General features: G+C 38.2%; 4 protein-coding genes across 4 annotated transcripts; 2 read left to right on the top strand and 2 right to left on the bottom strand.

Moving 5' to 3' along the window:
* Positions 1-48,274: 48,274 nt before the first annotated feature.
* Positions 48,275-78,166, bottom strand: cd109 (CD109 molecule). The gene is made up of 33 exons (XM_052098533.1): positions 78,156-78,166; positions 77,873-78,039; positions 77,464-77,492; positions 77,093-77,329; positions 76,657-76,782; positions 74,608-74,647; positions 74,172-74,253; positions 73,433-73,526; positions 72,873-73,008; positions 72,599-72,708; positions 71,882-72,160; positions 69,553-69,651; positions 69,407-69,469; positions 67,986-68,162; positions 66,983-67,135; positions 66,385-66,474; positions 66,181-66,250; positions 63,850-63,955; positions 63,418-63,532; positions 63,200-63,313; positions 62,391-62,609; positions 60,738-60,879; positions 60,455-60,631; positions 60,294-60,375; positions 59,919-60,147; positions 58,695-58,866; positions 57,957-58,138; positions 54,258-54,416; positions 52,040-52,105; positions 49,408-49,544; positions 49,118-49,274; positions 48,863-48,965; positions 48,275-48,465 (listed from the first exon to the last, which is right to left on the bottom strand). The coding sequence occupies exons 1-33, from the start codon at positions 78,164-78,166 to the stop codon at positions 48,275-48,277; spliced, it is 4,314 nt and encodes a 1,437-aa protein (XP_051954493.1).
* A 3,125-nt stretch (positions 78,167-81,291) lies between these two features.
* On the bottom strand, positions 81,292-92,111 carry crnkl1 (crooked neck pre-mRNA splicing factor 1). The gene is made up of 14 exons (XM_052098722.1): positions 91,943-92,111; positions 91,640-91,792; positions 88,951-89,042; positions 88,701-88,859; positions 88,420-88,586; positions 86,300-86,478; positions 86,036-86,206; positions 85,740-85,931; positions 85,581-85,640; positions 84,152-84,232; positions 83,823-84,062; positions 83,619-83,720; positions 83,284-83,532; positions 81,292-81,788 (listed from the first exon to the last, which is right to left on the bottom strand). The coding sequence occupies exons 1-14, from the start codon at positions 91,988-91,990 to the stop codon at positions 81,411-81,413; spliced, it is 2,271 nt and encodes a 756-aa protein (XP_051954682.1). The 5' UTR covers positions 91,991-92,111; the 3' UTR covers positions 81,292-81,410.
* A 60-nt stretch (positions 92,112-92,171) lies between these two features.
* cfap61 (cilia and flagella associated protein 61) lies at positions 92,172-137,466 on the top strand. The gene is made up of 25 exons (XM_052099120.1): positions 92,172-92,255; positions 93,538-93,687; positions 93,948-94,083; positions 94,180-94,256; positions 94,498-94,565; positions 94,663-94,780; positions 95,343-95,475; positions 98,555-98,773; positions 99,091-99,197; positions 102,184-102,223; positions 102,989-103,128; positions 103,490-103,616; positions 103,708-103,785; positions 105,360-105,566; positions 105,646-105,774; positions 111,519-111,646; positions 118,421-118,513; positions 119,145-119,313; positions 124,033-124,207; positions 128,204-128,496; positions 128,782-129,109; positions 132,459-132,541; positions 133,770-133,975; positions 136,587-136,683; positions 136,852-137,466. The coding sequence occupies exons 2-25, from the start codon at positions 93,545-93,547 to the stop codon at positions 137,047-137,049; spliced, it is 3,492 nt and encodes a 1,163-aa protein (XP_051955080.1). The 5' UTR covers positions 92,172-92,255; positions 93,538-93,544; the 3' UTR covers positions 137,050-137,466.
* A 2,151-nt stretch (positions 137,467-139,617) lies between these two features.
* insm1a (insulinoma-associated 1a) lies at positions 139,618-141,935 on the top strand. Its single transcript, XM_052099131.1, has one exon. It carries the CDS (start codon positions 139,682-139,684, stop codon positions 140,942-140,944), a length of 1,263 nt encoding a protein of 420 aa, XP_051955091.1. The 5' UTR covers positions 139,618-139,681; the 3' UTR covers positions 140,945-141,935.
* Positions 141,936-144,179: the final 2,244 nt, after the last annotated feature.

Here is a 144,179-nt window from a genome sequence, read left to right as displayed (position 1 = left end):
GATTTGGGTCATAACTGTATTTCAACAAACGTGTAAATATTGTGTTTTGTCTTTGCAGGGCAGAAAAGGACAGTAAAATATTCAGATAATTAAAATGCATTACATTCTTGTAGCAAAAGATCTTGCAAAAAGTGGCTTTAGAATACAATGTATTGTTTACTACCATATTATTGATCATAAGTCAATCATTGGCACACAGTTCACAGCAATCCATTACACAAGTGAATTTGTCAATCTGTTGGAGATTTATTATGAGGGCTTGTTTAAGGACCATTCAATGTACACCTGTGTCAGACGTGCTTGTGTAGCGTCTCGGGTGCGTTGTGTCATAAACATAAAATGTTTAGTTCCCTGTTTCAAGTTAAATATAGTTTAATACTCAATCTTTAAACACATCTTGAGATCCCTTAGTTCGAATTTGCGGTCCTTCAAGTGTTTTGAACGCAAGAACGTAATGCATGCCTGTGTTGTGGGTTGTTTTCTTCACTGTATAAACGGCGCGTTGCTCATACAGCTGAAATTTCACTTACTGCCCTCTGGAGTAAACAGGTGGTACTACAAGCTTGCATTTCTCAGGAATCTTCCTTAATATGGTGCGATAAATTGTGTAACATTTTTCTAAAGCGTTATTTTTTATCAAATGAATTGCACTGAATTAACACGTTAAATCTACAGCCCTAATTTCAATTAATATAATGTACATTAAATCCCATATTTTTTATGTAAGCTACACCTCCAAAAACAAGCTTAGAACTTTGTGATTTAATTGTCGCTGTTAAATCGTTATAGTTCGATAGGCTTATGCACTCACTGAACATGTCTGCGATAGGTTTACAATGCTCAACCACTGGGATTTTTTTTTAAATACAATATTAATTCCATGGGAGTAGATCTATTTGTAATGCTGTTATTGACACTTTTCATGATTAGTTAATTGCAGCAGCCATAATTGTACGTGAGAGACAAACCAGCAGATTGTGGTCAAGCTGCACCCTTAAAAATAATGACATGAATGCAACTGTGTATCAAGAAATATGATAAACATTTAAAAAAGACACAGAGAGTGTGTTACATGCTTAACATTCTTTTGTTTGTTACCAAGTTTGAGTCTTATAAACAAACATATACATTTTAATGGTTCCTAGACTAACATTGTTAGCGTGACTAGTGTGAGAGTTCACATCCCTGCTGTAAGCCGTGTTTTCATGACCCGTCATGCTCACCAGCACACATTGCCATTGCCATCAACGACCTGACCAGATGGCAGTTACACAGTTCCAGCAGGCATAAGACCAAGATTGTGTCATATGAAGTCTCTAATATGTTTCAATGACAATCCATAAACAAGCTATAAATCAGTATTGAATTTGTGTGTCAGATGCAAACCAGATTCACAAACAAAAATTAATGACAAACATGTTAAGTGGTATTTGCTAGCATTTGCTTTGGGATTAGATCAAACCCCAAATACTAAGTATTAGGGCTGTAACATTCTCAAAACATGAATGCAAATGCGTCAAACTATGCAAACATGCACACGTGCGACATTACATTCAGAAATGTGACTACTTATGTAAAAAAAAGCAGGAAGTTCAGAAGTTGTTGCACAAAGCACATCCTACTCCAATAAAAAAAGCTTTGAACTGCCATACACTAAATGGACCCACTTTATATTAGGCGTCTTTAAGACCGATGTATTAAAGCATTTTCTACAATGCACTTATTATGTACATACGTGTTGTTGCATTGTACTTGCATTTATAGTACCTACATTCAATTACATCTGTAGTTACACTGTTAACCTTACCATAACGCTACCCTACCCCTACCTTTTCTCCTAAACCTAAACCTACACATACCTCAACCTTAGTAGCAGCGAATGTGAATCTTGTGAGAATTTTGCAGAACAACATGTAGTTCCACCATTAATCTATTGAATATTACCCATTGAGTTTCATGTGTTTGCAATGGAATAGATTGTTATTAATTCTGTTCTTATTTGGGATGCCATGTTTGCTGACGGTCACACATGTTCTACAGACCCATCGTGTTTCACCCTGCCTGGTTGTTCTGAGAGGAAACATCTGTTGAGATTAAAGGCAAAGGAGAGAAGTGCTTACACATGCACTTCATTGCACTCTGTGCAAAAAACAACAAGACTATGTATATGTGCCCACTCTACATGCCATAATCTGCACCACCCAAATAAAGAGAGAGAGAGAGAGAGAGAGATGCAAGAAGGACCAGGTTACATCACCTTCCATGTGTCCAATCTACATCATATGACTTTTAAAGCATGGTGTTCATTGCAATTGAATAAATCACATTGCACTAAATAATAAATTCCTCTTAACTTCCACTTTATTGCTCATGGGTTGCTCTCTCATAACTCAGGAGTTCCCAGATAAGATTCATTTAAATATCAACTTTTTGACGCCACTCGCCAGTGCCCAGAAGGATGCAACACCCAAACTGTCTGCCTGCTCATTCTCCTGAGATTCATTTGGAGAAACAAGCTGATACATTCTTCAATAAGTCAGCAGCTAATGCAATGTGCACAGTATTTCTAAGTATACAAAAGATCACGTGGACAATCCTCTCCTACAGTCTGTAGATCAAACGTGACGCAACTTCTGCTTTAAAAAGGTAGCACATGTAAAAACAAGTAGCAAAGGTGGAGTATATTGTGTCAAACACAGTAATATTAACATTTATTCATTTGGCAGATGCTTTTATCCAATGCAACTTACAGTACAGTGTATTCAAGTAATACCTTTAACAGAGTGACTATTTGCACCCCGGTGTAAATAGCATCTGCCACACAGTGCAGTTATTTGCACCCCAATAGTCTGGTGGGTCCACAGAAATATACGACAAACTAGACAATAGGTGTTGCTGCAGTGGCATGGGGTGTAAAGATGGTGTGAATGTGTGCTTTTGTGCTAGTGAACCCAGTTCTATTCCACCTTTTGTCCCATATTTTTTTCACCACCTGATTTCCTGTTTCCACTCTTAATATTTCCTTTAATACTACTTAGAATAATAAATACAAATGTATATAAAAGTAGATTTTATTGCAGAGTAGGGTGCAGATTGTAGAGAAGGGTTTGATATGGAGGCAGGGTCTGTTGATCGCTCTATAGTAAATGGTCTGCACTTATATAGCGCTTTTTTTAACCTTAGAGGTTACCAAAGTGCTTTACACTGTGTCCCAATCACCCATTCTCACACACACACACACACACACACACACACACACACACACACACACACACACTCATACACCAATGGTGGCAGGGCTGCCATGCAAGGCGCTAGCCTGCCATTGGGAGCAACTTGGGGTTCAGTGTCTTGCCCAAGGACACTTCGGCATGTGGAGTCATGTGGGCCGGGAATCGAACCACTAACCCTGCGATTAGCGGCCGACTCAGCACCAGATCAACAAGGCACAAGAACAGCTTTTACCCTCAGGCCATTTACTACATGAACAATTCAACTGCCTTCAGGATTCCCCATAGTGCAATAATGTAAATAAATATCTCATATGTATATGTAAATTCACTCATATTTAATTCAATTACAGTACATACCCCTACCTTGCACATATATTACCACTTGCACATGTACAAATGCCATTCTATGTTATGTGTCCTATTTTTATTTAGTTATTTTTTGAATGAGTATATGGCTTAAAATACAGTCATTATCATATTTTATTTTCTGGCTAAGTGGAGAATGCAAGGTTTTGCCAAGGTTAAGCTATTGGTGCACCTTTCCGCAATAGGAAAACGAGAAGAGTGCAATACTCGAGGATATGGGCATTTTTCCAGGATTTAACTCATTTTTAGAGTAGAACAGTTATGATACGTGTTATACACATTCTATACATTTCTGTGAAGCAGAGACTGGCCATAGGGAGAACCAGAACTTTTCCAGGTGGACCGGCCGCGAAACGAGGCCGAACGGTGCCGAATGGGTGTTGAGTTCTTCTGTGATGTGGACACTGAGGAACTTGAAGCTGCTGACTCTCTCCACCCAAGTACTCTCTCCATTGATGGTGATGGGGCTGTGAAGTCCACCACAAGCTCCTTGGTCTTACTGACGTTGAGGGAGAGGTTGTGTTTCTGACACCAGCGTGTCAGAGTGTGCACCTCCTCTCTGTAGGCCGTTTCACCATTGCCAGTGATCGGACCTACCACTGTCGTATCATCAGCAAACTTAATGATGGCATTGGAGCTATGTGGTGCCACACAGTCATGTGTGTATAGTGAATACAGGAGTGGGCTGAGAAAACAGCCCTGCAGGGCTCCAGTGTTGAGGGTCATTGATGAGATGTTGCTGCCCATTCTAACCAACTGAAGTCAGCTTGACAGGAAGTCCAGGATCCAGCTACTCGGCGAGCCGTTTAAGCCCAGAGTCAAGCTTGGAGGGCACTATGGTGTTGAATGCGGAGCTGTAGTCTACAAACAGCATTCTCACATATGTGTTCCTTTTTTCCTGGTGGGAGAGAGCATTACAGGGAGAGAGCTCCCTATTTAGTGAATGACTTAACCTCCAGTGTGTTGTCTGTCTACACTGGTCTCAGAACAGTTCCTTATTTTCATCCTAACTCCATATAAAGCCTCTGAAAGCAAAGTTTTTCCAGCTTTTGGATGAACACATTTATTCTCAATGTGTAAATGCACAGTAAATATATAGGAATGCATAATTAATAGAACAGTTTTGTACAGTTATAATAAAATAATATATAATTAAGTAAAAAAATCGATTTTTTAAAGTGCCATATCAAGCGAAATTAGAGACGATACTCTCTACAACCAAACAGGTTTTTTTAAAAAAAACTTTTTTTTAAAGAGATTTCTTACCAGAGGCAATTTTGTTGGTGCTGCGCTTGTAGGATCGCTTCATGGAAATTGAGGTCATGCTGTCATGTCACGTGAAGAGACAAAGAAAAGATTACAAAGAAAAATACATGTTTTTCTTTATAATAACATGCCCCAATGAATCATTCACAATAAGATCAGGAATGCTCATTAAGAAAGTAAATGGGGTCCATTTTGATGTCATGACCTAATCGCTCTCAGTGTGAACATCCTTCTCAAAAGAGCAAGAAAAATGGCCGCTTTAAGGGAAGCAGGAGGTTCAGTAGACAGTCAGAGGGGATTTGTGATCTTGACTGATTAAAGCACTCAGATAATCCATCCTTGAGCATGTAAAAGTGTTCAGTTTCATAGGCACAGTATGAGAAGAGCAGTTCTGAGAACAGCCAGATGTGAGGCTTCATTTGATGAATTAAAGGGAGTTTAAGCTCTCTTAAGGAAACAGTAAATCTTTTTACCCTCCCTCTTAATCTCTTAAGAGATTTTACATTATAAAGAAGAAGAGTTTTATATTATCATATATGTGATTGAATTTGCATCTGGTGTAAAGAAAATTCTGATTTATGGACCAGTTTCTCCATCGTCAACTTGATTTCGATCTGAAAGAGACACACTCCAGGAGTAGCCTCTGATAGATTGAATTGAGGGTATAATTCACTCTATTCACGGCATACCAAAACTGAATAAAACTGGCAGGACTGTAAACAAAATGACAAACATCCAAAGATACAAGTGCAGGAAAAAATATAGTTCATAGGCAGTGTATTTCCACCATTGTGTTGTTCTTAACAGTTCTTAAAGGGGCCATACCATGAGAAATCACATCTTTAATCTATTGAAATACATTTTATGTTTTATGAAAAACATACCGTAACTTTCAGTGCTCAAAACCTCCTCCCCAGTTCAAAAATACAATATGATTGAAATCAAGCTGCATAACCGACTTGTTTTGGCATGCTTGGATTTTTGACATAGTTAATTTTAACACATTACTGCCACATCTTCACATCTCAATAAACTCCAATTCTGTATACTGAAAATCTCATGCAATAGGAGTGGACGAAATATCGCTCAAGGTCTAATCATAAAAGTCCAATGATGTTTAGATCAACCTCTTTACTAAATGAACATCATGAGGGAATTGAGATTGTAATGTAGGATGCAGCTGGTCTTATAAAATGATCTCATATTCATTTGAGGCCATTACATAAGCATTCAGAGCAATCATCTGACATAAGAGAGCTATAAGGGTTCTACCCATGACCTTACTGACCCCTTACTGCATTTAGCAGTTGGCAACACACATTATGGACTGAAGGCATCCTTTATGCTTACTGCAAGCATGAACCCGGCCAGATCTTAGGAAACCTTAGAATTCATTTATTACTTCATGTTACATTTTTCTATAACTAGGAGTCTTGGTTTAGTGAAATGTATCACAACTTTGTCTAACCAAAGGCCTGACACTTCAGAACGCAACGTCATGTTACGAAATGTTAGCGATGACATACTTGTTCAGGCATAATCCAAAGTACCTTTATGGCAAGTCAGGTCACTTGCCGGCCATTTTCGTAACACAACAGGACAGATATTTTCAATCATCAAAGTACAGCTCTTTTAACTTAAATATGGAAAGGCCAATAGTGATGTTTGAATGAATCGGTCTTTTCGAACTAATCTTTTCACCTCTATACTGTGACAGGGTGGAGTGCGGGGCTGTGATTATACACACCCGGTCCCTTATCAGGCTTATTAAGCCTCCGAGAGGGATAAACTATTATTTATATTGTCAAGCTAGTTCTCACCGCCTCCTTTTCCATCTAAATCCCTTTACACTGGTGCCAAAACCTGGGAAGGACGAGGGATACCTGTCGCAGAGTCCTCAATCCCTCCCCCAGTCTCTCAGGCAGATGGAAGCCGCTCCTCCCCGGACCTACAACCCCCGGTGGACAGAATGCCCCTCCACCTTCCCGGCGACTCGTGGGGACACTCCTCCGCCCCTGGCAGCGGCCCTACCGCTCCAGGCGGTCGCGGAGTCGCTTCCCTCCTTCCCTCCATGTTTCTGGGGGGCAGCAGGGCACTCCTCCTCCCCTGGCAGCAGCTGCATCGCTCCAAGCGGTCGGGGAGTCCAGTCCCCACTCGCCTCGCAGACGGCGACCATTCCCCACGTTCAGGTGGTCGGGCTACTCCAGTGTCGAGGACTCTGCGATGGGCATCCCTCCTCCTTCCCGGGTTTCGGCACCAATGTAAAGGGATTTAGACGGACAAGGAGGAGGCGAGAACCGGCTTTTAAAAAGTCGTTTAATAAAGAACTAAATCAAAAAGACACAAACACACATGACGGGTCAGCTGACCATAAACGATCTCACTCTCATCGCACCATCATCCGCAGTCAGCCTTTATCCCTCTTGGAGGCTTAATTAGCCCTCTTGGAGGCTTAATTAGCCTGATAAGGGACCAGGTGTGTACAATCACGACCCGGCCCCGCCCTCCGCCCTGTCACACATACATTGATTCATATTTCTTGTTCCCTGACGTCTCTCCATTTCAAAGCCAATGAACTCTAGTTTTAAGTACGAGACTGTTTTGGTTACTTTTTATGCATGTAAAGACTGATTATAGCATGAGCCAGTAGCATTAGTGTGTGGGTTTTGAAGGACCGACACGCTGAATGAATGCTCCCCTTCACTGAACTAGTACTAGTTGGTAATTTGAGTCTGAACAAGATGAGTGGTGTCGATCATGAATTAACTGAATGTACTGGTGAACTCGTTCGCAGACAAAATGAATGAATCACCCAGTCATCTCGTTCATAAATGAGGATCTGCTGAACGACTGAACGAGGAGGCAAGTTGTTCCTTCAGTTCAGCAAGTCAGTTGCATTCAATGATGAGAGAAAGGGGTGAAATGCACTTAAGACATATTTATTGGTATGCACAAAACATAACCCCCAATTTATGAATGTTTAAAAATGACTGAAGATGTACAGTTAAAGAACGTGAATTATGGATGGAAATGTTGTGGTTTGATGCACAGTGGAAGACATTTAGGCTTTTCTTGAACTTTTTCTCTGTCTCAGTAAAAATGAAGCCCAGCATTTGACAAAATATAGGGAAATTAAGACCTGCCTTTTGGTTATGGTGTTTAAACTCTATTTTAAAAGTGTCTGTTATTTATATTACAATTACAATTTATATTGTCAAGCCAGTTCTCACCGCCTCCTGTTCCGTCTAAATCCCTTTACACTGGTGCCAAAACCTGGGAAGGACGAGGGATACCCGTCGCGGAGTCCTCAATCACTCCCCCACCCACTCAAGCGGACGGCAGCCGCTCCTCCCCGGGCGGACCGGAGTCAGACCTACAACCACTGGTGGACAGAACGCCCCTCCACATTCCCGGCGACTCGTGGGGACACTCCTCCACCCCTGGTAGAGGCCCTACCGTTCCAGGCGGTCGGGGAGTCACTTCCATCGCGGACGGCGGTCCTCTCGACCTCTCCATGTTTCTGGGGGGCAGCAGGGAACTCCTCCGCCCCTGGCAGCGGCTCCATCGCTGCACATTTTGGAGACACGCACATTTTAATAAAGGATAATTAGACTTGATTGAGAATGACTGAATTTGGTTCAATGCAACTACTGAAAGATGGCCATCTACTGGCTCAGAGGTGTAACTTGTAGAAATGGTTAATGAACGAATCAATGAATGAATCTGTACAAATCATTTTGTCGAATGGAATCAAATTAATCGAGTCGCTGAAATTAATAAAAATCTTCACCATTAAAGACCAACATTATGAATGTTGGCAACATTAAGGAAGTCGGCATGCTGTTTCCGAAAGTTCCGGAACCCTAGGATCGTTAAACATTTACATTTACATTTATGCATTTGGCAGACGCTTTTATCCAAAGTGACTTACAGTGCACTTATTACAGGGACAATCCCCCCGGAGCAACCTGGAGTTAAGTGCCTTGCTCAAGGACACAATGGTGGCTGTGGGGATCGAAACCAGCGACCTTCTGATTAACGGTTATGTGCTTTAGCCCACTACACCACCACACTTCCAGTATGCCGACTCACTGACATGCGGCATTTCCCATCAGATATTTTTGAGCATTGCTTCAGCAGCGTAAGAGACCTGGGTTCGTATCCACGTTGAAACCAGGAAGTAATCGTGTTCACTTAACTAGTGGTGAATGTGAATCGGAGGTTGAACTTTTCCCCCTAACATTTTATTTTTGTTCCACTACTGTTTAGGTATAGGTTTGGGATTTCGGTTGGGGGAAGAGTCCATAAAATATACATTCTTCATCAGCGTATTACATCCTGTACAGCTGAAAGGCACTCACTTCACAACTAGCTTTTGGCGACCTCTCCTGGACATAAATTGAGCTCACATGTTCCTATACGCCCTACAACACTTACCGCTTTAGCCACTGGGGGCAGTTTTTTAAATTTCGCTTAGTATATACCGATTTTTGCTAAAGAAATTCAACCTACTCTTTCCGATTTCACTGTGAGATCAGGCTGGAAAAGACAGACATCTTCAAAACTATTTCTCACCATTGCATTCAAATGATCTGAGCATATGGGGTGCAATTTCTTTTTCCTTTTTTAGCTTAAATTAAAAAATAATAATCAGGGGGCCTAATAATCAAGTATCGCTTTGCAGGTGCAGTTGTTTCATGTTTGGCAATTGATTTTCAGGGCTGCATTTGCCACATGTTGCTCACATATCCCATTTCTGATGGCCAGGCCTCAAGTAAACACACACAGCGATTTGCAAAACGTTGGCGTTGCACTTGTAAATTTATTTTAGTTTGTGCAGTTTTTTGTCATTTTTACAATCCACATTGTCCTATCTCAATGGAACTAGCTGTTTTGTAATGCCAAGTTTGAAAATGTGATTACAACGGCTGCAGTAATAAAAGCGGAGGATGAACCTGAATCGTAAAGCTACTCATACCGTTTCGGCCATCGAATTTAGCCACGCTATCATGATTTGATTATCTTTAATCAAAAACGTATGTTGCAGAATCCATACAGGCCTGTGTAATTGAAGTTTGCTACACATTTTTAGTTGTCTTGTTTGCAGTTCAACCACAATGAAAAATAATAGTTTTGGGAAATCAGAAAACCTTATGAGGCAATTGTGTTTCACCATAAAGGTTTTGGGCATAAACATTTATTACTCTACATTACGTACATTAACGGCTGGAGAAAGTTTGTGCAGAACACCACAGATTACATAAATAATTCTCTAAAATGACGATTATACTCAAATAAACAGAGACAGTGACGTTTTTAAAGATCAGTATACCCTCCTCACTATTGTCTCTGCGGCATAATAAATTTACACCAGTGTATTTTGTGTTAGCTATAAAAGATAATTACATCATATCGGGTTCACATTCATTCAGAGTTGACACTGACACAATTGTTTTAGATTTGTGACTCTTTAAACGTCTGGTTATTATGTCATTGTTTAAGTAGCCAATTTAATTAACTGCGAATTTCATAAAATCTTAAATGCACATCAAAGAAACAATACCACAGTGAAACTGCAAAAGTGCTCTGTATATGTGTGAAGTCCAGCATTATACCGCAGAAATTCTCTACATTCATGTGAATTGCTATTTTATGGTTATTCCATGATTCCAGCATTGTTTTAATCTGTGATGTAAGGCTGCTAGGAAAATAAAATTTTACTGCCTCAAAGTGATATTTACCACCTTCCTATTAGATATTCATTAACAGCTGCACAGTGTGGAAAAAGAGGGGGTGGTTCAGGCTTTTTATTATTATTATTTGATTTAGGGCTCAATGTTCCACTTTGTAGCTCTGGGATACATTGTGTTTATACTTGATGGCCAGTCATCAGTTTAAATGAGTGCAGAAGCATCATAAATGTGATGTGTGTTTTTTTTTCCAATGTTAAATTATTTTATCATTTCCAGCTTAAATGGGAAAGACAATTATAAGCTCAACCGATGGTTTGTGTTTGGGGCTACCTATTAGATGTAATTTTTTTGATGTTACAAACACTTTTTTCTTTCCTAGCTTACCTCATATAGACAACTACAACCCAAATAGCACACGTACATCTCCGTACATTGCAACTGCATACATTGCTACTGTTCATGGTGGTTGCAAGGGAGTCGGGGTGGTTGCTAGGGCATTGCTAGATGGTTGCTAAGTGCAGTGTTTCTAAATAATTATGCTTTTGCATTGGGGGGAGTGTATGTGTGTTTTTAATTATATTCTATATTATATTTAGGGCTGTCGATTTAACATGTTAATTTAGTGTGTTTAATTTTATAAAAAAATAACACGTTAAAAAAATTTACGGAATTAATCGCAATGCCCCGGACCATAATAAGGAAGATTCCTGAGAAATGCAAGCTTGTAGTACCACCTGTTTACTCCAGAGGGCAGTAAGTGAAACTTCAGCTGTGTGGCAACGCGCAGTTTATACAGTGAAGAAAACAACACTTCAGCAGAACAACACAAACATTCGTTACGTTCTTGCGTTCAAAACACTTGGAGCCCTCAAGATGTTTTCAAAGTATTAAACTATATTTAACTTGACACAGTGACCTAAACATTATGTTGGTTAAATTTCAATTGTTTAATGTTAATTTTTTTATTATATCATTTATGATGTTACACATGTGCATCATTAAATTCTCGTTGTCATGCGAACCATTGTAATGACTGATTCAAGTTTCAAAAACCTATAAATACACCAAACAATTTTTGCTTCATTTAGAGTCTGACATGACTGAAAGTAATGCTGCCTTCACTTGCTATCGGAATTATCATAAATACGAGTTTCCCACTCGGAAGTTGCACATGAATCAAGTCATGACCTCATGTCATAATTACGACTGGGAAACTCAGAGATAATTTTGATATGGATTGTCCGAGATAGGAGGAGTCCTAAACTTTCAACACTGCAGAGGAGAATACAGTTTCTGCAGTGAATGACAGATTTTCATTTTTTTTAATTATTAGCGCTTGCCATTTTGGTCATATTCATTTATGTTTATCAGCAACCATTCTATGCATGTTGTAAATTTTTACACTGTGAAAATAGTTACATTTGACCAAAATTACATTAGCAACCTAATTGAGTGATATGTATAATGGTGTCAAAATTAAAGTTCCTCGAGAACTATGCATGAATGAACCTGGCATCGTCCATGTTTCCTGTTTTTTTCAACAACAAAGCACGTAAACACAACATACTCATAATTATTGCATAAGGTTCAGAAAGTGATTCAATAACCACTCGGCTGGATTCAGTGAGTGGAGTTCATTCAGTGAAGGATTTGTCAGACTGATTCAAACTGATAAACTGCAAGTTTGTGAGTCATTTGGAACGTTTAAGGCAAAAACATACTCAACACAAGTATGTGAACACAGATGCAAGCACATTTACATTTATGCATTTGGCAGATGCTTTTATCCAAAGTGACTTTCAGTGCCCTTATTACAGGGACAATCCCCCCGGAGCAACCTGGACACAATGGTGGTGGCTGTAGGGATCGAACCAGCGACCTTCTGATTACCAGTTCTGTGCTTTAGCCCACTACGCCACCACCACTCCAAGCACTTGTTCACCGCTTTGCCAACGCTTGGTATGGTTGAACATGTTTAACTTCCGTTCTTGTGTTACCAGGGTGGTAACAAACCTCAGTATTTAAGGGGGCGATAGAGTTACCTTTGCAATAACTACAGCGGCATCTCCCTGCTGAGCATCATGGGGAAAACCTTTGCCCATGTGGCCCTCACCGGATTACAGTCACTAGCAGAGAGGACGTATCCTGAGGCTCAGTGTGGCTTTAGAGCAGGAAGGTCCACAACTGACATGCTTTTCTCCTTGCGTCAGCTACAGGAGAAATTTCGAGAACAGAGAATGCCCCTGTACTTGGCATTCGTTGATCTTACGAAGGCCTTTGACCTCATCAGTAGTGGAGGCCTTTTTAAACTGCTCAAATTGATCAGCTGCCCACTGAAGCTGCTGGCAGACATCTCCTCTTTCCATTACAACACAAAAGGAACAATACAGTACAGTGGCACCACCTCAGAGGCATTTCCTATACTCAGTGGTGTAAAGCAGGGGTGCGTGCTTGCCCCAACACTGTTTGGCATTTTATTCTCACTTGTGCTCACACATGCCTTTGGGACAGCAGAAGAGGGAGTTTCCATACAAGATCTGATGGCAAACTGTTCAATCTTGGCCGTCTCAGATCCAAAACCAAAGTCTGCAAAGTCCTCATCAGAGAACTTCTATTCGCTGATGACGTCGTGCTGACAGCTCACACAGAACATGGCCTGCAAACACTCATCAACCACTTTGCCAATGCCTGCAACAATTTCGGCCTGAAAATCAATCTGAAAAAAAAATTATGTCATGGGCCAGGATGTCAGAGACTCCCCTTCCATAAACATTGGCAGCTACACCCTGGAAGCCATTCAGGACTTCACCTACTTCGGTTCCACCATCACCTGCAATTTGTCCCTTGTCACAGAGATTGACAAGCGCATTGGGAAGGCATCTACAGCTATGTTCAGGCTGACCAAAAGAGTATGGGAGAACAAATCCCTAACGCTCAACACAAAAGTTCAGGTGTACCATGCCTGTGTCCTTAGCACCCTCCTCAATGGGTCTGAGTCTTGGGCAACATACGCCCATCAAGAACACCGTCTAAAAACATTACACCTCCGCTGTCTCAGGCACATCCTCGGTATCAGATGGCAAGATCGCATTCCCATCACCTCAGTCCTCAACACGGCCAACATTCCTAGCATGTACTCTCTACTCAGTCAAAGGCGCCTGAGATGGCTTGGACACGTGCATTGCATGCAGGATGGCAGAATACCCAAGGATGTCTTGTACGACGAGCCACTGGTTGCCCAGTCCTGCCCTTCAAAGATGTCTGTAAATGGGACATGAAGAGCTGTGATATCAACCCGGGTGACTGGGAGCAAACTGCCGCGACAGACTCAGCTGGCAGTAGGCTGTGAAAATAGGTCTCAGGAGAGGTGAGGAGAAAAGACACTCCGTCTGGCAGACCAAGAGGGAGTGACGCAAAGAAAAAGCAGTGAATACCTCTGGAGCTGTAATCGCATTCACATGCAATTACTGTTGCAAGGATTGTCACTCAAGGTTTGGCTTACTAAGTCATTCTAGGCACTGCAAAACCTACATCTGACCTCGTAAAGTGCAATAAAATTGTCTTTCGAGACATACAGGCCTATATATAGAGTTACCTTAAAATGTCTGTGCCATTAATCTGGGTGTGCTATTATTCAGATGAGTTACTATATATATTTGTGTGTGTGTTTGTGTGTGTGTGTGTGTGTGTGTGTGTGTTGTGTGTGTGTGTGTGTGTGTGTGTCTTGTTACTTAGGGTCAGTGGGTTTGTTCAAATGCTTACATTTAAGAATGAGCAATAGTAAGTTATGCTTGACTGAGCAAACAAAGCTAATTATGCCAAATCCTTCATCCACAAAGATATCATAAAACTCCAAATTCTCTTTCACAAATCCAGAAAGAAAAAGTAGGAAAGGAAATTGCTTACATATGAGAGAAAGATCAGGAAGGTCTGTCCACACACCACGGAACAATGCATATTAGCCAGAACCGCTCTACATTAGAAACAGACTGAGGAATAGCCACTGGGTACAGTTTTCTAATGATTGTTTATAAATGGGTGAGGGGGATGTGGTATGTTGGGAGAGAGAGAGAACTTCTACAAAGCACTAGGACTTTCTTTCTTTTGTGAAACTCAAAAGGAGATGTTAAACCGATCACATTGTGAATTCACAACAGTAGGTTGAAAGTTATACTGCTGAAATGTGAATCGCTACTCCTCCAGTGCCAAAGCTGGAAGTGTGGTTGAACATATGGACATGTGTAAGCTCCAGTTTCCAGACACTATGTCCACAGAATGGCACCGAAAGCACATTTTATTTTTAGTTGTAAATTACATAAATCAGTCAACATGAATGCATATTTTATTACCTCTACCCCAAACCCCAACCCTTAGCCTTAACCATCAGTGGAGTCAACTTTAGAAAATGCAACCTCAGAGTCGCGGTGACCATTTTTATGTGATTACTTCCTGGTGTACTTTCATGTGCAATGCCGCTGTTCACATGCTGCCCATGTTTTTCTAGACACATGGGCAGTACACGTCTTTGTGCATCGGCACCACAAGCGCCCTGAGTTTACTGAGCAATCACTAAGCAGTCATGGTGCACATGTATGCAGTCAAAAGAATATACTTTGAAAGGCTGAGTGTTCGGCCATGCGCAAGACATGACGGCTCACGGCAAAACTAAGTATACCTTATCCTTAAATCGCTTTGCATAAAAGCATCTACCAAACCTAATATGTGATGTACGTGTAAGTCGCTTCAATGTTGTTAGCTGCATTTTGTTAGTAGCTTGTAATGTAACTAGCTACTTTTTCAAATGAGAAGCTTGACTGTAGTTTTACCTCTTAAAATGATGAGTAGCTTGTTTCTTGGCTTGTACAGCTTCAAAGCAGCTTCCCCAACACTGTGAATGGTTTCAGATTTTCAAGGTCTGCCAATCAGACAGATCTGAGTCAGTGTATGTTATGTCTAGAAGATGACAGCTGACCCACAAATATTCCCCTACTGTCAGGGAACTGCTCATCAAATTACCTGCCAGCATTACGACAGAAAATATCACTCAATACTGAAAAGAGTACATTGAGTAAATAGATATCCATGAGAGTATACAAGCACATCACATTGAATATGTTCTGAATTTAAAACCTTCTGACAGGTAAACTATAATGAGTGTATAAACCAGAACACTAAACCTCAAATCAAATCTTGACTGATTACACTTTGGGAGATCATACATCACCAGGGAATATAAAATTTATATTTTTCAGTTGGATAATTTCAGAGCAGAAAAGGCATTTTTTTCATTCCGTTTCCAGAGTCTCCTTTCCAACTGGTAACCGGTTAATGAATGCTCTCTCTTTAATCTCTCTCTCTCTCTCTCTCTCTCAAAAAAAGGGACCTGGTCTGGAAAAACAGGCTCTTAAAATCAACTAAATTAAGCAATTCAGTGTTTTTCCCATGTGGAGGAATTATCAGCATAGAGCTCATATCAATCACAGCATATAGTAGCCTATATAAAATCAAGTTTTTACAATAAATGTATTCTATTCACTGTATTCAATAAATATATATCTCCAAAAGTATGATAAATATTTCTAAAATACTTCTGGCCATCTAAAATCATTTAATAGCCTAAAACTCTCTCCTGCATGCATGCACAAACTACTTAGGCATGTATGGACTAAACATCATCTTGTGCAACTAATGATTTTATTTTAATTTTTTGTTTTAAGTTCAGCTCTGCTTCTCGGGCAGAACCCAGCTGTCACACTCTCCCCAGTCTCTCACCGAACTACATTACCCAGAAGCACCTCCTGGACTTCTTTTGTTTTCTTTCTCCCTTTTTCTCTCCAATTTGGATGGCCCCATTCCCAATGCGCTCTAAGTCCTCGTGGTGGCGTAGTGACTCACCTCAATTCGGGTGGCGAAGGACGAATCTCAGTTGCCTCCGCGCATCTTATCACGTGGCATGTTGAGCGCGTTACCGCGGAGACCTAGCACGTGTGGAAGCCCAAGCTATTCTCAGCGGCATCCACACACAACTCACCACATGTCCCACCGAGAGCGAGAACCACATTATTAGCGACCACGAGGAGGTTACCCCAACGTGACTCTACCCACCCTAGCAACCGGGCCGATTGGTTGCTTAGAAAGCCTGACTGGACTCACTTAACGAGCCCTTGAATCCAACTTGCGACTCCAGGTGTGGTAGTCAGTACTTGCTGAGCTACCCAGCCCCCCCAGTATAATAATGTAAAGTGTAACACTGACATGCTCATATTTTCCACAGGGTGACCTATTTAGCACAATGAGTTATTATTGTCATGTCAGGGAAACTCACCACTGTACACTGCATGATCATGCCCAAACCTGCAGCTCAACAGAAAGGAAGAACTCACACAAATACACAGCAGTCAAGTCTAAGCATCCTGTCCCTGTGAGCACATGTACATCACCCAGATGTCTATTTGATGTACTGTATGTGTTTACATCTGTAAGACGTCTCGAATGTCAATAAGCCATACAGCAGATGTCTTTGAGACATTTATGTTTTAGAATAATTGTAAATTTGTTTTTTTATCAGATGTTTAGAAGATGTTAATTAGATTGCTATGTATTCCAGATGAAAAAATCTAAAAGAGACTCAGAATGGAATATTATTAGTAGTATTTTTGCATTAAAACTACTGTGCACTGTGTGCAAATGTCTGTATGCATTGAATACCCTACAGGCCCTGTTGATCACACATTACTGTATGCAATGCGCTCAACTTGACCTTCTATTTCCAGTTTGACAAATAAACTGGAAGTAATATGAACTGTGATTTTTAACAATGATCAATTTATCAGAAATTAAGACATCTTCAAATTTGGATTAAAAATGGCATAATAACAGTATATTCAGGGGTGATATCTGGAGGCCACTTGGTGAATAGGGTTTTGATGATTTTGAAAAAAAAAAAAAAATAATTTATGTTTATAAAAATGTTTTTATTTTTTTAATATATGTTTATCGTTGCTTTTATATTTAGTTAACATGTCCTACTGTACCTTGTCTGCACACTACATTGCAATGGTCCAATTCACTTCCATTGTAAGTGCATTTTAGAAACAATGTTTTTTTGAAAGAGCAGGAAGGACAAGCCGAAATACATTTTTGTGGTAATCAAATTTATGCCACAAATGCTGTCATTTACAAACAAATGCACATGATTCGAAGACGTAGTAAGAAAGTATAGGAATCATGTCCACTTTAAACTAACCTAAACTAATAAACCTAACCTACATTTGTAACACTACCGTGTAATAACTTTTTAGAGCATCAAACATTAAAAAACAAAGAATTCCCTTTTCTTCCAATTACGGGAATACACAACACACGTTGATGAACCGGCACACATCCATCCAAAATACTTTTTCCATGTGCCACATGATGTTTCATGTGAGCCGGGATGTAATTCCTCTAAGCTCTCCACTGTCTGTTAGTTTTTCCGATAACTCCCTTTTCCATAAGAAATCATGGGGAGCTACCCAGAGGACCTACAAATTACAACAGCCCTGGGTTATACTTAAACTATTAAATGTGTAAAACAGACTAATTTGTTCTCTTGTTTTGTATGGTTTGATAAATGAAGTCATGTGGAATGGAAACAAGTCAGTGTAATCTTAAAGGGCTCCACAGTTTAATCAAAGATCCTATGTGGATTATTATTATTATTATTATTATTATTATTATTCGGATCAGGTATGACAGCTACATTTAATTATCTGCAGCTGTGTGTCTGTGTTTAATCACATCTCTGCTGAAATGTACATTTGAGTGAATGCAACCTCGTGACAAGTCGTAATAATAGAGCAAAGTTGGCAAAATTGTAGAAATCATACAACTTTCACTCCCAAAGACATGAACAACATGTAACATTCCGAATGGGATGGGGTTGGTTTAGCAGCTGCCGATTCAGAAGCTGACCACAGGATTCAAACTGGCTAGCGCGTCTCTTAAAGGGATAGTTCACACAAAATTTAAATTCTCCTGGGATCCCAGATGTGTATGACTTTCATTGTTCTGCAGAACACAAATAATGGTTTTTAGAAGAATATCTCAGCTCTGAAGGTCCATACAATGGAAGTGAATGGGTGCCAAAATTTTTAAGCGTCAAAATCCCCTTAAAGGGAGCCTAAAAGTAATCCAGTAGCCTCCAGTTGTGAAATCTATGTGTTCAGAAGGGATATGATAGCTGTGGGTGAGAAAACGTTAAATATTTATGTCATTGTTTTTACCATAAATTCTTCTCCCTGTCCAGTAGGGGGCGATATGAACAAATAATGTGAATCACCAAAAACAGAAGAAGGTGAACGTGAAGGAAAAAGGACTTAAATATTGATCTGTTTCTCACCCAGAACTAACATTTAGCTTCAGAAGACATGGATTTAACCACCCGAGTCGTCTGGAGCACTTTTATGTTGCCCTTATGTGGATTCTGGAGCTTCAAAATTTTGGCACCCATTCACTTGCATTGTATGGACCTACAGAGCTGAAATATTTTTCTAATGGCATGAGGGTGAGTAAATAATGAGAGAATTTTCATTTTTGGGTGAACTAACCTTTTAAGGCCAGGAGAGAGAGGTTTACACACTGCACAGCTATCATGTACCAGCTGGCTACCGTTTCATGTGCTTAAAAAGAAAACAAAACAACAACACACTTTTTTATTAAATTATATTATTAGTTAAAGTTAATTTCACTCATTTAATTGTAAATTAAATTAATCGTTTCACTTTATTTAATCAAAATGTGGTCATGCAGTTTGCCTAAATATTTTTTAATAATTTACAAATAAAATAATATATATATATATATATATATATATATATATATATATATATATATATATATATATATATATATATATATATTATGTTCAATACATCTTACATTTTGAATTCCTGAAAAAAAAAAAAAAATGAATTTACGTCAGAATGGCTTTATGAATGATTTACACAAAACATTTTTCTAGGGTGCATTTCCCACACAACGACGTAACTCATTGCTCTACGACCATAGCACGATGTATCATTGGAAAAATGTGCTAGTCGTGACTGTTTCCCAAAACCGTAGTAACTATGTCTGCGGAAATTGAATGGATGTCAAATTATAGCACGTTTACATGAACACCAGAAAGCTGATTATTGCGAGAAAGCTGCTTAAGATACGGAAGTGGAACCCATGTTTGTATGCCCTATGTAATCGTTTCTCTTGACCCCCATATACATTCGGCTCTATAACATTCTCTGGGTTCCCCTGGTGCATTTGAGCACATACGAACATACGCACTCTTCAAACGCCTTTAAGAGTGCCGCTAATGTTTTACATGGCCACATAAGCAGCGTTCACCAACAGAGTATGTTAAATTGCGTTCTCTTAAAGGGATGTGCTTGCATGACGTTTCAGAATGACGCTTTCCGAGCAGTTTTCTCAAGTGCTTGTAAATGGGGTTTTAAGACTTGACAGAATGGAAGATATATGTATACAGTTTATATGAAATGAAGATATAGAAGCCTCAGCAAAGTCAAATGACGGTGACACCATAAACAAAAAGGAAATTCGCAAAGTTTGCGAATGTTCATTGGAACTATGGTTTTGAGAAATACCAAATCGTTGACTGTTCGCAATGATGGAACTAGCGACTACCGTTGGCTAACAATGCTTTGGGAAATGCAACAGTGGTCATGTATAATGGATGAGTGACATTGAAAAAAAGCCTCCTATGCCAAATGCATACATGTCAATGTATAATGGGGGAGTACATTTGTGTAATTGTCATGAAAATAATGTAAAAATGCTAAAAATCTTAAATTCAGTCATGACAGAACTCCCTTTATTGGGCCTAAAATAGGTATCCTTTTTCATTATGCTAAATATACAGTCATTTCTTCTTTCTTTCTTTTGATTTTTATGTTAAATATGTCATGTTCTTGAACAGGGGTTTTCGAATTGGGTTAAAGTGAGCCTCCCCCTAGAGATCTTGAAGACAGCCATTTTTTCCATGACTTTTCCAGGTCTGGAAAACACCATTTCTAAATTCCATGCCATTTCCAGGATTTTCATGACCGTACAAACCCACGCTGCGCCTCCCCTGGGGCTTTCTGCCGCCAATTGAAAACCTCTGTACTTGAACATAGAAGCTCCAGTTTTTGGTGAAATGTCCTTAAAAGGGCACCAAATGTGACATTTTTAAGTTGTAAATTATGTAAATGATGCAATTATTAACCATGCACCCTAACCCAAACCTAACCATCAGTGGAGTAAAATTGTAATCCTAAAGTGAAAATTCAACCTCCGAATCGTGCTCATCATTGATTATTATGTGAGCGCAATTACTTCCTGGTTTCAATGTGAGACCACCACAAGCTATCAGCCAGGAAAGTATAAACCCATTTGAATTTAAAGGTTTCATGAGATTCAAACTGTTATGCATGCACACACTCAGCTCTAACGTTAAATGTAATAATGACTGTAAAATAGGGCTGTTTATAGTTGAATCGGTGGCTGCAGCACGGCACGTTTCTCATTCTCTGACTCACAACCTCTTCCTGAGAGTGATTGAGTTTCCAGACGCAGTTGATCTGGGGTGAAATGTGGTAGTGGAAACATATCCCCCCTTTCCTGACGAGTCTGTTAGAATGTTCTAGTCAGAGAAAGAGAGACAGACCAAAAGAAAAGACAGAAATTATATTATGATATGTGGGAAATCATTATGTAGCCCTGATCTGTCTCACCTTTCGAGGTTTGCTTTGCACAACCAGTCTGACATCTAGTGGTGACAGACCTTAGTGTCTTATTTACATACATTCTGGATCAGTATGTACAACTGGTTTGTCGCTATGAAGCTCTTTTCCTTCAAAGATGAATTATGAACTCATATGCAAAGGTAACACTACACTTGAAGGAAAAGTGTTGCATGACAAGGTATTAAATACAGTCCACCCAATGTTTTTGTGGGATGTATAGAAGCAGTAGAATTACAACACAAGGATATGAAACAACTTTCCACCCAACACCCAACGTAATGGTCTGAGGAACATCTGGAGATACTCAAAGCAAACATCCATGATGAATTGACTCCGATCAGCTCATCTCCAATCATGTTATTTCAGATGGTCAGCAGGTCTCTCCATGCTCAATGACGTTCCGGTTCTTCTCCTCTTTATTGTTCGTCTGAGGGGGGAGTTATAGGCTGTTAGCAGACTTTGAAAGTGAGGGCTAGCATCAACCTTATTATGCAACATGGAAGTAAACAGCAGCTGCATTTCCGGCGAATGCGCAAAAGTTCCGCCGTTATTAACCGCAGTGTAAACAAATAGAAGGATAATAATACCAGAATTTAGTGATATAGGTTTATAAACTCACACCACCATAGGATGTACAGCAGAATGATGGCCACATGTCGGATCATTTACTAACTTCAGCATTTATAGTAAAAGTTTGTTGCTGTGTGTTGTATTGAAGAGATGGTAATAAAATCTGCTTCTTACTTTACCGAGATGGTGACGATGCAGTGTTTATTGTCTCCGTGTAAACCTCCATTTATAATCTCCAATGATGCCTTTATTTGTTTATTTCCAAAGGCGATGTTTCATAAGCCATGCTGAATGACTGATCTGCGTGTCTGTTTACTATACACTGCTGAGAAAGAGAAAATGCTCTCAGAGAAGAACGGAGGGTCAAATGCATTTATTTATTTGCCAAGATGAAACAAGATGCAGTTTTGGTGCACAGAAAGTTAAAGTTTTCCCAGAGGCCTTCTGCTCACTGCTGGCTGTGTAAAGTTTGTGGAGGTGGTCAGTCGGCGCGATCTCTTATTCATTCTGCCTGTGCAACAGTGTGATAAAACGATGGCAAAATGTGGCATAAGGTAAAACTATATGCATTCAAGTCCAATGAGTTTATGAAAATCATAATTAATGATAATAATATGATGACATATATTGCCAGCCTGTAATATAAAGCAGCATAATGTAATATTTCTGTATCGCTAAAATAGCTGGAAGTGGCTGATACATATACAAGGTTGATAATGGCGGTGCCCTAGTTTCACTGAAAATGAAGGTGGATATGATTGGCTAAGAAGCGAAATGGGTAATGGCGTGACGATGTACCACTCACTATGAATCCTCCCGCTAGAACTACGATTACATTTGCATAATATTGATCACCACAAAAAATTTATTTATTTCCTTCTTTTCTTTAAAAAAGCAGAAATCGATGTCACAATGAGGCACTTACAATGGAAGAGAATGGGGCCAAATATTTTGGAGGGTTGTGCGACCTTCGGGACATTTTTGTCTTTTTAATTGTATTTATTATTTTATTTTATATATTTATTGTTGAGCCTAATGGCTTAAATTTGACCAAAAGGTGTGTATTTTTGGGGGGAATTTTGATATTTCAACTTCAGTTCATATAATACATCTATAATACACGGTGTACACAAAATAGTTACACTCAGGACCTTCAGGACAAAAATGTGTCCCCATTGAAACCCATTAAATCTGCAATATTTTATCCCAGTGCCATTAAAGCATAAAATCATACATTTTATGATATTATGCTATTATTCTGGAGTCGTGGCTTCAAAATTAAAAAAATTATATATTTTTTCCACCAGATGGTGCTATTTTCTCACTTTAGCCTATGGAGCAAATAAATGCTTTTTTCTTATTTTCTGTTTGTAGTATTTTAGAACACTGCAGGCCAATTTAATACATTTTGCAGATACAATTGTGAGGGTGTGTTGGAATGGATTTCAGGGTGTGTTTTGTGTGTGCGTGAGTGTGAGTGTGTGTGTGTGTGTGTGTGTGTGTGTGTGTGTGTGTGTGTGTGTGTGTGTGTGTGTGTGAGCGTGTATTTATCACTTTGTGGGTACGAAATGTCCCCATAAGGATAGTAAAACCAGATATTTTTGACCTTGTGGGGACATTTTGTTGGTCCCCATGAGGAAAACAGATTATAAATCATACTAAATTATGTTTTTTGAAAATGTAAAAATGCAGAATGTTTTCTGTGAGGGTTAGGTTTAGGGGTAGGGTTAGGTTTAGGGGATAGAATATAAAGTTTGTACAGTATAAAAACCATTATGTCTATGGAAAGTTCTCATATATTTCCCAACATGGAAACACAATGTGTGTGTGTTTGTGTGTGTGTGTGTGTGTGTGTGTGTGCGTGCGTGCGTGTGTGCGTGTGTGTGTGTGTGTGTGTAAAAAACAACAACAGTGGCATTATGTAAACAAACTGGCATTTAAAGGGTTACAATCCTGAAAATTAATGATTTTTTAAATCTGACACTGTACCAAAAATAATAATGGATCAAAATCAATGTCGTTGCTAATCATTGACATATCCCAGAATGTGAAAATCCCCTCAAATATTTAAGAAATAATAATAATATAATAAATAATAAATAAGAAATAAACCCTTAGCATGGAAAATAATATTTTTCATAAAAAACAACAGTGGCACTATGTAAACAAACTGCCATTTAAAGGGTTAAAATCCTGAAAATGAATGAACATTTGGTAGTTATAATCATAATTGATGTAGGTTAAAATAAACTCACTGAAAGTGGAAAACAATATTATTATGGCAGTATTTTGACGCAGACATTTTTGTCCTCTAAGGCTCTCTGAGTAACTTTTTTAAATTGATGCACAAGGGTTAATAAAAGGATTTGAGGATTTTATAAAAGCAGTTACATGAATTCCTCTGTTAAAAGTTGTGTATTATTTGAGATGTAAAGTTGTTTAAATCATAGTTTATACAGTTGTTTAGGGTTTAAAGCATTACATCGTCATGGCAACAAAGGATATGGATATATAACTAAACACAGAAAAGGTTAGTAAGTGATTTTATCACATTAAACTCATGTTAACATGCATATTGCTGTTAAATTTGGCTTAAATTACATTAAAAGTTTACCTAAAAAGGCCCCTAATGGACCGTGTTTGCCGTTGTTGATAACAAGATGCAATTGGATCTTGCACGTGTCATAAGCAAAACATGACATCCTAATTCAATTATACAGGATAAAGCAAAAGAAAAGAAACATGGCACTTGGTTTTGGAACAACATTAGTAAAGTAAATGACGTGAACTATTCCTCTTTTAATTACGTTTCATTTTATATTTGCTTCACATCTGCTCTGGTTACCCCTAGTTGGCTTTTACACTTTTCAAGAAACTCTTCTATCATTCTTTCCATTACAGAAAATCTAAACAAGTGTAATTAAAGACCAAAACATTTTTTCAACATGAGGCAAATGAAGTTCTCAGCAATATTGTTTTAATTGTCGTGGTTATGTCTGCATTTATTTTTGGTTGGGTGTACCTCCCCTCGCTCTTAAATACCAGAATATTTATTCCCAAAGATTCCAGGATTCCAGTCGTGGAAACCCAGTTCAAACAAACACTGACTGTGCGTCATCGGGTAACGGGTGAATCACAGAAGTTATGCAAAGATTTCTGGGGGAACAAATCTTATTCCCATCTGTACTATCAGTAGTCTGGAACTGCTGGGACGTCCCCATCACACCCAACAATATGTCGCTTCAGAAATTCCTCTACCTTTTTACAGATGAGACACAATTAAAGGATTTCTTTGGTTCGTTTAATTCTCATTCCAATACAAAACTATACAATCAGTGCGCACTATTTCATTAACATGAAGATTACAGTTATCTGTGAGAAGATGATATTTATTAATAAGGAAGTTGTCCTGAAAATGACTTCCCCACAGCATTACTTGAACATGCACAAAACAGGCCCGGTTAACCTGTTGCTTTGAACATGTCAGGCTGAAGGCAATGTGCCTTGCATGATTATAGGCCCTCCAGACGTGAGCAGCGCTGAGAAGACACTGGATTTATGACGAGTGAGCTCATTACAGAGTGGAAAACAGAACCATGGGACATGTTCACATATGTGATTCGGAAAATATTCCAGAGTCGTTCCAGCGCATTCAACAAGCAATAAAGTTGGTATGAATAAGGGTTTTTGTTTTTTAAATAACATGCTATGGTATGTTCATAAAACATGTGCATATAAAAAAAATACCAAAGTTTACAATTTATTTATTTTTTTTGTGCTTTGACACAGAAAAGTAACTTCACAGTAACAAAAATACCATGGTACTAGGCACATGTCTATAAAGGCATGGTAATGTCCAAAAGCCATGGGACTACCATAGTAAAATGTCCAAAACAACATGGTATTACTATGGTAATATGATGCATGATCCTATGGTACTGAATGACAACCACATTCATATTCAGTGGTATTCAAATGGTACTTCATAAAAATACAAGTAAAAAAAAAAAAGCATGGTATTACCACAGTACTACATCAAACAAAAAAGCCCACCTAGGTACTACCATGGTGTGTGTGTATATATATATATATATATACAGTGAGGAAAATAAGTATTTGAACACCCTGCTATTTTGCAAGTTTTCCCAGTTGGAAATCATGGAGGGGTCTGAAATTGTCATCGTAGGTGCATGTCCACTGTGAGAGACATAATCTAAAAAAAAAAATTCAGAAATCACAATATATGATTTTTTAACTATTTATTTGTATGATACAGCTGCAAATAAGTATTTGAACACCTGTCTATCAGCTAGAATTCTGACCCTCAAAGACCTGTTAGTCTGCCTTTAAAATGTCCACCTCCACTCCATTTATTATCCTAAATTAGATGCACCTGTTTGAGGTCGTTAGCTGCATAAAGACACCTGTCCACCCCATACAATCAGTAAGAATCCAACTACTAACATGGCCAAGACCAAAGAGCTGTCCAAAGACACTAGAGACAAAATTGCACACCTCCACAAGGCTGGAAAGGGCTACGGGGAAATTGCCAAGCAGCTTGGTGAAAAAAGGTCCACTGTTGGAGCAATCATTAGAAAATGGAAGAAGCTAAACATGACTGTCAATCTCCCTCGGACTGGGGCTCCATGCAAGATCTCACCTCGTGGGGTCTCAATGATCCTAAGAAAGGTGAGAAATCAGCCCAGAACTACACGGGAGGAGCTGGTCAATGACCTGAAAAGAGCTGGGACCACCGTTTCCAAGGTTACTGTTGGTAATACACGAAGACGTCATGGTTTGAAATCATGCATGGCACGGAAGGTTCCCCTGCTTAAACCAGCACATGTCAAGGCCCGTCTTAAGTTTGCCAATGACCATTTGGATGATCCAGAGGAGTCATGGGAGAAAGTCATGTGGTCAGATGAGACCAAAATAGAACTTTTGGTCATAATTCCACTAACCGTGTTTGGAGGAAGAAGAATGATGAGTACCATCCCAAGAACACCATCCCTACTGTGAAGCATGGGGGTGGTAGCATCATGCTTTGGGGGTGTTTTTCTGCACATGGGACAGGGTGACTGCACTGTATTAAGGAGAGGATGACCGGGGCCATGTATTGCGAGATTTTGGGGAACAACCTCCTTCCCTCAGTTAGAGCATTGAAGATGGGTCAAGGCTGGGTCTTCCAACATGACAATGACCCGAAGCACACAGCCAGGATAACCAAGGAGTGGCTCTGTAAGAAGCATATCAAGGTTCTGGCGTGGCCTAGCCAGTCTCCAGACCTAAACCCAATAGAGAATCTTTGGAAGGAGCTCAAACTCCGTGTTTCTCAGCGACAGCCCAGAAACCTGACTGATCTAGAGAAGATCTGTGTGGAGGAGTGGGCCAAAATCCCTCCTGCAGTGTGTGCAAACCTGGTGAAAAACTACAGGAAACGTTTGACCTCTGTAATTGCAAACAAAGGCTACTGTACCAAATATTAACATTGATTTTCTCAGGTGTTCAAATACTTATTTGCAGCTGTATCATACAAATAAATAGTTAAAAAATCATACATTGTGATTTCTGGATTTTTTTTTTAGATTATGTCTCTCACAGTGGACATGCACCTACGATGACAATTTCAGACCCCTCCGTGATTTCTAAGTGGGAGAACTTGCAAAATAGCAGGGTGTTCAAATACTTATTTTCCTCACTGTATATACGTATATATATGTGTGTGTGTGTGAGACTGGTTTTTAAGGTGAAGAATACAATGGTATTCTCATGAGTACCTTGGTGTACCATGTAAATACCACAATGACTCCGTAACATGATACATACAATTTTTTGGATATTTCCATGTTACCAAAAATATGGCAATATCATTGTACTGTGATACATGGTACTGTGTGAATTATGGTATATACATGGTATTCCAATATACAAAAAAAATACCATGGTATGGTACATGTTATATCATGTATGGCGAATCCGAATACTATGCTACAATGATACATACTGTACCATGGTACTGCATAACTACCATATTCATGTAACATGGTACTCCGAAGTACTTCAAAAAACACCTTGGTATGGTACATGTATATTAGCCATGGCATTACCATGGTACCATATCCTTAAAACATGGTAATACCATTGTAGTGTGTTACATACAATAGTACTGAATGACTACCATTATCATGTACTATTGTATTCCCATGGAACTCTACAGTGCTTCAAAAAATACCACGGTATTGTACATGTCCAAAAAACATGGTATTACCTTGGTAAAATATCAACAAGAAAAAACAAATAGTAATATCTTGGCACTAAATGGTTACATGTACAAAAAATGTTACTGTGATATCCCTAAATTTGAACATTTTGAGTTGCATTTTAGAGATATCTGACAGCTTTCAAAGGCACCTCTCCAAACTGACTGGACAGATGCCCTTGTATAATGAATGAGGTAATACTGATAAATCAATGAAAACAGTCAGGGGCGTAGTTTCCAGGGGGGGGGGGTAATCAAAACAATCAAGTACAACCCCCCCCCAAAACCTGCATTGAGAAAGGAGAGGTGCTCCACAGCAACCGTTAGTAAACAAACTAGCTGCTAGCATGCTACTCAGAGGATTGCTAGAATTTTACAACTCCTTTAACAGCAAAGTAACCAAAGAGAATCACCCGTTTCACGTGTGTGTGTGTGTGTGTCTTCATCTGGAGACAATATCTGCGATTTCGTCACATCTGTACTGTGTGATAACACAGAAAATAAACGATTTCTGGATTACTACATTGACTTTTTTCCTGGGATGACAGATATAAATAATCAGATGTTGGGTAATTTAACTTTATTACACACTAAACCATCATTAAATCAAGTTTACATGAGGGACATATTGTGTCCCTGTTACTGCCTGGAACTTGCATCAAGACGTCTTTAAGTCAATGAGTGAGTGTTTCAGTACAGAAATTTATGCTAGGTCATAAAAGACTTTATTGTAAAAGATTGTGTTGATAAATTGGTTTATAAAGCATTTTCAACATGTTGTCCACTGTGTTCAGCATGTGCTCCATTGTTAAAGAAAGCCTCCGCCACCTTGTCTCTCCTCTCATCAATAGTTCTCATCTATAAAGTTACTGAGGGAAAAGTACCAGTGCTGTAGGCGGGAAAGGGCCTTTTGGCACTTGCAAAGTCAAGAGTTTGGTTCCTAAGGCATGCACAAATCATCTTAGCTCACCTGCATTATCTAAACTGTACAGACATTCTCTCAATGCAGGGTTGGAAACAATAAAGACAACTAAAGCTGCATATACTTTATCCCATGGTGATGAATGATTACCATATTAAATTATTTACTTCATAGAACTTCAAATAGTATAAGAAATGTTAAAAAACATGGTTATACCAAAGTGCTTTGATGTGAACCATCAAGACACTGAATTTTTGCCTTATGTACCATGGTACAAGGTACTTGGTACCATGACCACGACTAGGTACCATGGTATGGTGCAGTATATGCCCATAAAATATTACCATGGCAGGATAAAGAATGATCGTTAAGTTTAGTTATGGTATTTTCATGTTACTCTCAAGGTATTTCAAAGCTGTTGGTATATGGTCATTTACACAAGGTAGGTATTGACTAGTGGTCGACCGATATACCACCGAGGCTGATAAATCGGCCAATGCCGATAATTAAAAAAGTCAGAATATCTGCCAATGTATTGGCCTTGGCGATATATCGGTTGACCCAGTTGATAAATTTTCCCGTTTGGCACACTTATTTCTTGAGGGCGGCGAGAATCGCCTGCTTGCATGTGAAGTGATTGAGACATGTTAAAGACCATACGTAGGGGCGGCTGTGGCTCGGGTGGAGAGCGGTCGGCCACTAATCGCAGGGTTGGTGGTTCGATTCCTGGCCCACATGACTCCACATGCCGAAGTGTCCTTGAGCACAAGACACTGAACCCCAAGTTGCTCCCAATGGCAGGCTAGCGCCTTGCATGGCAGCTCTGCCGTCATTGGTGTATGAATGTGTGTGAATGGGTGAATGAGTCACAGTGTAAAGCGCTTTGAATACTGTTATGGTTAAAAAGGCACTATATATGTGCAGACCATTTATGTGCCATCGTGTTACTACAATAATTGACCGGTGTGCAACACAGTCTCATTTAAACGGTCCGCATATCAGAGTTGTGGCAGACGCATTTGAGCTCATAATGTTTAAGTGTAAAAGGATTTTCATTCTCCCCCCTCTCCTCAACAGTTCCCTGTAACTTTTAACTGTCTTGTCTAATAATAAAAAGGCAGAAATCAATAAAAACGAATATCGTATATGTCTGCAAAAATGGGCATTTCTTGTTTAAACTGATGTAATAAACAAACCTCACAAAACTTGAGCAAATACAGCATCATATGGAGCACTCATTTATTTACTCTCAGGGTGAGAGCAGTCAATAGGATTTATTTACGACAAAAAGTTCCTTTTCAAACAAAGCGAGCCCAGGCAATGATCTCCCCCAACACACGGGCAGAGACAGAGGAATCCTCTGGGAACTGGGCAACAATACAGGTGAAGGCGGCAGTAAACAGAAAGTTAACTACACCTCTAGAGACAGGCAACCAACAGACACACAAGCAATCTCCAACTAAACAAGAGAGCACAGTTAACACTTGACTGCAAGCATTCAACAGAACATTGGTCACCGTGAGCAACACAATAACAACAAGACAATGATCCAACATCGGACATGACACACAAGGGGGTTTAAATAAATGGGGAACCGCTCAAAGCTGAATGTTGTGATGATCAGTGTTCCCATGGAAACACTGATTCAGCATGCCAACGGCACCTGAAACACATAAGGGCAAAAAACGTAAACACGTTTTAACAAAAACAGAGAGGGAACGATGATGCCATGGCCCTCGTCAGAAAAAAACCCAACCTGACAGGTTGACAGGACCGTGACATCAACGAAGACTGCACGGCGGCAACTCGTGCACTGCAGTAACCCACCACCAGACCTGTGTGCTCACACAAATGGGGTTCGAAAACAAAAGTTCCTCTGATTCACAAATCACAACAGTCACTCCATGACAATCCAAGCAGGCGATCCAGGCCGTTTAAACTGTCAGGAGATTGCAGCTCGAACTGGATCCGCAGGAGTGCATGAGTGCAACATCAAAGTAAAAGCGCTTCATGTGTCTTATAAGTAAATGTCTTATTAACTTGCACTTTATGTACAATTGGTTTGATTTGGTATTTTTGGAGAAAATGCAATTGGTAACATGGACATGCCATTTATGGCTGCTGGACTACTTGTAACAAGGCAGGCAAAGAATGAGGATCCAAGTGCAGCTTTAATGAAACAAACGATGACAAGGTAACTCAGAATTTAAAAACACAGGAAATCAGGCACAGAACATGACAACACATGTGAGAACTGACAAAATAATGGAGGAAACAAGGGCTTAAATATACAAGGGAACAAACAAGGGAACGAGGAATACCTGTGGAAACAATCAGGGGAAACCAATCATAAAATGAAACTACAAAGGACTACAAAAACTAACAGGAAACAGGAATTAAACAAGAATTTCAACATAAAAGCACAAAAACAAAAGACAACAGGGAATATGTGACACTACTGTGACACTATTGTGTTTGCTGTTATTTCTTTCTTCCTAATATAATACAAATTTCTTCATGTGCAAATAAATTACTAAAATTTGATGATTAAACCGCTATTTACCATTAAAAATATATTTAAAACAATATTAATTATTTTTAAAAAAAGTTAAAATTTTGTGTGTAATTTGGTAAATATAGTGCTAAATAAGTGTTTTAGCAAATCTATGTTTATATTATTTACTATATTCAATTGTGTGATACAGTATATCGATATTGTATCGGCTTATCGGCCACCCTGCTCTCTGGATATCGGCATCTGCCATTAAAAAAACAGTATCGGTTGACCACTAGTATTAATCCACAGACTAGTCAACTACTTGTCTAGATGACTAGTGAAAATAAGTAGTCATGCAAACCTTACTGTGCATTGACCCTGTTACTCTGTGGCCACTAAATGTATTCTAAACTTACAGGAGGCAGAATGTTTCTAAAAATCTCAGATTTTCTCTGTCAGCCCTGTTAGGTCAGCTATCACTCATCCAAACCTGCTGTCTTAAGAATGGCTCTGGATGTCATAGCCTTAACCAGCCTTGTCAAAACTCAGACCAGGCTCTTCAGAAGCTGCTGTCCTCTTCGGGATATGTTCCAGCTGTGCCTCTCTCGAGTCCTGCTCTGCATTTGCTGCTATCCTTCCTGGCTCGCCACTTTTCATATGCACCAATAGATGCAATTAAAGGAATAGTTGACCCAAAATTGAAAATTTGCTGATAATTTACTCACCCTCAGGCCATCCAAGATGTTTCTGAGATTCTTTCTTCATCAAAACACAGATACCTCTTGGATGGCCTGAGGGTGAGTACATTTTCAGCAAATTTTCATTTTTGGGCGAACCATTCCTTTAAAGCCTTACACGCGATGCCGCTTCAGACAGCTGATATGAAAAACGGCTGACAGGTTCTCCTGGACACTCAAATTAAATCCACACACGACCTCTGATTTTCATTCCTTGGATGCTGTATTTATTTGAGGCAAGTATGTGTCTTGTTTCGTTTCTTGCTTCTCAACACAGCCTTCATTGATTTACAGTTGTGTTTTGCTAGCTGACATTGCTAGCTCTACTGAAAGTCCCGAGCAGCAGGTCAGAGTCAGCAAGTTTACACAAGATCACAGAACCAGCAAGCAGTGTGTCTTAAGTACAGAGGATACGCCATTCATCATCAACAAACCACATAAGAACATCCAGTAACAACACACTGATAGGGATGAAGGACCTCAGGGTCAAAATGAGGGTCTAGATTCAGGTCCCTGCTGAAATAAAAATACAGCAAAAACCAGCATACGGTGATTTGCTGTTCTTATCTGGCCTAGTCTAGTTAAATGGTTTTGGGGTGTTTTTCATGCTGGGAGACCAGCAGGCTGACCAACAAAATATCTGCTTGGCCACACTGGGAGCCAGGCTAGGACACAAGCTAAACCATAAGCTGTTATTTTTCAGCAGGGAAATACTGCAAGGTTAGCAAGAACTTGAGTTTGGTGTGCAGTCCCACATTAGCAATACTTGTAGAAGTAATACGGGACTGTTTGAAGATTTACCCATTTGACGGATTTAAACATTCTAGACAGTCATTTTGTGATCTCATTTGTAATCACGTACCACTAGTGTAGACAGATATACACTCACCTAAAGAATTATTAGGAACACCATACTAATACTGTGTTTGACCCCCTTTCGTCTTCAGAACTGCCTTAATTCCACGTGGCATTGATTCAACAAGGTGCTGAAAGCATTCTTTAGAAATGTTGGCCCATATTGATAGGATAGCATCTTGCAGTTGATGGAGATTTGTGGGATGCACATCCAGGGCACGAAGCTCCCGTTCCACCACATCCCAAAGATGCTCTATTGGGTTGAGATCTGGTGACTGTGGGGGCCATTTTAGTACAGTGAACTCATTGTCATGTTCAAGAAACCAATTTGAAATGATTCGAGCTTTGTGACATGGTGCATTATCCTGCTGGAAGTAGCCATCAGAGGATGGGTACATGGTGGCCATAAAGGGATGGACATGGTCAGAAACAATGCTCAGGTAGGCCGTGGCATTTAAACGATGCCCAATTGGCACTAAGGGGCCTAAAGTGTGCCAAGAAAACATCCCCCACACCATTACACCACCACCACCAGCCTGCACAGTGGTAACAAGGCATGATGGATCCATGTTCTCATTCTGTTTACACCAAATTCTGACTCTACCATCTGAATGTCTCAACAGAAATCAAGACACATCAGACCAGGCAACATTTTTCCAGTCTTCAACTGTCCAATTTTGGTGAGCTCTTGCAAATTGTAGCCTCTTTTTCCTATTTGTAGTGGAGATGAGTGGTACCCGGTGGGGTCTTCTGCTGTTGTAGCCCATCTGCCTCAAGGTTGTGCATGTTGTGGCTTCACAAATGCTTTGCTGCATACCTCGGTTGTAACGAGTGGTTATTTCAGGCAAAGTTGCTCTTCTATCAGCTTGAATCAGTCGGCCCATTCTCCTCTGACCTCTAGCATCAACAAGGCATTTTCGCCCACAGGACTGCCGCATACTGGATGTTGCATGTCTGGCACCGTCTGGCACCAACAACCATGCCACGCTCAAAATTGCTTAAATCACCTTTCTTCCCCATTCTGACATTCAGTTTGGAGTTCAGGAGATTGTCTTGACCAGGACCACACCCCTAAATGCATTGAAGCAACTGCCATGTGATTGGTTGATTAGATAATTGCATTAATAAGAAATTGAACAGGTGTTCCTAATAATCCTTTAGGTGAGTGTAAATGTTGTGATATAAATAAATTTAGCCTTTTATGGAATATTGACATAAACTGAAGGAGCTGGTTCAGCCGTTGCATATTGGTTTGGTTGAAACTATAAGCCATTAGACTAATCACTTTCTGAAAAATGCCATTAGCCTTCCACATTACCGCAGCTCCCTATACGCATATTACGCTGTCTGCGTAGGGCACCAACTCTCTGGAGGACATGTGAGGCGTCTATTTCTCAAACTAGAGACTCTGATGTACTTCTCTTGTTTAGTTGAGGAGTGGTGGTGGCGTAGTGGCTAAAGCACAGGGTTGTTAATCAGAAGGTCGTTGGTTTGAACCCCACGGCCACCACCATTGTGTCCTTGAGCAAGGCACTTAACTCCAGGTTGCTCTGGGGGGATTGTCCCTGTAATAATTGCACTTTAAGTCGCTTTGGATAAAAGCGTCTGCCAAATGCATAAATGTAAATGTAGTTGTACATCTGGTCTTCCACATGTCTTTCTGTCCTTGTTAGAGACAGTTGTTCTTTGACTTTGAAGACTGCAGTGTACACCTTTGTATGAAATCTTAAATCTTTTTGCAATTTCAAGCATTTTATAGCCTTCATTCCTAAAAATGTTCCTTTTTTGCCAGTTTTGATCTAATATTGACCTTAAGACATGCCAGTAAATTGCATACTGTGGCAACTCAACAAACACAAAGACAATGTTAAGCTCCATTTAATAAACCAAATAGCTTTCAACTGTGTTTGATATAATGGCAAGTGATTTTCTAGAACCAAATGATTAATTTAGCATGATTACTGAAGGATAAGTTGTTGGAGTGATGCTGCTGTCTAGATTTGATTATAAATGACTTCTTTCAGATAGTGATGGTGCTGTTTTTTACATCAGTAATGTCCTGATTATACTATGTGATCAGTTGAATGCCACTTTAGTGAATTAAAGTACCAATTTCCTTCCAAAACAGCAAAATCTGTACATTATTCCAAACATTTGGCAGCCAGTTTATATGTTTCTTGAAACTTTTGCTTGCTCACTGGGGATTGTATGGGCATATTCTCAGTAAAGCTGTGTGCATATTTCTGAAAGGGGGTCCCTCGCAATGATTTCACCATATTTAGGTCCATGGCATCGAAAAGTTTGAAAACCCCAGCACAAAGGTACTTCCAGGACTATAATGTCCAAAAAAAACTATGGTACTACCATAGTTAGAGTGTACTTTTTTGTAAGGGATCACTGTACCATAGTATCACAACAGAACTTTTTGTAGAGGTATCACATGTCCAAAAAACAGATGGAAGTACTGTGATCCATTTTTGTAAGTGAATGCTCAATGGTGACAGCAACCCTCCTGTTCATCAGTCAAACACCATCTGGGTTTTGAACCTTAGACCTTTGGGGTTCTAGCCCTGATCTTTAACCACTGAGCTACCACCACCCACAGGTTTCTTGATGATCTTAGCTTTCATCATATTGGGTTACTTCTTGTTTAAATAAGCAAGAGGTCAGAGCCTTTAAGCATCAAGCAGATCAATCACTAAAGGCATTCAACATTTGGGGCTGAAACGCTTTAATTTGAACCATCAGGATGTATCAAGTCAAAGGGCCATTCTCTGGAGTAAATTTCTTTTAGTGCTCTCAGAATGTTCCTTAATTCAAATATATGTAGAATATTTAACACAATGGCTCGAGGGGTGTAATATTATTTGCATTGTAGGCATGCCCGCCGATACACCGATATTCTCACTTTGCCCCAGGGACAGATAAACCACTTTTGTTGTTATTGTTGAATTCCCTTACAATAATAGCAGAGTTTTTTTAGTTCTGTAAAACCTGGATTCAATTCCAAATTCATTCCTTGCCAAAACATTCACTCTTCAGAGACAAGATACCAAAGCAGCTCTTAAGAATGAGAGATGATCACAAACAAATGCTCTGATATTTTCCAGAATATTTCCAAAATATTCTTACATTTCTCTTGGGACTGTTCAATGGGAAATCAAAGTTCAGAGATAGTCCAGTGGAAGGACAGGTTGCTGTTTTTTGCTGTTTCATGGCTTATAGACCTAATGGATTCTTCATTTATGTTTCATTTTAACATCAATCATGCTAAATTGAATATTAATGTTGTTATACAATGAATGTGGATAGTATATAGGTCTTTTTTTGCTCAGGAGAACGTCTGATCTCGTGAACAAGAACACCATAGCACCTAGATGGAGCAAATATTCAAGAACATTTGAAAGAACGGCTCTGTGAGCTCTTTTTATAAGTTGGGAATTTTGTCTTGTATACAAGTATATCTGGTGGAAAAATTGTTACGGCAGGGTTTTTTTCATCTGTAATTTCTGCGCCACCGAATGGAATTTCAAAATGGTCTACACTTCTATAGCATCTTTTTAAGTCTTAGCGGTATTCAGAGCGCTTTAAACTGCATCTTATTCACCCATTCACAGTCATACAACAATGGCAGCAGAGCTACCATGCAAGGTGCTAGCCTTCCATTGGGAGCAACTTGGGGTTCAGTGTCTTGCCCAAGGACACTACGGCACATGGAGTCATGTGGGCCAGGAATCGATCCACCAACCCTGCGATTAGTGGACAACTACCACCTGAGCCACAGCCGCACCAGGAAAATTATTATTCACTTTGAACAAAACTAATTGTCTGTTTTCAAACAGATTTCTGAATATACGCCGTCTTCTGTTGAGTGAACAAAAAGAGTGGGCGAGTGAACGCCCCCAACTCATGCCATTGGTTGAGTCAATGTTTTTGTATCTGGCTGGATGGGTCACTCAAAACAAACAAATGATTTTTTTTTATAGTGCTTTAGAGACAGTGTTTACAACTTTTGAGAAAATTAATCTTTGAATGGCTTGCTTACAGTCATCTCTGCATATTAGGCAGGGAAAAGAGAAAGTAACTCAGAAAATGTTTCACTTCAGCTTTTTCGGTTTCAGCTTTAAATAACCAAATCTGCATGTTTTACCATATCTTCATAGCTCAAGTCATCTGTGAGAATTAATAGACTCTAAGCATCAAAATACTTGTGGAAATGGTTAATCAAAAATGTCTTCTGTATGAAGAACTGGAAAAAGAACTAAATTAAGCATATTATGAAGCTTACAAGCAGGGCCGTAACCACCATAGACATTTAAGGGACACTCCGCCACCACCCCAATTGTCACAGTAGTGGCCGGTATGATTTTTAGTTTTTTTACAATGACTTAACTTGCTTAAAATGTTTTTAAAATGGCCTCATCTGTCAAAGCTTTTTAAGTGTGTGTTGTTATTTTCAATTGTCTCTAGCTGACAGTTCAGGAGAGCACTGTGGCCTGTTTTTGATTATATCCGTGTTGTTTGTGGTACAGCAGCTGTATAAAGCTGCGGTTAAGTGCTCCTACTAGTTAGGGTTCAACTGAATTCTACATGGGCCAGTGAAGAACCATTAGTTCTGTTACTTGGCTCATTTTACATCAAAATAAAGCAGGCAGCATCTCTAAAGTCAAGACGGAACATGACACAGTCAATGGAGTTTGAATGAAATACAGCCTCTACAATACACGGCAAAAACATGCCTAAAGGGAAATATTCATTTAAACTTGTATTTATTTGACATCTATTTAAAGGGTCATCAATATCAGTTGGTAAATGTCATCGGCCACAAATGTTAATATAGAAAACATACTAAAAGTGAAAGTAACAATCTGTCTTGCGTTGAAATGTGGAATAGAAAGAATAGTTCACCTAAAAAGGAGAAAAGACAGGAGATATTTTGAAGAATCTTTTCCACTGCTTGATTAAAACGGTCAAGTTCCCAAAAAAGGCAGAAAAACAGGAACTGAGGAACAGACCAAAATGTACAAAGTTATTAATGGGATATCTACCCTCTCGCCAAAGTTCCCAAATTGAAAAATGATGCCTTGATGTCTCATGCAAGGTTCGACATACCTGAGTGTGTTTACATGCACACCAATACACTGATAACTACCAAAAAGCAGCTTATTCAATAAACCAGACAATGCAACAACAATGCATTTATATAAGACTTGAAATCATCAGGTTATTCTATGATTTTGACGTCAAAACGTAAACACGACGCTTGCGCACATTGAATAAGCCAGTGAGAACATCGGTAAAGGTGTTTACATCTACAGTATGTGTGCCAAACTGTTTTAGCTTAAACCATTATGATAAATGAACAATGTTTAAGACATTTAAACGACCACAACTGTTGTCGGCATATTTAGCACAATCAGTGTAAGAACATGCATGTAACATGCTTATGCAGGTCAGAGAATTATATTGAAGAGCTGCTCTGGAAGATTGTCTGTTTTACTCAAAGATATCATATAGCTTCCGAAGATGTGGACTATATCACATAAGTGATATGGGCTACTTTTATGGTGTTTTTGGTCATTTTGGAGCAATTTGTAGCACTATAAACTGTAAAAATTCTACTATTGTGTTTCACATATGGGGTCAGAATGGCATGAAAATTTGTGAATAATGCAGAATTTAAATTATTGGGTGAATTATGCCTTTAACTTTTAAAGTATCACTCACTTGTCCCGTCTAAAACTAGCCAAATTCAAACCTCATCCAGAAGGCTTACGTAATGTAGCAACTTTCTCAAATGGGTTAGACACTGAACCGGCCAAGAGAAGATCACAGTGCGAACTACAATGATGAATGTTAATTTATCACGTGTTTTTTCATTCCCAAGAGCTGGACCGGTCAAGTATGACTCAGCATATTTCCAGACAAGAAAAGACCACGGGAAATCCACAGAGAGTGAGAGAGAGAGACTGTCTCATAAAGCACCCATGTTTAACATGTTAAGGATCAGTTATTTGCTCACCATTGCTACCTAAAGCATGCACTCTTTAGCAGCAGGAAACAGACCCCTGAGGGTACTGACCTTTCTTGACCTCTCCAAGGAGAGCAGCATTTTCTTTCCAGCAAGGCAAGTCTGAGATCTGTTAAATGTGATCTTTTTTTCTCTTAACATAAATCAGGCCTTGTTTTTATGTTTCTATCATTTTATCTAAATAATAGTCATAGGTGACCCTTGACTATGGGTCCTCTTGAATGTACTATGCCCATAGAGACACTGTCTGAGAAATGTATAAAATTCAGTTTAAATAAAAGTGCCGAACAATATTTTTTAAAAGTTTTGCCATTTGAGAGTGTCCGGCCCATGCAAACTCGCCTGAACGATGCTTACCCTTTGAGAAAATTGAGAGTTCAATGCAAATTCACCACAGATCATTTTCACATGCGGCAAATTTGCGTCAAATTGTCCATTGTTGCCAAAGGTTTGCCAGAGGTTCACCACTACCGGCGAAGAGCTGCAAACATCTGAGCTGCAAAAATCTAATTTGCATGTGAAAATAACAAGCTTTTGTAAGGGAATGTGTTGTGGATGTTTGATATGTGGTTGCTAGGGTGTTTACGATGGTTACTAGGGCACTTCTAGGTGGTTACTAGGGTGTTATGGGTTGTTTCAATGTGGTTGTTTATAGAGCGCAACAGTGCCTAAGCATTTTGTTAGCCATCTTGGCTCTAGAAGAATTTTTCCCATTAATTATTCTATTGGGATTTCATAAAAGTACTTAGCCTAATAAAAGAGTTGTAAGCCATGAACCAAACCAACCAGCTCAGAGGGGAATCTCAACATTACAATCTTTGATTTAAAGCAACAAAGTATTTGAAAATCGGACAAAAAGACAAAGGTTCAAGACTTAACATCTTTCATGAGGGAATGAACTACAATCCCATGAAGCATTGCGAATGATGTAATTGAATTAAAAATGATACTATTGATTTAAAGTTATTGATTTGGAAATTATTCAGATATATACAAATATATATGTACTTTGAGAGTGTAAGGAGAGCGGCTCGACTACATTATTCACAGTGTTAATGGAAGTGGGCAATCAATGCAGAGCTCTTTTGGTGTGCTTTGTTTGCCTTGATTTGATGGATGTTCCCCCTCGGGATCAAGGACAGTGTATTTGTTGAGAAAGATGATCTATATAAAGTTAACCTGACTCATAAAAAAACAGTAAGCAAAAATTAAAAAGACAAAAATCAGATAACAATAGGTGATTGTCAATGTTTGTCAATGTTTGAAAATTTCCTTTCCTGGGCATGACAACTAACTCATCTTATTACACGGCTCTCTGGAATACTTGATTCTGATTGGTCAATGGCGCCATCCAGTGGTCAGATATTGTAGGGGTAGGGGTTCGCTGTCCTTTTCTGCATATCGTATGTCCTTTTATGCATAGCTCGGTTCTCCCGATGGCCAGTTCGCCCATGATTGGCCCCAAAGTGCATCGGCCCCCCGGGAAATTGCCCAGTATGCCAGATTACCAGTCCAGCCCTGCCCATTAGAATTGGATTGAAATCATCCCAAATCATAGCAAGCCATCTTGGAATAACACTTAGTAAATATCTTCCCCTTGTATGCTATAAAACTATTTAAAAAATGTAAGTTGAAGCAACATTTACATTGAGCAGACGCTTTTATCCAAAGCAACTTTCAGTGCACTTATTACAGGGACAATCCCCCCGGAGCAACCTGGAGTTAAGTGCCTTGCTCAAGGACACAATGGTGGTGGCTGTGGGGATCGAACCAGCAACCTTCAGATTAACAGCCCTGTGCTTTAGCCACTATGCCACCACATGGACTGATGGCTTCAATAGAAGCATATACCATTGACTCACTTATCAGTGCTCTCTATAGGCCTGGCTGATAGATATGGCTTCAATCCATACTTCTGTGGAAGACTGGGATTTCTTACGTTTTTTAAATAATTTTATTATTCACTCGGCGAAACTACTTGAACTTCAACTATACAAGTAATATCCTCTTCTTAACAAATCACACAATTTGAAGCATCATTAAAGAGTGGTGGTGGCGTAGTGGGCTAAAGCACATAACTGTTAATCAGAAGGTTGCTGGTTCAATCCCCACAGCCACCACCATTGTGTCCTTGAGCAAGGCACTTAACTCCAGGTTGCTCCGGGGGGATTGTCCCTGTAATAAGTGCACTGTAAGTCACTTTGGATAAAAGTGTCTGCCAAATGCATAAATGTAAAAGTAAATCATCGATGTCCACAGCATGAATGGTGTGGGAAGACTTACACACCAAAGTTGAAAACGTAAGAGTTTGGGGCTCATTCACATCCCTAACTCTAAGAGTTTAGGGGTGACGTGCATACTGCAGGTATTTTGTCATCATCAGTTTGGACCCACAATTAGACATTTGCTCATCATATTAAAATTAGCATTATCACAGCAGCTGCTTTACGCCAGAAAATGACGTGTTGCAAGCCTTTGTTCACAGTTTCCAGTGAGACAGCATCTGTATAAGAGAGTTTATGATAATCATTTGTGATATTCTCAGTTGTCAGACCACTGGAGATGTGCAGGCGTTCTTGTTTAAATAAAACCTGTGGGCAGAATGACAATAGCAGATGGTTTTTCCATGAGCTGTCCATGCCAGAACACATCATATCTGCGGGCCAGTGCTAGGTAATGTTTGCTTGTTTATATAAAACGAATGAGAGCTTTCCTACTGGCTACTCGGATGTATGACATCATGTTTGCGCTGCCACCAAATCTCCTAATCATCCAGTCTTGATGGCTAATCTAATCTGTACATGTTAACTAATATAGACTGAAAACTTTTATACGAGAGGTCTCGTGTCTGTGTCTCTTACTTGTTAATATTTGTCAGAAATATAATACAGAACCAACCTTTTTTAGGTTTCCAGAGCGAGTCAAGTTGGATTTATGCACTAAAATATAATACAAATCCAATGAATCGAATGGGAAACCCATCACGTATTAAAGCAGTTAATAATTCTCATCAATAATGACAAAAATTCCTTAGGAGAAAAAAATGACTCAAATGAGACAATTGTTGTCATACAGTTAGACTATAGAGCTGTGAACTTAATGTGAAAATAATGGCTCAGATATTTTGGTGTATTATAATTTGATGAGAAATGTTTGAGTTGGACACCCCCGCTGGACATTTCACTGGGAAACTGCAGCCAAACGTGCAATAAGGCTCGTCATTTTTATTTATTTTTTAGCAAAAGTGTTACCCAGTCACATAATGTTCAATAATAACTTTTTTCAAACATTTTTCCCAAAGCACTTCCTTCACCTGCCACTGGACAACAAACAGTCCTGCCCCAAACTCGTAGCATCGGTTGAGCCAATGTTAATTTGTCGGACTGGTCAGGATGCTCAAACGTACAGAGCAATGTTATGAAATACTTTTCAGGGGAATCGACCGACAAATAACTTACTTAAGAAAAAGTATTTTAAAGGAATATTCCGGATTCAGTAAGAAGTGAAAGGGGCCAATCCGTAACGTTAAAATACTTGCTGTTTCAAAAGTATAGCAGCAAGACATATACAAATAATCGTTTAACATTAACATAATTTTAGTGTGATAAAATCGCTTATTAGCTTTTTCTGTGTTAAGTTATATACAATTTTAAAACAGAGTTCCCCTCTGGCTGAATAGCACGAATATAATGCCAAAATTAGTTTTTTGTGTGAATTGCAAGTCATGGTTTAAAATTTGTAAACTAAGTAAGTGTAAAGGTGTGTACACACTGCCAGCCACTTTGTCGCTGCAGGTCGCCAGTGGCTGGCGGTGAAGTCGCTAGTGGGTGTTCCCACTACTGGTTGCCTAGTAACGTTTATAAATGACATTCACGGATGTCATTCCATTGCCGTTGACAGCAAATCTCTTTTCTTGCCACTAAAAACAAACATTTTGGAGGGAAAAGACTAAATATAAATGGAATCAGTACATAAAATGCTTTATATCAAAGATGAATGAGAAACAAGGCGTGCTGTTTGCCATAGCGGCTGTTTATCTGCGGCGAAAATGCAAATGCCGGTCTGGGTCCATAAAATCCCCGCGATCTCAGATACACCTTTCCACGCAGTATTTTTCTTAAAAATGTCCTTGTACGTGGGAAGAGACATATCATAGAGCACTGGAAAATTTCTAACAGCAAGAATTAGCCTTTCATCCATCTTTCCGTTACTGCAGGAGCTGAGAGAGAGAGAAGGATCACGTGAGCTCTCCCGTCTTCTCTCCTATTGGCTGTCGCTTCCGTTAGTCGCTCCAAAGTTGAACTTTTGTCAACTTTGTTGCGTCGCTGGACACGCCCACATCTAGCGCCACCCGTCGCGACAGATCGTGTTGCCGGAAGTCGCTGTGCTCGCATTGAAAATGAATGGTATTGAGTCGCTGTCGCACGCGATGTCGCTGGCAGTGTGTACGCACCTTTAAGGGTCAATGTTGAAACAACTACATTTTGTATGAACTGTAAGATTAATTACATTTAGAAATGTAATAAGGAGCTCATTTTGTTAGTAATAAAGAATGGAAAACATTTTCTTCCTCTTTGAACTTGTATGTTAAAAGGTTCATCCTACTCAAATGCATGTGACAAAGTAATAAAGTAATGTAAAGTAATCCAAAAGTAATCGGATTAGATTGCCCCTAAAATGTAATCTATGAGATTACGTTACTGACTGCATTTTTGTAATGTAATTTCTAATCAGTACCATATTACAATTGACAAGTAATCCGCCCAGCACTGTCCACCGATACTGAGTCCGATACCTGTTTTTTAATTAATGTATTCATTTAATTTAATTTAATTAAAATATAACAATTCATTTTCAAAATTTCAACATTTGTTCAATGAAGTGCTTATATACAGAACCTCACAGACCAGTCCAAAATACAACATTGTAGTTATATTTTGTCCAAAAGAAAAGTGCTGCATAACAGAGCATCACAGAAGTTAGATAGAGCTGAGTACCAGTACGTGAGTGCCAAAACCAGTATTGGTAGTGGGACCTCCCCATTTTTTACTATCAATCTCCACTTTCACATTCTTCTTTTGTTTTTGGCAATTCTCATTCTTTGTGCATATCGCCACTTACTGGGTGGGTATAGGAAAAAATGGTAAATGGTTTAAACCAAAGCGATTTACATAAGCTTTATTGGTACCTTGGGAGTGGTTATATTTCAGTTTCTGCCCTGAGGACAGTCTAAACATGGAAACCGTTCACTCCCTTATCAGCACAAGCTTCAGGAGGCTTCTCCTCTGTCCTGGCCAACCAATGTAATGATGCTGAGCATTTATTAGCTTTGCCTGACATCTAGTGGTAGCAAACTAATTCACTTTGAATGCTAGTTGTGTTGTTAACATCCATCCATAATATCTGAATTAATGTGGGTACAATAATCGTTGAGTCACAGAAGGAAGACGATGGCCCAGACCAGCAATCATTGATCCTGGGCGAATACCAATTGAAAGTGAACATCCATATGCCTTACTCTCTTCAAAGGACAGATCACTTGATTTGGGCACTCTAAAGGGAGCATGAATGTACTGTATGAATGTACCCTTCACTAATAGTCTTGTAAAAGGGCTCTTTGTCAAGTGGTGTCCCCTTCCCACAGTGCCCTTCAAGGGCTCAAAACTGTTGTTTGGAAAACACCACCTGCTTCAGAGATATATTTCCTTCCAAATGGAGTTAAATGTGTTGAGGTGGTCATATCAATTTGTTTATTTATTTATTTATTTTTATGTTAAGGCCTAAAAAGTGGTGAGGACTCATCTCACCCGTCTCAACCCATAACTGATGGCGATGTATCTTATAATCATTTAGTGAATACTTGGAAACAACTGAGAAATTCACCTCTTTTGACCTCTTTTTTCCATGTATTTGTCCACGTGGTCATTGTTGTTGAGGAAATAAGCTCATCAACCTGCGAGAGCCCAAACACTGTATGTACACTGCAATAGTATGTACTGAAGGCAATTGGTCAATGCTGTGATTGGCTGCTGCTGTAATCAATCAATGGGTCTGTACTCATTTGTGTGTTCATTAGAGTTTAAGCATTTATATGAATAAACCCCTACACAATATCAAAATCAACTATAATATACTTACATTTAATACATTTGGATACTTATGTTGGGGTGGCAATGCTTTTTCTTAGGGTGACATTTTTTACCCCATGCCACCCCTGTAGATCCGCCCCTGAATATAGTGCACTTGTCATATGGACAACAGCTCCTGCTCACTATAAACTGATATTCTATGGAATATAGCTGCTTAAAATATCCATTTCTATGTTCCAAGACCCGACCCAGCATATGGGGTTTGAACAATATAAGGTTGAGTAAATGAGTGAGTAAAAGTAAATTTTACTTAAAAATAAATAAATAAATAAAAACAAATAAAAGTAAATCCATTTTTAGGTGAACTACACCTTAACTGACATATTTGGGATGTTTTTCCTGCTTTTTTGCTGTTTTGTTATGTTTATTGGACTATATTACCTTTAAACCCCCCCAAATAATCAAAACAAGCCAGTACAAGCAAGTACTGTGATGTCATCTTGTGGCCACTTTGTGGAACTGGGCCTAGTCAATATCTGATATATATGCCATTTTAAAACTTATTTACTTCAAATTAGGAACACAACTTGGTTTGACATATGGCTTTAATTTAGTGCAAAGCATTTTCATTGCAATAAACCTAAACTTCTATAACTTTTTTTATTAAATACCCTTTTTCACTTGCACAATAATCTCCCAAGTCTTTTTTTTTTTTTTTTTAAAGATTCCAAAATTTGGTCTGTAGTCCAAAGCATTCAAGAATTACAGGCATTTAAATCGGAGTATGTCATTTATTGGTAAATGCTAAAAAGGAGGGGTGCCAATTAAGTGGTTAACTGGTGGCTCATTTTTTGAGCACAGACCTGACATACTCAAAATCAAATGGTGTTTTTAAAAAGTAGACTCTTAGGAGATGCTATACAAATTCTGAATTAAAGACAAAAATAAATTATTTAGATAATCTTAAATTGATTTTAAATTATTACCTAATAATATTTGCATTAAGAATATACGGCACTGTCCTTGCCAAAACCTAAAAGCACAATAGAAGTCACAGGTCCAGAGAAATCAGCAACTGGCCCAAAAGTTGATGAGCGGTGGGGGGGGGCATACCGCTGTGCCATTTTGTGGCCCGTTCTGCATAATGTGGCAGAACATTTCAGCTTATTCGGCCTGTTTCGCGGCCGGCCCGCCCGGTTCTCCCGATGCCCACCGTTAATCATATATGATGACCATGCGTCGGCCCACCGGGGTATATTGTGGTTACGGTTTTTAAAAGTTAAAAAACATGTTTGTTCTTTTGAATAAATTTCAACATCTGTGGGTCATTTCGCTTCATTTTAAGTTTTGTCATATTTTATTTTATTATCACTGTACAATACGGTTCTATTCATTAACATTAGTGCATTTATTGCTATATATTTACTGTGCATTTTCACGTTGAGATACATTTATTCACCCAAAAGCTGGAAATATTTTGCTTTCAGAGGCTTTATATGGAGTTAGAATGAAAATAAGGTGCATTTCCAACTGTTCTGAGACCAGTGCAGACAGACAGCACACTGGAGGTTAAGTCATTCACTAAATAGGGATCAAGGGAGCATTATATAACTTTCTATGCAGCTAAGTGCATTCACTCCTAAAATCTGACCAAAAGTTCAGTTTCAGGCTGCAGATGATGTTTGGATCACTCAACATGTTTGACAGACATGGGACAATCATAATCAGTACATAGATTCAGAGTTTATAATGGAAATTTTATAATGCATTTTATTTAAAATAATAATTGGCCAATTGCTGGCCAATACATTTAATCAGAATTATTTATTCAGCTATATAGAAAATCAGCTGTAATATCTATAACATCTAAAAAAACATGAATAACCAACACTACTGGACACAAACTATTTGATGAATATATATATATATATATATATTAGGTGCTACTAGTTACAAATCAAAAAGGGAGATAAAAAATGCAGGTCTCAAGAGGTTAAGGTTAAATAAATGGTCATATTGATTCTTAAATATTGTGGTAATGCTATATAATGTATTTTATGACTGCATATTGCAATGTTCGGATGTCTCCAAGCCACCTAACAAGGAACTTTCCAAAAATGATGGCTTATATGAAGGTTGTATACATTTTAGAAATAAAGGTTCATCAAATAATGTTAATTAAATTTCCTTATGATGGTAAGTATTTGATAAATGTTACAATGTTAGGAGAAAACGTTCTTTGTACAACATTGCATGAACATGCTTTCAACAATTCATTGCTAACTGCAAGCTATACACAAATAGGGTCAAGGGTCAACTCTTCAGTCATCAGTGCATTAATCTTGTCTTCATCTCACAGTGTAATGATTTGAGCACTCGTGTGTTTGTAAAACAGTTATTCATAAACATGTTTGTTCGTAAAACCGTTTTATGTAAATTGTCGTACATGCGTTTGTAAAGCGATTCGTATGGAAAACAAATAATTTGCAAAAACATAATTGTAAATGGTCACATTCATGCATTTGTATTTGTTTGCAAACCATTTTTGTGTAAGTGGTTGCATTCATGTGTTCGTAAAACCATGCTTTGATCTAGTCTTAGGTTAATCTACAAAATCATGCATTTGTAAAACCATGGTAAATGGTCTGCACTTATATAGCGCCTTTTTAACCTTAGCGGTATTCAAAGTGCTTTACACTGTGACTCATTCACCCATTCACACACACATTCATACACCAATGGTGGCAGAGCTGGCATGCAAGGCGCTAACCTGCCATTGGGAGCAACTTGGGGTTCAGTGTCTTGCCCAAGGACACTTTGGCATGTGGAGTCGTGTGGGCCGGGATTCAAACCACCAACCCTGCAATTGGCAGCCGACCCGCTCTACCACCTGAACCAAGATTGACGTCCATTGTATGGGAATTTGAAGTTATGTCAACTTGTAAATCTGATCTCAGACCTGTGTAAAGGGAAAACGTTGATTAGATTGACAGGAGGATGAGGAGTGCTGTGGTCACGCACAGCGTCAGAAGTTGATTTCGGTTGAATGAAGGTGTTCCATCCTCCACCGGGACGTCTTGAGACCCACACTGAGAGCAATCCGACCCGCAAAGAGAACATACAGACATGTCCCTTCTTCTCTCTGATGTGTAGGACCGCACAGTCTTTCGTCCTGCGAAGGACAAGGGAATGGAATTTAAACAACTCCACAGCTCATAAATACACAAGTTTTAATAGAAGATTGCAAGTGCTTTTATAAAATGATAAGCTTCACATTTCTGCCTTTAAACCCTCCAAATATTGGCCCCATTCACTTCCATTGTAAATGCCTCACTGTAACCTCGATCTTTGCATTTTTTAAAGATAAGGAAGGATGCATCACAATACATTTTGTGGTAATCAACTTTATGCCACAAATGCTGTCAACTGAGCTTAACTTGTATTGAACCCGGAATATTCCATTAAGTAAAATTAAAATGTATATCAATAATTTTTCTGACTGTAGAGTACATTAATAACGATCGTTTTAATGGCTTTGTAATGCAAAAAAAGTACTTAAAAGGTCTTACGGGGCTCATAGTAGTCATAGATCATAACCACTGCATTCTGAACATTGGCCACCTTGAAGTCCAGAATAGTGGGTATTTCAACGCACCTTTCAGATGTGGTGACCTGTGATGAGGGAGGAGATGATAACAACTAAAGGTAGACCAATATATCGTTTTTACCGATTAATCGTTTCTTTTATATATATATTTATTTATTTATAATGTTTTGTTTTTGGTTGATCTATCCATTTAAATATGTAGCAAAGAGTAACCCACTGTGTTTAAGTAAAGTATAACTCGTCCTAGAGGCGTCTCTATTCTTCTGACCACATCGTCTGTGTGGATGGCGTCTTGGGCCAAGCCGAAGCCAGTGAGTAAACCCACGTCCAGTATGGCCATTCCTGTCTGATAGAGGCCTTGGTCCTCCTTCAGGCTTAAAGAAACAGAATTAAAAGATGCCTAAAAGTACATTTCAAACCAATACTAATGTTTTGATGACTTTTTCTGGAACTGGTAAAATCATTTGGCAAAGGACTTATTTTAACTGCAAAAATGTGCCCACCTACCTGAAACAAATGTAAAGGTTAACACGGAACGTGTCATTGTCCAACACGTCTACATACAAATAAAATGCATCATCTGTGTATACGTCGCGACGTCTGAGTGACGTTCTCTGGTTGTTCACGTGGTAGAATACAGTAAGCTGATAAAGAGATAAATAGAAATAAATAATAATTAGCATTAGTGTATGTATATATATATATATATATATATATATATATATATATATATATATATATATATATATATTACACACACTCATTCTTTATTGTAATTTCTTTTCACATTTTAGAATAATAGTAAAATCATCAAAACTATGGAATAACTCTGGGAACTCTGGGAATTATGTTGTGACTAAACACAATCAAAATACAGTTGCTAGCAGCAATTAACAGGGTTCAAGCGGTTTAAGGCCTTTACACACATGTGTAAAAAGTTATTAGTTTTATTTAGCAAGCATGTAACCACCTAGATCATAGATGGAAAAGACAATTTACAGTAAAAACAGGTAATTTAGTATGGAAATCTATGGTTTTTAAAGCTTTTTAACAGTTATAGCGCCATCTATTGTCCAATCTCCATACACTTAGAATTATATGTTGCATGTGCTCACCTATTTTCGTGAAGTTTTGACTTTTCTTCAAGGATTTATAGGCTTTTGAGTATATTTTGCCACGCCCATTTTTTAAATTACTCTGTTATAACTATCCAAAGGGTAAATTTCAAATATGTTTTGATAACTATTGACGTAGAGAGTCCAAAGAATAGAAATGCATTAGTTTTATTGAGTTTGAGCTAAAAACCTAGGACTAGTTCGCAAAAGTATGTTTTTTACATAATCGTGAATATTTAATGAACGATTTGTTTGACAGCAGTGCTACTTGAGGCAAAGTTGTTCAGAATGAGGAGATCTAAGATACAATATGCATATTGTGTCTATGTGTGAAAGTCAGCATGATTACTGAGGCATAAAACTCGTTAGAGCCACTCAGTGTCCGATTTCTTTCAAATTTCTAACAGATGTCTAGGGCCAGGAGTCAAACAAGCCCACCGAGTTTTGTGCCTATCGGCCTCCGTTAACCTTGTCTAATAGGTGCTCAAATTTCACTGGCCAATGGCGGCCATGTTTTTTTAGATACGCCAATGTCCTCATAGACAGTCATGGCACCTTGGACAAAGACACTGGATTAACCTCATACATAAGCATACCAAGTTTGGTGAAGATATCTCATTTTCTTCAAGAGTTATAGCCATTTACGTAAAATTGGCCACTCCTACTTCCGATGTTTTCGCATACCGTAGCCATCTCGAGTTGAAAGTTCAAACTTTTTTTGATAACTTTTGATAATGAGACTCAATAGAATTGTTTGCCACTGGTTTGGTCCCGATCGGATCTAAACCTACGACTAGTTCGCAAAAGTAGGTTATATAAAAAATCCAAGATGGCGGAATATTTTTATAGACGGAAATTAAATCGGAGATATACGTTTTGTTTGGTTTGAGCAAAGCATTCCAATGATATAAAGCACTTGAGTCTACGACACGTTTTTGATCGCTGCAGCGCCCCCTATTGACCGATTTGGTCCAGTCTGTGTTTCTGAGTAGTGAGCAATACTACTACCATCTGACCAAGTTTCAAGTCTCTAGGCCTTATGGTACGCTCTGCCTGATCAGTTTTATGGCGGAATAATAATAATAATAATAATAAATATCTTAGCAAAAACAATAGGTTTCTAGCACTTCATGCTTGAACCCCTAATAAATCAAAACTGTGTTATATTTTAGCATCTTCAAAGTAGTCACCCTTTGCCTAGATTTTGCCTAGACATGTACTCTTGACATTTTCACCCTGGGATGCTTTTAAACAGTACTGAAGGAGTTCCCATCTATGTTGGGCACATATTGGCTGCTTTCCTTTATTATTTGGTCCAAGTCATCAATTTCATAAACTTATATTTTTGTATAACATTTTATTTTTATAATAAAATAAATCAATATGGTGGCGCAATTATATTTTTGTCTACAAAACTAATTTCAAACATTTAAGCATACGCCTTCAGATCAAAAGATTTTTAAGATCATGAGAAACATTTCAGTCAAGTGTTTCAAAACTTTTGACCGGTCTAGCGAATAGATCGTGTTTTCTTTTGAGAATCTTGTGCAGAACAATGTTTTGGAAAGACTTTGGTGAGGCTTCACAAAGCAGCTCAAGATGTTGTTGATGTCTGACTGACGAGGAAAACAGTGTCTGGAGACAGTTTACTGCATGGCGAGCAATCAAAGGTGTAATTACACATTCTGAAGAGAGAGAGAGAGAGAGAGAGAAAGGGGGGATCCGATGTGATGAAAATGGAATATTTTTCTCATTACGTCTCTTTTTACCTTTATGAGGGTTTGGGTTATTATCCACAGCTACAGTTGTAATACCTCTCTACTTGGCAGCTCTGGGACAGAGAATATAGCTAAATCCTGCTAAATTCTTCTGTTCATGCAAACATTTAAAAGATGTACATTATAATAATGCCATGTGATATAATGCTGAACTTGTATTGCAATATTTAACCTGTATTGCCAGTTTGCAATGGCATGATAATACACCTTTTGGTTGCATGGCCTGCATTATAGATTTGAACATACCTGAAAGAGAGCAAAGCCTTTCCCCTCTGCCACCACCTGAATGTGAACCGAGTCCTCTGCCACGATCTATAGAGGGAAACACAACAATAGCAAGCTTCTATTATCTTGAAGAATTACTGTTTCATTTTGAAGCTGTCAGCTAATTGAGCCTGAGGTGACCTCAGAGGAAAATGTTGTTGTTTAGTGAAATATGATTTAAGTGATGTTTGAAGAAAACAAAGAAAATTCAAGGTAATTATCACTTGTGAGCAGAATATTTTTACCATACGTCATTTCCAATCATGCAGTAATTTAGACAAATTATGCAAAAAAGTGTGAGAATTTTATTTAATTTTGTGTATTTAGGATGCATAAAATGATAGCAATGAAATTGGGCATTTCATTTAAATTTATAAAAAAAAAAAAAAAAAAAAAGTCATTTCCACCAGCGTCATTTCCAGCACAGAATTGTATTAACCCTTCCTTGAATTTACGGGTCAATTTGACCCTTTAGAATTTTTAACACTGATTTACATCAACTTAACTTTAAATTTTCGGCCTAAAACCGCACATCTTCCACAGAGGTGATCTGAACCTGGAAATGTCTTTTTTTTATTATTTCATGTTTTGTACACAAAGCTCCAAAAAACGTCCCTACTTTACATTTACATTTATGCATTTGGCAGACACTTTTATCCAAAGCGACTTACAGTGCACTTATTACAGGAACAATCCCCATGGAGCAACCTGGAGTTAAGTGCCTTGCTCAAGGACACAATGGTGGTGGCTGTGGGACTCGAACCAGCGTCCTTCTGATTACCAGATTACCAGTTATGTGCTTAGACCACTACACCACCACCACTCCTTAATAATAATACTGTTGGCTCTCTCTCTCTCTCTCTCTCTCTCTCTCTCTCTCTCTCTCTCTCTCTCTCTCTCTCTCTCTCTCTCTCTCTCTCTCTCTCTCTCTCTCTCTCTCTCTCTCTCTCTCTCTCTCCTCTATTGGTCTAAAATCATTCGTCTAGGTGCCAGTTAACACTAAAGCTAAAAATATATTTATTCTCTATCACCTTCTAATCCAATATACAGTTCTGAAAGGCAGAGGGCGCCCCAGCGCAGCTTAAAAAAGCTAGTTAAAAAAGCTTCAAAAGCTTGTAATAAAGGCTCTGTTTGCTCGATCTCCCTACTTTAAGTCTTAGATCATTCCACTAGATGGCAGCAAACACTAGAATTTTTTTCTATCACTTTCCATCACAACATACACATCTGAAAATGGGGGGCGCCCCAACATGGTTTGTGACTCTGCCCATAGACATCCAGTCTTTTTTGGGAAGCCCCGCCCTTCCCCCATATTTTGTGGAATATCTCAGCCTGAATGGACAAATGTGATCTTGGTGTCATTGGAAAGCCCTGAACCTCAGGTTTGCAATGATGTATAACATTTTATCATGAGTAGTTAGGAACATATTCAAACGATTATTTGTTTATAATGCTTTTATTGCTGAACTGCACTTTTTTATGGGCATGTGAGACACAACAGTGGATTATATACCCAGACAAGCTGAGAGAAAAGTAACAATAGACTAATTTTGTAGAAAACAACCTAACGTAAGAGATGATATACTGAAATTTTGAGTTTGAGTGTTCTTATAATAACATTTTGACCTTTTGTACAATTTTATTGTGAGGCTCAAAAAAGACGATATCTATGGGTGGAGTTGGGGCTCCCCCTGCCTTTCAGATCTGTATATTGTAAGAGAAGGTGATAGAGGAAAATAAAATGTTTTCTAATGTTAGCTGGCACCAAGACGAATGAATTAAGACCAAAAGTAGAGAGATAGACCAAACAGAGCCTTTATTACAAGCTTTTGAATTTGAATATAAAGAAGGGGTCAATTCAATTTTTAACAGGTTTTTAATCTCTAGAAATTCACAGGGATAAAAGTTCCTATAGTTGAAGATTTCAGGTCTAGATTAGATATAAGACCTAGGTCCCTATGGGATTTCTGCACCCGTTTTATCATCTAGCAGGGGAAAATCACAAGTCTGATCACTTACAAAAGTAATTGCACACTTCTCATGAACAAGATGTACGATTTAAGGAATCATTCATGTCCGTGGCACAAACAGGGCAAGTCGAGTTCAAATGCAAATGTTCAAATGCCTGACCCTAAGAATGAACAACAATAATAAGGATGCTTGCAAATTGAACACAGATCTAGAGTTGTTATATACTAACATGAATGTCTTGGTTCTGGTGCAGCAGGTAATTGGATCTGTCTATGCTGAATATGGCCACTGTGCCGGTGGGGTTGTTGACTGTGATGGTGAGATCCATGTCCTCGGCACTGTTGAACGTGGCATACACCGACAGAGCCTGAAGCGCCACTACTGTATCCTGACAAAAAGCACAGACAGAGCACAGACAATAAAATGATAGAGCTTCAGAACTAGAGGTGCAAATCTAAGCAGCTGAAAAGGTAAGTCATTTCACAGGCAGAGCTTTTTAAACATGACAAAGGCAAACATTATGACGTAATACATCCATTTAAAGATATCAAGAGGGCTTTTTTAAAATAAGAGGACATCTCTCATTTGACCTAGATGGCCTTTCACACATCTTGATTTCCCATTGAAACATTCACCTGCCCACATCTTCACCTCTCTGAATCAATGTGTCAATTTTTTATCATTCACAGGCAACGTGAAGTCATGTGACATCTGACAATAATGTAACGTTACTGTTTCAAATGTTTCTCGTGTTTCACTGTTTCACTTACATGACATTTTTTAACATGTAAAGTATCAGTAAGTATTCCGTTCAGAACATAGTCCCTCTGCATTATTTTTTGTTGATGCTATTTACACACTTCACCTTTAAAACACTGCCGCTACAAAAATATTAGTCACGGGAAAACTCACTGGTTAATGTCACTATTTAGGGCAGAACGACTTGGACATAAAAATCCTATTGCGATTCCTTTGAAAAATATTGCGATTTGAACTGCGATACAATATAAATATTCTTCTTGTAAAAACCTTGTGAGTCCCTTTTAACAATATTGAATCATGGTTTGTTCATGCTCTAATGCAGATGGAAATACTGTTCCAGAAAGGGCGCTCACACTTGAGTCCTCTTAAAAGAATCAAACTAAACAAATACAAAAGTGGAACAAAAAAAGTATTTGCATTAACACTGTCCGCGGTGTACTTTTTTTTGTATCTATGAGTCTCAGCCAACTTTTCATCATAATTTTTTGGAATCCAGTCAACTTTAATATTTTATTATTGTAATATAATACTAAATATTAACAATAATGATAATAATTAGCCTATTACTATTATTTGTAGTCAGGGACTAAAAACTGTTTAAGGAATGAAAACCATTTTTTTGCAGAATGTTACCGAAAACGGGAACAAAGTGATTTTCAATTGTTCCGGAGTGACAAAAATATTTTTAAATGCTGGTAACCGGTTATTTCCGTTCTGATAATTTTTTCATGAAACCAAAGGCCAAAGCGCTTATCTCGGTACATTTTTTGAACTACACCACTTCATGTTGCCTGTTAAAATGAAACACGTGTTTGATCCTGAAGAAAACTGCTGCATCACACATTTCTTTGCCTAACTTCCTGTTGTGGATGTCCCATTCTGTGAATGAAGACCTTTTTAACAACTATGTATAATTACTACATAGAAATGCATGGTTAAACAGATACAATAAATGCATTATTAGAGATAAAAAGTACATTTCTTAGTTGTTTCATACTGTGTTTTCTTCACTGAATTATTGTTAGATATGATCCATTAATACAGATTTAATGCTACCGGGGTTTGACTGAGAAGCAGATCTGTAATCAAAACGTATTAATACTTAACTGTTAATTAACTGTGTGCTCGTTAACATTTCTATGCTGATAAATTCACCACATAAGGAAAAAATGTATTAGCTTATTTTGGCGAAGCAAGTGTCTTATTTTGGGCTTGTTTTGCCAGACCCGGCTACTTGTTTCTCTAATGAGATCTGGCAACACTGCAATTGGTATTTCACCCACCTGTTAAAATTGCAGAGTACTGTCATTTTAAAAAGAACGTTATTAACCCGTTCTTATATTTTGTTCTAACTGGTTACCATTTGGAAAGGAGGCTGTGGAACTTCAGAACCAGAATGAAAAATACAGTTTTTGCTCAGAACAAACCAAAATTAAAAACAGTTCGTTTTAGTCCCTGTTTGTAGGAATAGTAGTAGTAGTAACAGTAGTATTAGTATTAAACAATAGTAATGTATTTCTGAAATAATTTCTTAACTTGCATGTGGCATTGCTATGCAGTCCGGTTAAACCCCCAATCTTTTATTTTGGCAGAAAACTGAAGAACAAAATGTAATTATATTATATTAATTGACAACATTTAATGCAGTGAAATGCTCTCATCTCCCCTATTGTACACAAAAACATGGTGTCATGGGGTTATTTTAGATTTAAACAGTAACTTGCAATTGCAATTGAAATATGCAATTGAAGTGAATCTGGAGGACTGTGTGCAAGTTAGCACACCGAACCGAACTCAAGCGCACATCTGTCGCAAAGCCACGAGATAAAATCATATGTATCGAGCACAGAACAGCTTTGAAACCGCTGAAAACACTAACATAAGCCTCATGCATGCCAAGAGTATGTGCACTTAAGAAAGCACTACACACTACAGACAGAGCTGCGGACATATTGCAGCACAGCAGGCAGAGCATTCAGACTATTTATTTATGTATTTATTTAAATCAGAACCCATCACTATTTGATAATCACAATAGGTCATAATGTGATTTCGATTTTATTTCGATTAATAGTTCAGCCCTATTTGCTTAGTGAAGCAGACTCCCTCTCCGTTTTAAAAAAAGACTCAACCTTTTCATGAGCACTTGACCATACACTCATAATATAAAAATATACAAATAAATAAATACATTTTGTTGCTGTCTAATCTTTGTCTTGACTAGTACTTTCTCATACTGTCTCCTTAAGATGAATACTCATGTTGTATACTTCCTCATTTTGTCGCTTTGGATAAAAACATCTGCTAAATTAATAAATGTAAGTGTAGTCAACTAGAAAACCATCCTGACCAATTCTTAATAAAAAAACAAAAAAGATTATTATTTCTAAAAATTCAGCCTTTCTGTCCCATTTAAACAGACTTCATCTCATGTGAGTGGAGCTTCTCCCCATGTCTGAATATGCACACTGCCCTTCTATACAGTGTGCCAAAAGCAGTATGTCAATAGAGCAGTACGTCTAAAATCTCAGTAGGTGAAAATACCCAAATTACCTACTACATCTGAAAGGGTTCTGAAGTGCACATAAACTGGACTCTTTACTATACCATAATGTCACGGAAGCTGGCATGACGTCATTTTCAAAATGCTGGATTTAAAAACATGATGGGAAACCTTGAGTCGGGTTGCTCTTTTCAACTATAATATTCCAAGAAAGCTTTCTCGTGGTTAACAACCAGATTAAATTATGTCCACAGTTGAGTGGTGGTGGTATAGTGGTCTAAAGCACATAACTGGTAAACTGGTAATCAGAAGGTTGCTGGTTCGAGCCCCACAGCCACCACCATTGTGTCCTTGAGCAAGGCACTTAACTCCAGGTTGCTCTGGGGGGATTGTCCCTGTAATAAGGGCTCTGTAAGTTGCTTTGGATAAAAGCGTATGCCAAAATGCATAAATGTAAATGTAATGTTACTACATAATATATTTGGGTCACAGGACAATTCTCACATTCTCGGATGAAGTATGTCTGGGAATGTATTCATACTCCTCACCTGCATACTTAAAGAACTTAGTTTATTAAAAGCTGAGTAGTGCGTTCTTCACCAAATGCAGTACATACTCACACAGTATCCAAATTCAGACGCAGATAGAGTTTAATGTTTCTACCTGAGTGGATCCATATCCACCAAGATGATTCCTCTGTTGGCACAGCCACTTCATCAGACTGAAACCTTCATCCATTTTTGCCTGTCTGTGCAAGGACAACAGTACATAAGCAGAAATCTCGATGTCTGCTGAGCGAGGTGGCCAGGAATCTAACAGGCCGGTGCTCCAAAATGGCACTCCATCTGAAAGACACATAATGCAGGTTAGACTGCTGCTTTTAAGGAAAATTCACTCAAGAATTAACATTTTATCATTGTGTAACGGGAGCCAGCTGGTAAATAGCTGTGCAGTGTGTAAACCTCACTCTCCTGACCTCAAGAGATGCACTAGTGACTGATGCTAGAGACTGTAGCCTTTAGCCTCCTTGTTAGAGCACCCGCCTCCCACGCCGGAGACGCCATTCGAGTCCCGTTCGGAGTGGGGCGAGCAGGACCAGTTACAATTGTTACTCACCCTCATGTTGTTCTAAACCCGAGTGACTTTTTTTCTTCTGTGGACACAAAAGGATATGTAACAGAATGTTACTCTGAGTCACCATTCCCTTTTTATTGAATGGGAAAAAGATGCAATTAAAGTGAATGGTGACTGAGGCTAACATACTGCCAAACACCTCCTTTTGTATTCCACGGGACAAAGGAAGTCATTCAGGTTTGGAACAATCCATATAATGAAAATTGAATTCCAGGACTAGAATGGTATTGACTCTTTCCTAATATATAAACTCCAGAGGATATTTACTCCTAATCAGCGCTCTGTTCATCATCTCTGTGAGGGCAGATGGAGCAGCGGTGCTGTTGGCCAGTGACAGCGCATACGTGACCAGACATAGACTGTAGTTACTGGAGACGCCCTGAGCCAGTCGAGATGTCATGAAACTCAAAGCAGATGACACACTCCCTTCATATGTACTCTAACAAGAGAAAAATACACACAATTAATATTTTATTAAGTGACCAATCAATCAATCAATCAATCAATCTATCTATCTATCTATCTATCTATCTATCTATCTATCTATCTATCTATCTATCTATCTATCTATCTATCTATCTATTTGTCTGTCTATCTGTCTATCTATCTGTCTGTCTGTCTGTCTATCTATCTATCTATCTATGTCTGTCTGTCTGTCTGTCTATCTATTTGTTTGTTTGACTCTGTCTTTCTGTCTGTCTGCCTGTCTATTTACCTCTGTCTGTCTGTCTGTCTATCTATCTATTTGTCTATCTATTTGTCTGTCTATCTATCTACCTATCTATCTATCTATCTATGTCTGTCTATCTATTTGTCTGTCTGTCTGTCTGTCTATCTATTTGTTTGTCTGACTCTGTCTATCTGCCTGTCTATTTACCTCTGTCTGTCTGTCTATCTATCTATCTATCTATCTATTTGTCTGTCTATCTGTCTGTCTGTCTATCTACCTATCTATCTATCTATCTATGTCTGTCTATCTATTTGTCTGTCTGTCTATCTATTTGTTTGTTTGACTCTGTCTTTCTGTCTGTCTGCCTGTCTATTTACCTCTGTCTGTCTATCTGTTAATCTATTTGTCTGTCTGTCTGTCTGTCTATCTATCTATGTCTGTCTATCTATTTGTCTGTCTGTCTGTCTATCTATTTGTTTGTCTGACTCTGTCTATCTGTCTGTCTGCCTGTCTATTTACCTCTGTCTGTCTGTCTATCTATCTATCTATCTATCTATCTGTCTGTCTGTCTGTCTGTCTATCTATCTGTCTGTCTGTATATCTATTTGTCTATTTGTCTGTCTAATTATCTCTGTCTGTCTATCTCTCTCTCTCTCTCTCTCTCTGTCTGTCTGTTTATCAGTCTGTCTGTCTGTTATCTATTTGCCTGTCTGTCTGTATTTCTATCTGTAAATTTGTGATGATTTGTGAATTTGCAGTTCAGCAAAATATCAGAATGATTCAAATAAATATCTGTCAGTCATTTATCAAACTGCACTCACTCTGTATTCAGCATCCTCTAGAAGTGCTATGAGGACGTATGCAGTGAGTGAAACTGATCCATCCAAACCTCCCTGAAGTTCTGTATGGATGACCTGACCCGGCTCTCGGAACGACCCGTCAGGCTTCTGCTGAGTCACAAGCCAATCAGCTGTCCTCTGCATAACCATTGGGTCAATGGAGAGGAAGCTCTGAGCCTGGAGAAAACATCTCAACACGAACGCTGATAACCTTATTACAACAAAACACACCACACAAACAACCCACAATCACTTATACACTACATCTGTGTTTGATTTTATTGCTGAATTAGTTTTGGTTGAACTACCCCTTTTATCACGTGCATATAATTTGATTTGATATTTATGTGTGTATACCATGTGCTGCCAGAGTAATCACTGTCTCCAAAAGCACTGAATGAGCCATCAAACCTCTGATAGGACAGCTCACGCTCATAAGCTGCAATTAAACAGAAAAGATGTGTTAAAAGACAAAGAGGTCTGCTATGTGTCTCTGGACTACATGTCAAAACTCACACCTTGCATTACGTAGCTCATCGCCCTGCTCCTGGTCTGTTCTTCGGCCTGTCCTGTGCTCCTCAGATACTGGAGAACATAAATATTTGGAGCAAAATGGATCATGTTTTGCTCGCCACAACCATAAGGCATCTGAATGAGGGAGTCCAGGTTGCCCATGGATGGGCCCAGAATGTCACCTTCACATTCATACAAACACAAAATAGGGAAGGGGTTTTTTTTTAGATTTTTGCCTTGAATTTGCTAAAGCGGTGTAATTATAATCAGAAATCAGAGTGGACATACCAACAGCATACACAGTGGCTCTCTGACTGCCAGATACCACATCTGCAGGAAAACTGAACTCCATCGCTCTAGACAGCGTTCTCTCCTTCAGTAAATACTCCAGAAACAACGTTTGAGTGAACGACTGCTCCATTCCTTCTGGCTGAAGAGAACATTATCCACAAAAAGATTTAAGATGGACTTTCCATTTTCCCAGGCATCTTTCATTTGACATTTCAATGGTCATCACTCCATTTCTAAGCCAAACATTCTGCTCTACGAAGCTAGTGTACGTTTAAGACTAGATACGTAATTGGGAGAATATGATGAACAACCTGACAAGAACATGCCTTACGTCACATTTTACTTCAAAATCAAAAGGAAATTATCAATTATATCTTGCATTAAAAAATTAAGCCTATATTATGATTTTTAAGATTTTCTTTAGCATTGTGTCATTAATTTAATCACAATTAATCACCCACAATTTTTATTACTATAATGTACAAAATGTATAGTAATATTAATAGCGCAATTAATCATGTCACCAAAACGTAATGTGGGGTGCTTCTCAGACGAAAGGCTTTTTCCTTCCTACACCAGTCATTCTGAGGCTGTAACAAATGAGGCTTGGCTCCTCCTCAGCATTCACCACTATGAATGAGACGGTCTAGTAAGTTCGTATGGCTACGTCTTATTTGTTTCCGCCTCCGAGGTAGTGATGTGGAGAAAGCCACCAGGAGGGTGCAGACCCATTTAATTTGTTTTCCGGTATTTTCATAAAAAAAAAAAAAAATGGAAAAAGGATTATGGGTGGATTACACAGCGACCTAAAAAGAGTATGTTTATGACATGACGCAACCAAAGTGAGACGCTCCAAAAGCATCCGTCTGACGCATGTGAACATTGACGCTTCCTTAGAAAAGCCCTTTGTATATATTACATTTTAAATAAAAATATTCTTCCAATTTGGAATGCCCAATTCCCACTATCAGTAGGACCTCGTGGTGATGCGGTTACTCACCTCAATCTGGGTGGCAGAGAACAAGTCTCAGTTGCCTCCGTTTCTGAGAACGTCAATCCGCGCATCTTATCACGTGATTCGTTCTGCATGACCCCGCGGAGACTCACAGCATGTGGAGACTCATGCTACTCTCCGCGATCCACGCACAACTTACCACACGCCCCATTGAGAGCGAGAACCACTAATCAGGACCACGAGGAGGTTACCCCATGTGACTCTACCCTCCCTAGCAACCGGGCCAATTTGGTTGCTTAGGAGACCTGGCTGGAGTCACTCAGCATGGTCTCCTAACTCGCAACTCCAGGGTGGTAGTCAGCGTCAATACTCGCTGAGCTACCCAGGCCCACTTAAAAGAGTTATTTATATTTTCTACTGTAATATTGTACAAAAATAATGTATTAAAATGATTAGCTAATAAGAATCATTCTTGACAATAATGTGAATAATAAAATATCTGCAAACAATTCTTAATTGTCATTAAAAAAATAATGGTACCGTGCAAAAAAGAAAAAAACGCATTTTTGCAAAATATAATTTCTAATTTTATTTTTAGATTTCTTTAGATATGACCAAGATGTATTTTATGAGACTAATTCATCCCCATAGTCTAATTAGACTTGTTTGTAATTGGTCTTTAGTCAGAAGTTCACCTTGACAAGAAGCGTTTGGTAGACAAAGTCTGAGCTGTAGATGGATGTAGCTTTCACAGAGATGGGTATCTCTCCCAGTGCAGTCGCTCTGATGGGGAACAAAATTGATGTAACATTCTGACCCAACACGGAGACTTTCCTCACATGAGCCAGATACATTTCTTCATTGTCAGCAGCCACAAACTCAAACATTTCACTCTCTGCAACAACAACCAATGCCTGTGATGAGGGGGGAAGAGAGCAAATAGTTACAGGTAACTAGTCTTTAACTTGATACTTTTATTTAAAGTGACAGTACACCTATTACAAGTTCAATACACCTTGATTAACCTGAGGTTCAAAGAACAATTCACCCAAAAATGAAATTTAATATGAGTCCATATGCCTCATGCACTACTTTGAAAGTGTTCTGAAGCCATATGCTTGTTTTGTGTGAGGAACAGACATTTCAGTCAATACAATTTCAGGAAACGTAAAATTTTCAGTGAATAATGACTTAAATTTGAGCCTGTTTCTAACACAAAGCTATCGTATAGTTTCTGAAGACTTAAAATAAAGCACGACTACTTTTGTGATAATTTTTGGTTTTATTTAGAGCTTCACTCTATGCTTTCAATGTATGGAAAAGAGTAGCTTGAACATTCTACAAAACATCTAATTGACGTAAATGATGTTTGGGTTATCTATTCCTTGAGCTCACATCCAAGTAGAGATACATTCTCAGAGGTTTTCTACTATCATTCAAGATGTTGATGTATTAGGATATTATTCCTGCATATAACTGACTATTTCACAAATACCAAATTCACCTCCAAATCCACATCAATATAGTTGAATAAATTGACTTCCAGCAGCAGCAGTTCTCCACGGATTAGAAATGCCGGGAGATTTAGAGAGAGGAAGAAATCCTTGAACACGGTCAGCTGGGAAAGACACTCGGTTTTAATAATTAGTATCTTTGGAACTCTGTTATTGATCCTGTATATACTGATAATCAGTTACAAATAAACTGTAAATGATGCATTACCTCTACAGGAGCGCTGATACCTAATCCAAGGTTCTCTGACATCACAATGCCAAAGGCCACCCAAGAGGTCAAGCTGTCTGGCACTGTGAACAGGAAAGAAGCCGAGGTGGAATCACTGTAACATGAACAAAACCCAGAGGAAAATGTTGATGGAGTTCAGTTAAATCTCATATTAAGAAGCAACATGAAGAATAATTTGATTGGCTGATTGTTGAGATCTCTTCTAAACTCTAAAAGAAACACACGAGAGATTACTGTGGTCTTTTTCTCAGGAGAAACATCTAAGAGGCAGGAGAAGTCTCCATTTGTTCTCAATTTAGTACCATTGTTATCTAGAACAATTGAGATGGTAAAGAGATTTTCTTTGTGATTTCTTGTCACCCTCTAACAAAATAGACAAATAGGTGGACTGACATATTTCCTCCCTTTTACCTCATATTAGCATCCATCCAGATCCATGTTTCAGGGAAGTGTTTTCTCTCTCGGGGGTTTGGAAAACCCCCATTCTCCTGCTGAGTCAGGAACAGTCCCTCCCCTGCTGTGGAACACATGAGCGTTAGTGAAAAAAAGATTAGATTATTAATTGCTCTAATAGACACAAACACTTGCCAAAAGCAACTTATTTGCTCTAGATTGTTAACCATCAATTTGCAAATAGGCGGTGATTTAACGGAAGAACCTAAAACAGTTTTGGAGGATTAAATTTGACAGGCTGCATAGTCTAATATTTCCTTTATTTAGGGATCACATAACGTAAAACTGAATTTTCCTTGTTCTTAAATAAAAAGAGTTTGAAACTCATTCCCCTGTCCACAGAGATTACTGAATAATATTTAGCATTTTGACATTATAAGTATTACAATTAGGCTAATTTTCCCCCAAGTGTCAGTAGGCTACTGTAATGACAAACAAATTCTCAATACTGAAATGCAAATATATATATATATATATATTATTTAGATTTTAAAGTACATTAAAAATATAAATTACAATTGTACGATTATTCGTGGTTGTACTTCTACAGAATTTATTTTATGATTTTTTTTTTTTTTTTTTTTTAAATGCAGGTTTAATTTTATATATTTTATTAAAACAAAATGTGTTTGGATTGAATGATTTTGTTTACTGCATTACAGTCATGAGAATGAGATTTATTCATTTATTTTATTTTCTTGGTAATGAGAAATTGGGGAGAATGTGTTTAATTTTCATGAAATTAATGTAAAAATGCAAACATATTAATGGTCCTAACAATAGGCTTGATTTTCCTTCTTTTTCATATTTATTTGTATTTTTTTCTGATTTGAGGGTCAATCATTTTTACACCTATTTGGCAACTTTGGCAACAGTGTGCACTGCCAATCATACCAGAGGTCATTTACATATTACAATTTTAAAGATACAGTAGCAAAAACACCTTTTATTCCAAGGGACAAAGATGGGAGTCAAAACTAAACTGCAACAATGGGCCAGAGGACTGCCTCCGATATGGGGATGCACGGCTGTCGTCCATTATAGGGTGGAGGAGTGGCCGAGGACCAAGCTACAGCGAATCAGAGAACCGGCAAGTAAGTGTTTCTCTCTCTCTCTCTCTTCTCTCACTGCTGCTCCGTGTTGGCCTTTCCCTCTCTTTTTTTTAAATGTTTTGTTAATTTGGCACGTCGCCTTTACGGCGTGTAGGTGCCACATTTGTTTTTTGTTTTCTTCCCCTTGTCCCCTCCCTCATCCAGATAGACGGGGATGACCTGCCGGCAGATGGGGCGGAAGGCACTCCCCTCCCCCAGGGAAGGGGGGGGGGGCATGTACGTCATGCCGGGGGCTCCCCGGCCTGAGAGAACAAGGGAGGTATGTGTCAGGGTGGAGGGCGGGCCGGGTCGTGATTCCACACCTAAAGCACATAACTGGTAATCAGGAGGTTGCTGGTTCGATCCCCACAGTCACCACCATTGTGTCCTTGAGCAAGACACTTAACTTCAAGTTGCTCCGGGGGGGATTGTCCCTGTAATAAGTGCACTGTAAGTCGCTTTGGTTAAGAGCGTAAACGTAAATGTAAATCTCTATGATCAATTTACGCTTGTGATGCTTTTGGGAAACACAGCACAGGTCAGTTTCATTGTATTTTGTAAAAAAATATTACACTTTCCAATAAATTTGAGCTTTTCTAGCCATTTTTCTTCATGACTTTTATTCATTCTGACTTTTGAAAATAACCTTCCAAGTGTGTACCTTGAAAAGAGACCACAAATATGCCTGTATTACAATGTACTGTATGGATGAACTTCAGCCATTGTATTTTCAGTATGTCCATTTTAGGATTGTGCTCAAAACAAGGGGGTGCAAGGAAACAGCTTAAAAAAATAAATGGTAAATGGTCTGCACTTATATAGCGCCTTTTTAACCTTAACGGTATTCAAAGTGCTTTACACTGTGACACATTCACCCATTCACACATTCACACATTCACATTCACACACCAATGGCAGCAGAGCTGCCATGCTAGGCACTAGCCTGCCATTGGGAGCAACTTGGGGTTCAGTGTCTTGCCCAAGGACACTTCGGCATGTGGAGTCATGTGGGCCAGGATTCCAACCACTAACCCTGCGATTAGTGGCCGACCCGCTCTACCACCTGAGCCACAGCCACCCCTAAAATAAAATCTTACAAAAGTGTACAAATAAATGGCTCTTTTAACGGATCATAAAGGCTAACAATTTTTTTTTGGGATGGAATTTCAATTTGACCAAATTCAGCCTTAAAACTTACGGAAAGTGGGAATCAATTGATTCGTCTCCTGATTCAGTCTGGCATCCGTAAGAACTGTGACACCGCACGTCTGCAGAATGAAACAAAATAAATGTAAACACGTTTTTGTGCTCTTATCTGTGTGCATACAAACGGACAAGAGATCCATGTACTGTGCCTGAGATTAAATTAAGGCATCGGATGACATTTGTGTATCTGATCTACCATGAATATAGAGTACGGATCTCCCAATTTCATGCCGCTGAAATCCGTCTGGGTCAGCGCGCTGCTGTATGCCATAAATTCCTCCAGCACCTACAAAACAACAACACAGAGCTCCTGTTTGCTGATCTTGATCATTAGTTTTATGGCTTCTTTTAGCATAACTTACATTAAATTAATAGGACAAACTGTTCCAAGGTCAGTGATTTGCCATTACAAATCTGCTATAGTTGTAAACAACAAAGCAAGCAAGACAATAGAGTCTGTACTATTAAAACCTGTTCACCTTGTTCTGGAAAACACTCTCTGTTTCTTTCTATTGTCCTGAACTGAAACTCGGGTGTGGTGTCTGTGTTTGGTTACATAGGAAAAGCAGCTTTAGTTATCATGTGATCCCTATTGAGGGGGAAATAATGGAAAACCAGGCCTAAACCTCAAAAGAGGCTTTCCCACATGTTAAAATTCGAAAACTTGAACGAGATAAGACATTAGGTGTGAAACTCGGGAAACAAAGGATCTTAAAATCCCTTTAGACTCCTGTGTTGTCCGGTGTTGATTATTCTGTCAAACGTGAATGGAGTAAAGACATGGTATAAATTACCATCTTCTCTGTGATGCCATTGTCTGTCTTGGAGTCCAGCGTTCCTTTGTCCACCACCAGAATTCCCACCAGAGATCCCGGCTCGGACACAAAGACGGAGAGAGACACAGAGTCCGCTGGTTCAGCCCGCTCCTGACTCCAGCTCAGAGATACCTGAATTAAAAAATAAAGTGATATCACGTGATACATTAATCATATGTATTCAACTAAATTTGGGGCTTGCTAATATTTCGCTTCCTAATGCAAATATTTTATATTCAATTTGGCATTACAATCTAGTTTAATTTTCACTATCTGACAGTGTGTCTATAGTTTTAGTTTTTTCAGTGTTTTCTAGTAACGTTCAGTTTAGTTTTAGTATTTTATGGTTGCCAAAGTTAAAGCGTTAATGATAGTGATATCACTTTATTATATAGTAATACACAAATTATGCAACAAATGCTGTCGACTGAGCTTAACTTGAATTGAACCTGAAATATTCCTTTAATAAAGACAGCAGATAACTTCAGGTTTCAAAATGTAAAATATACATTGTAACAAAAACTACAAGTACAATTAATTTGAGGTCATTTTAATTTATTTTGTGTTAAATGTGTCAGTGATTCAGTTTTTTCATTCACATTAGTTTTGACTTTTATTTCAGTTAATGGAAATGTTTTCATATTCACTGGTTGTGAAGGCGTTTTGAGCCAGTTTTAGGGCTTTGCTATGCTGATGCTAGGGTTTGCTGATTGGTTGCTACTTGCTAGGTCGGTAGACTGTCATACATTTTTTTATGATAGTAAAAAAAAGGAAGTAACCTCTGCGTTTCATTCCTAACAGCATCCTAGTGCCGTGAATAAATTCACAATATAGCACAGCCTCTCGTACCTCATTGCTTAATTACCTATTTTGAATAGATCAGTAAACCGAATCACATACGTCTCCACCTTGCTCTTGTTTTAACATAAATGTCTTTCATTTGTAAATGTTCTGCAATGTTACTGTTGTCCAGAACTCTTACAGTGTTTCTCAGGACTTGCATGAAAGTCACTTGTAGAGCATCATTCACAATCTCTCCATCTGGAAGTGTGTAGTACACCAGAACACAAGCTGATGGAGTCCAGGAGTGATCCGTACTCAAACTAAAGGAGGGGGACTCTAAAGTTCCAGCATCCACCACTTGACCACGGGACATCACCTACGAAACAGATATAATCCATAATAGGGTCAACAGACGTTTTTATCTAAGGAAAGCTGCCAAAATCATATGATCATTCTCAGAAAACCATGCCGTTTGTGTGTAAAATGTGTCCCCATGAATTACTGATAACTAACAACTTAATAAAACATTGATTTTTAAATAGTTTTCCCCCCCATTAGAATATTACAACATTTGTTTGTATCACAATATTTGCGTTTTCTCCTGAAAATTAGTATGTTCACATTTATCAGCAGTAAATTTGAATGGGTTACACACTGTATTGAATTAAAACTAAATTAAATTCGAAATAAATATAACGTCAACTGAAATTAAAACCGCATGCTTTCACTGTCTAAGTATTTTTTTCTAAAATGCTTAATGCATTTTCGGAAAGGCAGAATTTGTCTTTATCTCTGCTCTTTTGGCGCAACCACAATATCCTGTGACAAAAGTTCAACGTTGTTATGGGACATAAATCAAAAGCAGAAATTTTGACTGTAAGCAGTGTGGCATGGTGTTGCAATAATTGCAAGCTAAGGCTGTTTTTGACAGTTCTGCACTGTTCATCAACACCAAAATGCTTTTTAGAATATTTCTATTATATTACTGTATGTCAGTTTGTGAAAAAGCATAATAAAATGAAGTGACACTATCAGAATTTACTCAGTTATCTATTTAAATTTACGGTGCCTAGAGATGCACAACACAACAAAATTAGCGAAGCGAACAAAAGTAGAACATAATTCAAAGCACAACAAAAATTAGCCACAACAAAACGACATTAACAGTGGCAGTTCTGACTCAATGCAGGCGAGATCATGATTTTGTTCGATCTTAATTCCATTATGTTTTGTCTTAATTTGCGCTGTGCTGTGGTTTAATTACATTATGCTCAATTTTTCTGTTGTGGCTCATTTCCATTGTGTTATTGCTTATTTACATTGCGTTTTCAGCTTTTATTTGCTTTGCTAATTTTGTGTTATGCACTATATTCCAAGTTTACTGTGACACGGCTGAAATCATCTAGAACTTTAGGGTTAGCAATACCAGTAGCGACAACATTTATTTATTATCTGTTGGTACTATGCAACCCTGTAAAAACATATTTAGTAATGGAGGTAATAGTTTAAGTATCTTCCATTGTAAATCATAATTCACTAGCACAAATGGCACCATTTGCTGAGAATGACCACATACAAATTTTGAATAAAAACTTAATCCAAAAAAAAAAAAAAGCTTACAAGGTAGTAGAATTTGGTCAGGTGAACATTACTCTCCACAGTCAAATACAGCGGCTCTCCAACCTGCAATAGTCTCCCAGAAAGTTAGTGTCAAAATTAGTGACGAAATTGCTGCATGCTACACCATTCATAAACAGCACAAGTACCTGAGGCTCACTATCTCTGTGAAGTTGTATGTAGGATTTACTGGGTGAAGAATAGCTGCAGTACAGCTGAAGGCGTTTCACTGAGTCTTCAAACTGGGCCTGAAACAAACAGCAGGTGGCAGTGTTAAGAGAAGACAAGAATTAGCACTAGGCTGCATGCTTAATTGTATACTACTAATATGCAATAAAAGCACCTACTTGGCAGGTGATTGGAAGTACATATTTTTCAGTATATTGTAAAACAGTAGGACAGTATTAGGACATAGCTGCAAATCATAAAATTGTGTCTTGATACCGCAGACCAGTTACTGTTAGCATACTGTTAGCATCTAGCTACACTTTTACCTTATTAAGTCCATATTTTGCAATTTGTCAGATACATAATACATACAAAAAAAACACACACACACACACACAGCTTTAAAATACACATTTAAGTTAGGGCTGTGTATAATATATGTTGTAGAACAAAACAAAATGTCTCTCAAGTTATGTTACCCTTACAAAAAATCTAGAAGTCTGGCAAACAAACTGCTGATTTGCCACAAATATGCAACTTATTAATGTCACATGGAAATAAGCTTGGGATTCTCTGCAAATGTTTGCCAGAAGTTTGCAGATCTTCAATGGTAGTAGTGAACCTGCAGCAAACCTTCGGCATCAATGGACAATTTGCTGCAAGTTTGCCGCAAATCTCATCTGCATGTGAAAATAATCAATGGCGAATTTGTGGCAAGTTTTCTGGAAATTTGACATTAACTTTCGATTTTCAGGGTCAGGGTCAGACCTTCTTTTTCTCATGAATTGAAAAGCTCAAACCCTTTCCACAGACTGAGATGATGCATTTTCACCTTGTTTTAGCAGTGTTAATCTGGCAAACTTTAAACATTCTGGAAGTACGTTTATGCAGTTCGAGCACTTGACCAGCAGATTGCCAACATGTGTTCTGGTTGAAGCGGCGACAGAGTTACCTTAAAAAGTTTGTGCCATAAAAATTGATTTGTTATTATTGAGGTTTTAATAAATTCGACTTTACCTTACTTGCTCAGCAATATACCATTTAAAATGTTGACTTGAAACAGAAAACAGTTCATCTTCACACTAATGTTCGCATGTGGCATCGTTGAGAATGCAACGCAATGTGTTATGAATGTCTGACACATTTTGGAACGCAACTTCGCACAATCGAGCTTAAGTAGCTAGAAGTGTCTGTGCTCACATACTTGCGGAGAGTGTGTTTCGACCTGAAGGTGCGTACACACTGCCAGCGACATCGCGCGCGACAGCGACTCAATACCATTCATTTTCAATGCGAGCACAGCGACTTCCGGCGATACGAGCTGTCGCGACCGTTGGCGCTAGATGTGGGCGTGTCCAGCGACGCTACAAAGTTGAGAAAAGTTCAACTTTGGAGCGACTAACGGAAGCGACAGCCAATAGGAGAGACGATGGGAGAGCTCACGTGATCCTTCTCTCTTTCTCTCAGCTCCTGCAGTAACGGAAAGGTGGATGAAAGGCTAATTCTTGCTGTTAGAAATTAGTGTACGTAGCTTAAAGGTGTGTACGTAGCTTAAAGGTGTGTACACACTGCCAGCGACTTTGTCGCTGCAGGTCGCCAGTGGCTGGCGGTGAAGTCGCTAGTGGGTGTTCCCACTACTGGTTGCCTAGTAACGTTTATAAATGACATTCAAGGATGTCATTCCATTGCTGTTGACAGCCAATCTCTTTTCTTGCCACTAAAAACAAACATTTTGGAGGGAAAAGACTAAATATAAATGGAATCAGTACATAAAATGCTTTATATCAAAAATGAATGAGAAACAAGGCGTGCTATTTTCCATAGCGGCTGTTTATCTGCGGCGAAAATGCAAATGCAGGTCTGTCTGGGTCCATAAAATCCCCGCGATCTCAGATACGCCTTTCCACGCAGTATTTTTCTTAAAAATGTCCTTGTACGTGGGAAGAGACATATCATAGAGCACTGGAAAATTTCTAACAGCAAGAATTAGCCTTTCATCCATCTTTCCGTTACTGCAGGAGCTGAGAGAGAGAGAAGGATCACGTGAGCTCTCCCGTCTTCTCTCCTATTGGCTGTCGCTTCCGTAAGTCGCTCTTCATTTGAATAAAGTTGAACTTGTCTCAACTTTGTCGCGTCGCTGGACACGCCCACATCTAGTCGCCAACGGTCGCGACAGCTCGTGTCGCCGGAAGTCTGTTCTCTCATTGAAAATGAATGGTATGGAGTCGCTATCGCGCGCGATGTCGCTGGCAGTTTGTACGCACCTTTAATGTGTCGTATGATAGACGCAACACCTGGCAGTGTTCGTACCTCTATATCAAGTGTGGCAACATTTTCTGAGAGGTGGACCTGGAATGTCATCACTCCGTCAGCAGTTACAGGAAGCTGCATCTCCTCCACTGGAACATTGTAAATGGGAGCGAAGAAGCTTGAGGCAGGTGTTGTATTCAGCATGCGTGGCTCCAGGGATCCCTGTTCATCCCACCTCCATGTCCAGGGACTGAACTTGTGTTGGGTCACTGCCAGCCGCACACTCCTGCTCTGATCTTCTACAGTCAGGGGGCGGTCATCATAGGTGGATAACTTCAACTTGTAAAATAAAAATACAGATATTACATTTTCTGAAAGGAATATGAGCGGTGACTGCACATTCAAATGTCGGCGCCACATTGCAAGGGAGTTGCTATGCAGTTGCTAAGGTGTTCTGAGTGGCTTTTAACATGTTGCTATGTGGTTATTTGGGGCAGCTGGAAAGTTGCTTGGGTTTTGCTTGGAGGATGCTAGGGTGTGTTGGGTGGTTTCTAGGGTGTTTCTATGTGGTTGCTAAGGAGTTGCTCGGTGGTTCCCTATGGTGTTCTGAATAATCTAGTTTATTATCAAAACATTTATAAAAGCATAAACATCTTTATCTTCAGGTTTGAATGTATGAAACTTTTCAAATCTTTCTGGCATTAAATCTCAGAATCTGAAATATTAAACAATGCATTGAACAAAAGTCTGCAGTACAATGCATTAAAATGTCTTTACCTGAGCGGTAAAGGTCATGGAAGGTTTAATCATTTGTGCATGCTGCTGAAATTCTAGGTTATATTTATTCCTCACTATAGTAACTCTTGTGCTGCTGTTGTATGTTAATCCTACAGAGAGAGAAATTAGACACAAATTAAAATGCAACTTGTATCTACAGCATTTACCGTAACCTGAAAGTTCTTCTCAATTTGTATATTTACCAGTTGCATGCATGCATGTTCATATTATTTGTGTTTTAGGGCCGGCTAAGTATAGGGAAGTTAGAATGTACCTGTAGCATGTTCTGTGACGTTCACTGTAATGTCGATATATTCACCTGGCCCGGATCCATCATATAGATATGGGTAATCGAGAGACCGTTTGTAGATGTTGGGCACATAAAATGTGATATCAGCAGAGCCGTGAATCTATGCAGTAGAAAATATGACTGATTAACGGTTAATCCATTTAACATTTAAGGCGATGTTTGTAATTTTTCTGTGTTGAAACACTTTATAATACCACTTAATATGCAGAGTCAACTATAAGCGAGCCCCCCCCCCCCAATTTTAAATACTGTGACTCTGTGGTACTCATATAAATGTCATCTAAATAAAAATATAAAAGTTTGTTATCTCATATCAATGGCTTGAGTTTGGGGTGGGACTAATTGTTCGTCTGACCAATGGGGGTGGGCAGGGCTTATAGGAAACCTGTTTGAAAAAAGTCATTTTTTAGCGATTCCATTTGAGGATGGTAGTGATGCAGAAATTGCACACTTCAGCTTTAAATGAAACAGATGAGTAAAGAAGTTTAAATGAGTATAGATGTCTCTTCTGAAACAGTACTCACAGATTCTTCCTGTTTGTGATGTATATCTAGGCCGTGGAGACCGTAAAGATAGGATATGTTCATTGTCCCACTGACAGGCTTCCCGTAAAGATATCTGGGAAAAAAAGACTCTAAAAAATAAAATTTTCTCCTGACTAAGAATCATCAGGCCTCATTCATGAAACATGAGCAGAACTCATTTTTGTGTACATTTTTTGTAAAGCTGGTCTGACGTAAATTCTCAGATTCATGAAAGTTTTCGTATTTTCAAAATGTTATTTGGCTATAATTTTTTCAGCAGAAGTGCATGGCGTGAAAGGTTCATGGAAAGATGCAGTTTGCATTTGATTTTCTTGAGAGAAAAAAATACCCTCTAACATTTTAATTTGATATGAGCTCTATAATTTAGGTTCTATCATTTAGTATGGGCATCGCACACTGTCGTATAGCTTGCAAATCTGTAATATCTTACAAGCATTTCAACATAAATTTATTTGAAGATTTTTCCTGTTGCAAGTGGAGTATATCACTGTTACAGTCTTTGATTTACTCGAGAATTTTCACCAAAGATGCTGGCGATTCGCTACACTGAACCAGATAAGGTTAACGCTGGTGGACATCCTCCTGTTGGCATGAACAGCACACTTTTAACACTAAAGCTTCATGTCAAACCATTTCATTTTTATTGACCGTATAATTCTGTATATTTATTACATTTTCATGAATGAGGCCCATTGGACAAAGAAGGACAAACACTTACTTGGCAGTGACCGTCCCCATTAGTGTGTCTTCATGATGCAGGACAGAGGGGACGTCCAGCTTTACCTCAAATTTAGGAAGCACTGCAAACACATAATAAATATTAAAGATTGGAAACAAATCTGACATTGAAAGTGTCATTTTTTATATTAAATACGTTCTCCTAACCCAGCTTAACAAGCAGAGACATAAATACGGTAAGTAATTAATAGATTGATCCCACAATGTAGACACTGTGGCTCTTAAAATATTGTTTGTCTGAGTGACATGAACAGTGTGCCATAACATTAGCTCAACCAATGGTGTGAGTTTGAGGCAGGATTATCTGTTTGTCCAACCAATAAATGATGCCAGTGCTGCAGAAAGTATGCACTTTAGATTTAAAGACAAATATAAGATTTCTAGACAAAATACTCTTCATGTAAATAATATCTTACCATAGTAGTCGACATTGAACTGCCTCTCCTGTACAACTTCCTGCGTTCCAAAAATACCATTGTTAAAACTGTGATATCAAACAATATAAATTATTTAATTAATATTGTTGCCCGTGCAAAACTCGCTGACTAATGTTAAGGTTATGAGTGTGGTTGCCAGGGCATGCTCTGCACTTCCAATATGATGCAATGGGACATCGACATGTTGATCCCAAAAAAACATGTACCCTGAAATTGACTCAAACTTTCAAGCGCCATCCCCCATCAGACATTTTCACTTATAAAAATAGAGTCCAGGAAAACTTTCTGCAAACTTGCTTCAAATTCGCCCCTCATTATTTTCACATGCAAATGAGCTCTATGGCAAACTATTCATTGTCGCCAAAGGTTTGCTGCAGGCTCACCACTACCGGTGAATCTCAAGCTCATTATGAAAATAATGATTGGGAAATTTACGGCAAGTTTGTGGCAAGTTTGTCACAACTCTAGATTTTTTAGATTTTAAGGGTTTGCATAAATTCAAATGCAGCTACATTTCCCTCTAGCGCCACTGATAGCACCCCTTACAAAAATGGAATTCATGGCAAATTCACCACAAACTTCCCACAAATTCACAACTGATCCTATTCACATGCAAATGAGCTTTGTGGCAAACTTGCGGCAAACACACCACTACCGGTGAAGAGCGGCAAACTTCTGTCAAACATTTGTGGTGAATTAAAAGCTCATTTGCAGTGAAAATAATGAGTGGCAAATCTGCAACAAATATGTGTCAAGTTTACTACTAGTTTCCCAGAACTCTAGATTTTATGTAAGGGCCGTTTCTTGAGCAGCGTCATAGACACATGCTCTAGTCCCATGGAAATCGAAAGTAATCATGTTCATATAAACAATGGTGAGGGCGATTCAAAGGTTGCATTTTCGCTCAAAAAATACTTTTACTCCACTGATGGTTAGGTTTAGGGTTTGGGTTAGGGCATATAGTTAATAAAATATGCATTGCTGTTGACTGTTTTACATCATTTACAATAAAAAAAAAAACTTGGTTTTGGCGCCACTCTATGAACATTCCACCAAATTCAGCCACTGGGGGAAGTGTTTCGAATTTTGGTAAACTCAGACCGATTTCAAAAGCAAAATTTTCAACCTACAGTTGCTGAATTCACAGTGCGAACAGTCTGCCACTTCCTAAAGTGTTCTGAATGGTTTTTAGCATATAAGCTAATGAAAATTCCCATAGGAAAATCCCATGGGGATAATACCATAATGGCCCAAGTCAAAAGAGTCCACCCTTAAATCCCATGGGGACAATACCATAATGGCCCAAGTCAAAAGAGTCCACCCTTGGAGCCTGGGTATCTCAGCGAGTATTGACACTGACTACCACCGCTGGAGTCGCAAGTTCGAATTCAGGGTGTGCTGAGTGACTCCATCCAGGTCTCCTAAGCAACCAAATTGGCCTGGTTGCTAGGGAGGGTAGAGTTACATGGGGTAACCTCCGCATTTTTGCGATTAGTGGTTCTCGCTCTCAATGGGGCATGTGATAAGTTGTGCGTGGATCGCGGAGACTAGCATGAGTCTCCACATGCAGTGAGTTTCCGCGGTGTCATGCACAGTGAGCCACATGATAAGATGCACGGATTGACGTCTCATCTTAGGCAACTGACCCTTGTCCTCCACCACCCAGATTGAGGTGAGTAACCGCGGCACCACGAGGACCTACTAAGTAGTGGGAATCGGGCATTCCAAACTGGGAGAAAAATAAATAAATAAACAAACATTTAATAAAAAGAGATATGGCGTTGCGTCCCTCCTTCAATATAACGCTATGGGATTCTTTTTCAACCTATTTTATGACGTACCGGGCAACAATCCATACATAAGATCACAACACGCTGCTTGATTTGAGTCATCATTCATGTTTGTAGCACAAAATGAGGTGTTCAAAAGTATGAAGTACGAGCAATAGAAATAGTGATGCTTTGCTAATATAAAAATAATATGTATAGGCTAAACTTTAAAAATGCACATGGTTTTCACACAACTCACATTGATTCCAGCTACAATTTTCCACTGGCCGAGAGGTGGGTTCTGAGAGAGTATCAGTTCTTTTGAAACAACTCCTAAAACACCTTGCGCAGAAAGCCACTGTCGAATCATGTTCACTTTGGGATCCTGCTCACAATAAACACACAAAAACAAGTTCAGAAGCATCAAAGCTGGGACCCCTGCTGAAAAGACTAGCTTAGACCAGATTCATGCAGTCTATAGGCTGGTTTATAATGGCTAGAGATGTTTACGTGCTGGTGAAGCTAATGTGGCAACTTCAGTCACACTTCATTGTATAGAAAAAAGATGTAATAAAAGTGAAAGGTGACTGACGTAACATTTTGCCACGGAAGAAAGGAAGTCATAGAGGTTTGGACTGACATGAGGGTAACAGAATTTTCATTTTTTTGGTGAACTATCCCTTTAAGGAACCTACCCTGATGAAAATGTCTATCTTGCCATTGTACGGCTTTCCATCAGGTGTTACAGACACAACCCGAATTTTCACCACCTGCCCAGGCTTGTAGTTGCTCTTGTCGGTCTGGATAAAAATGGACATGCACTTGGGGCTAAAGAGCAACATGGTGGAGTTGGAGAATACTTGATCGGATCCAACAAAGCCCTGAACATTCAGCTGGTATGGATACCAATAACTCATCTCACTGTAAAACACCTGCACAGAGATATACGTACGTAAGTCACCTACTGGTTTTCAATAAGTTCATTGTTTTCATTTGATATTTATTTAATTTATTCAATATTTCCATTTATTTGGTATCTGAAATATCATGCAGTCCCAATACTCACAGGAGGGAGAACCAATCGCATGGTAGAGCCTGTAAAGTCATACAGACATACAGCTTGTTTGAACAGGGAGCAGTGGAATATTGTACAATAATATGGTAAATGGTCTGCACTTATATAGCACCTTTTTAAGCCTTAATGGTATTCAAAGCGCTTTACACTGCGACTCATTCACCCATTCATACACACATTCATACACCAATGGCAGCAGAGCTGCTATGTAAGGTGCTAGCCTGCCATTGGGAGCAACTTGGGGTTCAGTGTCTTGCCCAAGGACACTTTGGCATGTGAAGTCGTGTGGGCCGGGATTCAAACCACAAACCCTGCAATTAGTGGCCGACCCGCTCTACCAACTGAGCCACAGCCACCCCAATAATATAATACAACACAATACAATCTTATATTAACACACCTGCTGGGATGGTGCTCTGTGTCTGAGCCACACTGTTGTTTCCATGAATTAGTTCAGATGTGACATTGATGGGATATTCTGTGAGAATAGTGACTGATAGTGTGGTCGGGACTCCACAGCGCAGAACTTTAGAGACGGATATTAGATAGGACGGATTTTCAATTGGGCTAAAACAGTCAGAAAAGCAAACAATAGCATTAGTAATGAAACATACCGTAATCACCCAAATGCAATACATTAGAAAAACGATAAACCTAACAAGATGTCACCACATTCCACTTACGATTCAATCATAGTTAAAATAAAAATTGTTTATGGAACTGGATTCCCAAATTCTCTCATTCTCATTTTTTCTACTAAAGTTTCACAGAAGCTAGAGAAGCTACATAATAAGACAGATGAGCCACAGAGAACATAGTCAAAGCTACAAAACAGGAAAAAGAAAAAGAACAAATAATTTCCATGAACCAAACACCCCAAAAAAGGATGAGAGATAAACAGGTTAATTGAATGGAATGGGAGGGTAAACAAACCTTGGTGTGCTTGGAGTCCCACTGCAAACTAGTAAAAATCCCAGGACACCAAAGACTTGAAGCCACTCCATTTGAAGGTGCCAAACTCCAGTGAAATCACAGTTACTGAACAACTGAGACTAACAGGTGCTTTTAAAGATACGTTTTAGACACCTGATCCTTCATCACTCCACCAACACTCCTGAGGGAATAACAAGCCATTCACATGAAACTGAGGGACTTACAGAAGGCATTAGATAAAGATAACAAGAAGGAGAAATCAATTCATTCATATGTATTAAATGGTAGATAATAGGGGAATTACATTTTCAGAAGTTCATTTTAAGATAAAGGCAATTTCATTGCTTGGCCATTGTAGCAGGGCAGATAAAATTGTCTGAATGAGATATTTTGATGGTTACATTCATTGAAATAGTTCAAACAGTATTATAAAAATTCAAAGTGCAGCCATCCAGTTTCTTAACCCCATGCATTATAGCTGAACGCAGTGGTGATGACATAGATGTGGACATCTGGCATTTGAATGCCACTTGACACAAAAATGATGTAGTTTGTTTCATATTTTCAACACATACTGTTATACATCCCCAAATGCAGAAAAAGTTGGGATAATTTGGAAAATGCTAATAAAAAATACACAATGGAGTGATTTTAAATTATATTCACCCTGTGCTTTATTGAAAGCACCACAACACCATAAGTTTTACCTTGTGAATAGTTTTTTGCTTTTGACACTAATTTAAAATCGGAAGATTGCTACACGCTCAAAAAAGTTGGGACAGTTGAGTGTTTACCACTATGAAACATCACATTTCTTCTAATAACACTTATTAAGCATTTGGGCACTGAAGACACAAGTTTGTTAAGTTTACCAAGCAGAATTTTCCCTTTGTCATCCAATATGCAGGTCTTCGGTTTCTGTTTTTCAGTGTGTTTCTGTCTTTCCAAAAAGTGTTAAAAGAAATTTCGGACCACAAAACACGATTCCAATGTTCTAATTGCCCCGTCACTTCTGTACAGTGTTGATGTATGGCTTTTGCTTTACATAGTAAAGACTTAACTTGTATATGTGGATGCAGCATCGAATGGTGTTGACTGACAAAGGTTTACCAATGTATTCTTGAGCCCATGTTCATGATATCCATTGCAGATGCATAATGGTTTTTAACACAGTGAAAGTGGGGGGGTTCGCGTGAAATGAGCACAAAGCGATCATCAGCTGTGTTCCGCAACTGCTTTCGGGTCTTTGAATAACGTATAACATGCGAGTAAGGGCAGCCGGTGGACTTTTTGGTGCCCTCCTAGGGTAAGATGATGCCCCCCTAGGGAGTTGGTGCCCTATGCAGACTGCGTAGTCTACTTATTGGGAGGGGCGGTACTGATTAGAAGAAATGTGATGTTACACAGTTGTAAACACTCAAGTGTCCCAACTGTTTTGGAGCACGTTAGTGTTTTTATTAGCATTTTTCATACTTTTTGTTTTGGAGCTGTAATAAATTACTTCAAAAAAGCACTTTTGAAAATTGAGCATTATATACTTCTCACCTAAATGTATTAATAGAGTTGAAATTATCAACTCTTATTAAAGTTATTTATTATTATAATTATTAAAGTTTTCATGATACCCTTTAAAAAAGCAATATGTGCCAGAAAGTAGTGCAATTAGTAAACGGTTTCGAAATATGAACATTATCACAGGTCCTATTCCAATGTGTAGGCTACTGTAATAAAACTATACATTATTTAAATATTTATCATTCAATAGTGTAATGTTATAACAACGAACGTAGTTTATAAATGTTACCTAATAAAAAGATTATAAAAAAGTATACCGTAATGAGAAATCGAGTCGTTTCCCGCAAAAAAATCAAAAATGCCGACAGAGGTCGCTGTTTAAACGGACAAAGACACGTCACACGTACATTACGTATGACGCAACGGCGAGAGCTCAGAGCGTCGTCCTGCACGCACGGGAGAATGACAACATTACGAGCTTTCACGTGCTATGATCTCTTTAAATTCAACAATATGTGGATTATATACTTATATAAACTTAACCAATAACACCGATAAATTCCCTTACAAAAACACGTGGTATTTACAAGAATACATTGGTTCTAGGATGCAACATATCCAACTAGCATGGTACTTTTGTTAGTATGCTGTAACAGAGTTGCATTATATTATTGATTATGATCTGAATATTGATTGAATGTTTATTATTATGAATTTTTATGGCATGCCATCTTTATCAGTGTGTATAATCTTATCACTAACAACCAGTGTTGGGTAAATTAACAATAGACATTTAATTTCTTTTAATTCACAATCTTTCGTCTATGTTTCATATATGTTTCCGATTACTAGTTTTTATAATAATTTTAGAAAATTGGTTAATAAATAATGTAAACCAAAATGGACCATTTCAGCAAATTTATTCAAAAGAACTGTTTCGAATGATTAGCAAAAAATCTAATATCACCATGTTGTGTGAGAAAGTGTAATACTACACATGCTCCATTAAAGAGCAATATCTAGGTCTAGGTGATTCAATATTTTCAAGTAGAGTTTACTTAGAAAAATGTATATTCACAATAGACATTTCTATGACTTAAGTAGTTTCCGTGACTAGAAAACACGAATGTAAAATTCGCTAAAATACCAAGTTTTGGAAATATATTTCCATTGGGAAAAAATAAATGTAAATGCTCTCTATAATGAGAATATAGTCTAATGAGGTTAATGGCTGGGACGTTAACTATTGGCTACAATGAAAATAAAAAATGGGATCAGCTTCAAAACCTGCAGTTTCAATGGGAAATACAGTACATCAACACAGGAAAGAACACTTCACTCATCACTCCATTTCATTAGTTCTTCAACAAAAACAATCTGCACAAGCACATTGTGGTTATCACCTTTATTTTGTTACAGAAAATGAGACAAACACAGATACAAATAATGAGTAAGGATCTAAATCATCACGGTTCATCAGCCGCTCTGGTTCAGTGTGTTTCTGTGTCTGTCTTGGTTTGTTCCTTCTTTTCTTTGCCGTCTTCACGGTCGCTGTCACTCTCGCTAGAGCTGCTACTGCTCTCGTCATCATCATCATCATCATCATCATCACGATCGTCATTCTCATTTTCTGTCTGTTCTCTTTGGGCCACGGGTTCCTGCTCCTCTGCTTCGGAGTTCTCTCGTAGTTCCTGCTCTTGAGGAACCTGCTGTTCTTCTTCTTCTTTCTCCTCATCCTCCTCCTCATCCTCCTGCTGCTGTTGTTGTTTCTTCCACATCTTAGCCATAGCCAGCAGTTTGAGGTTAGGCTGATTGGCAGCATCCTCGGGGAAGATGTAATCATAATATTCCTCCCAACCTGCATCCGACTGATGAACAAAAAAGAAGACTGTGTTAGAAATGTTAGAAGAAAAAACAACCACTGTAGAGCACTGAACAGGGTTGGGGAAGCTACTCTGTAACTGTAGTTTGTTAAGCTACTTGTCATTTAAATTAGTTCAAACTATAGTCAAGCTACCCTTGACAAAATATAGTTAGATGCATTATAAGCAACTAATAAAAGTAGCTAACTTCACTGAAGCTATTTAAGGAGCGTGGGCGATATCAACAAAAAATCACGTTTTTTAATATTTTTACTGACAGAAAAACAATAAGGGATACAGCTTTAAACAGCATTTTAAATTTGAACGCAACAATTTAAATAACACAAAGATAGAAAACACAAAAATGAATGCAACTAAAAAAATCCAACACAGGGATGCATTGCAGCATTCGATTCATTGTTGTTTTGTAAAAAATATTGTATTAAATATTATTATTATGCATTTGCATATCACCACAAAAATGACAAAATTAGCACAGTTATCAATGTAGGGACTTTTTTTCAAACCGGTATATTCCAATTAACCATCCATACTAACTGTGTAATGTAGCCAGCTGGTACATGATAGCTGTGCAGTGTGTTAATCTCACTCTCCTGGCCTTAAGAGACCCACTATAGTGACCGAGGCTAGAGGCCATGGCTTTATAGCCTCCTTGTTAGGGTGTCCAACTCCCATGCCGCGTGGATCGCTGGTTTGAATCCCGCTCAGAGCGGGTCAAGTAGGACCAGTGACACTAGCTGCAAATTCAATTATTATGCACTAAAATAATTACAGGCAATTGCACTTATATTATCTATGCCACAAATTACACAAGTATACTATAAATATTTGCGGGTTATCCCTGCAAATAAAAAAAAATTAAAAAACAGCACAAATGTAAAAAAAAAAATATTTAAGCAGTCGTAGAAAATTCAGTCATTTTGGGCTTCAACAAACAGGAAAAAGTACCGCGAAATACTGTTGGGACTCTTTTAGTAGTCCTACCTTTAAGAAATACAATTTTGGATATAAAAATGTAATTCTATTTACTGCCCTCAACAGCCTCAACATAACTGTCTGCATTTCGTGTTGGACATGACAAAATGAAGGACTTGCAGTTCAGTACGTTTTTCATTCATTCAAAACAACCAGATGTTAAAAATCCTTCATTCTCTATCACACCTGGAGTCCCGAGTTCGAATCCAGGGCGTGCTGATTGACTCCAGCCAGGTCTCCTGGGTAACCAAATTGGCCCAGTTGCTAGGGAGGGTGGAGTCTGACGTAGTGTTGTAACTTCAAAGAACCAATTCTTAAGAGTTATTTGTTTGGGAACCGGGTTTAAAGTGGTCACACTATGTTTGTACTGTAGATTGAACAGAACCGACTCATAAGAGTCATTCGTTCGGCAATCAGACTACTGGAATATGAAGTTAAGTAGCACCACTACTTGTAGTTAGTTACTCCCCAACATCAAACAGCACATATGATGATAAACTCTCACCCCGTCTTCTGCCGTGACCTTCCTCCTCTTCTTCACCTTCTCAGGTAGGAGTTTGCGTACTCTTTCATTGTTGGCAAGCGTTCCGAACTCCTCCTCGTAGGTTCTCCAGGACTCCAGGAGCATCAGGCGTTCCTCCTTCTCCTCGCAGCCTTGCAGGCTCTTATTGGCCTCCTCGTAGATCTGTCTGCATCTCTGCAGTCTGTCTTCACTGTCGATGGACAGCTCAAACTGAGAATAGCTGATCCAGACCTGCATATACAATAAGAGGAATCAACTGCTTTGCAAACGTTTGTGTGAAATGGACACACTGTGTTGTCGTTATTTCATGTGCTTACTTTGACATGTTGAGTACGCTGTAACAGTCTCTTGTAAAGTCCTCGTGTGTTATCATATTCTTCTTGCTCGATCTCAAAGTCTATATAAGACTTCCACAGCACCTGAAGTAAACATGGAGTTCAGTTAGTGATACAAAACCATTCAAGGAATAAAGACAGAACTGACTAGTTGTTAGTAAATAAATCTGATGCTCAATGGCTGACCTCTGGCATGTCCAGACGTGGTTGTCCTATGGCCAATTCAAATATAGCTCTGGCCCTTTCTGTGTCTCCCAGGATGGACTCAAGCTCAGCAAACTTGATCCAGGTGGTGCAGTTTTCCGGACTGAACTCAAGATACTTCTCATATAGCTTCCTGCAGCGGTCAAACTCTCTCAGTTGTAGCTCCAACTCGATGTAGCCTTTGAAGAGCTTGTTTTTGGAACACTTTCCGATGGCTGTGCCCTGACAGGAGAGAGGTCAGATGGTCAAAAAATAAATGTGTGTAGTGTTTGATACATATAAATCAGTTTTTAAATGTTTTAGAGACTTACCAGGCCTCGTCTGGCGTTCTGCAAGTTCTTCTGTCGGATTTCAAACTGACCGTATAAAAGCCAAATCTTGGCAAACGTAAACTGCGTACAAACAACAACAACAGCATATAACTAGAAAACAATTACAAATGATTACTTTACAAAAGGTAGCTAAAGAAGCTGGAATCTAATGTATTATAGTTATTGTGTAAAATAAAAACTTTTTCTTTCTTTTCAGGTAGAATTAAGATTAAGATTCAACTTTATTGTCATTGTGCAGAGTACAGGTACAGAGCCAATGACATGCAGTTGTTTTTCACAAAACCTAATGTGTATTGTGTAGTAGTGGATAAAACACTTGAAAAATCATATTTTGTCAACATATTCTCCTCAATATACTACTTCATATATATATATATATTTCATATACTCATTGTATTGTATATTGTGTATTGTATATTGTGTGTATTGTTTACTGTACATTGTATATAATTATTGTGTTGTGTAAGTATGTGTATATTTGATTTGTAAAATGTTTTGTGCAAGTATGTTGTTTACTGTAATTGGTATATGTCTCGTCACTGTCATGACTGCTATGTTGCTCGGAACTGCACACAAGAATTTCACCTACTGTTGCACTTGTGTACATGGTAGTGTGACAATAAAGTGATTTGATTTGATTTGATTTTGTTATTTTCAGATTATTTTCAGAGTGTTTTTTATCTTCTTCAAATCAAGCAAAATCTTGGTTATAAATGTTTAAATGAATTGCATAATATCAACATGAAAATAGCATGTCGTGACTCCTGCTCTGCAGATAAATATCTCAGAGTGATGAGGCCTCTGAGTGAATGTCCAGATAACCTAAAACCAAGAGATTAATCGCCAGAGGACCAGTGCCAAACCACAACATTCATCTGCAAGTTGCTTGCAATTCAAGGTAATAACCACAGATGTCAAGTTCTGTAGTGCAGCTATAAATATAAAAGTAAAACGAGAGAAGAAACGCTTCAATAGAAGGTTCTATGTTAACTTAGTGTTGCACAGTAGACATATACCAGTCATAGCACTACTACGGACTCAAGCTTCATAATACTGGTGGTACCAGTGTTTTTCATTAAATGCAGTTTTTATATATGTTCCAAATGCTTATGCAGTGAGACGCTGATAAGAGAGCAAGCCAGTCAAAACACAACCACCAAAGACCTCCACCTCTGGGGGCCGTTCACGCTGAAGAAGTCCTTCTTTTGACCGCTGTGTTGTGTCTTTGTTTTATCAGCGTCTCGTGCAGTAATGTTGCATTTTTTTACGTGCTTTGTCAATTTAAAAGGAAATTTAACCATTAAAACATCTTGAGATACCAATGTTCTGTTTTATTCATTGCGCTAATGCGTATTGTAGCATTGGAATGAGCATTTTTATCTTAAATTCAATTTAAGCCTTATTTTACCTTCTTGTGTGGTATCAGCTCCAGACATGCCTGGTATACCTGCCTCGTTCTCTCAGGGTCCTGAACATATGGAGGAACCGACCCAATTATATCAAGCACTAAACATCTTTTTTCAGATGAAAATGAATGAACACAGTAGGCTATTGATGTCTATCACACCTTGACTTCCAGTTCCTCATAGAGAGCGTAGTTAATCCACAGGTAGATGTAGCGTCTCCAGTGTCTTTTCTCTTGGATGGGGGGAATGTTTGCTATCGCTCTCTCGTACACATCTCTAACGGTATCTGCATCAGCGTCACTCTCCACCAGACGCAGGTAATCAAACCAGGCATCGTAATTGTGTGGGTTTGCCTATCAACAAGGAAATTTGGTGAATATGTTTAATACTTACAATCACTAGAACAATAGTAACAGAAATCCCACTAAAATGAATGTCTTCTGGATTTTTAACATACCTTGACTTCCTCCTCGTACTGAAACCTCCGTTTGCTGACGATCACATCTTCGATTCCTCTCCTGTCTCCAAATCTCTTCTCAAACACGGTGTAGTTCTTGAACAGCTCCTGGGCTTGCTGTTTGGGGATTCGGTCCAAAGCGTATTTATAGATGACCCGAACTCTCTCAAACTGAAAAGACACAGAGTGAACGGTCACGTGCGAACAGGAAAACAATAGAAGGGTCTTGTGTTTTCTGAGTAACATGAACGCAGGACGTCGTACCTCTTTCTGTTTCTCCTCGAACCTGGCAAAAGCCACATAGAGGTTCTCGCTGATGTTATCTTCACCGAAAAACTCCACAGCTCGCTCGAACACTTTCCTCCCGAGAGCGATGTAGCCATGCTTCTCTTCAAAGTGAGCATACTTGATCCAGTTCTTCACTTCAGGATGAACCATCACAAGTGCAAACACTGTTAAGGAACGTAACTATCTCTCAAGTGAGAAACTCTTGTAATTTTAAAAGCTTAAAGGAATGTTCCGAGTTTAATACAGGTTAAGCTAAATTGGCAGCATTTGTCGCATTATGTTGATTACCACAAAATATTTTCGACTCGTCTCTCGTTTATATAAAGCTACATTTGTGGGCACAGTACTAAGGTACTTTAAACCTTATCGGTGTAAACTTATATCCAATTTTAATTTGTTGCAATGATGACGTACCACTGGTAAATCCTCTAAGCAATTTTATCCCACTAATATCATGTAGAACAGAGATTTCATCACACTAAGATGATATTAACACATACAGTACTGTGCAAAAGGCTCATAAAATGTTTCACAAAAGCATTTGTCTTAAGATGGTTATTTATATCTTCAGCATTAGTGTCAAACTCCCAAATATTACTTTTTTTTAATAAATAGAAAAGATTAGAATAGAAGAATAGGGAGCCCTGCAACAGATGTCATGTTCCCCACAGAGTCGCCACGGAACATCATGTCAGTCTGAGATTACATAAAGAGACAGAAGCAACTGAGACAGCCGAAATAGACAGAAGAACTGTGGAGAATTCTCCAAGAAGCTTGGAACATCCTATCTGCCAACAACCAATAAAAACTGTGTCCAGGTGTACCTAGGAGAATTGGTGTTATTTTAAAGGCAAAGGTGGTCACATCGAATATTGATTCATCTTTTTTATGTTTACTGGACTTTGTATGACATTAAGTGATAAATGAAAACTATTTATGTCAATATTTTTAAAGACATTCTCACTATGCAACATTTTTCACAAGTGCCTAAAATGCTTATTTATTTTTATTGTAGTCTAATGATTATTTCATTATTGTGTCAAAAAGCAGAAATAAAGTAATTAAAAATAAATTATGAACATTGATTATCAGACATTTAAAGGGGACCTATTATGCAAAATTCACTTTTTCATGCTGTTTGTACATAAATGTGAGTCGGCAGTGCGTGTACACAACCACCCTACAATGTTAAAAGTCCACCCACTCCCCTTACTTATATTTCTATTAATCAAAAACAGTGTCAAAATGAACGGATTTTGTTTCTGCTCTAAAGTGACGTTAGAGCTGGCCTCGCCCACGACTGGTGACGGACACCACCCTATTATCATATATTCTCCCCTGAGTGATCTGCAGACATTCTGCCATTTTTTTCCCATGCTGGAGCAGATACAGTGAGAAGAAAAATGTCTCAGCTTTGTAAGTGTAATAAGTGTTCTGTTGTTGGCTGTAAAAGTGAACATAAGAGTCTTCATCTACTCCCGGCATCAGAGCCACTGAAGACGCAGTGGACAAGTTTTGTTTTTGAAGGAAATATGCCACAAAAATGAATGTATGATAGTGTAAATAATTTTACCGGTGTGTACCGGTGACTGCTTTGTGAATGAGTCTCAGTATAAAACGGGATGTTTGCATATCGCCTTTCCGAATGTGCTTGTTAGCCGATTCCATGGCGAATGCAGCTAAAGTTACCATTGTCTCGGACTGTATTCACGGAGACCAGAACTATGTCGTGGGTGGGGAGCAGCAGCTCATTTGCATTTAAAGAGACACTCACGTAAACAGCGTTTTTGATTCCACCCAAAAAGAGGCATTTACAACATAGTATAATAATGATCTGTGGGGTATTTTGAGCTGAAACTTCACAGACACATTCTGGGGACACCTGAGACTTATATTACGTCTTATAAAAAGGGGCATAATAGGTCTCCCTTCTTTTCCTAAAAAAAAGCAAAAACTAGTTAACTGGGGCAAATTGTTGGAGGATTTATATGCAGAAATGTGAAGCTTTTAATTTCATAAAAGCACTTACATTAATTTTTCTGTTAAAATATGTGTATTACTTGAGCTGTAAAGTTAAAAGCTATGTAAAAGGATATAATTCTCATAGATGCTGCGGGCTTTGTCAACTTCCTTGTAGCGTAGCTCAAAGTTGATGTATGAGTGCCAGGCCTGTTCCTCCGGCTCCCACTCCATCCAGCGTTCAAACACCTGTCTGCAGCCTGCAACGTTACCCAACATCTCCTCCATATACGTGTACTTGTACCTGGATGATAAACAAACAATCAATCGGGACTCAGAGAAAGAAAGAGAGTGTTGATTGAACGTTCTCGGAGTACGTTATCATCAATATGATTATACAGAAATGAGTAAGAGGTACCAGAACTGATTGACGCGAGGAAGGATGGTGATGGCTCGGTCCCAGATGTTGCGAGAGTGATTCACCTGCCGGTTCTTCATTTCCATCTCTGCATACTTCAGCCAAAGTGTGATATTGCGATGATCCACATCCAGCGCTCGCTCGTAGATGGAACGAGCCCTGTGGAGAGGAGGGGACCGTTAACAAAACTCTTCCACACTGATTCCTTCATTAGACTCTGATAACAGCACAGTACTGAACAGAAGCTCACCTCTGGATCTCTTTCAGGCTCTCCTCCCATTGTGCGTACTTGATCCAGTTACTGATAACTGTTCTGTTCTTCCTGATGTTGTCTTCAAAACCCTGTATTGAAATGACAGAAGGTTAGTACATGTACCAAAGTAATACCAAGCTTTTTAACATATACCATGGTATAAATACCATCATTAACTAGTTTTTTTCTTCTTCTGTAAAGCTGCTTTTAAATGATTACAGTATTGTTTTTGTTAGTACCACGGTAATACCATGTTATTAGACTATGGTATTTTGCCAAGATTTCTTTTTCTGTAAAACTGCTTTGAAACTGTTGTATTGTGAAGAGTGCTACACAAACATTTTTTAGATGTACCACGGTAATATCATTTTGCTTTTACATGTTCCAAGACACTGTCATGTTTTTGGATATATACCATGACAATAATATGTTTCATGATTACATGTACTATGCACTGGACATGTTCCATGGCAAGATCCTATTTTTGTGCATATGTCACTATATACCGTGTTTTTTGGACATGTTATTGTACAAGGTGATGCCATGTTTTTGCACATGTATCACAGAAATACCAGGTTTCTGGACCTTTACAATGGTAACACCATGGTTTTTTTGGACATGCACTACAGTATTGTTTTTTTACATGTTCAATAATAGTACAATATTTTTTACATGTACCATAGAAATAAATGTTTTACCTTTACCGCATTAAGGTAAAGTTCTTTTAACACCTGTGTGACCTTTGGGATACTTTTGTCTTTTTCGATCATTTTGGCTGTGTTAACCCTTGTGCATCCTTGTGGACATTTTTGGCTTTTTCAGTTTTGTTTTTTTGATAAATTTGTCTGTGTTAATGCTAACTGCATAAAATTTTCCACAGGTGTGAATTTTTATTGGAATTTTAATATTTCACCCTATTTTCTTTAAAAAAATAATTTTTGCACTAGTTACACAAAATACTCCCTCTTAGCGTCGTTTTGGACAAAAATGGCACATTGAAACCCATTAAAACTGCGATTTTTAATCCCAGTGCCATTTAACTATAAAATTATGCAATCTTGTTTAACATGCTTTCATTATGTTGGCAAGGCTTCAAAATTTACATTTTAAATATTTTTTACCAGATCGTGCCATTTTTTCAGGTTTGGCATATCATCGCTTTTGTTGTTGTTTTCTGCTGTTTTTGGCTTATGCATATTATAGAGCCAATTAGATACATTATGAATATATAATTGTGTGAGTGTGTTGGTATGGATTTCAGAGTGTGGTTTGTATGTGTCTGAGGCTCTAATAATAAAAATAAAACAAATTCTGTTTAGCATTTATTAAATTGAAAATAATTATAATTATTAGATTTTTTATAAAAAACAACAGTGGCATTATGTAAACAAACCGGCGTTTAAAGTGTTAAAATTCTGAAAATAAATGAATGTTTGGTAATTATGATTAGAACTGATGCTGGTTAAAATATAAGTCAGTGAAAGTAGAAAAAATATTATTCTATAATATTTTTATGACACTTTTTGACATGGCCATTTTTGTCCATTATGGACCTAAGTGGTAGCTTTTTTTTAAATCTGATACTGCATAAAAAATATGAAAGCATCAAAATGAATGTTGTTGTTAATCATTGACATATCTGAGGCTCTAATAATCAAAAAAAATTTGAAAATTAAATTGAAAATAATTACTATTTTTAATTTTTTCCTAAAAAAAACAACAGTGGCATTATGTAAACCAACCAGCGTTTAAAGGGTTAAAATTCTAAAAATGAATGAATGTTTGGTCATTATGATTAGTGCTGATGCTGGTTAAAAAAATTATGTCAGTGAAAGTGGAAAAAAATATAAATCTATAATATTTTTATGACAGTTTTTGGACATGGCCATTTTTGTCCATAATGAACCTATGTGTAACTTTTTTTTAATTGATGCACAAGGGTTAATACCAACAGCATGCATTTTGCCAAAGGTGTGTATTTTTGGGGAAATTTTTATATTTCCACCTCAGTTCCTATAATACATCTATTTTCCACCAGATGGTGCCATTTTTCTCATGTTTAGCCTATGGAGCAAATACATGCTTTCCCCCTATTTTCTGTTTGCAGTATTTTAAAGCACTGCAGGCTAATTTAATTAATGATGCAGCTAAAATTGTGTGGGTGGTATGGATTTCATAGTGTGTTTTGCATGTGTGTATTGAAAAATGTGTGCATGTGTGTAAAAAACAACAGTGGCATTATGTGAATAAACTGGCATTTAAAGGGTTAAAATCCTTGGGGGTCCATATACCTTGGTAATACCATTGTAATTTGATTTGTTTTTTGCAGGAACCATGATAATACATTTTTTTTTGGACATACATACACCAAGTAATTAATACAGTGTTTTTTTTTTTGGACATGTGCCATAGCAATACATTGCTTTTTCTGTATATGTAGCCTGGTAATTTTGGACAATACCATGTTTTGGACATAACACAGGCAACACCATGTTTTTGACTATGGCTTTTCCATTGTTTAGAACATGTGCAGTGATAATACTATGATATTCTTTGAATTTAAGTGGTACATGAAGGTGGCATTCTTCATTTACTTAATAATATCCAAATACCATAGTATTAACATCTGCCCAATACACCACAGTACGTTTTGTTACGGATGTCGTGCACCATTCTGATCACATACCTTCCTCTTCCTCAGTTTATAGTCATTGAGCTCTTCTTCATCAGTGATCTTCTGTTTGGGTGGAGGAGGCAGAAGCTCGAGCTCTCTCTCTTTCGCCTCTCTGAGCAGCTGCTCTGCGGTGATCTGCACCTCTGCCGGAGCTTTGTTCTTTACCTGAAAACATTCATACGACGTTAACACATTAAAATGGTTTTAATTACATAAATACCGATGTAAGTGTATATTCTGTGTTTACAGAGAAAAATACAACTGCATCACATTGTTTACATGCTAATGCTAACTCATAAACACTCGTTTTTTTGCCTTTGCCACTTTCGGGATCCTCTGTTTGCCCGCTGCTGTGGACGCCATGGTTATTAAACTCTGAAGACTTTAATATAACACGACTATAGCTGTTTATTTCAAGTTAATGAACTTTAATAAAGCGTTAAAACACTAGAGCCGTTTCACTAGCGTGTGTCGAGCGGCGCGCCTGTCGTGACGTCTGTGACGTTTTACGCAGCTACGTCACCGAGTCACGTCACCATGGTTACAGGACGCTTGCTCACGGTTAGTTTAGCTTTTTGTTGACAGTTCAGGAGAAATTTACAGTTTTGAAAACACCAGTCCACGAAAGGTCGGTTTAATTAATTTCTTGTGTTTTTATATTAATAAGTAATTTGTCTCAGTGAAAGGCAATGCATATTTACTATCTATCTTATCATTTATTTTTGTCTCGAAATCCTTGCATGTGCTTTGTTATTCAGATTACATTTGAAACACATTGGTGGAAACTAATTATGAATTTTACCCAACATATTTCTGAAAATAAATGGGCAACTGTATGGTTATTTAGAAAACATATTTAGCCATCTAAATCGTCTGTTATCTACAGTGTTGTGTGTAATGCATTACTAAGTAATTCATTACAGGAATGCATTTACTTTTTCAGTGAAAAAAGTAAAGTAAGGGATTACTCTTACATTTTCAGTAATTTAATTACAGTTTCTTCAGATGTAATTGTGTTAAATACTGTATAATGTACAATTCTATAAAACAATAATGAATTTAAAATCAAAATGTAACGTTGAATGTTAAAATTTACGTTTTCTAATTTAACGCTGCCCCCTTAAATTCTTTGGTCATGCAGTTTACGAATAATTTATTTGATTTTGTACGATTTATTTGAAAGAATTAAAAGAACAATTTCATGTCTATCCTTATATTTTTCATCTGGTCGAGGCTAATAAGGGTTTTAGAAAGTAATTAGTAATAAGTAAAGCAATTACTGTTCAGAAAGAGTAATTAGTACAGTAATGAAATTACACTGTAGAAGATGTCATTAGTAGTTAGTAATTAATTACTTTTTAGAGTAACTTACCCAACACTGGTTGTCTACAGTAAGACTATAAGAACTAGTATATCTGCCAAAAGGCTGGAAACACTTGATTGAATGTATGCTAGCTGATTGTTATGATCTTAAAATTAAATACTACAGGCTTAAAGGAATATTCCGGGCTCATTCGACAGTGTTTGTGGCATGTTGATTACCACAAAAGATAATTTCTGTTGTAGGCCCCATTGGACCTTTGGGCCCCTAGAATCGTTCCCACCTTTCACCCCACTAGCTACGGCCCTGCTTACAATGGATGTCAATGGGGCCAATTACTTTCTACTGTAAAGAAAGTGGCCACTTTGACAAATACAAGATAGTTTTGATCAATGCATAATTTCAATACTCCGATTCGTGTTTTTCCCCCATAGTTTTAATAATTTTAATACTATTCTAAAATAATAAAGAATGAACAGGTATGTCCAAAAATTGGACTTGTAGAGTAGATTTTGTTAAATTTGTACAGCTGTTGAACAATTTCAGTCTGTATCTTTTTCATCTATATCTATTTTATTATTTTTCTCAGATTTAATATGAGCTCCATCACCTCTTCAGCTGGTAAAGTTGAAAGTGTGACAGCCAGAAGAACTGAATCCTCAGACGCTGAAGAGATCAATAATCTGATCAGCCCATCATCTGTTGCTGTGTTTGGAAGAGTCAATGTTATTCACCTTCTGTAAGTAGCAGGTGTCATAGTGTTTCATATGGGACTCTGAAAATCAAAAATATTTGTATTGTTTTATTATTACAAATTTTACTTTGTATCTTAAGTAGTCATTGTTGTAAATAAAATAAATATGTAAAATATAAATATATCATATATAGTCTGGAAGAAAAGCCTACAAGAAACTTTACTGTTTTTTTTACTGGTTCCCAGAAAAAAAAACCCAGAAGCATCCCAAATCATACAAATATTTTTTTATTGTCTCTTTACAGTGAGAAAGCAAATTTAGCGGTGACCCTGAGCACAACACAGAATAAAGTGCTTGCTCATGCGGCTTTCTCCGACCACCCCATGGTAGAGCTGGTCGATCCAGCATGCTGGGAGAATGTACTTCAGAATGACTTCAAAGTATAGACATTCACCATAGGCAAAGCAACCCAACCATGATGTCTATTCATTTCTAACATGCCTTCTTTGTTTTTAACGTTCTATCTGCTTTTCCAGCCCCTGAATACTCTTTTCCTGCATCTGTTTGTGGCTCAGCCTGGTTTTTCCATAGGGGGCGCCAAAGAGATAGTGAGGTACAGGGTTACAGTACTGCTATTTTTTTTTAAGAGTTCATTTCTGTGCATTTGGTTATCAATGTGATAATGAGGGTGAATCTTATTCAAAGTTTCCTATTAATTTCATAATATAGTTTTATGCAGTACAAATTGTATTTACTGATAGCAATGCCTTACTGCGGCATTTCAATCATGCTATATAAAAAAATCCAAAGATCTCATGATCAATGATTTATATTTCCTCCAATGCAACTTTTAGAACGGTCTTCAATACCATCATTGAGCTGGAATACATCTGCCTTATGACTCCCTACAGAGGCACGCTTGGTAGGAAATAAATTGGAATCAGTGACATTACGTTGTATTCTTAACATTGTTGGCACACATTTTAAGGCATTTTGTTTATCATAATTTTTCATGTCAGAGCCAGCGCTGGAGAAGATCTTTGAACCCATGACGTCTGTTGAGGAGGATGTTCAGTTTTCAGCCTACGTTTGTCATCGACACAACCACTGCCCTTGGCTTAACGTTCGCAGAGCCAGGTTAAACAACAGCTCTTGCTCACTCGTGTCTGGGTCATATTTCACCTCAAAATCATGCCAAAAATAGAAAGAAATAAGAAATATACGTTGCATAAAGAAAATGAAGCCTATTGTCAGGACCATAAATGTTTGTTTGTATGGCAGTTTCATTATTTTCACGACAATTATGCATATTTTACCCCCAAATACTCATTATTGTAATGCAAAATAATAATTATAATTTTAATAACAAAGTATATCATGATTAAATTTGCTGTATTTGTTGTACTTGTACTACCTTTAGTTTGTGCTGTAAAAATCACTGTATTTTTCATCATCAACAGATAAAATATTGTATTACAGTGACAAGAATCAAATGAGAATCATCGCTAAAAATAATGAGAATCAAATAAATATATATATAATTTCTTATTTTCATCTTTTGGATGGGGTGAAACTTGAACCAGACATGATTGTACACAGTCTACATAAACAAAACAGTTTTTTGTTCAAAAACATCATTCAAAAATGTTTTCCACGGTGATGTACTAAAATCCCAGTGCAATAACTTTACATCCTTCAGAGTGGAAGATCACGATGACATCATGCACATATTTGGAGATCAGATCACGTCACTGGTGGAATCCCATGGGCCGTACTTCCTGTCTGAACTAATCGAGACTCAAGACGAGGAGAATCATGCAGCTGTTTGTGAAGTTAGTCATGTTTATTATCATTCCTTGAATGTTCACAGATTTCAATGACGTGTACAAATGGAAAATTAGCATCACTAGAGGACAATTTTGCTCAGATGTTGCTATTTCATCTCTCAAATCTATCTATCTATCTATCTATCTATCTATCTATCTATCTATCTATCTATCTATCTATCTATCTATCTATCTATCTGTCTGTCTGTCTGTCTGTCTGTCTGTCTGTCTGTCTGTCTGTCTGTCTGTCTGTCTGTCTATCTATCTATCTGTCTGTCTGTCTGTCTGTCTACCAACCTACCTGTCTGTCTGTCTGTCTACCAACCAACCAACCAACCAACCTAACTATTTATCTATCTATCTATCTGTCTGCCTGTCTGTCTGTCTGTCTGTCTGTCTGTCTGTCTATCTATCTATCTGTCTGTCTGTCTGTCTGTCTGTCTACCAACCAACCAACCAACCAACCTAACTATTTATCTATCTATCTATCTGTCTGCCTGTCTGTCTGTCTGTCTGTCTGTCTGTCTGTCTATCTATCTATTTATCTGTCTGTCTGTCTACCAACCTACCTACCTACCTGTCTGTCTGTCTGTCTGTCTACCAACCAACCAACCAACCAGCCTGCCTGCCTGCCTGCCTGTCTGTCTGTCTGTCTGTCTGTCTGTCTGTCTATCTATCTATCTATCTCTGTCCGTCCGTCCATCTACCGTTTTTCATTTAATGCTCAAATTTTTTTACTATATCATTAGGTCAATGTATTTCAAATCCACAGACTCTTTATGCAAAGTGGGAAAGAAATCGTGTTTTCTGAGGAATGACGGGCTGACAGATTGGCTCCTCCCTCCCCTGCGGTGCATGCTGACATGTGTTCATGCGACATATGGCTGATGAGAGCTCATGCCCTGCCAAGACATACTCACACTGAACATATTGTGTCCAGACATCTGTAGCGGTTTTGCCTTTTGTCTAAAAGGCCCATCCATTAAGCAGGAGTACTGTACTACATCGCCTAGGGGGGGTTACAAAAGTCCTGGAATATTTTTTTTCCATAGACAATTCATAAATGATTACATAGGTGTTGTTTTTCTAGTTATTTTGTTCTCTCATTGTTATGAGTGTTTTAAATTATATGGGTGAATCAGAACAAGTCAAGAACATAGTAATTGTTTTACCCCAAGATCAAAAGAAAGATGCAAGAATAAAATTTTGAATTAAAAAAAATGAAATGGAAAGCATTAGAAAGAAGCCTATTTTTGGACCAGTAATGTTTATTGCTTTGGGACACTGTTTTCATGACAATTAGGCACAAATCAACACAACAATGTGTGTGTGTGTGAGCGTGTATTTATCACTTTGTAGGTACCAAATGTCCCCATAAGGATAGTAAAACCCGAAATTTTTGACCTTGTGGGGACATTTTGTCGGTCCCCATGAGGAAAACAGCTTATAAATCATACTAAATTATGTTTTTTGTAAATGTAATAATGCAGAATGTTTTCTGTGAGGGTTAGGTTTAGGGGTAGGGTTAGGTTTAGGGGATAGAATATAAAGTTTGTACAGTATAAAAACCATTATGTCTATGGAAAGTCCCCATAAAACATGGAAACACAACATGCGTGTGTGTGTGTGTGTGTGTGTGTGTGTGTGTGTGTGTGTGTGTGTGTGTGTGTGTGTGTGTATGTGTGAGCGTGTATTTATCACTTTGTGGGGACCAAATGTCCCCATAAGGATAGTAAAACCCGAAATTTTTGACCTTGTGGGGACATTTTGTCGGTCCCCATGAGGAAAACAGCTTATAAATCATACTAAATTATGTTTTTTGAAAATGTAAAAATGCAGAAAGTTTTCTGTGAGGGTTAGGTTTAGGGGTAGGGTTAGGTTTCGGGGATAGAATATAAAGTTTGTACAGTATAAAAACCATTATGTCTATGGAAAGTCCCCATAAAACATGGAAACACAACATGTGTGTGTGTGTGTGTGTGTGTGTGTGTGTGTGTGTGTGTGTGTGTGTGTGTGTGTGTGTGTGTGTGTGAAAAATAGAAAAACAATAAAAAATAATGGTATGTCATTTAATGTTTAATTGTGCAATATAAAACTTTAGGTGAAAAAATGTGACCTGGATATGTTGTCCTGAGATTCACCCATACAGATCTGTAATTATAATTCCAAAGTCTTAATAATAGTAAGAGATGGTGAAACAATAAAAATAGGAAAGAAAATAATAATAGGAAAATAAAAAAGGGGGAAAGTAAGATATCTAATTTAAATGTTATTAAAATTGTTCCTAAGTTTAACCCGTAAACCAAACCTTAACCTAACCATAAAGTCTAACCCCTTACCCAAACCAAACCATGATTTTAATAGAAAAATATCATTTGTGTACCACAGAAGAAAGAAAACATTGGGGATTGGAATGAGATGAGGTATGTGTATTAAAGGTTATTGTCATAGTCATTTGTATTGCATAAATAAAAATGATTCACAAAATATGTTCACAGATGTTTTGAAATATTTCAATTTTTAATATTATATTTAACATTCTCATCTAACAATTTTTTCTTCTGCAGTACAGTTCCTAAAGTAAATGTACATTGTTTTAAAGGAGTTTTAGATATTTATATTGATAACAAGCCAAAACAAAAACAAATCATATATGTATTTTCTTTCTGTGAGTAATGGGGTGAAGACTACACCTCTCACATTTCTGTTCACTTCAATCCATCTTTAACTCACAAAAAAAATGCTCTCTTATTAATAAAGCTGCGCATTGCCAATTTTCTTCACTATAAGAAATGCACAGTGATTCAATAAGTCACGAGCAATCACGTTATAATCTAGCTGCGTTAAGCGTGTGTGCTCGAGGGACGAGCATCCCTTGACAGAGTGTGCATCAGCTGGGTGCAGTTTCAATCTCTCCCCCTTAGATCGTGACACTTCACGTGACTCATAGAAGAGTCGCTGACCGCACAGAGAAATGCTAATTTCGGAGTTTGTAATTACTGTATTTACATAATCTGCTTTCGTATTATTTGAACTTTGTACTAGTCAGATGTGTTTAATTGTATTTGTTTTTGTGTTCACACAGAGTGAAGGAACTGTTGTTGGTTTCGTCAGTGTGAGTGGTCACATTGACCTGAAGCTCCTCAATAAGTGCTTTGAACTTGGAGGATTTGAAGGACTGAGTAAAACAAATCCAGCTAACCACACAGAAGAAACAGCGAAACCAGAGGAACCAAACCCCTCAGAGAAGGAGAACAATGTCCCTGACACTCAGGAATCAAATGAAGCCATAGGACCTTTGGAAGTGAGTTTTAAATGACAGATTCTTCAGAACATGCAAAAATACTTAAAGATATACTCATTTTATTATTTCTTAATTGTTGAATGATGTGCCAGTCACATTCCTAACCAAAGTGAACTTCACAGGGTGAATTGGAGACAGAAGAAGGTATGAGAGATGAAGAGATTTCCAGTGGGCTTAATGGCATATGTCAGGTCAGAGCATTTGAATTGCATTGACTCTTTTTGGAATCCCTAAATGAGGTACATGGCAAGCACGTCATGTAAAAATCATGATTTCGTCTCTTTATTGATTATTCCAACTAGTCAGAGCATATTGAGTCATGCATCAAAGAAACAGTGGACTCCAGTAAGGACCCAGAACTGCACGATTCTCCTAATGTGTTCTGCATCCAGCTCTTCACCATGGAAAAGAGGTTTGAAATGAGGTGAGCTCACAGATGTGACCCCACTAAACCCATTCCTGTTTGGTAAGCATTCGAATAACAATCCAATTGGAAAGCATTTGCCATTTTCAAACTGCAGACTTAAAATATCTTCAATTATTAGTGTTTGCTGAGGTAAGCATTACTATTACTATTGCTTGTATTTAGGGTTAGGGATTTTAACAAACAGTATTCATTTATGAAATGAATTATAACTCACATTATGCTAATTGTTGAGGAAAGTATACAGTGCTTTTACTTATAAATCACATAGGCTTATACTGGAGGGACCCCAGCCATATCTAGGAACAAGAATATCAGAGATTTATGGTGGACTCTTTTGTCTAGTAAGCAACCATCTATCAACCACCCAGATTACCCTAGAAACAACCTATTAGTGCCCTTACAACCACCTATTAACATCCTAGCAGTCACAACAATCTAGTAGTGCCATGGAAACCCACATCACCCACATCACTCTAGCAAAACCTGCTAAACTGGTAATCAGAAGGTCGCTGGTTCGATCCCCACAGCCACCGCCATTGTGTCCTTGAGCAAGGCACTTAACTCCAGGTTGCTCCGGGGGGATTGTCCCTGTAATAAGGGCTCTATAAGTCGCTTTGGATAAAAGCGTCTGTCAAATGCATAAATGTAAATGTAACTACCTGGTAACATCCTTCCAAGCACTTTAGCAACCTAGCAATGCCATTGCAACCAACTTGTAACATCCTAGCAACCACCAAGCAACTATGCAGAACACTTTAGCAAGAACCGTGCATTATTATATCTAATTTTAACCTAATGTTGAAAATATAGTGAATTTGTACACTGTATTAATTTAAAGGATTTAACGAGTTATATTGTTTTATTGTTTTTATATTTAGTATTTTCCTTGTAATGTTTTAAAGCTGTTTTTCTTTTTAAGGTAGACAGTATTAAGATCTGTCCAGGGACAACGGATGAAAAATAGCCTTTTGGCTAATTCTGGTGCATTTGCAGTAATGCTAATTAATGTACACTGTCCCTGCCAAATAAATTAATAAATAAAAATAAATAAAATAAACCTTAGCAATGCCTTTTCAACCACCTAGTAACATCCTAGCAACCACTTAGCAACCACCCCAAAAAAACCTAGCAACAACCAAGCATTAATCTAGCAACCGCCTAAAGTAGTAACATCCCAATAACCGACCAAAACACTCTAGTGACCCTATAGCGATGCATCAAAGACCACACAGAACACCATAGCTACCACTAAGCAACCACAGAGAACACCCTAGCAATACCCTAGCAACCACCTGGTCACATCCTAACAGCTGCCCAAAACACTCTAGAAACCCCATAGCGATGCACCAAAGACCACTAGAACATCTAATGCTGGATCCACACTAGCAGATTCAGAACAACTCGATTTGCCTGGGGGTGTCACACTTAACGATTAAAAATGGAGGGAAGGTATCACACTTAACGACTGCCTTTAATTTTTCTCAACGCTTCACTGTCATGCCCCATTTTCACAGCCAGTCAACCTGAAGCTTATGAATATAGAGGCATTTTTCAACATTACTCAAAGAGTTAAAGGCATGTCAAATTGAGAATGCATAGCAAAAATAAATTGCATCTTTTTCTTTCACACATTTATTGTCACAAAGTGCAAAGAGCTGGACAACAAATGTGTGTCATTTGGTAGAAAGTGAACCATTCAAAAATATATTAAAGCACCATGAACTAAAATTATACAAAAGTACAATACTTGAAGGTATGCATATTTATATATAATGTTATATAAATGTAGACTACAATATATTTATATAATCTAAAGCTGTATAAAAATATAAAGCTTATGTTTATGTTATATTAAATTAAATATGACCCAAGTATTAAATGTAAAAGTTTTTACACATTTATAGTCAAGTTGTGCAAAGATCTGGGCAGCAGAATTGTTTTTCTTTTAATAGTCTGTCATGTTATGACATATTAGATACTGTATGTAATACAAACATACTTGTTGACTCCAAAGAGCAATAACCTTCTCTTAACGTCTTTTCCGTTCTTCAGTAAAAGAAGCTCATTGGTCATTTGACGAGAACACAAGACCCCACCTCAGTGACAGAATGATTTTTTCAAACAAAACGGATGTGTTTTTTCAGTCTTTGAAGCCATTGACTCAGCAGAGAGTCCCAAGAGTCTAGTGATTAACACCTCCCGCTGAGAGACGCTAATGCACGCTCTGTCTTCTCTGCCTGGCCGGTGATTATGTTAATGAAGCTCACACCTGAAAATCAATGGAAAAATCGGCTAGTGAGAAACCGCTTTTAGCAACCGCATATCAATGCCCTGGGAACCACCCCAACACTCTATCATCATGTTGGAAAGTTTTGCGATGCCAAGCACCACTACTGACATTGTCTTAAAAAAATTTTTATATCTAGTTTATATAAAAGCTCAATTTAGCAGAGCAGCAGCAAAACCAGCCTGTTTGTTTCTAACGGTCAGACAAAGGGTAGAAAATGGTCACATAAAACTAAATTATGACTTTGTCTGGTGCAAGAAAAATTTGTGTAAATTCCAAGGAAAAAAATAAAATATGTGTCCTTGAAGAACTATTTTAACTCACTAAAATATGTCATTTGTATGGTTTCATGTTGGTGAAAGTAACTCTATGGCAAAGGAACTCTCTCTCTCTATCTCGTTGTCTGGCGGAGCTCCAGTGGCTTTCAGTCAGGAGCTGTTGTAAAAATCAGTCAGTGTTATTTGGCTTCATGCTGAGCTGGTCTGTTTGCCACCTTGCCCAGCTGTTGTGGAATATGGAGGCCTGTCGCTCCCCGCAGAGCATGAACATGTAATTAATGAGTAGAATGCTTAAAGTGACAGCGAGACCATCAATCGCTCATCCTGGCTTTCTAGTGCCCAACATATCTCATTGCTCCTAAAGGACAGATGATGATTTTAAGCTTTCATGTCTATTGTTGTCTTCTTTATTCCAAAGATCAGCAGACTTCTTACCGTACCTGTTCAAAGTTTTCCCGGTAAGTACATGTTTACCTTTCAAGTGGCTTATTAAAGGCATAATTTACCCAAAAATGACAATTTTATCACCATTTACTCAATGACATTAATGTCCAAGCTCATTTTCTGTGGAACACAAAGCTGTCAAGCTCCAAACATTTGCAAGAAAGCTCCATAAAAATAACGTAGAAGTAGTCCATATGGCCTGTGCACTACATTTCAAGTCTTCTGAAGCCATACGATAGCTTTGCGTAAAGAATATATTTATAAAAACTAACTAACACTGTACATTTTGATCAGATTCAACAAGACTAAATTAAAATCAAGAACTAGAAAAACATTAACAATGGATAAAAAACAAACAAATAAAAACCAAATTGGCAAGTTGAAATGTGCATGAATATTGGAAGTTTTTGCAATGGGGAAGATTTTCAGTGAATAATGATTTAAATCTCTGTCTGTTCCTCACACAAATCTACTGTATGTTTTCAGAACACTTGGAATATAGCGCATCAGCTACTTTTATGGTGCTTAGTTCTGTTTCATAATTTTTTGGAGCCTGACAGTTTCTGGAAACTGTTTACTTTCATTTTATGGAAAAGAGCAGCTACTCCTGTGTTTCACATAAAAAACCCAAACAAGTTTGGAACGACATTAAACAGTGACAGAGTTCGTATTTTTTCGTGAACTATACCTTTAATAAAAATTCAAATTTCATTTTTCTTACTTTCCTTTTTCTTTTAGTTCTAATAAATGTAATACAATGTGTGGTGGTGTTCATACAGGATCGTGATTTCTGTGTGATCTCTGTACCTAAACTGGTCCCAGAATTCCCGCTGCTGCAGTCTTTCATTAGAGTCATTCCTCACGACACCAGCACTTTTCCACAGGAGCTCTACCTGTGCCACCGCTGGGCACTGCTCAGGTACACACATACACACTCTGAATCATGGGTCTAAGGTGGGGCTAGGGGAGGCATTGCCCCCCTAGATTATCTTGTACCCCCCCAAGGTTCCGATTGGATGGCGAAATCATCAAGGGGGCCACCCTACCGCAATCCAACGAAGAGACAAGCACTTGCCCACCCTAAAGATCAAAATGCCCCCCCAGAGATCACATCCTTGTACCGGCCCTTCTCTAAATCTTCTCTTAAATCTCTTAAACGAATCATGAATATGTTCTATGGCTGGTATACTGTATTTTTTCAATTCACTTGCCTCAAAAAGTCAATTGTGTACTATGGATGCATGTTTGAGTCATGTGCTAATATATTTTCTGTTTGTCAGGATGTTTGATGTGCGTGTGGTTGTGTCGTCCGATATCCCAGCAGTCCAGAGTTTGATTGAGAGTCTCGGTCAGCAGGAATCCGTCAGTGAGGATCTGGATCTGTTCCTGCAGAAACGGAAAGACTTGGTCTGTCACTGATCACACAATGACTGTTTTAGACTGAGACATTCGAGCTGTGTTTGTTATTTCTGAGCTGTTAACTCACTCTCATTCTCAGGACGGCACTGCTCTTCAGGCATTTGTGGCTCAGGTTCAGGGGCAAATTGTTGGTTTAATAATCATCAGAGATGAAGAGGTAAACTCCATGACGTTTTAAAGCAATTTTGAATTGGTTTTTCTTTCATAAAAATGTTGTTTATAATAATGCATTTACAATGGAAGTCTATGGGGCAAGACATTCCAGAAAATCAGGAATGTTAAGCTTGCATTTAGTTAAAATACTTATATCAATTATTCTGTTAAAAAAAAGGGTTCAATTAGTTGTAAAGTTGTATAAATTGCCTTTTAACCAATGGGACTACTTGGCAGACAAACTTTTGGTTAATCCTGTGGATTTATTCTTCTTATCACCTTCCTATCTTAATACCTTTATGGTATTTTGCACATATCAAGTGAAATTTACCATTTGCACTGACGTTACATTGTCATGACAGGAGTTAAAATATTGGATATAAGTTATAACTTTGCACAGACAAGCTTAGTTAAGTGATTTTATCACAGTAGTCTCATGTTAAAGGGACAGTTCACCCAAAAATGAAAATTCTGTCATCATTTACTCACCCTCATGCCATCCTAGATGTGTATGACTTTCTTTCTTCTGCAGAACACAAATGAAGATTTTTAGAAGAATTGATCAGCTCTGTAGGTCCATACAATGCAAGTGAATGGTGACTAAAATTTTGAAGCTCCAAAAAGCACATAGAGGCAGCATAAAGTAATCCAATGGTTTAATCCATGTCTTCAGAAGGGATATGATAGGTGTGGGTAAGAAACAGATCAATATTTAAGTCCTTTTTCATTATTAGTCTCCACTGCATTCTTCTTCTTTTGTTTTTGGCGATTCACATTATTCATGCATATTGCCACCTACTGGACAAGAAGGAGTGTTGTAAAAAACAAAAGAAGAAGAATGCAGTGAAGACTAATAATGAAAAAGGACTTAAATATTGATCTGTTTCTCACCCACACCTATCATATCGCTTCTGAAGATATGGATTAAACCACTGGAGTTGTATGGATTACTTTTATGTTGCATTTATGTGCTTTTTTTGACCTTCGCAATTTTGGTACCCATTCACTTGCATTGTGAGGACCTACAGAGCTGAAATATTCTTCTAAAAATCTTAATTCGTGTTCAGCAGAAAAATAAATAAAGTCGTTCACATGCGGATTTCTGGTGAAGAACTACACTACCCATGATCCTGAGGGGAATCGAGTCTTCTACTTTAGTCTTATTGTCAGATTTTCAAATAGTTTTTGGCTTCAAATCATAGTTTGTAATGTTGTGATTCACCTCGGAGCTGGTTGGGTCAGTTCGTAGCTTAGACATTTTTCATTAAGGTCTTTTATGAAATCCCTAAAAAATTTATTGGAACAATATGTAACCAACAAGGCTGAAAAAGTGGATGAGCAATGTTGTGCTCTCTTCCAGCGCAATGTCTTGCCCCACAGACTTCCACTGTTTATGCACTACTGTAAAACATTTGCTTGCTTTTACAAACTGAGGGACCAGTCAAAGTTTGTCACTGATGCGCTCCATAATTCTTTACTTCTATTAAACCTGTAACATTCCATCAATGACTCATTATGGTGATTGCTGTTCCATCCGACAAATCCTGTGCCATGTCTTTCTGTGTTTGTTTCTCCCAGGACATTGAGTTCATCCGAGCCCACTTTGATGTTGAGAGATTCATGTACTTCAGCATTCACCAGAGAGAGGAACACGGTCGACTCTGTCACTTCTTTCTCAAACCCATATTCCAGCACCACACTAAACATTTCTTTAAGGAGGTGCTGCGCTTGGCACACAAGTCCTGCTTGAACTACCCCCTCTATCTGCACCATAACAGACAGAAGGTGAGCTAAACTGATGTGTTTTTATTAAACATTATAACACATTGTGTTAGAACAGGATTTCTCTTCATTTTGCTCTCAGAAAGACAGTCCTCAGTCTCTGCCAGCTGTGCTGAACTTCATGGTACCCGTGAGTGCGAGACGACAAATTATCTACCCACTCGAGGAGCTGGGCATCAACGCACCATCCCATCGAATCACCAGAGAACAGGTCGGACTGCTACAAAACCAGCATCTTGTGTTTCTGAATATAAAATCTACTTTTAAATAAGTTTAAAGGAAATTTCTGGGTTCAAAACAAGTTAAGTTCAATCGACAACATTTTTGGCGTAATGATGATTACCAAAAAATAATTTTGACTTGTTACTTCTTTAAGAAAAAGCAAAAGAGGTACCAGTGAGGCACTTACAATGGAAGTGAATGGGGCCAATTTTCAGAGGGTTTAAAAGCAGAAATGTGAAGCTTATGATTTTATAAAAGCACTTACATTAAATCTTCTGTTAAAAGCATGTATTATTTGAGCTGTAAACTTGTTTAAATCACGTATTAGGGTTTATGGTGTTACATCGTCATGGTAACGAAGTTGTAAAATTGGATATAACTTTACACAGAAAAGGTTAGTAAGCGATTTTATAACTCTAAAATCATATTAACATGGATATTGTTTACATTTTGTGGCTAAACAGTGAGTATTGTAAAGTTTATGGATTGGCCCCCGTTCACTTCCTTTAAGTGCCTCACTGAAACCCAGATTTTTTTCTTTATCTTTTTTTTTTAAAGGAGGGACAAGAGAATATAAATTATTGTGGTTATCAACATTATGCCACAAATGTGTTGATTGAGCTTAACTTGCTTTGAACCCTGGTTATTCCTTTAAATATCTGTCATGACAAAGTTCTAAGAATGATCTAAAAATAACTTTTTAATTATGTACCACCAGAGGGTGCTGTGCAGTAAACGAATGTGCCATCACACTTATAGTTTGTTAAAACTATCCATCCATAAACTGTCAAGGGACTGCCGGGTATCTTTGTTTCTCTCACTTACGTTTATCAATAATTAACTCTCTAGCTGTTCGCATTATTCAACTCATTATGCGTTTTGTGCATCGCAATCATTAGCCGTAAGTGAAACAGATCAAAGGCAGTTTTTGCCTGAGGTTATAGAGTGTGTGGTTGTAAAGAAACAAATGGATGGAAGGTGGCAGATGGTGGTGAATGTTTACACTGGTTTCTAACAGGTAAAGCAGCAGCATTCTTATCCAGCCATCATCAGAACAACCAACATCTGCTGCTGACCTGTGTGTGTGTGTGTTTAATTCAGTTTGAGATACCCCACACACTCTCTAGCCAGAGGGCATTTTTTACTTTATACAATGTTTCTTCTATACAATCTAAATGGGTTAAATGAATCATGGGTTGTTCCGAATGCATTTAGCATACATAATTTCACAATTTTCTTCAATAGAAGACATCAGGTAGAATGATAAGGATATTTCCAAACACAAAAATTGTGGGTGTGTTAAGACCTTGGCTATGTTTCAAAACCTAGAGATCTGTCTACCTAGGCTGCATTTTAAGGCAATCTTAAGGCATACTTCAGACAAAAGCTAGATAGCATGGCTATGCTGCCTTCTAAGGGGCTGTTCACAACATATAGCATTTCTATGTAAACATGTGATAGATGGACATTTTTGACCTTTACGATATGTATCACTGTATATTCAGCATCTTGTACAGGAGCGGCACATTTTTAGATGCCGTATGAATTTAAAAGAACTTTAATTTGCGCTAGACTTACATCTTTGACCGTTGTGTTTATCAGCATCTCACCAATAGCCCAACGTTTTTTTTAGATCCCATGTGAAGTTAAAAATAACATTAAAAATGCGTCTTGATACACTTGCGTTCTATTCTATTCGTTGCAATATGTCTAGCGCAAGAATGCATTGTCTCATTCCACACACACTGTGCGCGAGACTTACTGGCACACCACACACGAAAATCCGAAAAATACTTTGGCTTTTAAACAGCTTTGCATGTGCAACAAGCTCATGGAAAAGATGGTGTATGAAGCGAGGGAGATGTTGATTATGTACCTATATTTAAATATATCTATTAACATCTATACAAGCATAGAAATTCATTAAATACCAAAACATTTAGGTAAAAATGGTATACCCTACCGGTAAACATACTGTATATAATAAAAGCAATAATATTTTACCCAAGTTTTGTGTGTTTTTTGCTCAGAGTATTGTTGTGGCGTTAGCTTAGCAACATGCTAACGGTAAACTTGACTGAAATAAAATGTAGAGTCTTCCATGTTCTTTGCTTGAGCCGCACTATTTTGCTGAGTTGCAGTCTATGTAGTGTGTTCCAAATTAAGCTAGCAATGGTGTATAGGAGGTAATAAGCTTAAAAACATGGCTTCTGTTAAATTCCATTTTGTTCTGTTGTGTTTTTTAATGCTAGAATGCATCCTATGTGAACAGCCCTTTTCAATAAATGCAAAACAAAAGACAAAAATGTTTTCTATCTAATTAAAGAGAACAACTTAACCGAATATTTGTGTGTGCTATTTGTATTTATGCTCATTAGAGAATCGTGACAAGAGCTTAGCAACAAGCTAATGGCAAATTTGACCGTAATCAAAAGCAAGTCAAGTCTTCAGTGTTCTTTGTTTGATGTGCTGAGTTGTTGCCTATGTAGAATGTTGTATTGGAGTTAATACGCTTATAAATTTAATGCTAGAATGCGTTTTGTGTGAATGGCCCTTATAAGGTAGCTGCCTAAATGGGCGGTAGACAGCAAGGCAGATCAATGTTTTGGAACAGAGCTTCTGTGTCATATGCAGTATTATGTGAGTGCGTGCATGCAGTGCATTAGAGAAAATGTACAAGCTGTCACTTTACTCCGTTCACTCTAGAAAGGTCCATTTGGTAGCTCAGCAACGCTGGTGTCCAGGCAATGCCACAGATAAGAGCGCAATCACTGTGCTAATCCTCCGTCCGGTTCAGATGAATTAATCAGAGTTACAGCACCTGTTCGCTCTCCATCGATAGAGTGTTGTGTTACGAAGGTCATTACGTTTGACAGAAGTCCTGCTTTGCCCTAAGCATTTGAGACGGACGCACCTGCGCTGGCTTTACCTGAGCAGAGAGGACACGGTCAGCTTGCTTTTAATGCCATATTATTATCAGAATTGATGCCATTGCGTTGTGTTCTGGATGAATGGCCCGTTGGTCTGTCATCGATGTAGCATCAGAGATGAGGGGATTTAATTGGCTATTTATTTATTTTATTTTTTTTGTTGTTGTTGTTGCTTATTTTCATATCATAACGCACATCAACCAAGTGGCCCACCCCTCCCGATGGCCAATGCGACCCTGGGCATAGGAATACTCACTTCCGAATGGAATTCTCCCAATGTCCCTACCATTTTTGAGCAAACATTTCCTCTTATGCTTTTGTCTTTGCTTGAGTCTTTGAGTGGCCCCACATATCCAGAATTGATAATCCTTTTAGTCTCTGCCATTGATTATAGTATTTAAATAATGGCTCTGAAGAGCCAATCACTGATGGCCGTGTAATCAGCTATGTTTCCTTATATTACAATGACAAACCCCAGTTTTGGGTCTCTCTCTTCCTAGAGTGCACTGTGTCTGCTTCTATTCTTTCATGTTAAATCAGATAAGGAGTACCACGGAACAAATCCCTCAAATTATTCATGCTCAAGGGCCAATTAGAGATCTAGAGAGAGAGAATAATTAGGGAAACACGGCAGCTGTTCGCTTTGAGTTGATTCAAAGATGACGAATGTGTCCCTGTGGCTAAACCTGCTTTAAGAATCTACAATTTCAATACCTCATATTAGGTGTACAGCGAACTGAAATTAATGGTTTTGAAGGCATGGTTTTAATTTCTATCGGTGGATGGCTTCTATGGAACTCTTTTCAATATTTTAGATTAGTTATAGTGCTCACTAATGCAAAGGCTTTTTCCTGTTCAGTGAGCAGGTATCTTTTTAGCTAGATAAGTGCTTTGTGAAATATTCTGTAGTGCTCGCTGTGATTAAACTTTTGTCACGGAGGGGAACACTTCCAAATGGAAAAAGGAAAAAGTGCAGGAAACCAGCAGTGCTTTTAGGATTACTGTTTAACTAACTTAAAGGAGAAACATGTACCTGACATAATACAGGGCAAGGAGGAATGATTTTGTTGCACCAAATTAACATTTATGTGATCAAGATGACAGTAAAGATCTTGATGATACAACCGGGCCATTTCATATAAATATATATAAAATGCTACTGCTGACTTAAGAAATCATATTTTCCCACCTCAAACCCAAAGGAAGAGGGCTGTAACCACGATTCAGTGACCACTATGTGCTTATATACTGTTAGTATGTTAGATAATTTGAGTTTCTATACTGATCATTTAAAAATAATAACTACGTAAATTCTTGTAGTATCACTCAATTTTGGTCTGTCTTATAAATCACACTTCAGAAGTCGATCACTGTCTACATTTACATTGACACCAGAAAGCCGTTTATTGTGAGAAAGCTGCTTAAGGCTCGAAATCGAAAATTGGGGGAGTGGAATCACTGGTTGGAAAGGTCGGGGGTACCATTTGTTGTGTGGACTGACCACAAGAAGTACATCAGTACTACTAAGGGACTAAATCCTAAATAGGTTCATTAGGCACATTTTTGTCAGATTGGATTTTATAATTTTGTATCATCCTGGATCTAAGAACCTTAAACCCAACACACTATCTCGCTTCTTTGACATCGAGAGCAGCTCAGCCTCTCCTGATACCATCATTTTATCTAACAGGGTGGTGGCAGCGGTATAATGGGAGATTGAGCCCAGAGTCAGCCTTATGCGACATCACCACTCCCACAAAGTGCCCAGAGAATCTGTTGTTCGTTCCTGTGCCGGACCGCACAACTGTCCTGCAGTGGGGCTATTCGCCCAACCTGAAACCATGTCCATGACCGTCCTCTCGGAAACCATGTCTACCGGGAGGCCATGATAGCGAAAGACATGGTCAACGACAAACACAGCTGTCTCCCTCGCTGATGGTAATGTGGGGAGGGGGATAAAATGAGCTGCCTTCGTGAATCGATCCACCACAGTCAAAATCACGGTATTTCCACTAGATGGGGGCATACCAGTAACAAAATCCATGGCAATATGGGACCAGGGTCTTGAAGGGACTGACAATGGTTGGAGAAGCCCTGCTAGTGGTTGATTGGAACTCTTATTGCTAGCTCAAATAGGACAGGCCAAAACAAACTCATGAGAGTCCCGTGCCAGTGACGGCCACCAAAACCTCTGCTTAATTAACGCCTGGGTTTGACGATTATCATTCCTGGATATTCCAATCTGCAACCTGTGCCAGTTTTATGAACTTTTGCCACTTTCCACCTGCCTGCAGTGTTCATTCAATAAAGACTGTTAAACTTTCTCTGCGATTGAGTCCTCATCCTTACTCCGATCCTGACAGGTTTAGGATAGGAAGGTCAGTTTTGCTTGCTTCTATCACCACAGTAGACAAACTTTTACAGAGCTGACCTTAAGGAGGCCAGTATGAATGTACACATAATGAGATTCTGAAAAAGACTGTTAGAGAATCATCCCTCTGTATGAATCATGTGGTCAGATTTGTTTTTATATCACTCCTAAAAATATGGCCATTATTTTCAAGGGGTAGATGTCACAGGATAGCACGGTTAAACAGAACTTCCAAATTGGCAGATGTTCCAATAAAAAATAAACAAAAAATGAAATTAAAGAAAATGAAGGTTCTATTTTATGTTTATTGCTGCATCCATTACAGATTAAAATCTATCAAATAATTTGAGGTTAATTCATGGGAACACACTTGGCATCTAAATAGAACCGTTTCCTAAAAATCACACATCTTTTCTCATGTCTTCCTGCCAGGTTCCCTTTGCTCTGTACTACACAAACAGAAAGCTGACCATGGAGCCAAAGGTCACCATCAATGCCAGAATAGTGGTTGTAGGAGCATCCGACACCAGTTTAGCTCTTCTTGAAGCACTGACTTTCTGGTAAGCATGTTATATTTTTAGAATGACAATAAATTGGGTGGAGGACATCATCTCTCGTGTGATTGTAATTAGTGAGAGTGACCCTCAGGGATTTGAGCAAAAAAAATCATTGCATGAAATCTGAGCTTACGGCTTTGTACAATAACACTCAGCCCAGCATGCTCCAATTAATACCTGTATATTGGATTATACGCCCACTGCACAGAGATCTCTTTGTATTTAAAGAAATAGTTTACCCAAAAATAAAAATTCTGTTATCATTTACTATCATTTTTGTTGTTACAAACCCAGCTTTCTTTCTTCTGTGGACAGCCTGATCTTATAAAAAATAAGTGACTGTGGTGACATTTTTGCAGAATGTAACTACATGGTTTATTACATATGTGATGGCAGTTCCAAGGTGACATGTCCACTGTGCGGGGCTAAAAGTGTGTTCGCTCCCAAACAGAAGAGATTTTTAAGGTCAATGCATTTTAAATCAACAAAACCTACAACCCTTCCTTAAACCTAACTGATAGTGTCATAAAAAGCAAATGTGATATAAAAAACACAAAACTCGACTCGCATGCTCTTCAGTACTCGTACCATGGTCCTTTGCATCGCAAGTGCAATGCTCTATCAGTCGAGCTACCATGCAATTTCGCACTTGAACAAGCTTGTAAATGTAGTTGGTTATGTAATGCAAATGATAAATTGTATCACCTTACAAATGCACTATAGTAAAAGTGTTTAGATGTCATAAGGTAACATTGTGTAAGGAACGGGGTGAAAAGTATGTGTTTATAAACTGATAATCTGCAGTTTTACTTTTGATTTGTGTGAAAGGTAATAGAAGTCATTGTTGTTGTAGCACATCTAATGTTCACTGCCATGATACATACAACGAGCCACGTAACAATCGTTTAGCAAAATTTAGGTACAGTAATGTGATCCTTTGAGATCAGAATGTGTGTGGAACATAGAATTAGAAATGTTTGTTTATATACATATACATATACAATAAAAGCATATTGTGACCAGTGGCTGTCAGCCTCCAAAAAAGCACACAAAAAGACAGTGTAAGTAAAGTTCATACATAGCTTCTGTTACCAAGAAAAATTCCTTGTATGTGGAAGCATGCTTGGCAATAAAACTCTTTCTGATATATTGGTACATCCATAATTCCTCTTAAGCCAGTTTTGTGTTGCCAAAATGTAAGTAATATTTTCTGGTTACGTTATGGTGCTTTATGTCCTTTTTGGAGCTTGATGACCCAGACTTTTGTGTTCAATAGGAGAAACAGAGTCATGACATGAGAGTAAGTAACTGATAGTCATTTCAGAATGTGTATTTTTGAGCAAACTATTCATTTTCTTTTAAAGCATAGACACTAACAATGACATAAGTATCCCTCCTACATATTAAGTCTTCTTTTGAGCTACTAAAGGATTTACATTTTCAGAATGTCAGTTCTCAAGAGGAAATCAGAAGATGTCATGGGTTTGGATTCAGCCACTCCAAACAAAGTAGTGATTTAAGGCCATTCTTGTTTCCTGAAAGCTGATAACTGCCTGGCAACCAGAGGTCACTCTACGGATGCGTGTGTGTGTGTGTGTTAACTCCTGCAGCTTTGGCAGTCACTGCGGGCATGCAGCTGTCTAGAGCTGGCAGTGTGCAGGGGTCACACTCTGGCCCTTTAGTTAGCCCCGCCACTGTTCTCTAGGCCGCAATTGGTGTTTGCTGTCACTAATGACTTGACTAATGAGGCAGTTAGTGTCCAGGAAACTTATGGCCGGTCAGCCCCTGTAGAGGCCAACTGACTAATGGAGAGGGTGTAGGCCATGGCAGACAGTGCTTATCTGTCAAGCCAAATCCATTGGCCCCTCTCTCTCTCTGCTTTTATGCCCCTGAGGATGGGGTGAAATGCAGAACCATAGAGGGCCTTTAAATATGCATGGCCCCTGCGTGGCCCCCAAATGTAGCAGTCAAATACCGGCCACAATGCAGGCCTGTCAGCTGCTGATAAGAAGAGAAAGCCATGAGCTGATCGTCAAGAACAGCCCTCTGACAGAAAAACCACATGCTTAAGCCACAAATTCACTGTTTATTCTTGTGTCGAAGATGGACAAATATATATAATTACTGAAAATATGACTTCTTGCCCTATTATGGAACATTACATACATTTTTTAAACAAATTGTCTGCATTGTCTGCAAATCGCAATGTCCACGGATTGTAATAAGGAAGATTCCTGAGAAATGCAAGCTTGTAGTACCACCTGTTTACTCCAGAGGGCAGTAATTGAAATTTCAGCTGTGTGGCAATGCGCAGTGAAGAAAACAACATTTCAGCAGAACAACACAGACATGCGTTACGTTCTTGCGTTCAAAACATTTGATGGAGCGCAAATTCGAACTAAGGGATCTAAAGATGTGTTCTAAGTATTAAACTATATTTAACTTGACATAGTTACCTAAAAATTTTATGTTTATGACGCAAGCGCACCCGAGACGCTACACATGCATGTCTGATGCTTGTTGAAATTGACGGGTCCTTAAACAAGGCCTTCAGTGTCCTGTCTCAACGACTACCGTCCCGTCGCACTCACACCCATTATCATGAAGTGCTTCGAGAGGCTCGCCATGAGGCACATTAAGACCCAGCTGCCCCCCTCACTAGACCCACTGCAGCTCGCGTATCGTCCAAACCGATCAACAGACGACATCATCGCAACCACCCTCCATCTGGCCCTCACCCACCTAGATAAAAAGGACTCATACGTTCAAATGCTGTTCATAGACTTCAGCTCAGCATTCAACACAATCATTCCTCAGCACCTGATTGTAAAGCTGATCCTGCTGGGCCTGGACACCTCCCACTGCAACTGGATCCTGGACTTCCTGACTGGGAGACCTCAGTCAGTCCGGATTGGGAACAGCATCTCCACCACCACCACACTGAGCACTGGGGCCCCCAGGGCTGTGTGCTCAGTCCACTCCTATTCACTTAGCTGACTCACGGATGTGCAGCAATGCACAGATAGAACCACATCATTAAGTTCGCCGATGACACGACCGTGGTGGGTCTCATCAGCAAGAACGACGAGTCAGTATACAGAGAGGCGGTGCAGCGGCTGACGAACTGGTGTAGAGCCAACAACCTGTCCCTGAATGTCGACAAAACAAAAGAGATGGTTGTTGACTTTAGGAGAGCACAAGGTGAACTCATTCTCTGCTGAACATCGACGGCTCCTCTGTGGAGATCGTCAAGAGCACCAGATTCCTTGGTGTTCACCTGGCGGAGAACCTCACCTGGTCCCTCAACACCAGCTCTATTACCAAGAAAGCACAGCAGTATCTCTACTTTCTTCGAAGGCTGAGGAAAGCACATCTCCCACACCCCATCCTCACTACATTCTCTAGAGGGACTATTGAGAGCATCCTGAGCAGCTGCATCACTGCCTGGTTTGGGACTTGCACCGCTTCGGACCGCAAAGCCCTGCAGAGGATAGTGAGGACAGCTGAAAAGATCATCGGGGTCTCTCTTCCCTCCATCAAAGACATTTACACAAAACACTGCATCTGCAAAGCAACCAGCATTGTGGATGACCCCACACACCCCTCACACAAACTCTTCACCCTCCTGCCGTCTGGAAAGTGGTACCGAAGCATTCGGGCCCTCACGGCCAGACTGTGTAACAGCTTCTTCCCCATAGCCATCAGACTCCTCAATACTCAGAGACTGGACTGACACACACACACGTGTCCTGAGTTGCACTTTAATTATTGTCACTTTATACCTGGCTGCTACCTCAATAACTGCTATGTGCATAGAACACTATCTCATAGGATGTTATGTTTACATTTGGTATTTTTAGAAACTGTCATCTTTTTGCACTACTGTGTACTGGTCGGCACTGCATTGTCTCTCACTGTGACTATTGTCCTGTTCATTTTTAGTAATTGTATTGTACTGTCCCGTACTTTTTGCACGTGCACTTTATATAGGTATGTTATTTAGTCTGTGTAGTCTCATGTGGTTCTGTGTTTGCACTATGTTGTTGTATGTAGCACCATGGTCCTGGAGGAACATTGTCTTGTTTCACTGTGTACTGTACTAACTGTATATGGTTGAACGACAATAAAAACCATATGACTTGACTTGACTAATGAATCTCAAACTGATTGACAAACTCACTTGTGTAATGGATTGCTGTGAACTGTGTGCCAATGATTGACTTATGATCAATAATATGGTAGTAAACAATACATTGTATTCTAAAGCCACTTTTTGTATCGTCTTATCAATGATGAACTCTTCTGCACAAGAATGTAATGCATTTTAATTATCTGAATATATATATATATATATATATTTACTCTTTTAATATTTAAAGATAACTATGTATAATTATTTCATCATTATATATTGAATTATTGTTATATGAGGGATTAATTAATCGGGACATCATGTAATTAATTTGATTAAAATCTTTTATGGATTGACAGCACTAAATATAATATAATATGATATAATATAGTATAATTTCTATTGTTGACAGCATTCGTCAAGCCCAACAAACCCAATTTATTATAAGAAAATTATCAAATAAATAATACAATATAATATAATATAATGTTATATAATATTTTTATAGTAAAATATAATATAATATAATTTCTAGTGTTGACAGCATTCGTCAAGCCCAACAATTCAACCCTGTTACCCAAGTTATTATAAGAAAATTATCCAAAAATACTATATAATGTAATATACAGTATTATGATATAATGTAAAATAATTATGACAAATTTATCAATAACTACAAACCAGCATTTGGTCCCAAACTTGTTATCCACTACTGAGTGATGGCTTAATTTAGACTGAATATGCAACCCTGTTACTGTTCTGGCATATTTTTTTTTATTAATTATTAAATGTTTATGTTTATTTCATATTTATTGCTAGAAATGAATGAATTCACACAAATCAGTGTTTTTAAACTGTATTTAGACATGTCCCAAATTTTGGTAACAGGGTTGAAATTGGTTATAAAATACAGAAAAATAAAACAGGTGGACCAACATCAGTCAAAAGCCTCTCTTTTCACTGAACCTCTGTTGAGTAAGTTCTACTTGAAAAGTGTGGTTAATTACAAGCCATTTTCCCTTAAACTTTCACTGCAGTTTCATTTTGTGCAATTCAGACAGGAGGGAGTTAAATGAAGAAAACAGTTCAAATAAAAAGCATAGATGAAGATCCAGTAACAGCACTGTCTGTCCACATCACTTAGACCGCTAGAAAGCAGATCTGCGGCTGTTTGTCTGCTGTCCTCTGCCTAATCAATCATGACAATCCGCAGACCTCGTCACTCAGAAGCGCTTTTCTTTTAACGCGCTAGCCTGATTTCCTCTCCCGCCACAGATACAGATCACGTCTTTCTAGCACGTACAAAAAAGGTCATTTACATGACAAGAGACCTTTTTACACTCCTGAGGGGACGGGGGGAGGACAACGGGGGGAGACCACTACACACAGGAAACAAAACAAGGACAAAACAAAAGGAAAGGCTTTTACTGTGATGGTCAGAGAAGAAAGAGCTTTAATGTGGCCCATTGCAGCAGTGGAAATAATTTCAGCATCTGTCCATCGAGTGTTTGCGGAATAACCCCACACACACCACACCGCTTTTGTTTGGATCTCGTTACTGTCCTACCTTCATTCACCGGTATTCATTTCTGTACAGAATTTTTTTTTTTTACATAAACCAGCCTCATTATCCAAAATGAACAAAGTCGGTTTTGTACACAGGGTCTGTTTTTTATTGTAAAACGTATTACATTGCCACTGCCACTTTAGACAATCATTCTTTCTACAGTTGAAACAGATTTTAATGTGAAAATATTATGTTAAAGTACTTTCCCCATCCCAGAATAGAATGCGAGACCGTTATAAGTAAGTAGGTTGATTTGTCTGAAAAGTGTAAATGGGGGGTGTTTGGGAAACCTGTTTGCAAACAGCCATTATTGTTGCAATTCCAATTGGTGCCACTAGAGGCAAAGAAATAACACACTTCCAGCGTGAAATCAAAATGTACCCTATTTATTTTCTTAATATACATCTCTCATTGCTCACTCTCGCTTTAATGTCCTCTGTTATCCATATTTTAATGATTTATTAAGGCATATTTAGTTTTAAACTGCATGGTCACATTACTCAGATGTGTCTTCTTAAATAAACTCTTTAATAAGAACATGACTATTGCCATAACAGTTATGCTTATCAATGAAGGCTAATATAATGTTATACTGTATTACGTGTCTTGTAAATTTAGACCTATCACATCGGATGCACAGACTGCGGCGACTGTCTATTGATTTCATAGCGATTTTTTCAACATGTTATCCTCTAGATAGTTTATAATGGCTTTCCAATGATTAAAATATATACATACAATTTATTAAATGTCCCATTGTCTTTGACAAACTGTGAATGTTGCCAGAAATATATGTTTAAGTTACACTTAACGGACTTAAGAGAGGTTAAAAGCTCTCGTTAATTTACAAAAGTTTTACAGACTACTTGGATAACAATGCTTTTGGGAAACGCACCTTAGAGATTTAGTACTACTTAAGCGCTACAAACATTCTACTTAGTGCTTCGGGAAACCCAGCCATGGATGCCATTTATGTTTAGAATCTCAAATTGCTGAAGCTTTGTAAAATGTTGAATGATTTGATTGTCATTGCTTGGTTTTAACAGAACTGTCTTCCATTTCCTCCATTTATTCTCAGTCCTCATCTTGAATTCAACAATCTCACTCTCATATCCACTCAAGGCCTTTCAGATTGCTACTCTGATGACAGCATGAGATTTCTGGCTACAAGGTGAGAGACGCATTACAAAGCAATGTATTTCAGAGACAGAAAGACTAGGAGATGTTTGAGATTGGCTTCTTTTCAAACAGCACATTTCCTCTCTATTGAAGAGGAAAAGACATCAGTATTACCAGCCTCTATCATACAAACGTGAAGTATGGGAAGTGCATTTAAGCTGCTTTGGTCTTTTAGGGAACTCCAACCATGAAGCCCTATCTTGAAATTGAATGTTTGACAGTTGCAATTCAAAACCAACCAACTATAATTCACTCAGCCCAAAAGTTAAGACCATAGCTACAGTGTGGTTTCACCAAAGGCCTCACCTGCTTGATTTTGTACTCATGAAGAAAAGTAAGAAATGAACTGTTAGTGGTTCTGCATGACTAACCCTAACCATCTGATCATATCCGCTGACACAAACAAGTGTTACAGCACACCAAATCAGAGCTTTCACATGAAACCTTGACTCTGAGCATCTAAAAATTGTGGTATGAAATTCAGCCATGAAATATTGAACGAATCAGTTAATCTGTTTTACGCATGTTTACATAGGAAAACAATTGAAAAACAGCACAGACAGATGGAAAAATAGTTTATTGTGACCTAACCTAAGAATGATCTGGGATCTGTTCCTCTACAGTCATTCCTACAGCGATCAGGATCAGTCTCGGCTGTCTTTGCGTTCCTGGATCAGCGTTGTGACGGGCAAAATGACGGCCATCAACCGGGAGGTCAAACAGGTCGAACTGGCGGGAAATCATAAAGTGAATTATGACTATCTGATCCTCTGCACTGGACTGCAGTATCAGGTAAGACACACACAGTGACTCTCATTAACACAATGAATCCAATCAAGATGTCAGTATGAATTATGAGACATGTATTCTGCATCATAGCTCAGGCTTTGGCAATTAATCCAGTGCAAATTAATTTATCATGCAGAACACAATAATTAGAACATGAGAATTCAGCTTGTTTAGTCTGATAGTTGATTCAAAGCTGGTACATTTATGTGATTTTTGTGCTCTCTCTCTCTCTCTCTCTCTCTCTCTCTCTCTCTCTCTCTCTCTCTCTCTCTCTCTCTCTATATATATATATATATATATATATATGTTTTTGAGTTTGTTTTGGTGGTTCGTAACAGCTCAACAGGGTGAACTTGCAGGAAAACTTTGTACTGGCTGCTAAACACATCATCGGTGGGTGTGACCTGAAGCTCCCTCATGCTTTGAGGCCGACAGCTATTTTCCAGTCAGTTAAGATCAGTCATCATGAGCACACAGTGCGTAGTTTTTAGCGAGCTGGTGAAAACCAATATTCATATAGAGACGTTTTCTAAGAACATGTCATGCAATTGGTTTGTTTAATTAGTCTTCAAAAGGAATCAAATCTACTCAGAAATTCTGTGCCCATTCACTCATGTGCCACCTGCAGTCGAAAGCAATTCAAACATCTGCCCGAAGTAAGATATGCCTATCATCATTCCTTTGTCTGTATTCTACACATTAACACTCTTTTATACACCTAACTTTGCAGTAGTATCAGTGTCATCATAAATTACAATAACAGAGTGTAATCAGCACATATTCTGGCTGTGTATAGTGTATTAGCGTATTCGTGCCATGATTGCAAAATGTAAACATTACAAATTACACATTATCTACTGAATATATATTACTTTAAATCATCATCGAGTGGTTAAAACAGCTTCTTTTACTGATCTCGTCTGAATTCTACTCCGAGAATGAGTCACTGATAACCAGTGGTGGACAGTAACGAAGTAAATGTAATTCGTTACTGTACTTAAGTAGCTTTTTTGCGTATCTGTACTTTACTGAAGTATTTAAATTTGGGGAGACTTTTACTTTAACTCCACTACATTTCAGTGTCAAATATCGTACTTTTTACTCTAGTACATTTTCAAAATCAGTCGTTCCTTTTTATTTATGAGTGGATAAAAACGTAACTGGTCAAACGAGCCACCAATCACAGTACAGTGCGGCGCTTTGTTTTGAACTTGCCTTGGCGGCATCTACTAAGCGTGAACCAGGGGTGCGTTTCCCAAAAGCATCGTTAGCCAACTATGGTCGCAAGTTCCGTCGTTATCATCATAGTTCAACGAGTCGGTGTTTCCCGAAACCATCGTTCCAACGAACATTCGCAAACAGCATCGCAGAGTTGTGTGGTTGGAACGACAGCTCTCGATCTGTGGTTAGAAGCAGAGTTTCTTGTTATTATAACATGTGGGCTTAATAAATTATTATCTTGAGCCAAATAAGCAAGATGACATTCTGTACAATCAGTATCTTTTATTTAGAAGACATACAAATGTCCTTTATGTCTTTTAGTTTGTCAATAGATTTAAAGCACCGTTTTTGATGAGTGCGCATGTGTGAACGTGCTCTAGTGCGTAAGAACGAGCCTATGATTGAATCTGGAAATAAAGCAAATAACTGAGAAAAATATGAGATAGTCCTCAGATGACATGTCCGTAATTTATAGCAAAACATCTAGCATTAATTCGATCGCAAACAGATTCATTAAAAGTAGTTTTTACTCCACCACATGTGTGACATTATTAACCAACGTGGTAGAACAACCAATTTGCGACAATACGGTTTCGGGAAACAGTCATGACTAGCAAGTTGATTTCTTCAACAGTGCATCGTACTACGGTAGTGGAGCAGCAAGTTACGTCATTGTATGGGAAACGCACCCCAGAGCCGTTAAATATGAGAGTTGCGAACATAGACGGTTGCGACCGTGATCTCACCGCTGTGCGGTCACGTGATTCGTGTAGCTCTCAATAGTTCCAAACAAATTGCGTTGCCAATGATTTTAAGTGGGGCAGAGAGCAGCAGCTATTATTGCAGCAATTATCGGTAAATATTGACGCATAATGTACATTGCTTATTATGTTGACACTAAAATGACTTGCATATAATAGCATTTTTTTTATAAATTTTATATACATACATATATATACATCTGACTAATTAATGTCATTTTATTAATAGATTGGTGTGCCAAGAGTGACATTAGTCTTCATGTAGACGGAGTTAAGCAAGAGTCTTGTGACAAATTATAATAGGACATTATGGCCATAAAAAATCATAGTACTTGGATACTTAAGTACATTTGAAGGCAAATACTTTTGTACTTTTACTCAAGTGAATGTTTAAAGGCAGCACTTCTACTTTTACTTGAGTAATATTTTACCTTGAGTATCTTTACTTTAACTCAAGTACATGGTATGTGTACTTCGTCCACCACTGCTGATAACACATTTTAATGTCATTTTAGTTGATGATTTACATGTGGTCTTGAGCGTCCTCATATTTACATGCTCCTCTAAATGCCTTGCAGAGCGGTGTGGCAAGTGTCTAAAAGTTCATGTGTCTTTGCTCCACTGTTTCGAACTTCTTTTTGGCTCTGAGCGAGGAAAGAAGAAGCACACCGTCGTGTGTGTGCCAGGGCCATAGTAGTGTTTGTGTAAACACAACATACTGTATGTTAATACAAACGTTCCTCTTTTATATACTTTTCAAAAGTGAAGCTTTTACAAATTCATGCACTCACAATTAGCACCATCAATAATAATTTATTTTATTAGGAATTATAGAATTGATATAGATAGGGCAGAAGTACCTTTGAAGCATTTATTGTTAAATAGTAAAGGTCCCATCCTTGGGGGACACCAAGCTGGCCAGTTTATTATTCCTAAAACTGGGAAGAGAATGAGCATTTGGTTCATTTAATGTCAAATCAACCACAGGTCCCTCGCTCCAATTTTGTATTTTTACTAATGAATGATAAACATAAATGATTATGAAAGCCAAAATATAAATTCCATGGATCAATTTTTACTGTGTAATCCATTATTTCATAGAGGGAGGTCAAAATTAAAAATTTCGCTAATGATATTGGAACAATACTACAGTTAGGAAAATAACCTTAGAAAGATGGGAGCTTCATGATTTTATTTTTACTCTGAGATAGGTAGGTCTATTACTAAAACCAGTTGAGCCCTTTAGCACCCCTAGTTGCATTATACACCAATTATGTGTGTCCAAAAATGAGGGAATACACTTTTTGTGTTGTTTTCCAAAGTTGGAGTGCCTATAATTCCAGAAGTGTTAAGTGTTAGATTCTGGTTCAGAACAAACTGTCCTTTTTGTTTCTCCATTTATAAGTTCCAGAGAACTTGGGGTTATCAATGTGGCTAAAATCTGAAATTTGTTTTATTTTCAATGGCTAAAAACAGCAATATAAAAAGCAATGTTGCGCCAAACACAAGTCCAAGTTTCAGAAAATTATTATACCATTATCCAGGTGCGTAGACCCAAAAATAATGCAAAAGAAAAAAAAAGTAGTCTGCTCTCAAAATAGAAAAAAACTCACAGCAATTTTAATTAGTTTCTCCTTGATTGTCCATGTATAGAGTTGCACAAGGTCAGTTATTGTGTAAAAACATTTTGTATTAATGGGAAATAATAATATGTATGTCCAAAAGTGTCATTTCATGTATATATGCACAAGCAATGTCTCTTTAGATGTTTAAAACTACGTCTTTTTGACTTTTGATCTAGTTGTGTACCTAATATTAAACTGTTTATGGTAAATGCAGGTGTGTTGCTTATAGATAGTTAGCACTGATGAAGGGGTGATCCCGAAAACATGTTGCTACTGCACTTGGCACTTGGCGAATTGTTTGCCCTGTTGTGGCCTCCATAAATTGATGTGAGTTTTTTCCTATTTTGAGTGTGGACTCATTCCCCCCCCACCCCTCCAATGGTTAAAAACTAAATGTGGATGACATGGAATGAAGCTCAATTTTCTTGTCCAAAACAAAAGGTCTGAAGTACAAATATTGTTGAATCTAGAAATGTATATTTAATCATTAAAAACAAAAACAATAATGTCTAAATCGCCAACTTTGGAAAAACATTATTTTCCCATTTTTGGACTTGCACCATTGGCATTTAATGCAAAAAAATGTTCTGAAGTCAACTGATTTTAGTAATGATCTACCTATTTCTGTTTACAAATAAAATATTGACATTGCCCCCTTTGTTTGGCTATTTAATCATAAGCAAAATTGTCATTTTGATCACCCTCTACAAAATAATGGACTACACATTAAAAATACATGCATGCCATTTATTATTTTGGCTTTCATCCTCATTTATGTTTATCTTTCTTCCGACATTTCTGAAATTTGTTTGATTAGACACATAATTACCAATTTTCAAGCCATGTGTTCTCCTTAGGAATTTTATGTTGTAGAACAAAATCTAAAAGTCTCGTCAAGTAATGACCTTAACAGACCTTATTTCACACAGAAATTGAAAACCCCAATTCTAGAAAACCATTAGACATTCCTCAGGGAACCCACGGCGAATTAGCTGTCCAATTTGGCCTACAAATTGACATTATGACTGAATGTCTCTGTTGCTATCACTTAATTTGACATGATATTCCTTCACTTCATTCTTAAATACATATAAATATTTGTAATTACTCTTCAGATTCCCAGCCTCACCAGTACTGATGTCTATAACTCGACCACCAGCGGTCCGAACCCAAATCAGCCCAGACACAGATACACTGGGCCCATTCCGTCCAGCCTCTTCACCCTCAACGACCAGCATGACTGCGCAAATGCCAAACACTGGCTCATCAGCAATTTTGTGGAGTTGACAGGTACATTTACAGTAAATCTGAGCTATTTACAAAGATATCAGCTTTTCCCTGAGTTCTGAAGACTAGAGCTGACTCTAGATCAACATATTCTCTCATGCGTTAGTCTAATTTACCAAGCCACTTTTATTCCAAAGCTGCGTCCAACTGTCAGAGAATAACAAGTAGCTAATTAGTGTGAGTGAAATCTCATCTCCTTCCATCCATTTACAGGGGAATATTAATATTAGCAGAGTGAGCGAAGAATTAATCTGCATGGGCAGAGATGAGCCGCTACTATCTGTCTGATTAAGCCTATTATATTAACTAATTACAGCCTCCTTTAATAATCCGGGATGTAGCGCAATTATCAGTAAATGCTAATTATACCGTCTGCATTTGAAAGATATCAAATTAGTTGCATGCGAATTCTTATGAGGGTCAAGCAGAGTTGTGTCGCTAGGTTTTAGCTTCAAATAAGTTGTCAGAACAAATTACATGATAATTGTTTTGGGCAAAAATTCTATAGGGTTGAAAACATCGTTGAGTGTTGTGTGGCTGTAGATCAGCACCATGGACAGAGCATTGAGCTCGGGCTTCTGAAACAATACAACCGTAAAGCCTTGCATGGGGAAAGACAGCTTTTCATTCATGGCACAGATGTAAATGACCTCCATTACACAATTCTATTTAATATACACTGGCACATATGGTATTAGAGACTGCCAAGCGACTGGACTGAATGTTTATCTTATTGCATGAGTTGCATTTGAATCCTCAATATACGCACACCTGTGACTGTACATTGAATTCTATAGTAATTCACCAAGCTGCTATGTTGCTCGGCAACCATAAACAGCCTGCATTTAGGCCACGTCCACATTAATATGTTTTTTTTTTTTTTTTTTTACATATCTCATCCATTCTGGAAGAGCGTTTTCCAGTAAAAGGAAACGTTGTTTTAGTGTGGACAAGAGGCGTAAACGTAGTGAAATTAATGTGTAATTATTGTGGCCTTACACTAATTATCTATATATTTTTATTTATTAAAATAGTTTATAATAAGTATTATTATTAATTATTATAACTATTTATTGAACATTGATGTATTATAAATTTACCGCCGTTTTATCAAAGCAATAATCTTCTTAAAGGGATACTTCACCCAAAAATTCAGTCATTGTTTACTCATCTTGGGGACAGCGTAACTGCTGCTGTCGTGTACCATTATGAGCGCACACTGGAGAGCAACGGTCGGTGAGAATTTTCACTAAATAGTACATTCAATTTTGGTTTGTTTTTCACCAAACCTTATCGTATGCCTTCAGAACAAGCAGCGATCAAGGCATTAGTTGCACACAAGATTAGATTAATTTATTAGACTTCTGAATTATACATTTGCATCGTTTATGAAACTTGAAGAGGTAATCACTAGGGGTGTGCACGGTTTCCGTTTCTAACATTCGGTTAGCCGCAAGTTTTCCCGAACGGTAAATAATTTTTTCATTGGGAGTTGCGATGCGGGAATAAAGAACGTTTATTGCAATGGAGTTTCCTCAAACACTTCTCAAAATAGCAACAAATAAAGTGCTCAGAGCTATGAGTGTAAACATCACAATACATTGATCTTCACATTTTAAAATCGTATAATAAAGTTCAACTAAAATAATCGAATTGTCACTGCCTGTATAAGCCTCTTTGGGGTCCTTTGATTTTTGAATTATTGTATGTAAATATGCACACCAAAGCAAAATTGAAAAAAACACTGTCTTACTGTTTTTCAAGTGCTGAAACTTTGCTCGGTGAAGAACAACCTGGAATCATGTTTAATGGTGTAACGGTCCCATTAAGTCCTCTTTGCGACCTGAACTTCTTCAGAGCGCAGCACAACCAAGCACAATGAATTAAACACAACGCAGGTGTTTTGAGATGCTTTTTCACTTTACTTGGTGTCTAAAAATGTGGCGATCCATTGCGAGACGCTGAATGAGAGTACAGTGAGATTCATCACAATAGTTAAAGATGTTCGTCCAGTGCATGTTAACAGTATTTAAAAAAACAGCTCAGACATACACGAAAGCATGTTTGAACAGCCCCTAAGTGGTCCTATACTTGGAAAAACTGACCTGAAGACCTCTATTGCACGTATAGAATAACCGAATAGTAATTGTGGTATTTGAATAGTGGCACGCAGCTGAACGGTTAACCGAATGTCGACTATCCGTGCACATCCCTAGTAATCACCATAAACTGTCATTGACATCAATGAGCACAATTATTTGCACTCAATTTTGCATTCATCTAATTTATTAAGATTTTATAATTAACAACAATGGCAACATTTTGAGGAAAAAGTTTCATTGAAAAAGAAAAATGAATTTTAGAGTTTCCTAGTAATTTGGAACGTCTTCCTATTCCTGTAAGAGTTGGAGTGTTGGGAATGTTGATTTATTGTTTGTATTTATACATTTATTTTGACTCGTCCCTCCTTTTCTTTAAAAAAAAAGGCAAACATCGAGGTTCCAGTGAGGCATTTACAATGGAAGTGAATGTGGCCAGTTTTCAGAGGGTTTAATGGCAGAAATGGCAGATTGAGCTTAACATGAATATTCTTTAAGAACAACAGTACTTGGTGGAAGAATTGTTTATTCTGATTATACATTTGATTAAACATTTATAGTCTATTTCCTGCTTTATTACTTTAATGTAAATGTAAAATATAGTACATTAATAAAATGTGTGTACATCATGTATACACACAGACACACACACACACACACACACACACACACACACACACACACACACACACACACACACACACACAAACACTCAGGTAATACTCGTGTGATGCTTTCACATTATGTATTGAGTGATGTATGTGTGCCTGACTGTACATTCATTGTATCATTTAGCATTTGTTGTGCATGCTGTCTGATTAGTTTCATCCTTGAGAATCTAAATGTTAACATCGAAGCCCTTCCTTCACAAAAGATCTCAATTAAATCAATCTCAGCTCTGTTGGCTCTGATGCTCTTTTAGATTCTGCTATGAAAGGACATTGCTCTAAAGGATCTCTTCCTTCATTTTCTGTTCCTTTCTTTACCTCTTTCTCCTCCTCTAACCTAATGGGACCTTCTGTGCGTTGCTAAGTGACCCTTTTCTGTTTCATAGCCGCTGATATTATCTCTGCAAAGGGCCCTAATAAATTGCTTCCCTCCCCCCCTGTGTGGACCAGAGGATGGCAAATGACCTCAAGTTTATTTTACTATTAAGTAAACCACCTTTTTATTGGAGGAAATGTTATTTGATTACTTGTCATTCACTTGTCTTTTTATTGTATGCTTATAGCTCTAGCTGCCTTGCTGTCTACGGCCTTCTAAGACAGTATTGTCGAGTTATTTAGGAATCTTTTGAAAAGACCTGAACCAACCACAGTGAACAAATTGAACAACTCCAAACTATTTTTAAGGAATATTTGGGGTTTTAAATTAACATAGATTTGATTAAAGTACAATTTGGCATTAGCATGTTGCTAAGCTAACAGCACAACAATCTAATTAGCATTAAAATACATAGCAAACACAGACAAGACAAATATTGAGTAAACAGTCCATCCTTATATAGACTTAACTTGGTTTGTTATTAATGTTCAGCAATGAATTAACTACAAGTACATTTATCAACCTTGATCTCGCCATATGTTGCATTTTATTGTTTTCACACATTGCATTGTAAGGCATTCTAGGAATGCCTCTCTGTGAAGGATACATGTAATGCTACTTTAGATTTTGGCCAAAATAAGGTATTTTAGAAGGCTGAATATTGTTGCTGCCTTGCTTTTGGGACAGCTTTCACATCAGATGGGCGCCAGTGATGCCTCACAATGCTGTCTAGGTTGGCAGCACGCTAGAGTTTGGATGAGAGCCCATTATATTTAAATTCAGTCCAGAATTGGTGGACTTTCAGTATTCAGTAATATGATGTTGATTGTTGTGCTTGTGTGTGGTCTATCAACAGGTGATGCTGTTGTTTATGGAAACACTATAGACGTCTACACCTGCGTAGAGACCCTCATTCGTTTAGGTATCAGTGGAGGGAGGATTCATGTAGTCCACCTACCTGATGATGACCAATCCTCCTGTTTCCACGACATCTCAGTGGAAAATACAGTGAAACAGGCTCTTAAGAAAGAGGAAGTCCACATCCATCACAACTGCCTCTTGGCTCAACTCAATGACGGACAGCACCCAGATCCAATAACATCAGTGTCCTTCACCACTGATGGCCCACCTCTACAACTGGAGTGTGGAGTGAGTGGAAAAGGTTTTTAATAATATCAGACAGAAATGAGCAGGAATCTTGTTGAAAATAAACTTGAGCTGCTTGTTTCTAATGTCAGAATGAAGAATCTTAGTCTCAGTCACCATTCACTTTCAATGCCATTTTTTTCCACCATACTGTGATAGTCAATGGTGACTGATGCTGTCATTCTGCCTAACAATTCCTTTTGTGTTCCACAGAAAAATTAATGTCAAACAGATTAGGAACAGCATGATGGTATCTAGTATATTACTGATTCTAACTGATTTTTACAGGTCTTCTTCAACTTCTCTCATAAAACCGTTGACTACAACGCCTTCAAGGCTATCAATGATGCCTGTTTGGTGTTCGATGGCCGTCTGGTCATAGATAGCACCTTCCATACCAACGACCCCTCCATATATGCTGCTGGCCCCTTGACCAAATACTCCCGCCGTTACCATGCCGACAAATGGACCGGTTCCAGCTTTAATTCTAAGGAGGTTGGGCAGAGTTTGGCATCTGTTCTTCTGCCCTTATTCGACCCGACTCTGGAGCCCACCATCAGCCCCCCATCTGACCTGGAGGACCTCATTCCACTCTACAGTCAGGCCAAGATCCAAGGTCACTCTCTCTAACACTGTCAACAATCTCCCATCTGCTGCTATTAGTGGTGTTTGCTAAGGCAAGCATCACTATTACTATTGCTCATACTTCGGGCTAGGGATTTAAACAAGCCCCTTAAGTATTAAATGTCAGCACGCAACTTGTTCTTCTACCGACATGAATTACATCTCAAATCATGTGACGTGTCGAGGAGAGGTGTGGTATTACTTTTGCAATTAGATTAGAGTGAGACAAAAGAACCACAAAACATTGAACGAGAGACCCAAGTGTAATTTGAGGACTGGAATATCAGAGAGATTTAGAGTGTACTCTGTTGACTTAAAGGGATATTCTGGGTTCAATGCAAGTTAAGCTCAATTGCAGGATTTGTGGCATAATGTTGATTTTCACAAAGATTCATTTTGACTTGTCTCACCTTTTCTTTAAAAACAATTACAAAACTGAAATACAGTGATGCACTTACAATATAAGTGAACAGGGCCAATCCGTAAACGTTAAAATACTGTTTCGAAAGTATAGACACGAGACTTGAGATGTACCGATATGAACATTTTTGGCCGATAACGATTTTAACAAAAACGTATAGGCTCATACCAATACCGACATCTTGCCACTCACCTCATTTTATCATCAGATCACTTTTTTGACTTAAATGGGTCATGACACGAGGAATCATATTTTGCTTTATATTTGACATAAAATATCAAACTTGTATTGAAAGATGTAGCAGTGGCAACAATATTAGACATGACATTAATGCGATGAGTAAACAGTGTAATTGTACATTGTAATAAACAATGAAGTATATGGTAGTAAGTCTGCCTGCTTTCTCATCTGTCTCATTATAGCCAATGAACACACTGGAACACCCATTTTCCATATTTAAGCACAAATTTATAGAGGGAGACCTCCTTACCCGGTCGACCTGCAAATCATTCAAGGGAGATTTCCTAGCCATCGCTTATTTCCTAGCATGGGATGTGTATTGAAGTCGGGAGATCAAACAGGGGAATCCCAATGCCGACCGTCCCTTATAACACTCTCCCTACAGTTTAATACACATTTATTAACCCTTCACATTCACAGCTTGTGTTAGACTATTTTCGCTGTTTAAATAGCGTTCGTTATTTTATCACCAAATCTTGTATGTCTGATAAGTATTGGGGAGAAACAGTGTGATCATTTTGTTCTGTTTTCTATTGTTATTTCAGTCAAACCACTGATGTAGTTTGATGGTGCTCTTTTCATAAAATGGGAAATGTGTTTATATATTCATATATTCATATCAATGATTGCCTGGACTGAGTGCTCTTAGGAGATTTCGTTAATCGCTTGTGAGTTTTCATTCTTTCGTTCTTGGAAAATACAGTTCCACACTTGTAATGGCAGGAGGGCGTTTGCTTTCCAATGATGTTGGCCAATCATAACAGTGGGCGTGATTTAAAGCATTTCAGAAAGAGGGCCAAAGACAGGGTAGAAAAAGGTAATGGAATACTACATATGACTGTTTTTTGTGCTATAGAATTTACTAACATTATACATGAACAACAAGAAATGCACAAAGAGGTACAGAAGCTTTTTCACTGTTCTATCAATAAATCATTTCTATTTAACATGGATTGGATCTGTTAAACACATGACAGGCCAACATTTTAAAGAGAACCAACAATGAAAGATAATAGACATATTTAAAAATATATTTTTTAAAAACTAATTTTTTAAAACTAGTTTCTATATATGAGAACATGATAATTTATAAGAAAAGGATAGGTAATTTTGTACTGCTAAAACATTTTTCCACTACTATTTGTGCAGTTCAAAACAATAGAACTCACATTTAACATGCTTGTACAGTACATGAGAGGACATTACAAGTTCATAATATGCATACAGTATATACAGTATGTTGGGCAATTCCACGGTAATGTCAACCACATCACTGAAAAATTTAAAGATTTAGCTAAAGAAGCAAAACCCGTTTTTAACTTCTGTATTATATTGGAATAATGAATTACACCATCAAGACCGCTAGAGGGTGCCGCTTGCTCACACAGCACTGACTGAAGTGCTGAATGCAGACTATATTTTGAAACATAACCTTTTATGGTTTAGTAATCGTGCAAGGCCATATTGCTATTTCAATCTTAATTCAATCAATCATGCAGCGTTATTGGATATTATACCTATATACTATCAGTCTGCTGGTTTCAAAGCATTTATGATGGCACTTCCACAACTGTCACGTCCGATAATGGTGGATTCTCCACATAATCGTGAGAACATAAATATATAAATTAGTAGTGCCAACCCTTCTACATCTTGTGGCTAGTATTCTTTCTGGATTGTGCATTTGAATTCACTGAGTTTTTACAATGTGTGTTACTAATTAATTATAAATTAAACATCGGTTTTCATATGAGTGTTTTCATGCATATAAATGATAATCAGATGGTTTTAATTTGGTCAATAATTGGCCAATAAATATTGTCAGCCGTTACATTGGTGTATTCGTACACAAGATGTTAACAGTATGCATGTTAACATGATATTAGCATGATAAGATTGCTTACTATTCTTTTCTGTGTAAAGATATTTCCAATTTTACAACTTTGTTGCCACAACGCCTTGACACAGTAAACCCTAAAAAGACTGTAATAACAATGGTATAAACAACTTTACAGCTCCAATAATACACAATAATGTAAGTGCTTTTATAAAATTTCAAGCTTCACATTTCTGCCTTAAACTCACTAAAAGTTGGCCCCATTCACCACCATTGCTGTAACCTTGATTTTAACTTTTTTTTGTATTTTTTGTTGTCATCAACTTTTTATAGTCATCAACATTGCCACAAATGCTGTCGATTGAGCTTAACTTGAATTGAACCCGGAATAATCCTTTAAGTAAGGAACCTCCTATAACACCCCAACAACCGCGTAGCAATGCCCTGGTAACCACCCACAACAAAATGTTTGCATTTACAATATATAAAACGTCTTACTTAAAGAGCATTCACACTTTTCAGGCTGACTGGTCTGATGAGTTTATCGAAGTTCCAAAAATTGGAAGGATTTGCTCAAATTTTATACCTCATGAAGTTCAGTATGTATTACATCATCCAATATTCTCTCTCATCTAATTCTGACTGACACCAAACTATTGACCGTTAATTTGCATAATCTAATCATGGGCTAAGTGATTACAGCCAAATGGACCATCTGTTACACGGAAACAATGTCTGATATGAGATAAACAGCTTCTTATTCATATTTTTGGCATTGTAATGTATAACTAATGCATTTGTAAAATCAACAGAAATAATTCATTGTTATTTTCATATTCACAGGTGGAAGGTTACCAGGCAGCTACAATTACCTCAGTCTTACCAAACCGGCTGCCAACGAGCACAGAACTGCATCAGCTCGTCAAGTATGTAGCATGCAGTGGGGCAAAATTGATCAAAGGCCAATGATTAGTTATATCACTGCTAAATTTACAGCCTACTATTAGTATTTTATAGATTTCAGTGGAATAGTAAGCAGTCAAGCCAACAGCAAAACAACAGAATACTTATTATTATTTATACATAAATCTTATTTTAATGTTTAACAATCCAGAGAAAATAAAAGCTTGTGTTTCTGCTAAAACACCCTGTTTATTATGTGAAATTAATTTACTAATATGCAAAAAAATAGTGTGTAAAGTTGTTAAAGGGACAGTTCACCCAAAAATGAAAATTCTCTCATCATTTACTCACCCTCATTCCATCCCAGATCTGTGTGAATTTTTTCCACTGAACACAAATAAAAAAATTTAGAAGAATATCTAAACTCAATTCAATGCAAATGAGCAGTGGCCAGAACTTTAAAGCTCCAAAAAGCACATACAGGCAGCATAAAGTAATCCATACAACTCCAGTGTTTAAATCCATATCTTCAGAAGCGATATAATAGGTGTGAGTGAGAAACACATCAATACGTATGCCTTTTTCTTTTTACTATAAATGTGATTTATTCACATTCTTTGTGCATATTGCCACCCACTGGAATTGATAAATTACTGAGAATTTATATTTAAAAAGGACTTAAGTATTGATCTGTTTCTCACCCACACCTATGATGTCGCTTCTGAAGACATGAATTTAACCACTGGAGTCGTATGGATTATTTTTATGCTGCCTTTATGTGCTTTTTTGAGCTTCAAAGTTCTGGCCACTATTCATTTCCATTGAATGGACCTACAGAGCTGAAATATTCCTCTAAAAATCTTAATTTGTGTTCAGCAGAACAAAAAAGTCGTGCACATCTAGGATGGAAAGGGTGAAAAAATTAATTCGCATTTTTCGGTGGATTATTCCTTTAAAATTGTCCTTTTAAGTGGACGAACTTCTGGTATGTGTTACCAACCTAATTCCTGGGTGTTTAATTTGTTTGATGTCAACAGTGCTTTACAGAAAGTTTCAGAAATTCCCTTTAAAGTATCTTTGCACAAATTTTCTGAAAGTAACCGGTGTAAAGTTGTCATGATGTTAAAAGATTCAGTACAACTTATATTGCACAGGCACTGTATATAAGTGATTGCATCACACAATACTTTCCTCACCCCGTCACTTGACTTTAAGAACTGAGTTGCTATCTAAATTATTTGTATCCTGTAGGGACGTGATATTGTGACCGGCCGCACTGCAACCGGGAACTACTTTCACCTGTATCTCAACCAGCACGATGTAGTGGAGAGCATCACGTGTCTTTCTAAGAATGCACTTCCTGTCTCAAACCTCCTGTGCCTATACGGCAAACACCAGCTGCTGCTGAATCATCTGTGCTCACGCTACGACGAGGGTTTGATCCATGACATGTACAGGTGCTGCCGTGCTAAACAAATCTTACAGAGACAAGTTTGTTGTCCTGTTACAGATACAAAAATCAGGCCTCATTAAAGTACAGCTTTTAGATCCAAGGCCTAATATTAATCTCATTTATAGAAGCTTAGGATAATTTGTCAAGCCTTTCACTTAAATCTACACCGCAATGTAAAGGACATCCTTTTTTTTAAAGTCACCTCAGATGCAGGAGAGTGTATCTCAAAAAAACATTTCCAGGTCACATTTGTCCCCAATATACACCATAAAGAAAGAAATAATGAGTAATGAGAAATTCAATTTTTTTCATTACAGTATACCTATCAGGAAGACTCGCAGACTTGAGTGAAATTTAAGATGACATTTATTTGATGAATATAAAACAGAAATGTAATGTCTCTCTTTGGCGTAAGCCCCATCTGGCGGTCCAAAGAAGTTGTACTCAGAACCATCATATCCTGCCGGAGATAGGAGGCAGGGGCGAGGAGACTACCCCAGTGCAGGACGGGACTCAACTGGTGGTGGTGGGGTGGTGGAGGTTGTCGTGTTAGCACACTGAAACAGCAATTTGATAGATTGTGAGCAGACTTATAAAGCAACGGCTTACATGTGATTGGCTAGGAGTTACCTAATGGTGTGATGATGTACAGCTGCTAATCTTCCCGCTAGAACTACGCTGCGCTTACATTGAAATTAGATATTTTAATGTAAGTAATTTGTAAATTTTTGGGATAACTCCAGTTCACGTTTCACCACAAAATATACCAAAAATAGATGAAAGAAAAGTATAAATACTTTATAATTGAAAGAATATGTCATTATTTTTTCACACTTCACCTATAAAACAGAGATTTTTTTCTTTAAAGTTATGAGAATTTGGGGAGGAGGTGCTTAACTGTCAAGTCAAATCATTTTTATTTGTATAATATTTCAAAGCAGCTTAACAGAAGATCAGACATAAATAGAAAATAAATCTGTAATATCTATAATGTCTTAGTGTTCTTAATGTCATTGCAAAAAAAAGGTTACAAAAAATACTGTAATACAATGGTTTCGATATTTAAATTAGCATCAATTACAGCAGTACAGAAAATAATGCATTGGCATGTAAATACTTAATCATTTAATTTATAGAGCATCATTTTTAGCACATTACTGTATTTCTGTAGATTAGAATAATGAGAATTTAGAGGGGAAATATTCTTAATTGACGTCACAATTGAAAAGATCTTAATATGCCTAAAAAATAGGCTTCACTTTCTTTAAGCATAATATCATTTCTTATTTCATTCTTTTAATTTTGGGGTAAAATATGACCTGGACATTTTCTTGACTGGCTTTGTGACATCTACACTCCAACCAGAACTTTATTTATGACACTCCAAACCTCAATCATGTCTGATCTAATCTGGTCACACTTTATATAAATATCCGTTTCTGACAGTGTGACCTCTGCTCCAATATTTTAACACCAGTGACCTCTCTCCATCAGAGCCATTGTCCTGCATTAGTAATCTGTTTATGCAGGTGTGCAATCCCCTTGGACACAGCGCCATGAGACAATAGTTAAGCCACCCAGCAGTGCTGATCAGACTTATTAAAACAGGATTCTTCTCTGGTCTTTTGTCATGACTCTGAATGTGGCCGACACTCGGTGTCATTACGGAGAATGGCTGAACATCAAGAGCCGTAAAGATAATTCACTGACCGTGCTGCTGCATGGACCATTTTAGATGAACATGCTAAGTGTGTGTGTGTGTGTGTGTGTGTGTGTGTGTGTGTGTGTGTGTCCAGAGAGTCACCCAAAAATTCTGTCATTATTCACCTACTCTCATGTCGTTCCAAACCCATATGTTATTTTATTTCTGTGAAACTCAAAAGAAGAATTTTCACAGAACTCTTTTCACTACCAGGACAGATCATAGTGACATTGATGTTCAAAAATTACAAAAAAATGCATGGAAGTAGTCCATATGACTTGTGGACTATATTCCAAGTCTTCTGAAGTCATGCAATATAGCTTTGTTTGAGAAACAGACCAAAAATCACTGAAAATGTTCCCTTCTGCCAAAGCTCTCAAATCTCATTAATGATTACGTTCAGATCGTGGCAGGGTGTGTGTTGGGGGGGTGGCAATCCCCCTCTCATTATGCTGAAGAAAACCACTTGCCCACCCTAAAGATCAAAATGCCCCCCTAAAGATCTCATCATAGTACTGGCCTTGGTTCAGATATATATATTTTTTTAAATAAACGCATTGACATACCACACCAGAGTTGATTCGCATTTGTCATAAGCAAACGTGACGTGCCAGTTTGATTAACAACCGGAATTCAATCCGTTCCTCACACAAAGCTATCGTATGGCTACAAAAGGCTTGGAATATATTGCAAAAGTCATGGACAACATTTCTTTTTCTGTTCATTTTCGAAGCAATGAACTGTCTTTGCACAAAAAAGAGCTGTTTGAAGATTCCTCAGAAATTCTCCCTGTGCATTCCACAGAAGAAAGCCATAAGTTTTGGACCGTCAGGAAAACGAGTGAATGATGACAACTTTTTTTTATCTTAGGTGAACTAACCATTTCAAACCAAATATGACCTTTCCCCCTCAGTTTTTTCCAAGAGAGTTGGAGCTTGGCTCTTTATCATGACCGCTTTACTGACTTTGAGCAGGAAGTTCGCCAAATCATGGATTCAGCCAAACTAGAGGTCAGCTTTCCTTTCATTTTTGCCATTTATCCTATCTGTGACAAAAATTTCAATCTTTCGAAAACAGCTGCTTTGATGTCAGCTAGACACTTCAGATCATTTTAATCCATTTTCAAATGACATTTTTTTAAAGTACAAACAAGAAGTCTAATGTGTCCTGTCCCGCAGGGTGAGTGTGGTTTGATGTCAATTCAAGAGGTTCTTCAGAAGATTGTGGATGATAAACAGGAGACAGACCAGCCGATGAGTCTCAGCGAGATGTTTCTGAAGAGTGAGGCGTGTCCTGCTCTGAAGAAAAGTGTTCTGGATTATCTCAAGTACAACAGATATCACCTGACCATGTATGCGCAGCCAGGACTGCTGTAATCACTGTTAAAGGGATAGTTCACGCAAAAAGGACAATTCTGTCATCGTTTCCTCACCCTCATGTAGTTTCAAACCCGTATGACTTTATTTCTTCTGTGAAACACAAAAGGAGCCGAGGCTAACATTCAGAAAAAGGTTTGGAACAGCATGAGTGTGAGTGAATGATCACGTAATTTTTTATTATTATTAACATTTATTGATTTATTTCATTGTTGGGTCAACTATGCCTTAAATGCCTTTAATATTAAGGTGCATAAAACTCAGTACATTGTAATTTCTTTGTATTTGCTGCAACATGTGTTTTGGGGGTCAAACATGTATTGTGGTGGGGGTGGGTGGCAAAAAAAACTTGAGCAAATAAATAAAAGCTTCATGCTTTTGTCACATGCAAACCTTTTTGGTGTTATGAGTGACAATCCTTTATAAAGTGTATGTCGCTTTTGAATAACCCATGCATGTGACATACTTTGTGACATATTATTGATCTGATGTTGGACACAGCATGACTTCTAAGTGCGGTGGGGCAGATAAGAACAGATTGAGGGTAAATCTGAGGGGTTGTAAAGACAGACCATAGGAGCAGCTGTATGATAATGAATGTTGGCTAGAAAATCACAGACGCATGATCCAACAGACACACGTCATATAACATATAATGTGCTTGACAATGTATTTAAGTTCATTTTGTTCTGAAGGACAGAAATACAACCAGATCAGATGATGATGATGATAATAATAATCATTTTTTAATTGTAATAATTAATAGGAATATCTTTTTCATGCCATAAAAGTTTGTTTCAAGGTCCTTATTTGGATTTGAAAATTATTTAATTAAATAATTTCACAAGCTAAAGCTACTCAAATATAAATAAGACCCAAGCAACCAACTTAATTACATAACAGTTCAAATGCAACTATTGTGTGTGTGTGTGTGTGTGTGTGTGTGTGTGTGTGTGTGTGTGTGTGTGTGTGTGTGTGTGTGTGTGTGTGTGTGTGTGTGTGTGTGTGTGAGAAAACATTTAAATAATAAAAGTTAATATATACATTTAAATAAAAATAGTTGCGTTTGAACTGTTGTTGTCATACCTGAGTAATTTGGTCTTAAATAAAATAATTGCACAGGCTACTCTAAAACATTTAAAGCAAGAATTGCCAGATGCAACAAATGACTTCGTTTGAGTAAGCAAGGAAGCCCTAGAACTAATGTCTTTTTATTGGGTTCTGTTGGCATAGCTCAGTTTTGATTTGATCAGTAGGCCGATTATAGGAAATTCCACCATCGCGAGACAGTTGCATTGGAATGACATCACCACATATTAGCACGAGCATGACGGCATGGCTGATTTCTGCAGACGCACACGCAGACAGACTGCCGTTAAATCTGCAGGAATGGGTCGGTTTGAACAGAAGGATGATTTGTGGACGCACGCGTCTGCCTGCAGCTTGCACAAGCGTGTCTTTTGTCATGCAAACGAGAGGAGCCTCTTTTTATGAATTATGTATGCGTGCAATGAGTGATTAATACGAGCAGCATTCAACTGTCGCACATGTTCCAATCTTTCCCGTTCTCTCTCTACAAAACGGCTGCCATAACAATGAATAGCTGATGGCAACTTATGTAATGTGTTAATATTCTAAACACATCATCACCACGAATCCAGTAACGTTATTTATAAGTAAACTCCACTGCACTCCTAATACGCATATATCAGTTTTTCCAACTTGTCCTTGTAGTTTATTAGCAAATATGCTCATGTGAGCTATTATTAAGAAGACTTGAAGTTGCGTCCTGAGTAGGCCTGTGTGTCTACTCTGTTACCATCACATTTTCTCTTTAAATGAACAATAAATAAGTAAAAAATTATCGTTATTATTTTATCTTGTTTTGTTATGTTCGCCTGTATGGGACTATATTAAAATATCAACTCCGTTACCATGATTTTACATAGTAAACAACTAATAAAACTATAAAATGACCAACCCTGTTACTATAGAGCTCTGAAATCATAGTTACGTCCTGTCATACAGGCTATAAAAATGGCAAAATTATAAACACTTAACTAGAATGTTTCAAATAGGTTATTATATTAGTTTTAAGACAAATTGTGCATGCAACTTTCCTTTTTCTGCACAGACAGGGTTGACCAAATGCTAAAATTGCTCCCTACTTTTGATGCATACGCAGTAAAACTGAACAATTGACACATTGCACGACTTCTTTGTTGCCATTTCCACCCATTTTAATTACAAATTCTGATGCTTTGAGTGAAGGAGCCCCGAAAGCACGCTGACAAAGGCAGGGCACGCGCGCATTGATAGAACGCATCAGAGCGTGAAAAGAGGAGGAACCCGCGTGTGCCTAAAGCATCCTAATATAATAAAGCTCAGGTACATCTGCTGAGCAATCTGCAGATCCCCCCCTCCCGCATTTCCCGAGCAGACCATCCCCTCTCCAAATCCATAGGGATTCCAATGCCATTTGATTGGATGAGGCGACAAGGGGCGAGAACAATGTCATCATTCCTGCTTAAAAAGAGTGCTGCTATGCCACTGTGATGGAAAGTTCGCCACACGCAATCCAAATATAGTACCAGGTGTGCCTCTGATTCGAGTGCCTTTTCAGTTGGCGAAGATGCCGAGAGGATTTCTAGTGAAGAGAAATAAGAAAGCGACACCTGTTTCGTACCGGATCCGCTCGGACGAGGATGAACAGGCAGCGTTTTCAGTCGCGCAAGATGCGCCGCGCGTTACGCACAGTCCGGCATCGCCGCGCACGGATTCGACCGCTATGTTTTCCGCGCAGGAGGCAAAACCGGTGCAGTTTGGGAACCCGGAGACAGTGTACAAATCCATGTACAGCCCGACGCGACCCGTGAGCAGGGAGCACGAGAGGGCGTGCTTGGAGAGGCGATTCAATCTGGGCTCGCCAATTTCGGCGGAATCCTTCCCGGCTGCGCCCAACACCTCCGATCACGTGCCATTCGCCCCCGTGGATCTTAAAATAGGCACCAGCAACAGCAACCGAACCGGTACCAGCAACCCGACCGCACTAACCACCAAAAGACCCGCATCGGACATCGAGCGCAAAGGCAAACCCGCATCCAAGAAAGTCAAAGTCATGAGGAAACTGCAGTTCGAGGACGAGGTGACCACATCTCCAGTGCTGGGCTTGAAGATCAAAGAGGGTCCCGTGGAGCAGAAGCCCAGATCTCAGTCAGCAGCAGGCGACAAGCCGTTGGGCGAGTTCATTTGCCAGTTGTGTCTGGAGGCGTACGCGGATCCGTTCTCTCTGGCGCAACACAAATGCTCCAGGATTGTGCGGATCGAGTACAGGTGCCCCGAATGCGACAAGCTCTTCAGCTGTCCGGCTAACCTGGCATCGCACAGGCGCTGGCACAAACCCAAACCGCAAAACCCACCGGGCACCAACCAGGAGAGCAACAAGATGCCCGCACCCGACAAGAGCATCTCCTGTGATGAGCCTAAGGAAATGTCCAGCGACAGAGACACTCCCAGTCCCGTCTTGTCGGAATCTGGATCTGAAGATGGCCTGTATGATTGTCAGCACTGTGGGAAGAAATTCAAACGTCAAGCGTACTTGAAAAAGCACATTATTGCGCATCACGACGGATCCGACAAAACCCAAAGCCAAGCACCTTTGAATCTGAGCGCCTCGGAGTGCCACCTGTGCCCGGTGTGCGGAGAAAACTTCCCCTCTCGAGTCAACCAGGAGAGGCACATCCGTCTGCAGCACTCCGCGCAGGTGTATCCCTGCAAATACTGCCCGGCCATGTTCTACAGCTCACCTGGACTAACAAGACACATCAACAAATGCCATCCGTCGGAAAACAGGCAGGTCATTCTGCTCCAAATGCCTGTGCGTCCAGCCTGCTGAGAATAAGAAAGAAAGAAACCTGTGCCTTAAAAACCACAGAAATGAACCTGGATGATCACTAGTGAATGTTGAACCAGAGACAAATGTAAGGTACCTAGTTTATCCGGAGGAGGTGAAATAACAGGTTAGACTGTTTGTTTATTTTTCTAGGATCTTCGCACAAGTGCTTTTAGCTTTTAGACCTAAGAATCCTAGAACATGCCTTGAATTCACAGGCTGTACATGTGTTTCCATCATTCTAGCTTTAATATAGCTTGTGAATCTGTGGACTTTTGACTGTAGCTTTCTAAATAACTTATGGACAAGGGTTTCTCCCTGTAGTGTAGCCAGAAATGCCTTGAATTAGATCTGAACATGCTGTAAAACTGCCTTAATCATGTAAATGTTGGAGTGATTGCGGTTCTTTGTAATATTGTTTTTTTTTTTAATATTATTATTATTGTGTGTATATGTTTGTGATTATTTATCCTATTATTACTTATTTATTTCAAAAGTTTTATTTAAATTATTTGTTCGCCTTATTGATTTTGAATTTGTGTGGCCAACCAAATGTTTCCCTTTATTGATCTAAAGATCGATCTTTGTCAACCGAAAGTTTGGATTTCACTTTGCATTAGATACAATCGTTTATTTATTTATTTATTTATTTATTTATTTTATGTTTTCAGCTCTTGTGTGTCTCTGCAGTTCTGCTATTTGTCCAAAAATGCTTATAATAATATTAATAATAATAAACAGTCCAAAAAGTTGAAATGGGATCCACTGGTGATGTTGCCATGAAGACATTTCAGCAATCCAGAGAAATGTGACACTGTGATTCACATAGAAATACATCATTTGACAGTGATATGCATGTCCAACTGAAGTTTGTACCAAGATACATCTGCACTTAATAAAATACATCAACCTAAAACAGTTTCTTTAAAGTGTTTTTGACAAATAGCACCTGTCTTTATGTACTGTAACTCAAACCAACAAATAAAAAGGAAAAACACTGCTTTTTGATTAAGACACTGATGCTTGCGTGTATTTTTACAAAACATCCTTTATAATGTTTTAATGAGCCCAAACAGATTGTGTTTACAGACATTTTAGTCATGAAGTCGAGCAACTGTTGACTCAAGCTGCATGACATCATCTAAAAGCATTTTAAATAACATTTATATAACTCACCTACAATTATTATACATGTATGACCTCATTTTAATTGACAGAATACATCCTTTTAAAATGAATTCGTTATATACATGACTATTTAAATGACTTTAAAATACTAAAGGTGATTCAAATGGTGCAAAGCTGCAACGAAATGGTTTCTGGTTACCCAGTGATGCCACATTGTTTATTATAGCGCAGAAACACTTCAAATATTCATGTTCCGTTATTTATACATAAAGGTGGTTCTTCAACTTGTCCCAGGGATTGATTTTTATTAAAACTAATAGATTTATCTTTTTGTTATATGATGGTTGCATTAAAACTAGCTTAACATTTGTTTTAACCATGCCTTCCTCATTTATTTTTCAAACGTGTGCATATTTTACTGTTTTAAGCTGGTCTCAGACCCCGATATTAAACTATGAGAATCCATTTAAAACAATACAAATCATGACATGTTTAAAACTATGATCTAAAGAAAGAGGATGAGTATAAAATAGTATATTATACAAAGAGTAGAAGTCCTGTAATTGTGGCGTCATTTCCACAACAAAAATGAATTTTACTTCTAATAAATCGTTATTCTTTTAAGTTAGTGTACTTGTTAACCAAGTCAACAAAACTGTCAGTGAAGAGCATGCTCCAGATGAAATATGAGACAAGTAAATAAATACGTTTAATATTACTTGTGAGCAGAATACTTTTATTGGGAGTCATTTCCAGTCAAGCTAGAATTTTGCCCAATTACTCTATGCAAAAGTGTGAATTATTATTATTTGATTGTGTGCATTTAGGATACATGATATGTTCGTTATGAAATGAGTCTTAACCAGAAATAGGAGTTAGACGTACTGTATCATTTCATTTCAATATCATTTCCATCATCCTCATTTCCACCACTGAAATCTATTGAACACAATACAGAATCTGAAATGTGAAATGACACTGTGATGGAACAGTTCATGAAAAAATGCAGAAAAATCGATGTCATTATTAGTGGACAAAGTCAATAAACTAGTGAGAGTGTGAAACGTGTTTTAATGAGACTTCACTTTTTTCAAGTCCACAGTGTGCCTAAAGCTGAGTTAAGACCTGAGGCTATATATGAACCTGAGACTGTTTTGTGGTATAAATGGAGTCTTATTAGCTCAATATAACTAAACTGAATCCTACAAAGCCAGCAATTAGAGTGTTTTACTTACACAACAGACCGTGTGCATACAGTTTGCTAAGTCTTTGCCTTTAACCTAATTACATGAAATCATTGAAGCTTCACTGTGTACTTTACCACTTTACCCCCATCTTCACAGCTACGTTTAATTTAATTTAATGTTTTCAATTTTAAACGATTATCAAGTATAAACACACAAAAAATTGTGTTTGCTTGGTGTTGGTATGCAGGAGACTTTCTAGTCGCTCTGAGGCGCAGATGCTGAAGAGAGAATTCACCATAGACACCAAATCCCCACTGTTACACAGAGCAGCACTTCACATACACTACTGTTATGCAGACACTCTCCCAAAGGCCATGAGCACCACACACACACACACGCACACACGCACACACACACACACACACACACACGCCTCACCGTAGGAGAAGAGAAACATACAGAGGAAGTGAAAGAGGAAGCACAGCCTTAAAAACCTGAAAGAAATTCATTTGAAAACTACATTTCATACAAAAACTATTTGTATTGGAAACAGAATTCAGATCTAAAAATGAAAAGTCTGTCATCATTTACTCACCCTCATGTCGTTTAAACCCGTTTGACTCTCCCTCAGCCATGGAAACCAAAAGGATAAGAATGTTTTTCATACAATAACTCCTAAAACCAACATGAAAGTGTCCAAATGACTCAACATTACTAGTGCAATAGTCTGCAATATCTTTGTGTGACTTTTATGAAGATTTTGTCGTTTCAGAAATTAATGGAATGTTCCGGGTTCAATGCAAGTTAAGCTCAATTGACAGCATTTGTTGCATAATGTTGATTACCACAGAAAATAATTTTGAATGATAGAATTTACATTTAAATTGAAAAAATAAGCAAAAATCAGACATTTATACTGGAAG

Source organism: Xyrauchen texanus, chromosome 30 (assembly GCF_025860055.1).
Source record: "Xyrauchen texanus isolate HMW12.3.18 chromosome 30, RBS_HiC_50CHRs, whole genome shotgun sequence".
NCBI lineage: Eukaryota > Metazoa > Chordata > Actinopteri > Cypriniformes > Catostomidae > Xyrauchen > Xyrauchen texanus.
This window is presented reverse-complemented; position numbering and strand designations above follow the sequence as displayed.

Bases quoted from the DNA above. Each gene is read 5' to 3' on its own strand.
- cfap61 (XM_052099120.1), top strand. From the start codon at position 93,545: ATGAGCTCCATCACCTCTTCAGCTGGTAAAGTTGAAAGTGTGACAGCC. The intron at 94,084-94,179 runs GTATAGACATTC...CTGCTTTTCCAG, and splicing joins TACTTCAGAATGACTTCAAA to CCCCTGAATACTCTTTTCCT. The intron at 132,542-133,769 runs GTATGTAGCATG...TGTATCCTGTAG, and splicing joins GAACTGCATCAGCTCGTCAA to GGACGTGATATTGTGACCGG.
- crnkl1 (XM_052098722.1), bottom strand. From the start codon at position 91,990: ATGGCGTCCACAGCAGCGGGCAAACAGAGGATCCCGAAAGTGGCAAAG. The intron at 88,860-88,950 runs GTGAGCTTCTGT...TCCTCTCCACAG, and splicing joins AGCCTGAAAGAGATCCAGAG to GGCTCGTTCCATCTACGAGC. The intron at 83,721-83,822 runs GTCAGCCATTGA...TGTTTACTTCAG, and splicing joins CACGTCTGGACATGCCAGAG to GTGCTGTGGAAGTCTTATAT.
- cd109 (XM_052098533.1), bottom strand. The intron at 72,161-72,598 runs GTAAAGACATTT...TTATTTTACAAG, and splicing joins CCATGACCTTTACCGCTCAG to TTGAAGTTATCCACCTATGA. The intron at 49,275-49,407 runs GTAGGTGGGCAC...TGTTTCTTTAAG, and splicing joins AACCTTTACATTTGTTTCAG to CCTGAAGGAGGACCAAGGCC.
- insm1a (XM_052099131.1), top strand. From the start codon at position 139,682: ATGCCGAGAGGATTTCTAGTGAAGAGAAATAAGAAAGCGACACCTGTT.